Source organism: Ascaphus truei, unplaced genomic scaffold, assembly GCF_040206685.1.
Source record: "Ascaphus truei isolate aAscTru1 unplaced genomic scaffold, aAscTru1.hap1 HAP1_SCAFFOLD_733, whole genome shotgun sequence".
NCBI classification, from domain to species: Eukaryota; Metazoa; Chordata; class Amphibia; order Anura; family Ascaphidae; genus Ascaphus; species Ascaphus truei.
Window position 1 is genome coordinate 64,450 of NW_027457068.1, and position 113,051 is coordinate 177,500.

The following is a 113,051-nucleotide window of genomic DNA, read 5'->3' on the forward strand; positions in this document are numbered from 1 at the left end:
TAGCTGGGGCCTAGGGGGAATCTGGCCTATGGCAGAGGGTCACAGACCCCTGTTCACATACCTCCTACCCCTGTCCTGTCCCAGCACTTACTGACACTTCCTATTCCAGCCACAAAATAGTATCTCCTGCAGGAGACCTAGCCGAGCGATTGGCTCCCTGGCGTCGTGTGGTACTCCTGCCCCTAAGCACCTATGGGCCGCCATGTGCGCTCACTCCACTGTGCATGTGCAACCCTTCAATGGCCGCCACGCACTTTCTGCGCGAGCCTTTGCGCATGCGTATGCACCAATCCAACATGGCGGCACCCTGCAGAGGGGCCGCTGGCAAGCTCGCCGCCACCCGCAACCACACGGCAGCAGCGGAGTTAAGAGGAGAGAGGGCGGGGAACCGGGGAGCCAGAGGGGACCTGGCTACAGTTAGAAATTATGTCTCCATTAATCTCTTGCTTCAGATGTTACCATGGTAAACTTTATACAGCACTGGGCCCTGGGGAGAGCTCTATTTTAACCTCCCAGACACTTAATATTGCATAAGCTTCTATCTCCTGAACAAAGCATCAGATTTTAAAAATAAAAACCGTGTTGGAAAGAGCAATCGTGTTTTTTTAATATAATTTATTTTTTAAACTATATACAGGGAAAAACAAAACAAACAAAAAAAACAAGGTTTGAATACGTAGTATGATTAATCCTTTCACTGCCGGAGATGCCTGCAACACATTGTTCCCTGACAGTGAAAGGTTTAAGCCAGGGGTAAGCAAGCTTTGTCTGCACCCACAAGAAGCCGCCGGAGACAAGGTAAGAGCCTTACAGAGGCCTCGCGCTCTCCCCCGGCATTTAATTTAAATGTTGTGGGGAAGAGCATGGGGCTTCTAAGCGCCACACTCTGAAAATATTGTGCCCCCCAGTTTGCGCACCCCTGGGTTAGGCCACGGATTGTGCTCTATGCAGGGTGCAGCGGTCATCCAGCTAACACTAGGGTGTTGACCTCATCTGTATGCTCACAGCAGCGAGTTTCATTCTCAGGAAGGCTTTCCTGTCCATGACCATCCTGAAAAAGCTCTGAAGGAGGATGATTGTGACAGGGTGAAGTCATTCGCTGTCAATTATGCATGGGAAACATACATCTGACGTCTGAAACCACCAGTCAGAGGGTTAACACAGAGATACCTGGGCATCAGGGCTGAGTTATGGTAGCTGTCAGGCAGCTGTATAAGATGCCAGACCTGAGCAGGAAGGGAGAGAGACTTTTCCAAACCAGGAAGTACGCCGGAGGTTCTGCTCCCCCAGACAGAGGATTGTCACAAGCTGAGACAAGCCTGCTGGACACAGCCCTGTCTACTAGTAACCAGCCTCCTAACCCTGCAGAGGAATTAAAGCTGCTGTTGCAGTATCCAGAAGGGATTACTTGGACTCTCTAGGGACAAAGCTCCCCAAACACAGATAAGGACTTTATATATTTTCACTGCAGATATTTGCATAATCTTGTTTAACCTGGAAGTAGGCTAGCTACCCAGAGGAGAGATAGGGACCTTCTGTATAGTTAGTCCCCTAATGGAGTAGGGTTTTATTTTATGGTTTGTTTGTCTTAAAGGGACAGTGTGCCTAATGTTTATTTGATTGTGGAAAATAAACCACTGGAGTTAAAAGCCTTACTTACTGGTTGGGACTCCTACTGACCCTATTGCGAAGCCGTCCTGCCACAGGTGGTGCGAAGTGGGATCTTGGATGGCCCATGCATCCAAAGGGCACACATTAAAAAAATGGAGGAAATGTTTTCTCAGTTCCTGCACCAGCAAGCAGGCTCAGCAAACAGAAAAGCTCCTCCACATGCTGGCTCCAGGTGCAGTCTCAGTCAGACCATAGATTCCAAATAAATCGCTGGTGATGCTGCCTAAAATAAAGCCAACAGAAGACCCAGAGGCTTTCCTCTTCTCTTTTAAAAGGGTAGCCACTGCCCAGGGCTAGACAGTTGGTCGCTGGGTAACGACTTTGGCTCCAAACCTCATAGGAGAAACGCAGGCAGCCAACCAGGCTCTACCGGCAGACGAGGCCACGGACTATCAGAGACTAAAGGCTGCCATTCTGGATCATCTAGGCCTCACCCCGGAGACCTACCGGCAGTGGTCCGGACAGTCAAATACACAGAGACAGACCCTGGGCCATAGCCCACCACTTAGTGGACTTATGTACCAGGTGGATACAACCAGAACAGCGTACCAAGGCAGAGATCCTTGAACAGTTTGTGCTCGAATTTCATACAGAGACTGGCCCCCTCCTCCTGCTCCTGGGTAAAAAGTATTAGTTATATTAGCTATAACTTTTACAATCTAGCGGATCTATACCTGGTTTGTGTATTACTGTGATAGACACTTGGAGCATCCGTTCCGGGAATGAGGCCCCCGCTAAGACTGCATTAAACATCCGGAGCAAACAGGGGGCCAGATGTTTAAGGAATTTCTTATATTAGAGGCCTGAAAAGCCACCTGGACCCGAAGCCTTTGACGGCTTCAGCTCCTCAATGACCTGTGTCAATTCCTCAATTGTAGAATCTGCACCTAGGTACTCTCTGTCCAACCTATTCAGTTTAGGCAGGCCCGAGCTCGTCAGGAACTCCCTCAGAGCCATTTTTGTCATTCATTATGTGCCACTTTTTCTCCACTGTATAGGTCCTCGTAGAACAAGCATGTCAAACTCGCGGCCCGCGGGCACATGCGGCCAACAACTTTGTGTGTGAGTGGGGGGGGAGGGAGAGTGTGTGTGGGGGGGGGGAGGGAGAGTGTGTGGGGGGGAGGGAGAGTGTGTGTGTGGGGAGGAGGAGAGTGAGTGTGTGTGGGGGGGATAGTGTGTGGGGGGGAGGGAGAGTGTTTTGTGTGGGGGGAGAGCGTGTGTGTGTGGGGGGGAGTGTGTGGGGGGGTGTGCAGGGGGGAGTGTGTGTGTGTGGGGGTAGAGTCTGTGTGTGGGGGGGGGAAGTGTGTGTGTGGGGGGGAGAGTGTGTGTGGGGGGGAGAGTGTGTGTGTGGGGGAAGAGTGTGTTTGTATGGGGGGGAGAGTGTGTGTGTGGAGGGGGGAGAGTGTGTGTGTGGGGGGGAGGGAAAGTGTGTGTGTGTGGGGGGGAGGGAGAGTGTGTGGGGGGGGGAGTGTGTGTGGGGGAGTGTGTGTGTGGGGGGGGAGAGTGTGTGGGGGGGAGAGTGTGTGTGTGTGGGGGGGAGTGTGTGGGGGAGAGAATGTGTGTGGGGGGAGAGTGTGTGTTTGGGGGGTAGAGTGTATGTGTGTGGGGGGAGAGTGTGTGTGTGGGGATGGGGGAGATTATGTGTGTGGGTGGGGATGGAGAGTGAATGTGTGTGTGGGGGGAGGGAGAGTGTGTGTGTGGGGGGGGAGAGAGTGTGTGCGGGGGAGAGTGTGTGTCGGGGGAGAGTGTGTGTGGGGGGGGAGAGTGTGTGTGGGGGGAGGAGAGTGTGTGTGTGGGGGGGGGAAGAGGGTGTGTGGGGGGGAGAGGGTGTGGGGAGGGGAGAGTGTGTGTGTGGGGGAGAGTGTGTGTATGGGTGGAGAGTGTGTGTGGGGGGAGAGTGTGTGTGTGGGGGGGAGAGTGTGTGTGTGGGGGGGGAGTGTGTGTGGGGGGGGGGAGAGTGTGGTGTGGGGGGGGGGAGAGTGTGTGTGTGTGGGGGGGGGGGGAGAGTGTGTGGGGGGGGGGTGTGGGGAGTGTGTGTGTGGGGGGGAGAGTGTGTGTGGGGGGGGGGGGAGAGTGTGTGTGTGTTGGGGGGAGTGTGTGTATCTGTGGCTGTGTGTATCAGTGCTGTGTGTGTCTGTGCAGGCCAGCAGTGACTGTGTGGGTGTCTGTGTGTGGTCATTGTCTTTGTTGGTCTGTCTGTGTTGGTGTCTGTAGGTCTGTGTGAGTGTCCTGTAGGTCAGTGGCTGTGTGCGTCTGTGCAGGTCAGAGAGAGAATGGGGAGGGGGGGAGAGATGGAGGGGGGGGGAGAGGGAGATGGGTGGGGGGGAGAGAGAATAAAGGGGATTGAGCGAATGGGGGTGGGGAGGAAGGGAGAGAGATAGGGGGATGAATATTTTTGCGCCCCAGCCAATGTGTCCCGGTTACGGCGGCGGTGAGGAGGAATGCGGCTGCTGGTAAGTATTCTCTGTGTGAGTGAATGCTGCCGGGGGATTGGATGAAGAGCTGCATGGGTTTGAATGAAGGAGGCGAGGCTTAGAATGCCGGCCGGGATGAAGGGGATTGGTCGCAAGCAGGTCTGAGGAAGCCGGGGGCGGGGCTTCCGCTTTGTGCAGAGCAGACGGTGAGTGTGTGTGTCTGCCTTCCCGCTCCTGGCTCCTCTGTCTGCTGCGCGGTTTCCCCGCCGGGCGGGCAGCCACAGGGACTATTCTGGAGGCCAGGGTCATGTGTAGGATGATTAGCCCAGATAGGTTCAACTCGGCCCTCTTTGCAAACGCAACAAGTCCTGTATATTTTCTTCACTTATTTTAGGAAAGTGGCAACAAAGACAGGCACTTGTGGAAGAGATATTTGTGATGGGATAAAGTTTCTCTGTGGGTGATTTGTAGTAAGGGCAGGTGAAAAGGGTAATCCTGCCACTAGAGCAGTTACAGAAGGTACTCACTCAGCCAGTGATAATGGTGGAAAGGAAGTCCCAATGTATTCTGGGTAGCAAGATAGCCTGGGACAGACCATCTGTGGGCAGAGCAGCGGGGGAGAAAACAGACTAGCCCATTTGGGAGAGAGGCTGGGGTTGCTATAGCAACTCACTGAAATGTCTAAGGAAACCACAACATGTAGCAATAATGTTGCATTTCTAATACAGCAAGCTGCTGGGACAGGGGAAAATGACAGGCAACTGAACACGGGAGAAATGAATCCCATAAACTAAAGGAGAGACAGAGGAATGTGGAATCTAGTTCCAGGACAGAGACGCTCACCCCCTTTGCCACTCACCTCCTTTGGCGTTCACCCCCTTTGGTGCTCATCCCCCTTGCCGCTCACCCCCCTTGCCGCTCACCCCCCTTGGCGCTCAGCCCCCTTGCCGCTTGCCCCACCTGGCCGCTCGCACCTTGGCGCTCTCCCCCTTGCCGCTCACCCCCTTGCCGCTTGCCCCCTTGGCGCTCCCCCCTTGCACCCTTGGCGCTCCCTTGGCACCCGGTCTCCTTGGTGCGGGAAATGGGCGTGGGGGCGGGCAGTGGTGGTGCGCGATCGCTGGCGGGCGTTTGATGCAGCGGGAGGCTCAGAAAGCAGGCCTTTCCTCTGTCATCCCCCCCCCCCTCCAGTCACTCACATCCGGCGCTGTACTCCACTTTGTGTGCGTGTGTGGGGGGGGGAGAGTGTGTGTGGGGGGGGAGGGAGAGTGTGTTTGGGGGGGAGGGAGAGTGTGTGTGGGGGGGGAGAGTGTGTGTGTGGGGGGGGGAGTGTGTGTTGGGGGGGGAGAGTGTGTGGCGGGGGGAGGGAGAGTGTGTGTGGGGGGGGAGTGTGTGGGGGCGGAGTGTGTGGGGGGGAGTGTGTGTGGGGAGAGAGTGTGTGTGGGGGGGGAGTGTGTGTGTGTGGGGTTGGTGAGAGTGTGTGTGTGGGGGGGAGTGTGTGTGTGTGGGGGGGGAGAGTGTGTGTGTGGGGGGGGGGAGTGTGTGTGGGGGGGGAGGAGTATGTGTGTGGGGGGGAGAGTGAGTGTGTGTGGGGGGGGCGGGAGAGTGTGTGTTTGTTGGGGGAAGGGAGAGTGTGTGGGGGGAGGGAGAGTGTATGTGTGTGGGGGGAGAGTGTGTGTGGGGGGGGGGAATGTGTGTGGGGGGGGAGAGTGTGTGTGTGGGGGAGTGTTTGGTGGGGGAGTGTGTGTGTGTGGGAGGATAGTGTGTGTGTGGGGGGGGGAGAGTTTGTGTGTGGAGGGGGGAGTGTGTGTTGGGGGGGAGAGTGTGTGGCAGGGGGAGGGAGAGTGTGTGTGTGGGGGGGGAAAGTGTGTGTGTGTGGGGGGGGAGTGTTTGTTGGGGGGGGAGAGTGTGGGCAGGGGGAGGGAGAGTGTGTGTGTGTGGGGGGAGAGTGTGTGTGTGGGGGGGAGTGTGTGGGGGGGAGTGTGTGTGGGGGGGGAGAGTGTTTGTGTGTGGGAGGTGAGTGTGGGGATGGGGGGGGAGAGTGTGTGTGTGGGGGGGAGAGTGTGTGTGTGGGGGGGAGAGTATGTGTGGGAGGGGGAGAGTGTGTGTGTGGGGGGGGAGAGTGTGTGGGGGGGGAGAGTGTGTGTATGAGGGGGAAAGTGAGTGTGTGTGTGGGGGGAGGGAGAGTCTGTTTGTGGGGGGGAAGGGAGAGTGTGTGGGGGGAGGGAGAGTGTGTGTGGGGGGGAGAGTGTGTGTGTGTGGGGGGAATGTGTGTGGGGGGGGAGAGTGTGTGTGTGGGGGGAGTGTGGTGGTGGGGGAGTGTGTGTGTGTGTGGGGGGAGAGTGTGTGGGGGGGGGAAGAGAGAGTGGAGGAGGGGGGGGGGAGTGTGTGTGGGGAGGGGGGAGTGTGTGTGGGAGGGAGAGTGAGTGTGTGTGTGGGGGGGAGGGAGAGTATGTGTGTGGGGGGGAGAGTGTGTGCGGGGGAGGGGAGTGTGTGTGTGGGGGGGGGAGAGTGTGTGTGTGTGGGGGGGGAGTGTGTGTGTGTGGGGGGGGAGAGTGTGTGTGTGGGGGGGAGAGTGTGTGGGGGGGGGATAGTGTGTGTGTGTAGGGGGGGGGAGAGTGTGTTTGTTGGGGGGAGTGTGTGTATCTGTGGCTGTGTGTATCAGTGGCTGTGTGTGTCTGTGCAGGCCAGCAGTGACTGTGTGGGTGTCTGTGTGTGGTCAGTGTTTTTGTTGGTCTGTCTGTGTTGGTGTCTGTAGGTCTGTGTGAGTGTCTGTAGGTCAGTGGCTGTGTGCGTCTGTCCAGGTCAGAGAGAGAATGGGGGAGGGGGGGAGAGAATGGAGGGGGGGGAGAGGGAGATGGGTGGGGAGAGAGAGAATAGAGGGGATTGAGCGAATGGGGGTGGGGAGGGAAGGGAGAGAGAATAGGGGAGACAATGGGAGAGGGGGAGAGAAATGGGGGGGAAGTAGAGAGAGAATGAGGGACAGGGCCACCAACAGGCCCAGTGAGTCAGTCAACCACCCACGTGCCAGTCAGTCAACCACCCTCTCTCTCTCCCTCACCCTCTCCCCCACCCTCTCCCTCTCCCCCTCTCTCCCCCATCCTCTCTCTCTCTCCCCCACCCTTTCTCTCTCTCTCCCACCCTCTATCTCTCAAACCCTCTCTCTCTCCCACCCTCTCTCTTTCTCCCACCCTCTCTCTCTCTCCCACCCTCTCTCTCCCATCCTCTCTCCTCCACCCTCTCCCACCCTCTCTCCCACCCTCTCTCTCTCTCTCTCCCACCCTCTCTCCCGCCCTCTCTCTCTCTCCCACCCTCTCTCTCTCCCACCCTCTCTCTCTCCCACCTTCTCTCTCTCTCCCACCCTCTCCTCTCTCCCCCATCCTCTCTCTCTCTCCCCCACGCTTTCTCTCTCTCCCACCCTCTCTCTCTCCCACCCTCTCTCTCTCAAACCCTCTCTCTCTCTCCCACCCTCTCTCTCTGTCCCACCCTCTCTCTCTCTCCCACCCTCTCTCTCTCTCCCATCCTCTCTCTCTCCTCCACCCTCTCTCTCTCTCCCACCCTATCTCTCTCTCTCTCCCACCCTCTCTCTCTCTCTCTCTCCCCCTCTCCCACCATCTCTCTCTCCCACCCTCTCTCTCTCTCTCCCACCCTCTCTCTCTCCCACCCTCTCTCTATCTCCCACCCTCTCTCTCTCTCTCCCACCCTCTCTCTCTCTCCCACCCTCCCTTTCTCCCACCCTCTCTCTCTCTCTGTCACCCTCTCACTCTCTCTCTGTCTGTCACCCTCACCCACTCTCTCTGTTTTATTTTAACTGCACTATACCTACACCGAAATAACCTATTCTGCTTTATTCCAGATCTGACTCAAGTTTCCCACGGGGACATCGGAAGACAGGTAGGGAACACCTCCCCTCCCGTATAGTACCTTGAGGAACTGCGGATCAGGTAAGATCCCAGGCGGGATTGCTGATTTGGAAATTGTTAAGAGGGGGCATCCTGACACTGGTTAATGGGTTCTGGCTTTTTTTTTTGGTTTGGTTAGTGAGGTCAACACACACACACACAGTACTTTTCGAAATAAACCTACGGTTCTATGAAAATTTAAGTTTTTGTGTTGAGCAGGGGTGAAGCAAAACGTATTTATTTATTTTATTCTTACAGGACAATGACATGGGTCACGCTATAAATGTACTCCGTTCAACACAAGCTCAGGAGAGATTGACATTGATTTTATATATGTATAATACACAGTGGTCAACAAACCCGATCGCCACGGGCGACAAGATTTTGTCCGGTGGCGGACCTCATGGTCGCCATGGATGATATACAATCCGCATTTGAACAAGCTAGATTCACTGATAGAAAATATTTAGTTTGTTATAAAACTCACAATAAAGACATCAAACAGGGTTTTCAGAAACCTTTATTCATTACACAATTTAATAAACAAGCTAACCAAATCCGTACCATCATAAAAAAACCATTGGGACATATTAAAACTAGATGCAGATCTTAGACGTATTCTGCAAGAAGGACCAAGAATAGTCTTCAAAAAAGCTAAAACGATTGTATCATCGATTTCCCCAAGTGTATTTCAGTCCATTAGTGAGTAGTCATATCCGTGGCAGCCCCAATGGGTTTTTCTGTTGCGGCCATTGTAATTTCTGTCAGTATGCCAGACCTTTAAAAAAAGTAAAAAGCGCACAGTCAAAAAACTGTTATAAAATTCAAACTTTTATTAATTGTCATACAAGTTTTGTCGTTTACACACTTTGGTGTGGTTGCGGCAAACGTTACGTGGGTCGTACAATCAGACCCTTGAAAACTAGGATATCTGAACATGTTCGGTTAATCACAAGACATGATCTGTCTCATCCAGTATCCAGACATTTCTCAAGCTGTTTGCAAGGCGGTATAATTAATGTTAATTTCTCTGGTTTGGAACATGTGTCTCCACATACCAGGGGAGGAGACAGACTTAATTTCCTCAATCGAAGAGAAATGTATTGGATTTTCACCTTAGATCCAGTCCATCCAAGGGGTATGAACATTGAATGGGAATTAAAATATTTTCTGATATATTGATACTTCATTCTCCTCCCTTGGTGTGCATTGATACGTGCCCAATTCATTGATTTATTTATGGATTCATTCCTTAAATAAGTTGTTCTGGTTGGCTGGCGCACACGCGCAGAAAGGGGTCTGCGCACGCTGCGGGCACCGCCGTGTACCGCGTCAGGGGGCGGAGCCTAGCCGTGATTCTAACACACACAGAGAGAGAGAGACACACACAGAGACACACACAGAGAGAGAGAGAGAGAGAGAGGCACAAAGAGACACAGAGAGAGAGAAAGAGAAACACAGAGAGAGACACAGAGAGAGAAAGAGACACACACAGAGAGAGACAGAGAGAGAGACACACACACACAGAGAGAGAGACACACACACGCAGAGAGACACAGAGAGAGAGGGAGACACAAAGAGACACAGAGAGAGAGAAAGAGAAACACAGAGAGAGAGACACAGAGAGAGAAAGAGACACACACAGAGAGAGACAGAGAGAGAGACACACACACACACAGAGCGAGAGACACAGAGAGACAGAAAGAAAGAGACAGAGAGAGAGAGACACAAACACACACACACACACAGAGAGACACACACAAAGAGAGCCTGAGAGACAGACACACAGAGAGACACAGACAGACACACAGACAGAGACAGACTGACTGACAGACACATAGACTGAGAAATAGACAGAGAGATAGACAGACATAACTCACCGAGTATTAATATAGAGAGGTGTGTGCTACCTGGGATATATTCAGAGAATATTAGAACACGGAGATCCCTTCGGGGCGCATTCCACCTAAAAAAAAAATGAATGTAATATTGGTATTTAGTCAAATTAAACTTTGATAGCTATACTAAAATAAATATGTGACAAGTATTATTGGATTCCACTCTTATCACAGGGAAACCCAACTTGTGCTCCAAACCGCGGGAGAAGCAATTCCAGGCGTGCAAGGGAGAGGGCGGTGTGGAGCAACCAGGATCCCTTCATAAGGAGAAATAAATCCTAAATGTACAGGCCAAGGCTGTCAGAGAAAAAGAAACTGTCTTCAGGGAGCAGAATACTGCTGTGGAAGTCGGGTTTTGCATGTAAATATCCCAAGAATTAACTCATTAAAAAAATGTATCTATGTATAACCCCTCCCATGCATGGAAGGGGATACAGGCGTATACAGGAGATGCTTCTATAGCCAGCATTGAACACTGAAGCAACGACTCACTACTTCACCAACTTCCAATATGTTCTTTTAGACCGGGACTCAAGGAGAAACTTCCCACTTTAAAGGGCAGCTCCCTAACTGCAAGGGTGTGAGTTTCTGGGATTCCAACTCAGAGGGGGCCCCCATGTGAGTTTCCGCCATCCCATCTTGGAGGGGGTCACTGAGTGTGTGTGGGACCCCACATCTAGAGGGACACCACCCCTAACCCCCCCCCCCCTCCTCCCCCGTGTGAGTGTCTGGAATCTCATCCACAGAAGGGGCTGCGTGACTGCCTCCTCCACAGAAACATTACATTGCAGGGCTTTTTTGGGGTACTCACCGTGTTGTGTTTGAGCAGGGACAGGCTGCACAGCGCTTGTGTCTCTGCTGCTTTCATCATGCCAATCTCCTTAATTTTGAGTATGTACTGCCTCATCTGCTCCTTAATCAGCATCTCCACACACCTACAGGGGAAGCACAAGGACAATCGGGTTACAGCGCCTTCCACTTAACCCCTTGCTTTATAACAAGTCCCTGACCCCTCTGGCAAGGAAGGGGTGAATAGAGGTGGCATCCCTAACCCCGTCTGAGATGGGCAAACCGTAGTCTTCAAAATATCCACCCCGTTTTATTTCATTATTTCCCCCAAGTTCCCTTTAAAAACCCCACAAATGTATTCCCAATGAATGCTTCGGCAGGAAACCATTAGTTTGCGACTTGGTCAATTAGCTGGAAAACAAAAACATTTCTTATGGAAACATGAGAACACGAGAGATTACAGCTCTGAAGTGCGACAGCAGGGCCCACGGGGATAGGACAGAATCACTGTGCAGATCATATGAGAAAGTCGTCTTATCCGGTACTACACACCGCAGCGTCAGACACAGGAGCTTGTCTTCTGAGCTTACTATCTCAGTTTTTGGGTGGTCACATGGTGCCGGCACTACACACCCACTTCAAAGGCAGTGAATTAACCACTAGACTCCCCTTCCCTTAATCCGTTTACAAGGGGTGCAGCCTCCGACCAAGGCCCCTATCCGGGCTGAATTGCTCGAGAAGATTTTACCTCTTTTAAGGCAGAACCCCCCCCCCCCCAAATAAAACCTACACGAGTTTAGCGCATAACAGTATTTTGCTCCCTTGATTGTCTCAATCTGCAGCAGCGCAGATCACGACGGTAACTTTGAGACTGCGCTGGGCCTGGGAGGGAGCGACATTCTGACTTCCCGGTCCTTCAATATTTCAACAGCTCATATCGAAGCAAATAAATAACATGCCCTGAATGGGCGGAAGGAAAGGGACAGGCGGGCGCCTGAATTAGGCTGTGATTTTACCAAAAAACGCCGGCATACAGTAATCGAAACCTTACGTGATGGTTTTGGAAACCTCCTTCAGGGTGGTCTGTAGGTCATAGTTGGCTGGACAGCGCAGGAGGCAGGGCGCGAAGATGATGGCCAAGGAATTTGAGGACATGCGGTTCGCATCTTCCATCACAGCCACTCTGCAAAATAGGGTGGCGTTAGAGAATGCCCCACAATGCATTGCCCTGCTGGGCTCTCAGCAGGCATGGGGCTATCTGAGCCCGTGTTTCCAGGGCTGCTTAGCAGACGGAGCCTTCCAGGTGTGACCCTCACTGCCCAGTTATTAGAGCACTGTAACATGCACCTCTTCATCTCTGCACTTCCCTATAATGCAATGGGGCTCAGCTCCCATTCTCAAGCTCCCCCAACAAGTCCGGTTTTCAGGATATCCCTGCTTCAGCACAGGTGGCTCAATCAGTCCCTGCTTCAGCACAGGTGGCTCTATCAGAGGCTTCGACTGAGCCACCTGTGCTCAAGCTGGGATATCCTGAAAACCTGACCTGTTGGGGGGGGGGGGGGAGGGGGCTTCGGGACTGGAGTTGAGCACCCTTGCTATAATGGATCTGTACATTCTTCCTAACTAATGTGATTCCTGAGCGGCCAGCACTGCTTACAGATACGAGGAAAATGCCCTGTGGTTACACAGCCACACCTCACTATATGCAGGAAGACACAGGAAGGAATCCCTGTGCAAAGCAATACATTCTCTCCATCTGTGGGGGGGACAATACATTGGGTTTGCTATTGCTTAGCAAGTCCTCTTGGGATTAAAGGGTTAAAGGCAAAGTGTGTGTGTGTGTGTGTGTGTGTGTGTGTGTGTGTGTGTGTGTGTGTGTGTGTGTGTGTGTGTGTGTGTGTGTGTGTGTATGTGTGTATATATGTATATATATATATATATATATATATATATATATATATATATAATGCCATATAAATAATACATATATACAGTATTGGGAATAAATAACACACACAATCCCCGATTCTCTGATGCAGGCCTCATCCGTACGTCTATAAGAGAGGAAACAGCCATTTAGAAAGTGTACGAAAGTCTACAGACTGATTATCTCCGGGGAAATGCACACAGAATTTAGGTTGATTAAATCTTAGATTTAAAATGATATTATGTGTATTAAAACAATACACTGACAAGTGAGGGACTCATTTGAACACAGAGTTGGGGCCCGCTCCTGTATGCCCAGGAACACTCCTAGCAGCACACTGACATTGAGCACTACAGGTCTGCATCCTCCCCTGCAATCACACAAAGGGGTTTGCAACCTCTCCTGCATCTTACTTGACAAGGTGGAAGATCAGCCTCTCCAGAGTGTTGTAATGGGCCTGGGGAAGCTGTCCCAGAACTTTGTAGATGGCACACAGCTGTTCCTGCTTCCCAGGGAGCTCTAAAGGGAGAAGGCAAAGCAATAGATGGGTAACGGAGACGTGGGAGAAGTTTACTAAACACCTTCAGTGCTAGAGAGGCCGGACACCTTGTTCTGCAGTGCATGGCAGACCCCTCAGGCGCTACAAGGGTTAGTGGAGATAAAGAAGTAAATGTCTGTTCGTCTAGTGTGGCACAGATCCTGGAGTCTGACTCTCCTACTGCAGGGCATCACAGACCAAAGGGGACTATGGACCATGACGTCTGTCATTCCCACTGCAGGTGACAGTGGCACAGACAGATGGCACCCATATCCCACTGAGCCTGACCCAGAGTCCGTACCCCTGGTAAAAAGAGGCAGACATAATAGTCCTATGGCCCATGGAGTGTGTCACACCAACCACTGGGTGACAGTGACAAACAGGAGAGACCTATGGCCCATGTGGTCTGTCCCTCAACTTGAAGCTGACAGACGTACAGACATAACTTATGGCCCACTGAGTCTGTCGCTTCACCAGCAGAGTGACAAAGACTGAAAGGATTTCTGTTCACCAAGTCTAACACAGAGATAAGAGGCCTATGGCCCATGCAATATCTCCCTTTCCACAGTGACACAAACAAAAGGGACTTTTAGCCGGTGGAGTCTGTCCCTCCAACATTAAAATGAAACAGACCGAGTAGATGTTCCACTGAGTGTGACCCAAAAATAAGGCGCATACGGCATCGCTCCCTTTCACCTCAGGGTGACAAAGTATCTCTGGCCAATGGAGTCTATGCCTCCCACCATAGGATAAAGCACAAAGGTACTGTAGATCTCTCCTGCCCATCCAGGATTTCGTGTTCTGCAGTGGAGATCCTCTCTGCAATTTGTCACTAAGCCCCGCGACTCTACAGAGGGAGGGTTACCTCCCTCTCTGCACTTACCCACGGCTCGTAGGAACTCGTTGTACTGAGCGAAGGTCATGAGTGGCTCCGGGAGCTCACGCAACCACTGCTTCAGGATGCCAGTGATGACGTGGATGGGGTAATTATCCAGTTTCACAGAGCTGGGGTCTGTCCAGAAGGGAGACAGAAAACATGTGAGAAAACAAGAGGACTTGTAATGACCGATCCCCATCACCCTTTTATAGGCACTATCCGCGGAGCACAAATACAGAGAAAACATTTTAGATACATGGAAATATTGTTTTTTTTCTCCTCACAAAAATAAGTATTAGGCTGCGGCCACGCTGCCTGCGCTGCACGCACCTGCGAATTCTCCGGTCTACAGAGAGCTGCAAGGGGAAAGACAGGGGGGGGGGGCATTACTGGGGCGCGGCCATGACATCACCTGGCAGGTTCACCCTCATTGGCTTAACCGCCGGTGGGCGTGGCCTAGCGCTCTGTCGCTAGTTCCTATCTCAATTTTCATGTGTACCTCAAAAACTCGCAGCGGGCCCGGCCCCATTGTGGGGCGGCTCTTGTCCCTGCAGCGTCCGCCACAGCGGTCGCTGCAGTAGCCAGCGGGGACCTGGCCTTATGAAAACATTTTGGTAAGCTGAAGTGTGTCGTTGTGTAGTCTGCCAGGAAAAAAGTTAAGAGTAATTAAATGTGTTAAAGACGATTACAGGCAGTCCTCGTTTTACAGCGCTTCGCTTTACAACGAATGGCTTATCCAGCGCTATGCAATGCATACCTATGTTCATTTTTACAACGCCAAAACGGCTTATCCAGCGCTCTTACGATGCTTTGCAACGTTGTTTATGTGTATGTGTGTATGTATAAATATATATATATATACACATAAACAACGTTGCAAAGCGTCGTAAGAGCATATATATATAATATTATATTATATTACATAATATATTATTTATTATGTTATATTATATATATATATATATATATAATACAGTATATACACTATATAATGTATGTGTGTGCTGCATATCTTATTGCCTGTGTAAAATATTTGGTGTATTTTAGTGTTAAAAATGCCTTCAGGAACGGAACCTTTCATTTAAACAGTGTTCCTGTGGGAAAACGTGTTTCGCTTTACAACGTTTCGCTATCCAACGCCATTTTGAGTAACGCATTGTGTCGGATAACCGAGGACTGCCTGTATATTATTCCACTGTTTAAAGGGTCAGTCCCTCCTAGGACCAAAATGTACTACTGACCGTGAGATGTTTAAGGGGTCACACCTGGGTGACTTATGCCTTTTTAAAAAAACAAAAATATATAACACCTATAAGTATTTATTATTCATTATTTCAAGTTCCTTTGTAAACACGATGAGCTGAGATTTGGGAGGGGGGGGCGATTTCCTCTGGCTTCCCTTTTGTCTGATTTCACCATGTGCTGAACAGGAGTTTGCACAGGCAAAGCCCCCTCCTCCCTTATCTTTATTGGCTCTCACAGGGAGGCCAGAGGTTGAGTAAACACTGCTGAGAAGCATCCTCCCTCCTTTAAATGCTTTATTTCCCAAATAATGACAGCAGCCAATGTTTTGCTTTGAGCCCAGTTACTGTATGTTACAGGAAAATGACATTCTTTACAAAAATGTAGTTTCATTGTGAACTGCCAGGGATTGCACATTTAAATGATAATATCTTATTTGTCCCTTAGGCCGTGATTATACCAAAATTGTCCGGCAGCGTTGCGCGGCTCAAAAACAAATTGCTGCAATCCAATTAAGGTAAACATACCTCGCACCCCGCGCTCGCTGCCTGGAACTGCAGGGCGGCAGACTGGAGAGCAGACAGGAAATTTTGTTTTGAGCAGGAGACGGCCGTGTCACGTGAGCGGTTCAGCCAATGAGGGCGAACCGCTCACAGCCACGCCTCCGCCACACCTCCCTGTCTCCTCTGCTTGTCTCCTGCCTGCAGTTCAACATGCCGCTTGGCGGCATCGATAGGATGACATCACCAGATCACGCTGCCGCCCCGTCGGAGATGGTATAATCTCAGCCTAAATGTGTGCCTCCCCCGGTTCCCTCACAATCCCAGCGCACCGTTCTCCAGGGACTGTTTGAGCTCTCGCATGCGATTGGCTGCCCCACACTTCCGGTAGATGCCCTCCGTGTGCAGGCCGTACATCTCCAGGTACTCTAAGAGCATCTCCATGACAACGGGCACCGAGGACGTCTCACTGATCAGGTCCCCCACGTGCACCCCGAAGTGATGGTTTCCCAGGTTCTGAGGGAGGGATCAGTGTTACCACGGCAACAAAGAGGTGTTCCCTCTGTTACCCAAGAGGATTGAGAAGGTCGGGGCGAGAGAGAAGGCCGGGGCAAAAGAGAAGGGAGGGTGGGGGGGAGAGAAAAGGGTGGGGCGAGAGAGAAAGGGGGCGAATGAGAATGGAGGGTGAGACAGAAGCGGGTTGCGGTTGAGGATGGGGTGAGAGAATGGGGGGTGTAACATGTGAGCGCTGCAAGAGGGTTTGACACGTCACACAGCTCACACTCTTCCCTCCCTCCCCCCTGATGTACCTTCCTCCCTCCCTTCCCCCTGATATAACTTCCTCCCTCCCCCTCCCTATGTACCTTCCTCCCTCCCGCCAAGTCGCAGGAGCTCTGGATGGTGCTGGCTTCGCTGATCTTGGACGGGTTCCTCTGGAGTTTGTGCCTGGAAGGTGAAACAACACACATATATACACACACCCTGCTTGTATTTCCAACCCCCCCCCCCTCATCCATGTATTTCAACCCCCTTGCACAGATGTGTATATATACCCCCTATTTGTATGCATACACAGACACACACACACATTTATTTGTATGCATGTACAAATTCATATACATACTTCTGCATTTTGAAGGTGGATGTATTATAAATAAATATACATTCCTTTAGTAAGGAAAAATATATATTACTATACAGGAAACATATCGCAGACATGACCAGTCCATGCTCAGCCTCTCTCTCTGATAAGTGAATCATACAGATACAAGTACACACAGACCGATATGCCACATATCTGCAGGTCCTTACTCTGTCAGCTTCTCCTTGCTCTCTAGGCTCTCCCCTGGATTCTCCTCCTCGGGCATCACCGCTGCTTCCCCCTGCCCCACCTCGTTCTGCCTTCTCCCTCCTTTCTCCTCTTCTTCTGCCTTCTGCACTCCATCGGAGTTGTCATGTCTCCATTTATGCTCCTCTTCTCGTTCAAGGGCTTCCTGTCTGCTCTTCTCAGACACCATCTCCTTGTACCTGGTAAGACGGATATTATATTAACATTACCATCCAACCACTATTATATTGGGGATTGAAAATTACACTAAAAAGTATTTATAGAAAATACTAAATTATTGTGATCTACTTAGATTTTGCATAGGCTTTGATACGGTTCCACACAAGAGGTTAAAAGCAAATTGGACTCTAAAAATATTTGCACCTGGATTGAAAACTGGTTGAAGGATACACAACATAGAGTTGTCATAAATGGAACTTTTTCAGGTTGGGCTAAAGTCGTGAGTGGAGTACCTCAGGGATCGGTACTAGGACCCCTGCTTTTTAACTTGTTTGTTAATGACCTTGAGGTTGGCATCGAGAGCAAAGTCTCAATCTTTGCTGATGATACTAAATTGTGTAAGGTAGTAGAATCAGAGCAGGATGTAATTTCTCTCCAGAAGGACTTGGGGAGACTGGAAACTTGGGCAGGTAAATGGCAGATGAGGTTTAATACAGATAAATGTAAGGTTATGCATTTTTGAAACAAGAATAAACAGGAGACTTGCAAATTAAATGGGGATAAATTGGGGGAATCCTTGATGGAGAAGGATTTAGGAATGCTTGTACACAGCAATAGTGCCCAAAGTCATGCAGTAACTGCAAAGGCAAACAAGATCTTATCTTACAATAAATGGGCAATGGATGGAAGGGAAGTCCATGCTCAGTCACTCTCTCTGATAAGTGAATCATACTGATACAAGTACACACAGACCGATATGCCACATATCTGCAGGTCCTTACTCTGTCAGCTTCTCCTTGCTCTCTAGGCTCTCCCCTGGATTCTCCTCCTCGGGCATCACCGCTGCTTCCCCCTGCCCCACCTCGTTCTGCCTTCTCCCTCCTTTCTCCTCTTCTTCTGCCTTCTGCACTCCATCGGAGTTGTCATGTCTCCATTTATGCTCCTCTTCTCGTTCAAGGGCTTCCTGTCTGCTCTTCTCAGACACCATCTCCTTGTACCTGGTAAGACGGATATTATATTAACATTACCATCCAACCACTAATATATTGGGGATTGAAAATTACACTAAAAAGTATTTATAGAAAATACTAAATTATTGTGATCTACTTAGATTTTGCATAGGCTTTGATACGGTTCCACACAAGAGGTTAATGTACAAAATAAAGCAAATTGGACTCTAAAAATATTTGCACCTGGATTGAAAACTGGTTGAAGGATACACAACATAGAGTTGTCATAAATGGAACTTTTTCAGGTTGGGCTAAAGTCGTGAGTGGAGTACCTCAGGGATCGGTACTGGGACCCCTGCTTTTTAACTTGTTTGTTAATGACCTTGAGGTTGGCATCGAGAGCAAAGTCTCAATCTTTGCTGATGATACTAAATTGTGTAAGGTAGTAGAATCAGAGCAGGATGTAATTTCTCTCCAGAAGGACTTGGGGAGACTGGAAACTTGGGCAGGTAAATGGCAGATGAGGTTTAATACAGATAAATGTAAGGTTATGCATTTGAGAAACAAGAATAAACAGGAGACTTGCAAATTAAATGGGGATAAATTGGGGGAATCCTTGATGGAGAAGGATTTAGGAGTGCTTGTACACAGCAATAGTGCCCAAAGTCATGCAGTAACTGCAAAGGCAAACAAGATCTTATCTTACAATAAATGGGCAATGGATGGAAGGGAAGTCCATGCTCAGTCACTCTCTCTGATAAGTGAATCATACAGATACAAGTACACACAGACCGATATGCCACATATCTGCAGGTCCTTACTCTGTCAGCTTCTCCTTGCTCTCTAGGCTCTCCCCTGGATTCTCCTTCTCGGGCATCACCTCTGCTTCCCCCTGCCCCACCTTGTTCTGCCTTCTCCCTCCTTTCTCCTCTTCTTCTGCCTTCTGCACTCCATCGGAGTTGTCATGTCTCCATTTATGCTCCTCTTCTCGTTCAAGGGCTTCCTGTCTGCTCTTCTCAGACACCATCTCCTTGTACCTGGTAAGACGGATATTATATTAACATTACCATCCAACCACTATTATATTGGGGATTGAAAATTACACTAAAAAGTATTTATAGAAAATACTAAATTATTGTGATCTACTTAGATTTTGCATAGGCTTTGATACGGTTCCACACAAGAGGTTAATGTACAAAATAAAGCAAATTGGACTCTAAAAATATTTGCACTTGGATTGAAAACTGGTTGAAGGATACACAACATAGAGTTGTCGTAAATGGAACTTTTTCAGGTTGGGCTAAAGTCGTGAGTGGAGTACCTCAGGGATCGGTACTAGGACCCCTGCTTTTTAACTTGTTTGTTAATGACCTTGAGGTTGGCATCGAGAGCAAAGTCTTAATCTTTGCTGATGATACTAAATTGTGTAAGGTAGTAGAATCAGAGCAGGATGTAATTTCTCTCCAGAAGGACTTGGGGAGACTGGAAACTTGGGCAGGTAAATGGCAGATGAGGTTTAATACAGATAAATGTAAGGTTATGCATTTGAGAAACAAGAATAAACAGGAGACTTGCAAATTAAATGGGGATAAATTGGGGGAATCCTTGATGGAGAAGGATTTAGGAGTGCTTGTACACAGCAATAGTGCCCAAAGTCATGCAGTAACTGCAAAGGCAAACAAGATCTTATCTTACAATAAATGGGCAATGGATGGAAGGGAAGTCCATGCTCAGTCACTCTCTCTGATAAGTGAATCATACAGATACAAGTACACACAGACCGATATGCCACATATCTGCAGGTCCTTACTCTGTCAGCTTCTCCTTGCTCTCTAGGCTCTCCCCTGGATTCTCCTTCGCGGGCATCACCTCTGCTTCCCCCTGCCCCACCTCGTTCTGCCTTCTCCCTCCTTTCTCCTCTTCTTTTGCCTTCTGCACTCCATCGGAGTTGTCATGTCTCCATTTATGCTCCTCTTCTCGTTCAAGGGCTTCCTGTCTGCTCTTCTCAGACACCATCTCCTTGTACCTGGTAAGACGGATATTATATTAACATTACCATCCAACCACTATTATATTGGGGATTGAAAATTACACTAAAAAGTATTTATAGAAAATACTAAATTATTGTGATCTACTTAGATTTTGCATAGGCTTTGATACGGTTCCACACAAGAGGTTAATGTACAAAATAAAGCAAATTGGACTCTAAAAATATTTGCACTTGGATTGAAAACTGGTTGAAGGATACACAACATAGAGTTGTCGTAAATGGAACTTTTTCAGGTTGGGCTAAAGTCGTGAGTGGAGTACCTCAGGGATCGGTACTAGGACCCCTGCTTTTTAACTTGTTTGTTAATGACCTTGAGGTTGGCATCGAGAGCAAAGTCTTAATCTTTGCTGATGATACTAAATTGTGTAAGGTAGTAGAATCAGAGCAGGATGTAATTTCTCTCCAGAAGGACTTGGGGAGACTGGAAACTTGGGCAGGTAAATGGCAGATGAGGTTTAATACAGATACATGTAAGGTTATGCATTTGAGAAACAAGAATAAACAGGAGACTTGCAAATTAAATGGGGATAAATTGGGGGAATCCTTGATGGAGAAGGATTTAGGAGTGCTTGTACACAGCAATAGTGCCCAAAGTCATGCAGTAACTGCAAAGGCAAACAAGATCTTATTTTACAATAAATGGGCAATGGATGGAAGGGAAGTCCATGCTCAGTCACTCTCTCTGATAAGTGAATCATACAGATACAAGTACACACAGACCGATATGCCACATATCTGCAGGTCCTTACTCTGTCAGCTTCTCCTTGCTCTCTAGGCTCTCCCCTGGATTCTCCTTCTCGGGCATCACCTCTGCTTCCCCCTGCCCCACCTCGTTCTGCCTTCTCCCTCCTTTCTCCTCTTCTTTTGTCTTCTGCACTCCATCGGAGTTGTCATGTCTCCATTTATGCTCCTCTTCTCGTTCAAGGGCTTCCTGTCTGCTCTTCTCAGACACCATCTCCTTGTACCTGGTAAGACGGATATTATATTAACATTACCATCCAACCACTATTATATTGGGGATTGAAAATTACACTAAAAAGTATTTATAGAAAATATAAATTTATTGTGATCTACTTAGATTTTGCATAGGCTTTGATACGGTTCCACACAAGAGGTTAATGTACAAAATAAAGCAAATTGGACTCTAAAAATATTTGCACCTGGATTGAAAACTGATTGAAGGATACACAACATAGAGTTGTCGTAAATGGAACTTTTTCAGGTTGGGCTAAAGTCGTGAGTGGAGTACCTCAGGGGTCGGTACTAGGACCCCTGCTTTTTAACTTGTTTGTTAATGACCTTGAGGTTGGCATCGAGAGCAAAGTCTCAATCTTTGCTGATGATACTAAATTGTGTAAGGTAGTAGAATCAGAGCAGGATGTACTTTCTCTCCAGAAGGACTTGGGGAGACTGGAAACTTGGGCAGGTAAATGGCAGATGAGGTTTAATACAGATAAATGTAAGGTTATGCATTTGAGAAACAAGAATAAACAGGAGACTTGCAAATTAAATGGGGATAAATTGGGGGAATCCTTGATGGAGAAGGATTTAGGAGTGCTTGTACACAGCAATAGTGCCCAAAGTCATGCAGTAACTGCAAAGGCAAACAAGATCTTATCTTACAATAAATGGGCAATGGATGGAAGGGAAGTCCATGCTCAGTCACTCTCTCTGATAAGTGAATCATACAGATACAAGTACACACAGACCGATATGCCACATATCTGCAGGTCCTTACTCTGTCAGCTTCTCCTTGCTCTCTAGGCTCTCCCCTGGATTCTCCTCCTCGGGCATCACCGCTGCTTCCCCCTGCCCCACCTCATTCTGCCTTCTCCCTCCTTTCTCCTCTTCTTCTGCCTTCTGCACTCCATCGGAGTTGTCATGTCTCCATTTATACTCCTCTTCTCGTTCAAGGGCTTCCTGTCTGCTATTCTCAGACACCATCTCCTTGTACCTGGTAAGACGGATATTATATTAACATTCTATTACTATTATACCACCAACCACTATTATATTGGGGATTGAAAATTACACTAAAATGTATTTATAGAAAATACTAAATTATTGTGATCTACTTAGATTTTGCATAGGCTTTGATACGGTTCCACACAAGAGGTTACTGTACAAAATAAAGCAAATTGGACTCTAAAAATATTTGCACCTGGATTGAAAACTGGTTGAAGGATACACAACATAGAGTTGTCGTAAATGGAACTTTTTCAGGTTGGGCTAAAGTCGTGAGTGGAGTACCTCAGGGATCGGTACTAGGACCCCTGCTTTTTAACTTGTTTGTTAATGACCTTGAGGTTGGCATCGAGAGCAAAGTCTTAATCTTTGCTGATGATACTAAATTGTGTAAGGTAGTAGAATCAGAGCAGGATGTAATTTCTCTCCAGAAGGACTTGGGGAGACTGGAAACTTGGGCAGGTAAATGGCAGATGAGGTTTAATACAGATAAATGTAAGGTTATGCATTTGAGAAACAAGAATAAACAGGAGACTTGCAAATTAAATGGGGATAAATTGGGGGAATCCTTGATGGAGAAGGATTTAGGAGTGCTTGTACACAGCAATAGTGCCCAAAGTCATGCAGTAACTGCAAAGGCAAACAAGATCTTATCTTACAATAACTGGGCAATGGATGGAAGGGAAGTCCATGCTCAGTCACTCTCTCTGATAAGTGAATCATACAGATACAAGTACACACAGACCGATATGCCACATATCTGCAGGTCCTTACTCTGTCAGCTTCTCCTTGCTCTCTAGGCTCTCCCCTGGATTCTCCTTCTCGGGCATCACCTCTGCTTCCCCCTGCCCCACCTCGTTCTGCCTTCTCCCTCCTTTCTCCTCTTCTTCTGCCTTCTGCACTCCATCGGAGTTGTCATGTCTCCATTTATGCTCCTCTTCTCGTTCAAGGGCTTCCTGTCTGCTCTTCTCAGACACCATCTCCTTGTACCTGGTAAGACGGATATTATATTAACATTACCATCCAACCACTATTATATTGGGGATTGAAAATTACACTAAAAAGTATTTATAGAAAATACTAAATTATTGTGATCTACTTAGATTTTGCATAGGCTTTGATACGGTTCCACACAAGAGGTTAATGTACAAAATAAAGCAAATTGGACTCTAAAAATATTTGCACCTGGATTGAAAACTGGTTGAAGGATACACAACATAGAGTTGTCGTAAATGGAACTTTTTCAGGTTGGGCTAAAGTCGTGAGTGGAGTACCTCAGGGATCGGTACTAGGACCCCTGCTTTTTAACTTGTTTGTTAATGACCTTGAGGTTGGCATCGAGAGCAAAGTCTTAATCTTTGCTGATGATACTAAATTGTGTAAGGTAGTAGAATCAGAGCAGGATGTAATTTCTCTCCAGAAGGACTTGGGGAGACTGGAAACTTGGGCAGGTAAATGGCAGATGAGGTTTAATACAGATAAATGTAAGGTTATGCATTTGAGAAACAAGAATAAACAGGAGACTTGCAAATTAAATGGGGATAAATTGGGGGAATCCTTGATGGAGAAGGATTTAGGAGTGCTTGTACACAGCAATAGTGCCCAAAGTCATGCAGTAACTGCAAAGGCAAACAAGATCTTATCTTACAATAAATGGGCAATGGATGGAAGGGAAGTCCATGCTCAGTCACTCTCTCTGATAAGTGAATCATACAGATACAAGTACACACAGACCGATATGCCACATATCTGCAGGTCCTTACTCTGTCAGCTTCTCCTTGCTCTCTAGGCTCTCCCCTGGATTCTCCTTCTCGGGCATCACCTCTGCTTCCCCCTGCCCCACCTCGTTCTGCCTTCTCCCTCCTTTCTCCTCTTCTTCTGCCTTCTGCACTCCATCGGAGTTGTCATGTCTCCATTTATGCTCCTCTTCTCGTTCAAGGGCTTCCTGTCTGCTCTTCTCAGACACCATCTCCTTGTACCTGGTAAGACGGATATTATATTAACATTACCATCCAACCACTATTATATTGGGGATTGAAAATTACACTAAAAAGTATTTATAGAAAATACTAAATTATTGTGATCTACTTAGATTTTGCATAGGCTTTGATACGGTTCCACACAAGAGGTTAATGTACAAAATAAAGCAAATTGGACTCTAAAAATATTTGCACCTGGATTGAAAACTGGTTGAAGGATACACAACATAGAGTTGTCGTAAATGGAACTTTTTCAGGTTGGGCTAAAGTCGTGAGTGGAGTACCTCAGGGATCGGTACTAGGACCCCTGCTTTTTAACTTGTTTGTTAATGACCTTGAGGTTGGCATCGAGAGCAAAGTCTTAATCTTTGCTGATGATACTAAATTGTGTAAGGTAGTAGAATCAGAGCAGGATGTAATTTCTCTCCAGAAGGACTTGGGGAGACTGGAAACTTGGGCAGGTAAATGGCAGATGAGGTTTAATACAGATAAATGTAAGGTTATGCATTTGAGAAACAAGAATAAACAGGAGACTTGCAAATTAAATGGGGATAAATTGGGGGAATCCTTGATGGAGAAGGATTTAGGAGTGCTTGTACACAGCAATAGTGCCCAAAGTCATGCAGTAACTGCAAAGGCAAACAAGATCTTATCTTACAATAAATGGGCAATGGATGGAAGGGAAGTCCATGCTCAGTCACTCTCTCTGATAAGTGAATCATACAGATACAAGTACACACAGACCGATATGCCACATATCTGCAGGTCCTTACTCTGTCAGCTTCTCCTTGCTCTCTAGGCTCTCCCCTGGATTCTCCTTCTCGGGCATCACCTCTGCTTCCCCCTGCCCCACCTCGTTCTGCCTTCTCCCTCCTTTCTCCTCTTCTTCTGCCTTCTGCACTCCATCGGAGTTGTCATGTCTCCATTTATGCTCCTCTTCTCGTTCAAGGGCTTCCTGTCTGCTCTTCTCAGACACCATCTCCTTGTACCTGGTAAGACGGATATTATATTAACATTACCATCCAACCACTATTATATTGGGGATTGAAAATTACACTAAAAAGTATTTATAGAAAATACTAAATTATTGTGATCTACTTAGATTTTGCATAGGCTTTGATACGGTTCCACACAAGAGGTTAATGTACAAAATAAAGCAAATTGGACTCTAAAAATATTTGCACCTGGATTGAAAACTGGTTGAAGGATACACAACATAGAGTTGTCGTAAATGGAACTTTTTCAGGTTGGGCTAAAGTCGTGAGTGGAGTACCTCAGGGATCGGTACTAGGACCCCTGCTTTTTAACTTGTTTGTTAATGACCTTGAGGTTGGCATCGAGAGCAAAGTCTTAATCTTTGCTGATGATACTAAATTGTGTAAGGTAGTAGAATCAGAGCAGGATGTAATTTCTCTCCAGAAGGACTTGGGGAGACTGGAAACTTGGGCAGGTAAATGGCAGATGAGGTTTAATACAGATAAATGTAAGGTTATGCATTTGAGAAACAAGAATAAACAGGAGACTTGCAAATTAAATGGGGATAAATTGGGGGAATCCTTGATGGAGAAGGATTTAGGAGTGCTTGTACACAGCAATAGTGCCCAAAGTCATGCAGTAACTGCAAAGGCAAACAAGATCTTATCTTACAATAAATGGGCAATGGATGGAAGGGAAGTCCATGCTCAGTCACTCTCTCTGATAAGTGAATCATACAGATACAAGTACACACAGACCGATATGCCACATATCTGCAGGTCCTTACTCTGTCAGCTTCTCCTTGCTCTCTAGGCTCTCCCCTGGATTCTCCTTCTCGGGCATCACCTCTGCTTCCCCCTGCCCCACCTCGTTCTGCCTTCTCCCTCCTTTCTCCTCTTCTTCTGCCTTCTGCACTCCATCGGAGTTGTCATGTCTCCATTTATGCTCCTCTTCTCGTTCAAGGGCTTCCTGTCTGCTCTTCTCAGACACCATCTCCTTGTACCTGGTAAGACGGATATTATATTAACATTACCATCCAACCACTATTATATTGGGGATTGAAAATTACACTAAAAAGTATTTATAGAAAATACTAAATTATTGTGATCTACTTAGATTTTGCATAGGCTTTGATACGGTTCCACACAAGAGGTTAATGTACAAAATAAAGCAAATTGGACTCTAAAAATATTTGCACCTGGATTGAAAACTGGTTGAAGGATACACAACATAGAGTTGTCGTAAATGGAACTTTTTCAGGTTGGGCTAAAGTCATGAGTGGAGTACCTCAGGGATCGGTACTAGGACCCCTGCTTTTTAACTTGTTTGTTAATGACCTTGAGGTTGGCATCGAGAGCAAAGTCTTAATCTTTGCTGATGATACTAAATTGTGTAAGGTAGTAGAATCAGAGCAGGATGTAATTTCTCTCCAGAAGGACTTGGGGAGACTGGAAACTTGGGCAGGTAAATGGCAGATGAGGTTTAATACAGATAAATGTAAGGTTATGCATTTGAGAAACAAGAATAAACAGGAGACTTGCAAATTAAATGGGGATAAATTGGGGGAATCCTTGATGGAGAAGGATTTAGGAGTGCTTGTACACAGCAATAGTGCCCAAAGTCATGCAGTAACTGCAAAGGCAAACAAGATCTTATCTTACAATAAATGGGCAATGGATGGAAGGGAAGTCCATGCTCAGTCACTCTCTCTGATAAGTGAATCATACAGATACAAGTACACACAGACCGATATGCCACATATCTGCAGGTCCTTACTCTGTCAGCTTCTCCTTGCTCTCTAGGCTCTCCCCTGGATTCTCCTTCTCGGGCATCACCTCTGCTTCCCCCTGCCCCACCTCGTTCTGCCTTCTCCCTCCTTTCTCCTCTTCTTCTGCCTTCGGCACTCCATCGGAGTTGTCATGTCTCCATTTATGCTCCTCTTCTCGTTCAAGGGCTTCCTGTCTGCTCTTCTCAGACACCATCTCCTTGTACCTGGTAAGACGGATATTATATTAACATTACCATCCAACCACTATTATATTGGGGATTGAAAATTACACTAAAAAGTATTTATAGAAAATACTAAATTATTGTGATCTACTTAGATTTTGCATAGGCTTTGATACGGTTCCACACAAGAGGTTAATGTACAAAATAAAGCAAATTGGACTCTAAAAATATTTGCACCTGGATTGAAAACTGGTTGAAGGATACACAACATAGAGTTGTCGTAAATGGAACTTTTTCAGGTTGGGCTAAAGTCGTGAGTGGAGTACCTCAGGGATCGGTACTAGGACCCCTGCTTTTTAACTTGTTTGTTAATGACCTTGAGGTTGGCATCGAGAGCAAAGTCTTAATCTTTGCTGATGATACTAAATTGTGTAAGGTAGTAGAATCAGAGCAGGATGTAATTTCTCTCCAGAAGGACTTGGGGAGACTGGAAACTTGGGCAGGTAAATGGCAGATGAGGTTTAATACAGATAAATGTAAGGTTATGCATTTGAGAAACAAGAATAAACAGGAGACTTGCAAATTAAATGGGGATAAATTGGGGGAATCCTTGATGGAGAAGGATTTAGGAGTGCTTGTACACAGCAATAGTGCCCAAAGTCATGCAGTAACTGCAAAGGCAAACAAGATCTTATCTTACAATAAATGGGCAATGGATGGAAGGGAAGTCCATGCTCAGTCACTCTCTCTGATAAGTGAATCATACAGATACAAGTACACACAGACCGATATGCCACATATCTGCAGGTCCTTACTCTGTCAGCTTCTCCTTGCTCTCTAGGCTCTCCCCTGGATTCTCCTTCTCGGGCATCACCTCTGCTTCCCCCTGCCCCACCTCGTTCTGCCTTCTCCCTCCTTTCTCCTCTTCTTCTGCCTTCTGCACTCCATCGGAGTTGTCATGTCTCCATTTATGCTCCTCTTCTCGTTCAAGGGCTTCCTGTCTGCTCTTCTCAGACACCATCTCCTTGTACCTGGTAAGACGGATATTATATTAACATTACCATCCAACCACTATTATATTGGGGATTGAAAATTACACTAAAAAGTATTTATAGAAAATACAAAATTATTGTGATCTACTTAGATTTTGCATAGGCTTTGATACGGTTCCACACAAGAGGTTAATGTACAAAATAAAGCAAATTGGACTCTAAAAATATTTGCACCTGGATTGAAAACTGGTTGAAGGATACACAACATAGAGTTGTCGTAAATGGAACTTTTTCAGGTTGGGCTAAAGTCGTGAGTGGAGTACCTCAGGGATCGGTACTAGGACCCCTGCTTTTTAACTTGTTTGTTAATGACCTTGAGGTTGGCATCGAGAGCAAAGTCTTAATCTTTGCTGATGATACTAAATTGTGTAAGGTAGTAGAATCAGAGCAGGATGTACTTTCTCTCCAGAAGGACTTGGGGAGACTGGAAACTTGGGCAGGTAAATGGCAGATGAGGTTTAATACAGATAAATGTAAGGTTATGCATTTGAGAAACAAGAATAAACAGGAGACTTGCAAATTAAATGGGGATAAATTGGGGGAATCCTTGATGGAGAAGGATTTAGGAGTGCTTGTACACAGCAATAGTGCCCAAAGTCATGCAGTAACTGCAAAGGCAAACAAGATCTTATCTTACAATAAATGGGCAATGGATGGAAGGGAAGTCCATGCTCAGTCACTCTCTCTGATAAGTGAATCATACAGATACAAGTACACACAGACCGATATGCCACATATCTGCAGGTCCTTACTCTGTCAGCTTCTCCTTGCTCTCTAGGCTCTCCCCTGGATTCTCCTTCTCGGGCATCACCTCTGCTTCCCCCTGCCCCACCTCGTTCTGCCTTCTCCCTCCTTTCTCCTCTTCTTCTGCCTTCTGCACTCCATCGGAGTTGTCATGTCTCCATTTATGCTCCTCTTCTCGTTCAAGGGCTTCCTGTCTGCTCTTCTCAGACACCATCTCCTTGTACCTGGTAAGACGGATATTATATTAACATTACCATCCAACCACTATTATATTGGGGATTAAAAATTACACTAAAAAGTATTTATAGAAAATACAAAATTATTGTGATCTACTTAGATTTTGCATAGGCTTTGATACGGTTCCACACAAGAGGTTAATGTACAAAATAAAGCAAATTGGACTCTAAAAATATTTGCACCTGGATTGAAAACTGGTTGAAGGATACACAACATAGAGTTGTCGTAAATGGAACTTTTTCAGGTTGGGCTAAAGTCGTGAGTGGAGTACCTCAGGGATCGGTACTAGGACCCCTGCTTTTTAACTTGTTTGTTAATGACCTTGAGGTTGGCATCGAGAGCAAAGTCTTAATCTTTGCTGATGATACTAAATTGTGTAAGGTAGTAGAATCAGAGCAGGATGTAATTTCTCTCCAGAAGGACTTGGGGAGACTGGAAACTTGGGCAGGTAAATGGCAGATGAGGTTTAATACAGATAAATGTAAGGTTATGCATTTGAGAAACAAGAATAAACAGGCGACTTGCAAATTAAATGGGGATAAATTGGGGGAATCCTTGATGGAGAAGGATTTAGGAGTGCTTGTACACAGCAATAGTGCCCAAAGTCATGCAGTAACTGCAAAGGCAAACAAGATCTTATCTTACAATAAATGGGCAATGGATGGAAGGGAAGTCCATGCTCAGTCACTCTCTCTGATAAGTGAATCATACAGATACAAGTACACACAGACCGATATGCCACATATCTGCAGGTCCTTACTCTGTCAGCTTCTCCTTGCTCTCTAGGCTCTCCCCTGGATTCTCCTTCTCGGGCATCACCTCTGCTTCCCCCTGCCCCACCTCGTTCTGCCTTCTCCCTCCTTTCTCCTCTTCTTCTGCCTTCTGCACTCCATCGGAGTTGTCATGTCTCCATTTATGCTCCTCTTCTCGTTCAAGGGCTTCCTGTCTGCTCTTCTCAGACACCATCTCCTTGTACCTGGTAAGACGGATATTATATTAACATTACCATCCAACCACTATTATATTGGGGATTGAAAATTACACTAAAAAGTATTTATAGAAAATACAAAATTATTGTGATCTACTTAGATTTTGCATAGGCTTTGATACGGTTCCACACAAGAGGTTAATGTACAAAATAAAGCAAATTGGACTCTAAAAATATTTGCACCTGGATTGAAAACTGGTTGAAGGATACACAACATAGAGTTGTCGTAAATGGAACTTTTTCAGGTTGGGCTAAAGTCGTGAGTGGAGTACCTCAGGGATCGGTACTAGGACCCCTGCTTTTTAACTTGTTTGTTAATGACCTTGAGGTTGGCATCGAGAGCAAAGTCTTAATCTTTGCTGATGATACTAAATTGTGTAAGGTAGTAGAATCAGAGCAGGATGTAATTTCTCTCCAGAAGGACTTGGGGAGACTGGAAACTTGGGCAGGTAAATGGCAGATGAGGTTTAATACAGATAAATGTAAGGTTATGCATTTGAGAAACAAGAATAAACAGGAGACTTGCAAATTAAATGGGGATAAATTGGGGGAATCCTTGATGGAGAAGGATTTAGGAGTGCTTGTACACAGCAATAGTGCCCAAAGTCATGCAGTAACTGCAAAGGCAAACAAGATCTTATCTTACAATAAATGGGCAATGGATGGAAGGGAAGTCCATGCTCAGTCACTCTCTCTGATAAGTGAATCATACAGATACAAGTACACACAGACCGATATGCCACATATCTGCAGGTCCTTACTCTGTCAGCTTCTCCTTGCTCTCTAGGCTCTCCCCTGGATTCTCCTTCTCGGGCATCACCTCTGCTTCCCCCTGCCCCACCTCGTTCTGCCTTCTCCCTCCTTTCTCCTCTTCTTCTGCCTTCTGCACTCCATCGGAGTTGTCATGTCTCCATTTATGCTCCTCTTCTCGTTCAAGGGCTTCCTGTCTGCTCTTCTCAGACACCATCTCCTTGTACCTGGTAAGACGGATATTATATTAACATTACCATCCAACCACTATTATATTGGGGATTGAAAATTACACTAAAAAGTATTTATAGAAAATACAAAATTATTGTGATCTACTTAGATTTTGCATAGGCTTTGATACGGTTCCACACAAGAGGTTAATGTACAAAATAAAGCAAATTGGACTCTAAAAATATTTGCACCTGGATTGAAAACTGGTTGAAGGATACACAACATAGAGTTGTCGTAAATGGAACTTTTTCAGGTTGGGCTAAAGTCGTGAGTGGAGTACCTCAGGGATCGGTATTAGGACCCCTGCTTTTTAACTTGTTTGTTAATGACCTTGAGGTTGGCATCGAGAGCAAAGTCTTAATCTTTGCTGATGATACTAAATTGTGTAAGGTAGTAGAATCAGAGCAGGATGTACTTTCTCTCCAGAAGGACTTGGGGAGACTGGAAACTTGGGCAGGTAAATGGCAGATGAGGTTTAATACAGATAAATGTAAGGTTATGCATTTGAGAAACAAGAATAAACAGGAGACTTGCAAATTAAATGGGGATAAATTGGGGGAATCCTTGATGGAGAAGGATTTAGGAGTGCTTGTACACAGCAATAGTGCCCAAAGTCATGCAGTAACTGCAAAGGCAAACAAGATCTTATCTTACAATAAATGGGCAATGGATGGAAGGGAAGTCCATGCTCAGTCACTCTCTCTGATAAGTGAATCATACAGATACAAGTACACACAGACCGATATGCCACATATCTGCAGGTCCTTACTCTGTCAGCTTCTCCTTGCTCTCTAGGCTCTCCCCTGGATTCTCCTTCTCGGGCATCACCTCTGCTTCCCCCTGCCCCACCTCGTTCTGCCTTCTCCCTCCTTTCTCCTCTTCTTCTGCCTTCTGCACTCCATCGGAGTTGTCATGTCTCCATTTATGCTCCTCTTCTCGTTCAAGGGCTTCCTGTCTGCTCTTCTCAGACACCATCTCCTTGTACCTGGTAAGACGGATATTATATTAACATTACCATCCAACCACTATTATATTGGGGATTGAAAATTACACTAAAAAGTATTTATAGAAAATACAAAATTATTGTGATCTACTTAGATTTTGCATAGGCTTTGATACGGTTCCACACAAGAGGTTAATGTACAAAATAAAGCAAATTGGACTCTAAAAATATTTGCACCTGGATTGAAAACTGGTTGAAGGATACACAACATAGAGTTGTCGTAAATGGAACTTTTTCAGGTTGGGCTAAAGTCGTGAGTGGAGTACCTCAGGGATCGGTACTAGGACCCCTGCTTTTTAACTTGTTTGTTAATGACCTTGAGGTTGGCATCGAGAGCAAAGTCTTAATCTTTGCTGATGATACTAAATTGTGTAAGGTAGTAGAATCAGAGCAGGATGTACTTTCTCTCCAGAAGGACTTGGGGAGACTGGAAACTTGGGCAGGTAAATGGCAGATGAGGTTTAATACAGATAAATGTAAGGTTATGCATTTGAGAAACAAGAATAAACAGGAGACTTGCAAATTAAATGGGGATAAATTGGGGGAATCCTTGATGGAGAAGGATTTAGGAGTGCTTGTACACAGCAATAGTGCCCAAAGTCATGCAGTAACTGCAAAGGCAAACAAGATCTTATCTTACAATAAATGGGCAATGGATGGAAGGGAAGTCCATGCTCAGTCACTCTCTCTGATAAGTGAATCATACAGATACAAGAACACACAGACCGATATGCCACATATCTGCAGGTCCTTACTCTGTCAGCTTCTCCTTGCTCTCTAGGCTCTCCCCTGGATTCTCCTTCTCGGGCATCACCTCTGCTTCCCCCTGCCCCACCTCGTTCTGCCTTCTCCCTCCTTTCTCCCCTTCTTCTGCCTTCTGCACTCCATCGGAGTTGTCATGTCTCCATTTATGCTCCTCTTCTCGTTCAAGGGCTTCCTGTCTGCTCTTCTCAGACACCATCTCCTTGTACCTGGTAAGACGGATATTATATTAACATTACCATCCAACCACTATTATATTGGGGATTAAAAATTACACTAAAAAGTATTTATAGAAAATACAAAATTATTGTGATCTACTTAGATTTTGCATAGGCTTTGATACGGTTCCACACAAGAGGTTAATGTACAAAATAAAGCAAATTGGACTCTAAAAATATTTGCACCTGGATTGAAAACTGGTTGAAGGATACACAACATAGAGTTGTCGTAAATGGAACTTTTTCAGGTTGGGCTAAAGTCGTGAGTGGAGTACCTCAGGGATCGGTACTAGGACCCCTGCTTTTTAACTTGTTTGTTAATGACCTTGAGGTTGGCATCGAGAGCAAAGTCTTAATCTTTGCTGATGATACTAAATTGTGTAAGGTAGTAGAATCAGAGCAGGATGTAATTTCTCTCCAGAAGGACTTGGGGAGACTGGAAACTTGGGCAGGTAAATGGCAGATGAGGTTTAATACAGATAAATGTAAGGTTATGCATTTGAGAAACAAGAATAAACAGGAGACTTGCAAATTAAATGGGGATAAATTGGGGGAATCCTTGATGGAGAAGGATTTAGGAGTGCTTGTACACAGCAATAGTGCCCAAAGTCATGCAGTAACTGCAAAGGCAAACAAGATCTTATCTTACAATAAATGGGCAATGGATGGAAGGGAAGTCCATGCTCAGTCACTCTCTCTGATAAGTGAATCATACAGATACAAGTACACACAGACCGATATGCCACATATCTGCAGGTCCTTACTCTGTCAGCTTCTCCTTGCTCTCTAGGCTCTCCCCTGGATTCTCCTTCTCGGGCATCACCTCTGCTTCCCCCTGCCCCACCTCGTTCTGCCTTCTCCCTCCTTTCTCCTCTTCTTCTGCCTTCTGCACTCCATCGGAGTTGTCATGTCTCCATTTATGCTCCTCTTCTCGTTCAAGGGCTTCCTGTCTGCTCTTCTCAGACACCATCTCCTTGTACCTGGTAAGACGGATATTATATTAACATTACCATCCAACCACTATTATATTGGGGATTGAAAATTACACTAAAAAGTATTTATAGAAAATACAAAATTATTGTGATCTACTTAGATTTTGCATAGGCTTTGATACGGTTCCACACAAGAGGTTAATGTACAAAATAAAGCAAATTGGACTCTAAAAATATTTGCACCTGGATTGAAAACTGGTTGAAGGATACACAACATAGAGTTGTCGTAAATGGAACTTTTTCAGGTTGGGCTAAAGTCGTGAGTGGAGTACCTCAGGGATCGGTACTAGGACCCCTGCTTTTTAACTTGTTTGTTAATGACCTTGAGGTTGGCATCGAGAGCAAAGTCTTAATCTTTGCTGATGATACTAAATTGTGTAAGGTAGTAGAATCAGAGCAGGATGTACTTTCTCTCCAGAAGGACTTGGGGAGACTGGAAACTTGGGCAGGTAAATGGCAGATGAGGTTTAATACAGATAAATGTAAGGTTATGCATTTGAGAAACAAGAATAAACAGGAGACTTGCAAATTAAATGGGGATAAATTGGGGGAATCCTTGATGGAGAAGGATTTAGGAGTGCTTGTACACAGCAATAGTGCCCAAAGTCATGCAGTAACTGCAAAGGCAAACAAGATCTTATCTTACAATAAATGGGCAATGGATGGAAGGGAAGTCCATGCTCAGTCACTCTCTCTGATAAGTGAATCATACAGATACAAGTACACACAGACCGATATGCCACATATCTGCAGGTCCTTACTCTGTCAGCTTCTCCTTGCTCTCTAGGCTCTCCCCTGGATTCTCCTTCTCGGGCATCACCTCTGCTTCCCCCTGCCCCACCTCGTTCTGCCTTCTCCCTCCTTTCTCCTCTTCTTCTGCCTTCTGCACTCCATCGGAGTTGTCATGTCTCCATTTATGCTCCTCTTCTCGTTCAAGGGCTTCCTGTCTGCTCTTCTCAGACACCATCTCCTTGTACCTGGTAAGACGGATATTATATTAACATTACCATCCAACCACTATTATATTGGGGATTGAAAATTACACTAAAAAGTATTTATAGAAAATACAAAATTATTGTGATCTACTTAGATTTTGCATAGGCTTTGATACGGTTCCACACAAGAGGTTAATGTACAAAATAAAGCAAATTGGACTCTAAAAATATTTGCACCTGGATTGAAAACTGGTTGAAGGATACACAACATAGAGTTGTCGTAAATGGAACTTTTTCAGGTTGGGCTAAAGTCGTGAGTGGAGTACCTCAGGGATCGGTACTAGGACCCCTGCTTTTTAACTTGTTTGTTAATGACCTTGAGGTTGGCATCGAGAGCAAAGTCTTAATCTTTGCTGATGATACTAAATTGTGTAAGGTAGTAGAATCAGAGCAGGATGTACTTTCTCTCCAGAAGGACTTGGGGAGACTGGAAACTTGGGCAGGTAAATGGCAGATGAGGTTTAATACAGATAAATGTAAGGTTATGCATTTGAGAAACAAGAATAAACAGGAGACTTGCAAATTAAATGGGGATAAATTGGGGGAATCCTTGATGGAGAAGGATTTAGGAGTGCTTGTACACAGCAATAGTGCCCAAAGTCATGCAGTAACTGCAAAGGCAAACAAGATCTTATCTTACAATAAATGGGCAATGGATGGAAGGGAAGTCCATGCTCAGTCACTCTCTCTGATAAGTGAATCATACAGATACAAGTACACACAGACCGATATGCCACATATCTGCAGGTCCTTACTCTGTCAGCTTCTCCTTGCTCTCTAGGCTCTCCCCTGGATTCTCCTTCTCGGGCATCACCTCTGCTTCCCCCTGCCCCACCTCGTTCTGCCTTCTCCCTCCTTTCTCCCCTTCTTCTGCCTTCTGCACTCCATCGGAGTTGTCATGTCTCCATTTATGCTCCTCTTCTCGTTCAAGGGCTTCCTGTCTGCTCTTCTCAGACACCATCTCCTTGTACCTGGTAAGACGGATATTATATTAACATTACCATCCAACCACTATTATATTGGGGATTAAAAATTACACTAAAAAGTATTTATAGAAAATACAAAATTATTGTGATCTACTTAGATTTTGCATAGGCTTTGATACGGTTCCACACAAGAGGTTAATGTACAAAATAAAGCAAATTGGACTCTAAAAATATTTGCACCTGGATTGAAAACTGGTTGAAGGATACACAACATAGAGTTGTCGTAAATGGAACTTTTTCAGGTTGGGCTAAAGTCGTGAGTGGAGTACCTCAGGGATCGGTACTAGGACCCCTGCTTTTTAACTTGTTTGTTAATGACCTTGAGGTTGGCATCGAGAGCAAAGTCTTAATCTTTGCTGATGATACTAAATTGTGTAAGGTAGTAGAATCAGAGCAGGATGTAATTTCTCTCCAGAAGGACTTGGGGAGACTGGAAACTTGGGCAGGTAAATGGCAGATGAGGTTTAATACAGATAAATGTAAGGTTATGCATTTGAGAAACAAGAATAAACAGGCGACTTGCAAATTAAATGGGGATAAATTGGGGGAATCCTTGATGGAGAAGGATTTAGGAGTGCTTGTACACAGCAATAGTGCCCAAAGTCATGCAGTAACTGCAAAGGCAAACAAGATCTTATCTTACAATAAATGGGCAATGGATGGAAGGGAAGTCCATGCTCAGTCACTCTCTCTGATAAGTGAATCATACAGATACAAGTACACACAGACCGATATGCCACATATCTGCAGGTCCTTACTCTGTCAGCTTCTCCTTGCTCTCTAGGCTCTCCCCTGGATTCTCCTTCTCGGGCATCACCTCTGCTTCCCCCTGCCCCACCTCGTTCTGCCTTCTCCCTCCTTTCTCCTCTTCTTCTGCCTTCTGCACTCCATCGGAGTTGTCATGTCTCCATTTATGCTCCTCTTCTCGTTCAAGGGCTTCCTGTCTGCTCTTCTCAGACACCATCTCCTTGTACCTGGTAAGACGGATATTATATTAACATTACCATCCAACCACTATTATATTGGGGATTGAAAATTACACTAAAAAGTATTTATAGAAAATACAAAATTATTGTGATCTACTTAGATTTTGCATAGGCTTTGATACGGTTCCACACAAGAGGTTAATGTACAAAATAAAGCAAATTGGACTCTAAAAATATTTGCACCTGGATTGAAAACTGGTTGAAGGATACACAACATAGAGTTGTCGTAAATGGAACTTTTTCAGGTTGGGCTAAAGTCGTGAGTGGAGTACCTCAGGGATCGGTACTAGGACCCCTGCTTTTTAACTTGTTTGTTAATGACCTTGAGGTTGGCATCGAGAGCAAAGTCTTAATCTTTGCTGATGATACTAAATTGTGTAAGGTAGTAGAATCAGAGCAGGATGTAATTTCTCTCCAGAAGGACTTGGGGAGACTGGAAACTTGGGCAGGTAAATGGCAGATGAGGTTTAATACAGATAAATGTAAGGTTATGCATTTGAGAAACAAGAATAAACAGGAGACTTGCAAATTAAATGGGGATAAATTGGGGGAATCCTTGATGGAGAAGGATTTAGGAGTGCTTGTACACAGCAATAGTGCCCAAAGTCATGCAGTAACTGCAAAGGCAAACAAGATCTTATCTTACAATAAATGGGCAATGGATGGAAGGGAAGTCCATGCTCAGTCACTCTCTCTGATAAGTGAATCATACAGATACAAGTACACACAGACCGATATGCCACATATCTGCAGGTCCTTACTCTGTCAGCTTCTCCTTGCTCTCTAGGCTCTCCCCTGGATTCTCCTTCTCGGGCATCACCTCTGCTTCCCCCTGCCCCACCTCGTTCTGCCTTCTCCCTCCTTTCTCCTCTTCTTCTGCCTTCTGCACTCCATCGGAGTTGTCATGTCTCCATTTATGCTCCTCTTCTCGTTCAAGGGCTTCCTGTCTGCTCTTCTCAGACACCATCTCCTTGTACCTGGTAAGACGGATATTATATTAACATTACCATCCAACCACTATTATATTGGGGATTGAAAATTACACTAAAAAGTATTTATAGAAAATACAAAATTATTGTGATCTACTTAGATTTTGCATAGGCTTTGATACGGTTCCACACAAGAGGTTAATGTACAAAATAAAGCAAATTGGACTCTAAAAATATTTGCACCTGGATTGAAAACTGGTTGAAGGATACACAACATAGAGTTGTCGTAAATGGAACTTTTTCAGGTTGGGCTAAAGTCGTGAGTGGAGTACCTCAGGGATCGGTACTAGGACCCCTGCTTTTTAACTTGTTTGTTAATGACCTTGAGGTTGGCATCGAGAGCAAAGTCTTAATCTTTGCTGATGATACTAAATTGTGTAAGGTAGTAGAATCAGAGCAGGATGTACTTTCTCTCCAGGAGGACTTGGGGAGACTGGAAACTTGGGCAGGTAAATGGCAGATGAGGTTTAATACAGATAAATGTAAGGTTATGCATTTGAGAAACAAGAATAAACAGGAGACTTGCAAATTAAATGGGGATAAATTGGGGGAATCCTTGATGGAGAAGGATTTAGGAGTGCTTGTACACAGCAATAGTGCCCAAAGTCATGCAGTAACTGCAAAGGCAAACAAGATCTTATCTTACAATAAATGGGCAATGGATGGAAGGGAAGTCCATGCTCAGTCACTCTCTCTGATAAGTGAATCATACAGATACAAGTACACACAGACCGATATGCCACATATCTGCAGGTCCTTACTCTGTCAGCTTCTCCTTGCTCTCTAGGCTCTCCCCTGGATTCTCCTTCTCGGGCATCACCTCTGCTTCCCCCTGCCCCACCTCGTTCTGCCTTCTCCCTCCTTTCTCCTCTTCTTCTGCCTTCTGCACTCCATCGGAGTTGTCATGTCTCCATTTATGCTCCTCTTCTCGTTCAAGGGCTTCCTGTCTGCTCTTCTCAGACACCATCTCCTTGTACCTGGTAAGACGGATATTATATTAACATTACCATCCAACCACTATTATATTGGGGATTGAAAATTACACTAAAAAGTATTTATAGAAAATACAAAATTATTGTGATCTACTTAGATTTTGCATAGGCTTTGATACGGTTCCACACAAGAGGTTAATGTACAAAATAAAGCAAATTGGACTCTAAAAATATTTGCACCTGGATTGAAAACTGGTTGAAGGATACACAACATAGAGTTGTCGTAAATGGAACTTTTTCAGGTTGGGCTAAAGTCGTGAGTGGAGTACCTCAGGGATCGGTACTAGGACCCCTGCTTTTTAACTTGTTTGTTAATGACCTTGAGGTTGGCATCGAGAGCAAAGTCTTAATCTTTGCTGATGATACTAAATTGTGTAAGGTAGTAGAATCAGAGCAGGATGTAATTTCTCTCCAGAAGGACTTGGGGAGACTGGAAACTTGGGCAGGTAAATGGCAGATGAGGTTTAATACAGATAAATGTAAGGTTATGCATTTGAGAAACAAGAATAAACAGGAGACTTGCAAATTAAATGGGGATAAATTGGGGGAATCCTTGATGGAGAAGGATTTAGGAGTGCTTGTACACAGCAATAGTGCCCAAAGTCATGCAGTAACTGCAAAGGCAAACAAGATCTTATCTTACAATAAATGGGCAATGGATGGAAGGGAAGTCCATGCTCAGTCACTCTCTCTGATAAGTGAATCATACAGATACAAGTACACACAGACCGATATGCCACATATCTGCAGGTCCTTACTCTGTCAGCTTCTCCTTGCTCTCTAGGCTCTCCCCTGGATTCTCCTTCTCGGGCATCACCTCTGCTTCCCCCTGCCCCACCTCGTTCTGCCTTCTCCCTCCTTTCTCCTCTTCTTCTGCCTTCTGCACTCCATCGGAGTTGTCATGTCTCCATTTATGCTCCTCTTCTCGTTCAAGGGCTTCCTGTCTGCTCTTCTCAGACACCATCTCCTTGTACCTGGTAAGACGGATATTATATTAACATTACCATCCAACCACTATTATATTGGGGATTGAAAATTACACTAAAAAGTATTTATAGAAAATACAAAATTATTGTGATCTACTTAGATTTTGCATAGGCTTTGATACGGTTCCACACAAGAGGTTAATGTACAAAATAAAGCAAATTGGACTCTAAAAATATTTGCACCTGGATTGAAAACTGGTTGAAGGATACACAACATAGAGTTGTCGTAAATGGAACTTTTTCAGGTTGGGCTAAAGTCGTGAGTGGAGTACCTCAGGGATCGGTACTAGGACCCCTGCTTTTTAACTTGTTTGTTAATGACCTTGAGGTTGGCATCGAGAGCAAAGTCTTAATCTTTGCTGATGATACTAAATTGTGTAAGGTAGTAGAATCAGAGCAGGATGTACTTTCTCTCCAGAAGGACTTGGGGAGACTGGAAACTTGGGCAGGTAAATGGCAGATGAGGTTTAATACAGATAAATGTAAGGTTATGCATTTGAGAAACAAGAATAAACAGGAGACTTGCAAATTAAATGGGGATAAATTGGGGGAATCCTTGATGGAGAAGGATTTAGGAGTGCTTGTACACAGCAATAGTGCCCAAAGTCATGCAGTAACTGCAAAGGCAAACAAGATCTTATCTTACAATAAATGGGCAATGGATGGAAGGGAAGTCCATGCTCAGTCACTCTCTCTGATAAGTGAATCATACAGATACAAGTACACACAGACCGATATGCCACATATCTGCAGGTCCTTACTCTGTCAGCTTCTCCTTGCTCTCTAGGCTCTCCCCTGGATTCTCCTTCTCGGGCATCACCTCTGCTTCCCCCTGCCCCACCTCGTTCTGCCTTCTCCCTCCTTTCTCCTCTTCTTCTGCCTTCTGCACTCCATCGGAGTTGTCATGTCTCCATTTATGCTCCTCTTCTCGTTCAAGGGCTTCCTGTCTGCTCTTCTCAGACACCATCTCCTTGTACCTGGTAAGACGGATATTATATTAACATTACCATCCAACCACTATTATATTGGGGATTGAAAATTACACTAAAAAGTATTTATAGAAAATACAAAATTATTGTGATCTACTTAGATTTTGCATAGGCTTTGATACGGTTCCACACAAGAGGTTAATGTACAAAATAAAGCAAATTGGACTCTAAAAATATTTGCACCTGGATTGAAAACTGGTTGAAGGATACACAACATAGAGTTGTCGTAAATGGAACTTTTTCAGGTTGGGCTAAAGTCGTGAGTGGAGTACCTCAGGGATCGGTACTAGGACCCCTGCTTTTTAACTTGCTTGTTAATGACCTTGAGGTTGGCATCGAGAGCAAAGTCTTAATCTTTGCTGATGATACTAAATTGTGTAAGGTAGTAGAATCAGAGCAGGATGTACTTTCTCTCCAGAAGGACTTGGGGAGACTGGAAACTTGGGCAGGTAAATGGCAGATGAGGTTTAATACAGATAAATGTAAGGTTATGCATTTGAGAAACAAGAATAAACAGGAGACTTGCAAATTAAATGGGGATAAATTGGGGGAATCCTTGATGGAGAAGGATTTAGGAGTGCTTGTACACAGCAATAGTGCCCAAAGTCATGCAGTAACTGCAAAGGCAAACAAGATCTTATCTTACAATAAATGGGCAATGGATGGAAGGGAAGTCCATGCTCAGTCACTCTCTCTGATAAGTGAATCATACAGATACAAGTACACACAGACCGATATGCCACATATCTGCAGGTCCTTACTCTGTCAGCTTCTCCTTGCTCTCTAGGCTCTCCCCTGGATTCTCCTTCTCGGGCATCACCTCTGCTTCCCCCTGCCCCACCTCGTTCTGCCTTCTCCCTCCTTTCTCCCCTTCTTCTGCCTTCTGCACTCCATCGGAGTTGTCATGTCTCCATTTATGCTCCTCTTCTCGTTCAAGGGCTTCCTGTCTGCTCTTCTCAGACACCATCTCCTTGTACCTGGTAAGACGGATATTATATTAACATTACCATCCAACCACTATTATATTGGGGATTAAAAATTACACTAAAAAGTATTTATAGAAAATACAAAATTATTGTGATCTACTTAGATTTTGCATAGGCTTTGATACGGTTCCACACAAGAGGTTAATGTACAAAATAAAGCAAATTGGACTCTAAAAATATTTGCACCTGGATTGAAAACTGGTTGAAGGATACACAACATAGAGTTGTCGTAAATGGAACTTTTTCAGGTTGGGCTAAAGTCGTGAGTGGAGTACCTCAGGGATCGGTACTAGGACCCCTGCTTTTTAACTTGTTTGTTAATGACCTTGAGGTTGGCATCGAGAGCAAAGTCTTAATCTTTGCTGATGATACTAAATTGTGTAAGGTAGTAGAATCAGAGCAGGATGTAATTTCTCTCCAGAAGGACTTGGGGAGACTGGAAACTTGGGCAGGTAAATGGCAGATGAGGTTTAATACAGATAAATGTAAGGTTATGCATTTGAGAAACAAGAATAAACAGGCGACTTGCAAATTAAATGGGGATAAATTGGGGGAATCCTTGATGGAGAAGGATTTAGGAGTGCTTGTACACAGCAATAGTGCCCAAAGTCATGCAGTAACTGCAAAGGCAAACAAGATCTTATCTTACAATAAATGGGCAATGGATGGAAGGGAAGTCCATGCTCAGTCACTCTCTCTGATAAGTGAATCATACAGATACAAGTACACACAGACCGATATGCCACATATCTGCAGGTCCTTACTCTGTCAGCTTCTCCTTGCTCTCTAGGCTCTCCCCTGGATTCTCCTTCTCGGGCATCACCTCTGCTTCCCCCTGCCCCACCTCGTTCTGCCTTCTCCCTCCTTTCTCCTCTTCTTCTGCCTTCTGCACTCCATCGGAGTTGTCATGTCTCCATTTATGCTCCTCTTCTCGTTCAAGGGCTTCCTGTCTGCTCTTCTCAGACACCATCTCCTTGTACCTGGTAAGACGGATATTATATTAACATTACCATCCAACCACTATTATATTGGGGATTGAAAATTACACTAAAAAGTATTTATAGAAAATACAAAATTATTGTGATCTACTTAGATTTTGCATAGGCTTTGATACGGTTCCACACAAGAGGTTAATGTACAAAATAAAGCAAATTGGACTCTAAAAATATTTGCACCTGGATTGAAAACTGGTTGAAGGATACACAACATAGAGTTGTCGTAAATGGAACTTTTTCAGGTTGGGCTAAAGTCGTGAGTGGAGTACCTCAGGGATCGGTACTAGGACCCCTGCTTTTTAACTTGTTTGTTAATGACCTTGAGGTTGGCATCGAGAGCAAAGTCTTAATCTTTGCTGATGATACTAAATTGTGTAAGGTAGTAGAATCAGAGCAGGATGTAATTTCTCTCCAGAAGGACTTGGGGAGACTGGAAACTTGGGCAGGTAAATGGCAGATGAGGTTTAATACAGATAAATGTAAGGTTATGCATTTGAGAAACAAGAATAAACAGGAGACTTGCAAATTAAATGGGGATAAATTGGGGGAATCCTTGATGGAGAAGGATTTAGGAGTGCTTGTACACAGCAATAGTGCCCAAAGTCATGCAGTAACTGCAAAGGCAAACAAGATCTTATCTTACAATAAATGGGCAATGGATGGAAGGGAAGTCCATGCTCAGTCACTCTCTCTGATAAGTGAATCATACAGATACAAGTACACACAGACCGATATGCCACATATCTGCAGGTCCTTACTCTGTCAGCTTCTCCTTGCTCTCTAGGCTCTCCCCTGGATTCTCCTTCTCGGGCATCACCTCTGCTTCCCCCTGCCCCACCTCGTTCTGCCTTCTCCCTCCTTTCTCCTCTTCTTCTGCCTTCTGCACTCCATCGGAGTTGTCATGTCTCCATTTATGCTCCTCTTCTCGTTCAAGGGCTTCCTGTCTGCTCTTCTCAGACACCATCTCCTTGTACCTGGTAAGACGGATATTATATTAACATTACCATCCAACCACTATTATATTGGGGATTGAAAATTACACTAAAAAGTATTTATAGAAAATACAAAATTATTGTGATCTACTTAGATTTTGCATAGGCTTTGATACGGTTCCACACAAGAGGTTAATGTACAAAATAAAGCAAATTGGACTCTAAAAATATTTGCACCTGGATTGAAAACTGGTTGAAGGATACACAACATAGAGTTGTCGTAAATGGAACTTTTTCAGGTTGGGCTAAAGTCGTGAGTGGAGTACCTCAGGGATCGGTACTAGGACCCCTGCTTTTTAACTTGTTTGTTAATGACCTTGAGGTTGGCATCGAGAGCAAAGTCTTAATCTTTGCTGATGATACTAAATTGTGTAAGGTAGTAGAATCAGAGCAGGATGTACTTTCTCTCCAGGAGGACTTGGGGAGACTGGAAACTTGGGCAGGTAAATGGCAGATGAGGTTTAATACAGATAAATGTAAGGTTATGCATTTGAGAAACAAGAATAAACAGGAGACTTGCAAATTAAATGGGGATAAATTGGGGGAATCCTTGATGGAGAAGGATTTAGGAGTGCTTGTACACAGCAATAGTGCCCAAAGTCATGCAGTAACTGCAAAGGCAAACAAGATCTTATCTTACAATAAATGGGCAATGGATGGAAGGGAAGTCCATGCTCAGTCACTCTCTCTGATAAGTGAATCATACAGATACAAGTACACACAGACCGATATGCCACATATCTGCAGGTCCTTACTCTGTCAGCTTCTCCTTGCTCTCTAGGCTCTCCCCTGGATTCTCCTTCTCGGGCATCACCTCTGCTTCCCCCTGCCCCACCTCGTTCTGCCTTCTCCCTCCTTTCTCCTCTTCTTCTGCCTTCTGCACTCCATCGGAGTTGTCATGTCTCCATTTATGCTCCTCTTCTCGTTCAAGGGCTTCCTGTCTGCTCTTCTCAGACACCATCTCCTTGTACCTGGTAAGACGGATATTATATTAACATTACCATCCAACCACTATTATATTGGGGATTGAAAATTACACTAAAAAGTATTTATAGAAAATATAAAATTATTGTGATCTACTTAGATTTTGCATAGGCTTTGATACGGTTCCACACAAGAGGTTAATGTACAAAATAAAGCAAATTGGACTCTAAAAATATTTGCACCTGGATTGAAAACTGGTTGAAGGATACACAACATAGAGTTGTCGTAAATGGAACTTTTTCAGGTTGGGCTAAAGTCGTGAGTGGAGTACCTCAGGGATCGGTACTAGGACCCCTGCTTTTTAACTTGTTTGTTAATGACCTTGAGGTTGGCATCGAGAGCAAAGTCTTAATCTTTGCTGATGATACTAAATTGTGTAAGGTAGTAGAATCAGAGCAGGATGTACTTTCTCTCCAGAAGGACTTGGGGAGACTGGAAACTTGGGCAGGTAAATGGCAGATGAGGTTTAATACAGATAAATGTAAGGTTATGCATTTGAGAAACAAGAATAAACAGGAGACTTGCAAATTAAATGGGGATAAATTGGGGGAATCCTTGATGGAGAAGGATTTAGGAGTGCTTGTACACAGCAATAGTGCCCAAAGTCATGCAGTAACTGCAAAGGCAAACAAGATCTTATCTTACAATAAATGGGCAATGGATGGAAGGGAAGTCCATGCTCAGTCACTCTCTCTGATAAGTGAATCATACAGATACAAGTACACACAGACCGATATGCCACATATCTGCAGGTCCTTACTCTGTCAGCTTCTCCTTGCTCTCTAGGCTCTCCCCTGGATTCTCCTTCTCGGGCATCACCTCTGCTTCCCCCTGCCCCACCTCGTTCTGCCTTCTCCCTCCTTTCTCCTCTTCTTCTGCCTTCTGCACTCCATCGGAGTTGTCATGTCTCCATTTATGCTCCTCTTCTCGTTCAAGGGCTTCCTGTCTGCTCTTCTCAGACACCATCTCCTTATACCTGGTAAGACGGATATTATATTAACATTACCATCCAACCACTATTATATTGGGGATTGAAAATTACACTAAAAAGTATTTATAGAAAATACAAAATTATTGTGATCTACTTAGATTTTGCATAGGCTTTGATACGGTTCCACACAAGAGGTTAATGTACAAAATAAAGCAAATTGGACTCTAAAAATATTTGCACCTGGATTGAAAACTGGTTGAAGGATACACAACATAGAGTTGTCGTAAATGGAACTTTTTCAGGTTGGGCTAAAGTCGTGAGTGGAGTACCTCAGGGACCGGTACTAGGACCCCTGCTTTTTAATTGTTTGTTAATGACCTTGAGGTTGGCATCGAGAGCAAAGTCTTAATCTTTGCTGATGATACTAAATTGTGTAAGGTAGTAGAATCAGAGCAGGATGTAATTTCTCTCCAGAAGGACTTGGGGAGACTGGAAACTTGGGCAGGTAAATGGCAGATGAGGTTTAATACAGATAAATGTAAGGTTATGCATTTGAGAAACAAGAATAAACAGGAGACTTGCAAATTAAATGGGGATAAATTGGGGGAATCCTTGATGGAGAAGGATTTAGGAGTGCTTGTACACAGCAATAGTGCCCAAAGTCATGCAGTAACTGCAAAGGCAAACAAGATCTTATCTTACAATAAATGGGCAATGGATGGAAGGGAAGTCCATGCTCAGTCACTCTCTCTGATAAGTGAATCATACAGATACAAGTACACACAGACCGATATGCCACATATCTGCAGGTCCTTACTCTGTCAGCTTCTCCTTGCTCTCTAGGCTCTCCCCTGGATTCTCCTTCTCGGGCATCACCTCTGCTTCCCCCTGCCCCACCTCGTTCTGCCTTCTCCCTCCTTTCTCCTCTTCTTCTGCCTTCTGCACTCCATCGGAGTTGTCATGTCTCCATTTATGCTCCTCTTCTCGTTCAAGGGCTTCCTGTCTGCTCTTCTCAGACACCATCTCCTTGTACCTGGTAAGACGGATATTATATTAACATTACCATCCAACCACTATTATATTGGGGATTGAAAATTACACTAAAAAGTATTTATAGAAAATACAAAATTATTGTGATCTACTTAGATTTTGCATAGGCTTTGATACGGTTCCACACAAGAGGTTAATGTACAAAATAAAGCAAATTGGACTCTAAAAATATTTGCACCTGGATTGAAAACTGGTTGAAGGATACACAACATAGAGTTGTCGTAAATGGAACTTTTTCAGGTTGGGCTAAAGTCGTGAGTGGAGTACCTCAGGGATCGGTACTAGGACCCCTGCTTTTTAACTTGCTTGTTAATGACCTTGAGGTTGGCATCGAGAGCAAAGTCTTAATCTTTGCTGATGATACTAAATTGTGTAAGGTAGTAGAATCAGAGCAGGATGTACTTTCTCTCCAGAAGGACTTGGGGAGACTGGAAACTTGGGCAGGTAAATGGCAGATGAGGTTTAATACAGATAAATGTAAGGTTATGCATTTGAGAAACAAGAATAAACAGGAGACTTGCAAATTAAATGGGGATAAATTGGGGGAATCCTTGATGGAGAAGGATTTAGGAGTGCTTGTACACAGCAATAGTGCCCAAAGTCATGCAGTAACTGCAAAGGCAAACAAGATCTTATCTTACAATAAATGGGCAATGGATGGAAGGGAAGTCCATGCTCAGTCACTCTCTCTGATAAGTGAATCATACAGATACAAGTACACACAGACCGATATGCCACATATCTGCAGGTCCTTACTCTGTCAGCTTCTCCTTGCTCTCTAGGCTCTCCCCTGGATTCTCCTTCTCGGGCATCACCTCTGCTTCCCCCTGCCCCACCTCGTTCTGCCTTCTCCCTCCTTTCTCCTCTTCTTCTGCCTTCTGCACTCCATCTGAGTTGTCATGTCTCCATTTATGCTCCTCTTCTCGTTCAAGGGCTTCCTGTCTGCTCTTCTCAGACACCATCTCCTTGTACCTGGTAAGACGGATATTATATTAACATTACCATCCAACCACTATTATATTGGGGATTGAAAATTACACTAAAAAGTATTTATAGAAAATACAAAATTATTGTGATCTACTTAGATTTTGCATAGGCTTTGATACGGTTCCACACAAGAGGTTAATGTACAAAATAAAGCAAATTGGACTCTAAAAATATTTGCACCTGGATTGAAAACTGGTTGAAGGATACACAACATAGAGTTGTCGTAAATGGAACTTTTTCAGGTTGGGCTAAAGTCGTGAGTGGAGTACCTCAGGGATCGGTACTAGGACCCCTGCTTTTTAACTTGTTTGTTAATGACCTTGAGATTGGCATCGAGAGCAAAGTCTTAATCTTTGCTGATGATACTAAATTGTGTAAGGTAGTAGAATCAGAGCAGGATGTACTTTCTCTCCAGAAGGACTTGGGGAGACTGGAAACTTGGGCAGGTAAATGGCAGATGAGGTTTAATACAGATACATGTAAGGTTATGCATTTGAGAAACAAGAATAAACAGGAGACTTGCTAAATTAAATGGGGATAAATTGGGGGAATCCTTGATGGAGAAGGATTTAGGAGTGCTTGTACACAGCAATAGTGCCCAAAGTCATGCAGTAACTGCAAAGGCAAACAAGATCTTATCTTACAATAAATGGGCAATGGATGGAAGGGAAGTCCATGCTCAGTCACTCTCTCTGATAAGTGAATCATACAGATACAAGTACACACAGACCGATATGCCACATATCTGCAGGTCCTTACTCTGTCAGCTTCTCCTTGCTCTCTAGGCTCTCCCCTGGATTCTCCTTCTCGGGCATCACCTCTGCTTCCCCCTGCCCCACCTCGTTCTGCCTTCTCCCTCCTTTCTCCTCTTCTTCTGCCTTCTGCACTCCATCGGAGTTGTCATGTCTCCATTTATGCTCCTCTTCTCGTTCAAGGGCTTCCTGTCTGCTCTTCTCAGACACCATCTCCTTGTACCTGGTAAGACGGATATTATATTAACATTACCATCCAACCACTATTATATTGGGGATTGAAAATTACACTAAAAAGTATTTATAGAAAATACAAAATTATTGTGATCTACTTAGATTTTGCATAGGCTTTGATACGGTTCCACACAAGAGGTTAATGTACAAAATAAAGCAAATTGGACTCTAAAAATATTTGCACCTGGATTGAAAACTGGTTGAAGGATACACAACATAGAGTTGTCGTAAATGGAACTTTTTCAGGTTGGGCTAAAGTCGTGAGTGGAGTACCTCAGGGATCGGTACTAGGACCCCTGCTTTTTAACTTGTTTGTTAATGACCTTGAGGTTGGCATCGAGAGCAAAGTCTCAATCTTTGCTGATGATACTAAATTGTGTAAGGTAGTAGAATCAGAGCAGGATGTACTTTCTCTCCAGAAGGACTTGGGGAGACTGGAAACTTGGGCAGGTAAATGGCAGATGAGGTTTAATACAGATAAATGTAAGGTTATGCATTTGAGAAACAAGAATAAACAGGAGACTTGCAAATTAAATGGGGATAAATTGGGGGAATCCTTGATGGAGAAGGATTTAGGAGTGCTTGTACACAGCAATAGTGCCCAAAGTCATGCAGTAACTGCAAAGGCAAACAAGATCTTATCTTACAATAAATGGGCAATGGATGGAAGGGAAGTCCATGCTCAGTCACTCTCTCTGATAAGTGAATCATACAGATACAAGTACACACAGACCGATATGCCACATATCTGCAGGTCCTTACTCTGTCAGCTTCTCCTTGCTCTCTAGGCTCTCCCCTGGATTCTCCTTCTCGGGCATCACCTCTGCTTCCCCCTGCCCCACCTCGTTCTGCCTTCTCCCTCCTTTCTCCTCTTCTTCTGCCTTCTGCACTCCATCGGAGTTGTCATGTCTCCATTTATGCTCCTCTTCTCGTTCAAGGGCTTCCTGTCTGCTCTTCTCAGACACCATCTCCTTATACCTGGTAAGACGGATATTATATTAACATTACCATCCAACCACTATTATATTGGGGATTGAAAATTACACTAAAAAGTATTTATAGAAAATACAAAATTATTGTGATCTACTTAGATTTTGCATAGGCTTTGATACGGTTCCACACAAGAGGTTAATGTACAAAATAAAGCAAATTGGACTCTAAAAATATTTGCACCTGGATTGAAAACTGGTTGAAGGATACACAACATAGAGTTGTCGTAAATGGAACTTTTTCAGGTTGGGCTAAAGTCGTGAGTGGAGTACCTCAGGGACCGGTACTAGGACCCCTGCTTTTTAATTGTTTGTTAATGACCTTGAGGTTGGCATCGAGAGCAAAGTCTTAATCTTTGCTGATGATACTAAATTGTGTAAGGTAGTAGAATCAGAGCAGGATGTAATTTCTCTCCAGAAGGACTTGGGGAGACTGGAAACTTGGGCAGGTAAATGGCAGATGAGGTTTAATACAGATAAATGTAAGGTTATGCATTTGAGAAACAAGAATAAACAGGAGACTTGCAAATTAAATGGGGATAAATTGGGGGAATCCTTGATGGAGAAGGATTTAGGAGTGCTTGTACACAGCAATAGTGCCCAAAGTCATGCAGTAACTGCAAAGGCAAACAAGATCTTATCTTACAATAAATGGGCAATGGATGGAAGGGAAGTCCATGCTCAGTCACTCTCTCTGATAAGTGAATCATACAGATACAAGTACACACAGACCGATATGCCACATATCTGCAGGTCCTTACTCTGTCAGCTTCTCCTTGCTCTCTAGGCTCTCCCCTGGATTCTCCTTCTCGGGCATCACCTCTGCTTCCCCCTGCCCCACCTCGTTCTGCCTTCTCCCTCCTTTCTCCTCTTCTTCTGCCTTCTGCACTCCATCGGAGTTGTCATGTCTCCATTTATGCTCCTCTTCTCGTTCAAGGGCTTCCTGTCTGCTCTTCTCAGACACCATCTCCTTGTACCTGGTAAGACGGATATTATATTAACATTACCATCCAACCACTATTATATTGGGGATTGAAAATTACACTAAAAAGTATTTATAGAAAATACAAAATTATTGTGATCTACTTAGATTTTGCATAGGCTTTGATACGGTTCCACACAAGAGGTTAATGTACAAAATAAAGCAAATTGGACTCTAAAAATATTTGCACCTGGATTGAAAACTGGTTGAAGGATACACAACATAGAGTTGTCGTAAATGGAACTTTTTCAGGTTGGGCTAAAGTCGTGAGTGGAGTACCTCAGGGATCGGTACTAGGACCCCTGCTTTTTAACTTGCTTGTTAATGACCTTGAGGTTGGCATCGAGAGCAAAGTCTTAATCTTTGCTGATGATACTAAATTGTGTAAGGTAGTAGAATCAGAGCAGGATGTACTTTCTCTCCAGAAGGACTTGGGGAGACTGGAAACTTGGGCAGGTAAATGGCAGATGAGGTTTAATACAGATAAATGTAAGGTTATGCATTTGAGAAACAAGAATAAACAGGAGACTTGCAAATTAAATGGGGATAAATTGGGGGAATCCTTGATGGAGAAGGATTTAGGAGTGCTTGTACACAGCAATAGTGCCCAAAGTCATGCAGTAACTGCAAAGGCAAACAAGATCTTATCTTACAATAAATGGGCAATGGATGGAAGGGAAGTCCATGCTCAGTCACTCTCTCTGATAAGTGAATCATACAGATACAAGTACACACAGACCGATATGCCACATATCTGCAGGTCCTTACTCTGTCAGCTTCTCCTTGCTCTCTAGGCTCTCCCCTGGATTCTCCTTCTCGGGCATCACCTCTGCTTCCCCCTGCCCCACCTCGTTCTGCCTTCTCCCTCCTTTCTCCTCTTCTTCTGCCTTCTGCACTCCATCTGAGTTGTCATGTCTCCATTTATGCTCCTCTTCTCGTTCAAGGGCTTCCTGTCTGCTCTTCTCAGACACCATCTCCTTGTACCTGGTAAGACGGATATTATATTAACATTACCATCCAACCACTATTATATTGGGGATTGAAAATTACACTAAAAAGTATTTATAGAAAATACAAAATTATTGTGATCTACTTAGATTTTGCATAGGCTTTGATACGGTTCCACACAAGAGGTTAATGTACAAAATAAAGCAAATTGGACTCTAAAAATATTTGCACCTGGATTGAAAACTGGTTGAAGGATACACAACATAGAGTTGTCGTAAATGGAACTTTTTCAGGTTGGGCTAAAGTCGTGAGTGGAGTACCTCAGGGATCGGTACTAGGACCCCTGCTTTTTAACTTGTTTGTTAATGACCTTGAGATTGGCATCGAGAGCAAAGTCTTAATCTTTGCTGATGATACTAAATTGTGTAAGGTAGTAGAATCAGAGCAGGATGTACTTTCTCTCCAGAAGGACTTGGGGAGACTGGAAACTTGGGCAGGTAAATGGCAGATGAGGTTTAATACAGATACATGTAAGGTTATGCATTTGAGAAACAAGAATAAACAGGAGACTTGCTAAATTAAATGGGGATAAATTGGGGGAATCCTTGATGGAGAAGGATTTAGGAGTGCTTGTACACAGCAATAGTGCCCAAAGTCATGCAGTAACTGCAAAGGCAAACAAGATCTTATCTTACAATAAATGGGCAATGGATGGAAGGGAAGTCCATGCTCAGTCACTCTCTCTGATAAGTGAATCATACAGATACAAGTACACACAGACCGATATGCCACATATCTGCAGGTCCTTACTCTGTCAGCTTCTCCTTGCTCTCTAGGCTCTCCCCTGGATTCTCCTTCTCGGGCATCACCTCTGCTTCCCCCTGCCCCACCTCGTTCTGCCTTCTCCCTCCTTTCTCCTCTTCTTCTGCCTTCTGCACTCCATCGGAGTTGTCATGTCTCCATTTATGCTCCTCTTCTCGTTCAAGGGCTTCCTGTCTGCTCTTCTCAGACACCATCTCCTTGTACCTGGTAAGACGGATATTATATTAACATTACCATCCAACCACTATTATATTGGGGATTGAAAATTACACTAAAAAGTATTTATAGAAAATACAAAATTATTGTGATCTACTTAGATTTTGCATAGGCTTTGATACGGTTCCACACAAGAGGTTAATGTACAAAATAAAGCAAATTGGACTCTAAAAATATTTGCACCTGGATTGAAAACTGGTTGAAGGATACACAACATAGAGTTGTCGTAAATGGAACTTTTTCAGGTTGGGCTAAAGTCGTGAGTGGAGTACCTCAGGGATCGGTACTAGGACCCCTGCTTTTTAACTTGTTTGTTAATGACCTTGAGGTTGGCATCGAGAGCAAAGTCTTAATCTTTGCTGATGATACTAAATTGTGTAAAGTAGTAGAATCAGAGCAGGATGTACTTTCTCTCCAGAAGGACTTGGGGAGACTGGAAACTTGGGCAGGTAAATGGCAGATGAGGTTTAATACAGATAAATGTAAGGTTATGCATTTGAGAAACAAGAATAAACAGGAGACTTGCAAATTAAATGGGGATAAATTGGGGGAATCCTTGATGGAGAAGGATTTAGGAGTGCTTGTACACAGCAATAGTGCCCAAAGTCATGCAGTAACTGCAAAGGCAAACAAGATCTTATCTTACAATAAATGGGCAATGGATGGAAGGGAAGTCCATGCTCAGTCACTCTCTCTGATAAGTGAATCATACAGATACAAGTACACACAGACCGATATGCCACATATCTGCAGGTCCTTACTCTGTCAGCTTCTCCTTGCTCTCTAGGCTCTCCCCTGGATTCTCCTTCTCGGGCATCACCTCTGCTTCCCCCTGCCCCACCTCGTTCTGCCTTCTCCCTCCTTTCTCCTCTTCTTCTGCCTTCTGCACTCCATCGGAGTTGTCATGTCTCCATTTATGCTCCTCTTCTCGTTCAAGGGCTTCCTGTCTGCTCTTCTCAGACACCATCTCCTTGTACCTGGTAAGACGGATATTATATTAACATTACCATCCAACCACTATTATATTGGGGATTGAAAATTACACTAAAAAGTATTTATAGAAAATACTAAATTATTGTGATCTACTTCGATTTTGCATAGGCTTTGATACGGTTCCACACAAGAGGTTAATGTACAAAATAAAGCAAATTGGACTCTAAAAATATTTGCACCTGGATTGAAAACTGGTTGAAGGATACACAACATAGAGTTGTCGTAAATGGAACTTTTTCAGGTTGGGCTAAAGTCGTGAGTGGAGTACCTCAGGGATCGGTACTAGGACCCCTGCTTTTTAACTTGTTTGTTAATGACCTTGAGGTTGGCATCGAGAGCAAAGTCTCAATCTTTGCTGATGATACTAAATTGTGTAAGGTAGTAGAATCAGAGCAGGATGTACTTTCTCTCCAGAAGGACTTGGGGAGACTGGAAACTTGGGCAGGTAAATGGCAGATGAGGTTTAATACAGATAAATGTAAGGTTATGCATTTGAGAAACAAGAATAAACAGGAGACTTGCAAATTAAATGGGGATAAATTGGGGGAATCCTTGATGGAGAAGGATTTAGGAGTGCTTGTACACAGCAATAGTGCCCAAAGTCATGCAGTAACTGCAAAGGCAAACAAGATCTTATCTTACAATAAATGGGCAATGGATGGAAGGGAAGTCCATGCTCAGTCACTCTCTCTGATAAGTGAATCATACAGATACAAGTACACACAGACCGATATGCCACATATCTGCAGGTCCTTACTCTGTCAGCTTCTCCTTGCTCTCTAGGCTCTCCCCTGGATTCTCCTTCGCGGGCATCACCTCTGCTTCCCCCTGCCCCACCTCGTTCTGCCTTCTCCATCCTTTCTCCTCTTCTTCTGCTTTCTGCACTCCATCGGAGTTGTCATGTCTCCATTTATGCTCCTCTTCTCGTTCAAGGGCTTCCTGTCTGCTCTTCTCAGACACCATCTCCTTGTACCTGGTAAGACGGATATTATATTAACATTACCATCCAACCACTATTATATTGGGGATTGAAAATTACACTAAAAAGTATTTATAGAAAATACAAAATTATTGTGATCTACTTCGATTTTGCAAAGGCTTTGATACGGTTCCACACAAGAGGTTAATGTACAAAATAAAGCAAATTGGACTCTAAAAATATTTGCACCTGGATTGAAAACTGGTTGAAGGATACACAACATAGAGTTGTCGTAAATGGAACTTTTTCAGGTTGGGCTAAAGTCGTGAGTGGAGTACCTCAGGGATCGGTACTAGGACCCCTGCTTTTTAACTTGTTTGTTAATGACCTTGAGATTGGCATCGAGAGCAAAGTCTTAATCTTTGCTGATGATACTAAATTGTGTAAGGTAGTAGAATCAGAGCAGGATGTACTTTCTCTCCAGAAGGACTTGGGGAGACTGGAAACTTGGGCAGGTAAATGGCAGATGAGGTTTAATACAGATACATGTAAGGTTATGCATTTGAGAAACAAGAATAAACAGGAGACTTGCTAAATTAAATGGGGATAAATTGGGGGAATCCTTGATGGAGAAGGATTTAGGAGTGCTTGTACACAGCAATAGTGCCCAAAGTCATGCAGTAACTGCAAAGGCAAACAAGATCTTATCTTACAATAAATGGGCAATGGATGGAAGGGAAGTCCATGCTCAGTCACTCTCTCTGATAAGTGAATCATACAGATACAAGTACACACAGACCGATATGCCACATATCTGCAGGTCCTTACTCTGTCAGCTTCTCCTTGCTCTCTAGGCTCTCCCCTGGATTCTCCTTCTCGGGCATCACCTCTGCTTCCCCCTGCCCCACCTCGTTCTGCCTTCTCCCTCCTTTCTCCTCTTCTTCTGCCTTCTGCACTCCATCGGAGTTGTCATGTCTCCATTTATGCTCCTCTTCTCGTTCAAGGGCTTCCTGTCTGCTCTTCTCAGACACCATCTCCTTGTACCTGGTAAGACGGATATTATATTAACATTACCATCCAACCACTATTATATTGGGGATTGAAAATTACACTAAAAAGTATTTATAGAAAATACTAAATTATTGTGATCTACTTCGATTTTGCATAGGCTTTGATACGGTTCCACACAAGAGGTTAATGTACAAAATAAAGCAAATTGGACTCTAAAAATATTTGCACCTGGATTGAAAACTGGTTGAAGGATACACAACATAGAGTTGTCGTAAATGGAACTTTTTCAGGTTGGGCTAAAGTCGTGAGTGGAGTACCTCAGGGATCGGTACTAGGACCCCTGCTTTTTAACTTGTTTGTTAATGACCTTGAGGTTGGCATCGAGAGCAAAGTCTCAATCTTTGCTGATGATACTAAATTGTGTAAGGTAGTAGAATCAGAGCAGGATGTACTTTCTCTCCAGAAGGACTTGGGGAGACTGGAAACTTGGGCAGGTAAATGGCAGATGAGGTTTAATACAGATAAATGTAAGGTTATGCATTTGAGAAACAAGAATAAACAGGAGACTTGCAAATTAAATGGGGATAAATTGGGGGAATCCTTGATGGAGAAGGATTTAGGAGTGCTTGTACACAGCAATAGTGCCCAAAGTCATGCAGTAACTGCAAAGGCAAACAAGATCTTATCTTACAATAAATGGGCAATGGATGGAAGGGAAGTCCATGCTCAGTCACTCTCTCTGATAAGTGAATCATACAGATACAAGTACACACAGACCGATATGCCACATATCTGCAGGTCCTTACTCTGTCAGCTTCTCCTTGCTCTCTAGGCTCTCCCCTGGATTCTCCTTCGCGGGCATCACCTCTGCTTCCCCCTGCCCCACCTCGTTCTGCCTTCTCCCTCCTTTCTCCTCTTCTTCTGCTTTCTGCACTCCATCGGAGTTGTCATGTCTCCATTTATGCTCCTCTTCTCGTTCAAGGGCTTCCTGTCTGCTATTCTCAGACACCATCTCCTTGTACCTGGTAAGACGGATATTATATTAACATTACCATCCAACCACTATTATATTGGGGATTGAAAATTACACTAAAAATATTTATAGAAAATACTAAATTATTGTGATCTACTTCGATTTTGCATAGGCTTTGATACGGTTCCACACAAGAGGTTAATGTACAAAATAAAGCAAATTGGACTCTAAAAATATTTGCACCTGGATTGAAAACTGGTTGAAGGATACACAACATAGAGTTGTCGTAAATGGAACTTTTTCAGGTTGGGCTAAAGTCGTGAGTGGAGTACCTCAGGGATCGGTACTGGGACCCCTGCTTTTTAACTTGTTTGTTAATGACCTTGAGGTTGGCATCGAGAGCAAAGTCTCAATCTTTGCTGATGAAACTAAATTGTGTAAGGTAGTAGAATCAGAGCAGGATGTAATTTCTCTCCAGAAGGACTTGGGGAGACTGGAAACTTGGGCAGGTAAATGGCAGATGAGGTTTAATACAGATAAATGTAAGGTTATGCATTTGAGAAACAAGAATAAACAGGAGACTTGCAAATTAAATGGGGATAAATTGGGGGAATCCTTGATGGAGAAGGATTTAGGAGTGCTTGTACACAGCAATAGTGCCCAAAGTCATGCAGTAACTGCAAAGGCAAACAAGATCTTATCTTACAATAAATGGGCAATGGATGGAAGGGAAGTCCATGCTCAGTCACTCTCTCTGATAAGTGAATCATACAGATACAAGTACACACAGACCGATATGCCACATATCTGCAGGTCCTTACTCTGTCAGCTTCTCCTTGCTCTCTAGGCTCTCCCCTGGATTCTCCTCGGGCATCACCTCTGCTTCCCCCTGCCCCACCTCGTTCTGCCTTCTCCCTCCTTTCTCCTCTTCTTCTGCCTTCTGCATTCCATCAGAGTTGTCATGTCTCCATTTATGCTCCTCTTCTCGTTCAAGGGCTTCCTGTCTCCTCTTCTCAGACACCATCTCCTTGTACCTTGTAAGACGGATATTATATTAACATTACCATCCAACCACTATTATATTGGGGATCGAAAATTACACTAAAAAGTATTTATAGAAAATACTAAATTATTGTGATCTACTTAGATTTTGCATAGGCTTTGATACGGTTCCACACAAGAGGTTAATGTACAAAATAGTGTACAGCAATAGTGCCCAAAGTCATGCAGTAACTGCAAAGGCAAACAAGATCTTATCTTACAATAAATGGCCAATGGATTTAAGGGAAGTAAACATAATTATGCCCCTTTACAAAGCATTAGTAAGACCACACCTTAAATATGGAGTACAATTGTAGGCACCAGTCCTTAGAAAAGACATTATAAATTGGAGAAAGTGCAGAGAAGAGCCACCAAATTAATACATGGGACAAATAATCTGATTTATGAGGAGAGGCTAGCTAAATTCGATTTTTTTACATTAGAAAAGAGGCAGCTAAGAGGGGATATGATAATTTTGAAAATGTGGAATTCATTACCCATGGAGACTGTGATGGCAGATACAATAGATGTGTAAAAAAAGGTTGGACATCTTTTTAGAAAGGAAATACAGGGATATACCAAATAAGTATACATGGGAAAGATGTTGATCCAGGGAGTAATGTGATTGCCAATTCTTGGAGTCAGGAATGGACTTATTTTTCCCCTAATGAGATATCATTAGATGATATTTTACTGGGGTTTTTTGTTTGCCTTTCTATGGATCAATATACTGTAAATAGGGTTATAGGATAAAGTATCTGTCATCCACATTTAGCGTAGGTTGAACTTGATGGACGAATGTGTAACATCCCATAGAACATAACACAGGTAGTAAGTCACAAAAAATGACACCTTGGCAGCTCCTGCCGTGTTAATCTCTAATGTTTCATTTCAACTAAATCTTGATTTTCTGCCGAGTTTGCATCTGTTTATTACCATATTTCACCGGCATAATCTGTTACCATGGCAACACCTGCCTTCTTAATGTGGGTGAATGGTGGCGGACATTGCTCACCCGCCATTTCTTTCTTTTCATTAATGTTACATCGTGGATGATACATCGGAGTACACACAGGTACAGTAGTCAACAAGCTTAGCTAATCAGAAATCAGACTATTATATATACATTCATACAGATATATATATATGTAATCACCACTATTATTAAGGTTATGGTGGGTAAAAAAAAGTGACAAAAACCCTCCACAGTAAAGCATACAGCAACTGTAAATATTACTGCATGTTCATTTGCATGTCTTAGACAGGTCTGCAACCCTGTCTTTCCCCATTGTCGCCCAGCATACAGCGCTTCCACTGCAGCAAGGGATACTGGGAAATGACATGCAAATGAACACTCAGTGCCACCTTTTGTCTCAAGCTCGTATTACACAAGCAAATCCTCAAGCCAATGCATGCTGTTTTAAACACAGCTTTTAGACAGAGGCTGGGATGAGATGCAAAGCCATTAAACCCACTCACAGACATGTTTCAACCTTGATGGGTATCATCAGTGTGAGGTTGGTCTTAATGGCTAAGCAGGTTTGAGACTAGACTAGGTAATCACCACTATTATTAAGGTTATGGTGGGTAAAAAAAGTGACAAAAACCCTCCACAGTAAAGCATAAAGCAACTGTAAATATTACTGTATGTTCATTTGCATGTCTTAGACAGGTCTGCAACCCTGTCTTTCCCCATTATCGCCCAGCATACAGCGCTTCCACTGCAGCAAGGGTTGCAGACCTGTCTAAGACATGCAAATGAACATACAGTAATATTTACAGTTGTTTTATATATATGTATGTATATATATATGTATATATCTATGTATATATATATATATATATATATATATATATATATATGTATATGTATATGTATATATGTATATGTATATGTGTATGCAACAGATGCTACTCTTAGTGGATTGCAGCCATTTTAATCTCCCCACGAGACAAATTTTCGGCAACTCATATTTACAAAATTCAATTTTTTTTCTTAATGAGCGGGGTTGCTGCAAACCGCAGCAATGCTAAAAATGAGAGAAGGCGGTTACATTTCACGGTGAGAAGAGCACATTACTGCTTTAAAACCACTGCCCCCCATGTCCGTCCCCATCCCTCCCCCCCCCGTACCTCCGTCGCTGCAAGTAGCCTCTGCACAGGGCCTGGAGCAGCGTGATATCTTGAATGTGTCTCCTGTACCTCCGTCGCTGGCTGCATCCCCTCCACAAAGCGTGGATAAACGCCACGGCACTCTGCCTGTGGTCCAGCTGCCGTCTTACACGGAACGACCTCCAGCGTGTCTGCAGAGGCACACACATGGCAAAGCAGCAGGTCGCCATATCCAGGCATGGAGCAATGGATGCTGCGCGCTAACCCACACACTGCCAAAGTGGTCTTAAAGCAATTTGGTAACAGAGGCAGCTCCTTATCGCAGAAGAAGCAGGCACCAGTTATGAGTTATCAAAGTTTGAGATCTCATCCCTGAAATGTTAGTGTTTGAAATGCAGTGAAGTTCCAGCCACGGAACATTCTAAAGATGCATTTTTTGTAAAGATGATCAAGACCATGGCGACCGTCACGGCATTCTGTGACAAAAGGCATATGGTGGCTCAGGAATAGGTGGGACTCTACAATGTGGGATATTGTACCCGGGTCTCCAACACCCTTTTATATTAAAGATCCTAAGAAAACCTCAGAAATCTCTGCAGATACTCATGAGATCTCAAAAGCGGATCAATCTTTGAACTCCCACCTATGTCCATTAACCTTTAGAGTTCACTTATGTCTTATTTGGTATGTCACTGGCACTTACCGAGGCCCCTACCCCCAACACGGGCTCCCCCACAAGCCTCACTCCCCCATAGTAATGGCCAATAGCCCTATTAGCCACTTATTGGCTGCTGGTTAATATAAACACATTATATACGTTAAACGCTGAAATAACAGACATTGATATAAACTAAACTGACTATATAATCTATTCCATAGAGTCCCAATGTGGTTACCGAGGCTCTCAGGGAGGTTTTTTAGGGACTGATCAGGATAAATATGATAAATGTTAGTATTTCGCTGCCTCAGCAGGTTCTGCTCTTTAAAAAAATCTTTTAAGTGTTATGTAGCCCTGTTTCCCCGTAAACAAGATGGCTACTGGTGCTGCCCTTTACCTGTTGGCTCACAGGGTCTTAAGCCTCCGCCACGGGGAGCCTAGGGTGATATACTTACAACCTTGGTGCAGCGCCTCCACCTGAGAGGGATCCCAACGTAGTGGGAGGAGCCCCTCACAGGACCCAAACAATGAACACACACAATGTAAAATAGAAAGGCCTTTACTGTAACATATCTTATACTCTATAATACCTTATAACTCTATGTGACTAAAGATACAACTGCCACACGCCTCACACGGCTGTACCCCACCACCGTGTAACCCACACTGTGTCCAGAGAATCCCAGTCCCACAAGGTCCCACACCCACCCCAATGTGTGTGACTGCGCGGCCCACTAAATGGAGTGTAGTACAGTTGGTGCACGTTCTGTAAGGTACCTGCCGGGTGCTCCAGCAACCTGACGCGCCGACTGAACAGACAAGGGATGCGTTGATCCAACGATAGCCTCCGCGACGAGTCTGCCTCCGCGTGGGGTGGTTTCCCGCTGGAGTGTCCCACCTTGATGACAGTCTTTGTCAGCAGGAGTGATCTGGTCCCAGGTCCCAGCTGTGTCCCTGATCTATTTACTAGCTAGTGGGGCAGGGTCCCTACCTAAGGGCCTGTCCCTGTAGCAGCTACAAACTAATTGGTGGAGCCGGGGCCTAGCTGGGGCCTAGGGGGAATCTGGCCTAGAGCAGAGGTTCACAGACCCCTGTTCACATACCTCCTACCCCTGTCCTGTCCCAGCACTTACTGACACTTCCTATTCCAGCCACAAAATAGTATCTCCTGCAGGAGACCTAGCCGAGCGATTGGCTCCCTGGCGTCGTGTGGTACTCCTGCCCCTAAGCACCTATGGGCCGCCATGTGCGCTCACTCCACTGCGCATGTGCAACCCTTCAATGGCCGCCACGCACTTTCTGCGCGAGCCTTTGCGCATGCGTATGCACCAATCCAACATGGCGGCACCCTGCAGAGGGGCCGCTGGCGAGCTCGCCGCCACCCGCAACCACACGGCAGCAGCGGAGTTAAGAGGAGAGAGGGCGGGGAACCGGGGAGCCAGAGGGGACCTGGCTACAGTTAGAAATTATGTCTCCATTAATCTCTTGCTTCAGATGTTACCATGGTAAACTTTATACAGCACTGGGCCCTGGGGAGAGCTCTATTTTAACCTCCCAGACACTTAATATTGCATAAGCTTCTATCTCCTGAACAAAGCATCAGATTTTAAAAATAAAAACCGTGTTGGAAAGAGCAATCCGTGTTTTTTTAATATAATTTATTTTTTAAACTATATACAGGGAAAAACAAAACAAACAAAAAAAACAAGGTTTGAATACGTAGTATGATTAATCCTTTCACTGCCGGAGATGCCTGCAACACATTGTTCCCTGACAGTGAAAGGTTTAAGCCAGGGGTAAGCAAGCTTTGTCTGCACCCACAAGAAGCCGCCGGAGACAAAGTAAGAGCCTTACAGAGGCCTCGCGCTCTCCCCCGGCATTTAATTTAAATGTTGTGGGGAAGAGCATGGGGCTTCTAAGCGCCGCACTCTGAAAATGTTGTGCCCCCCAGTTTGCGCACCCCTGGGTTAGGCCTCGGATTGTGCTCTATGCAGGGTGCAGCGGTCATCCAGCTAACACTAGGGTGTTGACCTCATCTGTATGCTCACAGCAGCGAGTTTCATTCTCAGGAAGGCTTTCCTGTCCATGACCATCCTGAAAAAGCTCTGAAGGAGGATGATTGTGACAGGGTGAAGTCATTCGCTGTCAATTATGCATGGGAAACATACCTCTGACGTCTGAAACCACCAGTCAGAGGGTTAACACAGAGATACCTGGGCATCAGGGCTGAGTTAAGGTAGCTGTCAGGCAGCTGTATAAGATGCCAGACCTGAGCAGGAAGGGAGAGAGACTTTTCCAAACCAGGAAGTACGCCGGAGGTTCTGCTCCCCCAGACAGAGGTTTGCCACAAGCTGAGACAAGCCTGCTGGACACAGCCCTGTCTACTAGTAACCAGCCTCCTAACCCTGCAGAGGAATTAAAGCTGCTGTTGCAGTATCCAGAAGGGATTACTTGGACTCTCTAGGGACAAAGCTCCCCAAACACAGATAAGGACTTTATATATTTTCACTGCAGATATTTGCATAATCTTGTTTAACCTGGAAGTAGGCTAGCTACCCAGAGGAGAGATAGGGACCTTCTGTATAGTTAGTCCCCTAATGGAGTAGGGTTTTATTTTATGGTTTGTTTGCCTTAAAGGGACAGTGTGCCTAATGTTTATTTGATTGTGGAAAATAAACCACTGGAGTTAAAAGCCTTACTCACTGGTTGGGACTCCTACTGACCCTATTGCGAAGCCGTCCTGCCACAGGTGGTGCGAAGTGGGATCTTGGATGGCCCATGCATCCAAAGGGCACACATTAAAAAAATGGAGGAAATGTTTTCTCAGTTCCTGCACCAGCAAGCAGGCTCAGCAAACAGAAAAGCTCCTCCACATGCTGGCTCCAGGTGCAGTCTCAGTCAGACCATAGATTCCAAATAAATCGCTGGTGATGCTGCCTAAAATAAAGCCAACAGAAGACCCAGAGGCTTTCCTCTTCTCTTTTAAAAGGGTAGCCACTGCCCAGGGCTGGACAGTTGGTCGCTGGGTAACGACTTTGGCTCCAAACCTCATAGGAGAAACGCAGGCAGTCAACCAGGCTCTACCGGCAGACGAAGCCACGGACTATCAGAGACTAAAGGCTGCCATTCTGGATCATCTAGGACTCACCCCGGAGACCTACCGGCAGTGGTCCGGACAGTCAAATACACAGAGACAGACCCTGGGCCATAGCCCACCACTTGTGGATACAACCAGAACAGCGTACCAAGGCAGAGATCCTTGAACAGTTTGTGCTCGAATTTCATACAGAGACTGGCCCCCTCCTCCTGCTCCTGGGTAAAAAGTATTAGTTATATTAGCTATAACTTTTACAATCTAGCGGATCTATACCTGGTTTGTGTATTACTGTGATAGACACTTGGAGCATCTGTTCCGGGAATGAGGCCCCCGCTAAGACTGCATTAAACATCTGGAGCAAACGGGGCCAGATGTTTAAGGAATTTCTTATATTAGAGGCCTGAAAAGCCACCTGGACCCGAATCCTTTGACGGCTTCAGCTCCTCAATGACCTGTGTTAATTCCTCAATTGTAGAATCTGCACCTAGGTACTCTCTGTCCAACCTATTCAGTTTTGGCAGGCCCGAGCTCGTCAGGAACTCCCTCAGAGCCATTTTTGTCATTCCATTATGTGCCACTTTTTCTCCACTGTATAGGTCCTCGTAGAACAAGCATGTCAAACTCGCGGCCCGCGGGCACATGCGGCCAACAACTTTGTGTGTGAGTGGGGGGGGGGGAGAGTGTGTGTGGGGGGGGGGGAGGGAGAGTGTGTGGGGGGGAGGGAGAGTGTGTGTGTGGGGAGGAGGGAGAGTGAGTGTGTGTGGGGGGGATAGTGTGTGGGGGGAGAGCGTGTGTGTGTGGGGGGGAGTGTGTGGGGGGGAGTGTGCAGGGGGGAGTGTGTGTGTGTGGGGGTAGAGTCTGTGTGTGGGGGGGGAAGTTGTGTGTGGGGGGGGAGAGTGTGTGGGGGGGAGAGTGTGTGTGTGTGGGGGAGAGTGTGTTTGTATGGGGGGGGAGAGTGTGTGTGTGGAGGGGGGAGAGTGTGTGTGTGGGGGGGAGGGAAAGTGTGTGTGTGTGGGGGGGGGGAGAGTGTATGGGGGGGGGGGAGTGTGTGTGTGGGGGAGTGTGTGTGTGGGGGGGAGTGTGTGTGTGGGGGGGAGAGTGTGTGTGTGGGGGGGAGTGTGTGGGGGGGAGAATGTGTGTGGGGGAGAGTGTGTGTGTGGGGGGGAGAGTGTATGTGTGTGGGGGGAGGGGGGAGATTATGTGTGTGGGGGGGGATGGAGAGTGAATGTGTGTGTGGGGGGAGGGAGAATGTGTGTGTGGGGGGGGAGAGAGTGTGTGTGGGGGGAGAGTGTGTGTGTGGGGGAGAGTGTGTGTGCGGGGGGAGAGTGTGTGTCAGGGGGAGAGTGTGTGTGGGGGGGGGAGAGTGTGTGTGTGGGGGGGAAGAGTGTGTGTGTGGGGGGGAAGAGTGTGTGTGTGTGGGGGGTGGAGAGTGTGTGTGGGGAGGAGAGAGTGTGTGTGGGGAGGAGAGTGTGTGTGGGGGGGGGGGAGAGGGTGTGGGGGGGGGACAGGGTGTGGGGAGGGGAGAGTGTGTGTGTGGGGGAGAGTGTGTGTATGGGTGGAGAGTGTGTGTGTGGGGGGAGAGTGTGTGTGTGGGGTGAGAGTGTGTGTGTGGGGGGGGTGGAGAGTGTGTGTGTGGGGGGGGAGAGTGTGTGTGTGTGTGTGGGGGGGGATAGTGTGTGTGGGGGGGTGTGGGGAGTGTGTGTGGGGGGGGGAGAGTGTGTGTGTGTGGGGGGGAGGAGAGAGTGTGTGTGTGTTGGGGGGAGTGTGTGTATCTGTGGCTGTGTGTATCAGTGGCTGTGTGTGTCTGTGCAGGCCAGCAGTGACTGTGTGGGTGTCTGTGTGTGGTCATTGTCTTTGTTGGTCTGTCTGTGTTGGTGTCTGTAGGTCTGTGTGTGTGTCTGTAGGTCAGTGGCTGTGTGTGTCTGTGCAGGTCAGAGAGAGAATGGGGGAAGGGGGGAGAGAATGGAGGGGGGGGGAGAGGGAGATGGGTGGGGGGAGAGAGAATAAAGGGGATTGAGCGAATGGGGGTGGGGAGGGAAGGGAGAGAGAATAGGGGGATGCGGCCCACAATGAATATTTTTGCGTCCCAGCCAATGTGTCCCGGTTACGGCGGCGGTGAGGAGGATGCGGCTGCTGGTAAGTATTCTCTGTGTGAGTGAATGCTGCCGGGGGATTGGATGAAGAGCTGCATGGGTTTGAATGAAGGAGGCGGGGCTTAGAATGCCGGCCGGGATGAAGGGGATTGGTCGCAAGCAGGTCTGAGGAAGCCGGGGGCGGGGCTTCCGCTTTGTGCAGAGCAGACGGTGAGTGTGTGTGTCTGCCTTCCCGCTCCTGGCTCCTCTGCCTGCTGCGCGGTTTCCCCGCCGGGCGGGCAGCCACAGGGACTATTCTGGAGGCCAGGGTCATGTGTAGGATGATTAGCCCAGATAGGTTCAACTTGGCTCTCTTTCCAAAACGCAACAAGTCCTGTATATTTTCTTCACTTTATTTTAGGGAAAGTATATACGTTAAACGCTGAAATAACAGACATTAATATAAACTAAACTGACTGTATAATCTATTCCATAGAGTCCCAATGTGGTTACCGAGGCTCTCAGGGAGGTTTTTTAGGGACTGATCAGGATAAATATGATAAATGTTAGTATTTCGCTGCCTCAGCAGGTTCTGCTCTTTAAAAAAAATGTTTTAAGTGTTAGAAATGATGTCTCCCTTAATCTCTAGCTTCGGATGTTACCATGGTAAACTTATACAGCACTGGGCCCTGGGGAGAGCTCCATTTTAACCTCCTGGACACTTAATTGCATTGCTCCCAGACAGTGAAAGGTTTAGGCCACGGATTGTGCTCTATGCAGGGTGCAGCGGTTATCCAGCTAACACTAGGGTGTTGATCCCACCTGTATGCTCACAGCAGCGAGTTTCATTCTCAGGAAGGCCTTCCTGTCCATGGCCATCCGGAAAAAGCTCTGCAGGAGGATGATCTTCATGATAACCGCCTGGTGCAGGGTGTCCTGCAGTGTCTGCCGCTCCGGCTCTTTCATAAACACCTGGCAGTGCACAGGAAGAGGAGACTGGTGAGGTTTGGGTAGTTCTGTGCATGTGAAGGAGAGACTGGTGAGGTTTGGGAAGCTCTGTGCATGTGAAGGAGAGACCTGTGAGGTTTGGAAAGCTCTGAACATATGAGAGACCTGTGAGGTTTGGGAAGTTTTGTACACATTATTACAACTAAAAGTTAGAATCCAGGCCCATTAAAAGAAATGAACACTTGAATATTCCTGGAAGCACCTACCTCAACAAAAATGTATTAAATGTATTAATGTATTAAATGTATTAATAAAAATAGAAAAATATCCAAAAAATAAACTAAAAACCCTGGACGATTTGCTGGGCTGGAGGAAAGAAAAAAACGGAATAATGAAATATTAAAGCAGACGACGCTGCTGTGCTCATACAAACTGCTGTTGCAAAAGGTAAGATAATGAAACTTTTGGTCAGACCTTGGTCTTCCCGATCTGGTAATTGTGCGGGTGCAGGCCCAGCCTCTCCAGCAGTTCTGCGATGGCGTCTTTTGGCGTAGCAGCGGATTTGGGGAGCAGCACTTGGAACTGATTAGCGAAGTCCTGGGGAGCAGACCGAACAGCGCGGTTAAACCCCTCGTCAGAGCAAAAGCGTGGCAAGGCCCTGCCGGCAGGGATAGGAGTTAATTAGGATATGTCGCCGGAGACCAGTCTACTAAATAACCGGTATTTTTGCAGGTTTTGTTTTTTTTCCTCCATTACATTTTTCAATGGTAACGAAACCCTTTGGACGGGGTTTTATTATAACCTTTAGAAACGCGCTGGATTCGTGGTTGTAAAGTAATTACAGGGTCATCATTAGCCACGGTAAAAATGCTAAAATGCCATAGGACCCCTGGGACACGGGAACCAAAACAAAGTGCAGCAGTTTCACTCTAACATTGGTTGGGACTAAGGAAGCGAGGTACATTGACATGTTCCTCTATTGTGCAGCGTTTAACCCTTTGGGTGCCCTTTAGACATCGCTCCTGCGTCACGGGGCCCGGCGCTCTGGCGGCCTCACGACGTAATAGTCGGTACGTTACTAGCGTCCCTCTCGTTTTTCTAGGGGAGATTGTGTTCCAACGCGATCTATAAGGAAGTGGAACGTCATCGGTGACGGCACCGTGCATCCCGGGACTCAAACCCCCACCCTCTCCCCAATGACCCATCTTGGAAGTGATACCCTTTAAAACAGATTAACACCACTTTGGGTGTCCTTTTTATTTTAAAAGGACCAAGGCCTGCGCTAGCGTCTACATGGCACAACTCCTGCTGGTTATTCTCACTTGCTCTAACCCAGTAGGCAGCACAATGGTGTTTGCCATACAGACTGCAAAGAGTCTCATCAGAAATCCCACCCCATCCTCAGCTGCTTTGATAAGGATCTCTGAACTCCAGCAAGAGGGGATTAGTAGCCGTATTCATTTAGGCTTTGGGCTAATTTTTAAGGAATAAAACCCAATTTACAAAAAAAAAAAAAAAGAAAAAAAAAAAGAGGGGGCAAAGAGAAAACTAGAGGTGAAAGCAGACAGCATTGTACTGTTTGGGAAGAGTCCAACACAGGCGCTTGGAACCGCACAGTACCTGGAAGGTGTACTTGGCACTGTAACCAGACCTCCGGATCCGCACGGTTTCCAACATCCCCGTGTATCGAAGCTGCTGAAGGACCAGACTTTCATCGAACTTCATCTCCATCTGAAGAGAAAACAGAGTGCGCTGCTCAGGGACCGCCATGTTAGGAGCACGCAGAGAACAGAGCGCGCTGCTCAGGGACCGCCATGTTAGGAGCACGCAGAGAACAGAGCGCGCTGCTCAGGGACCGCCATGTTAGGAGCACGCAGAGAACAGAGCCCGCTGCTCAGGGACCGCCATGTTAGGAGCACGCAGAGAACAGAGCGCGCTGCTCAGGGACCGCCATGTTAGGAGCACGCAGAGAACAGAGCGCGCTGCTCAGGGACCGCCATGTTAGGAGCACGCAGAGAACAGAGCGCGCTGCTCAGGGACCGCCATGTTAGGAGCACGCAGAGAACAGAGCGCGCTGCTCAGGGACCGCCATGTTAGGAGCACGCAGAGAACAGAGCGCGCTGCTCAGGGACCGCCATGTTAGGAGCACGCAGAGAACAGAGCGCGCTGCTCAGGGACCGCCATGTTAGGAGCACGCAGAGAACAGAGCGCGCTGCTCAGGGACCGCCATGTTAGGAGCACGCAGAGAACAGAGCCCGCTGCTCAGGGACCGCCATGTTAGGAGCACGCAGAGAACAGAGCCCGCTGCTCAGGGACCGCCATGTTAGGAGCACGCAGAGAACAGAGCGCGCTGCTCAGGGACCGCCATGTTAGGAGCACGCAGAGAACAGAGCGCGCTGCTCAGGGACCACCATGTTAGGAGCACGCAGAGAACAGAGCGCGCTGCTCAGGGACCGCCATGTTAGGAGCACGCAGAGAACAGAGCGCGCTGCTCAGGGACCGCCATGTTAGGAGCACGCAGAGAACAGAGCGCGCTGCTCAGGGACCGCCATGTTAGGAGCACGCAGAGAACAGAGCGCGCTGCTCAGGGACCGCCATGTTAGGAGCACGCAGAGAACAGAGCGCGCTGCTCAGGGACCGCCATGTTAGGAGCACGCAGAGAACAGAGTGCGCTGCTCAGGGACCGCCATGTTAGGAGCACGCAGAGAACAGAGCGCGCTGCTCAGGGACCGCCATGTTAGGAGCACGCAGAGAACAGAGCCCGCTGCTCAGGGACCGCCATGTTAGGAGCACGCAGAGAACAGAGCCCGCTGCTCAGGGACCGCCATGTTAGGAGCACGCAGAGAACAGAGCGCGCTGCTCAGGGACCGCCATGTTAGGAGCACGCAGAGAACAGAGCGCGCTGCTCAGGGACCGCCATGTTAGGAGCACGCAGAGAACAGAGCGCGCTGCTCAGGGACCGCCATGTTAGGAGCACGCAGAGAACAGAGCGCGCTGCTCAGGGACCGCCATGTTAGGAGCACGCAGAGAACAGAGCGCGCTGCTCAGGGACCGCCATGTTAGGAGCACGCAGAGAACAGAGCGCGCTGCTCAGGGACCGCCATGTTAGGAGCACGCAGAGAACAGAGCCCGCTGCTCAGGGACCGCCATGTTAGGAGCATGCAGAGAACAGAGCCCGCTGCTCAGGGACCGCCATGTTAGGAGCACGCAGAGAACAGAGCCCGCTGCTCAGGGACTGCGTGTCATAGCATGTTAGGAGCACGCAGAGAACAGAGCGCGCTGCTCAGGGACTGCGTGTCATAGCATGTTAGGAGCACGCTGCTCATGGACTGCGTGTCATAGCATGTTAGGAGCACTCAGAGAACAGAGCCCGCTGCTCAGGGACTGCGTGTCATAGCATGTTAGGAGCACGCAGAGAACAGAACCCGCTGCTCAGGGACTGCGTGTCATAGCATGTTAGGAGCACGCAGAGAACAGAACCCGCTGCTCAGGGACTGCGTGTCATAGCATGTTAGGAGCACGCAGAGAACAGAGCCCGCTGCTCAGGGACTGCGTGTCATAGCATGTTAGGAGCACGCAGAGAACAGAACCCGCTGCTCAGGGACTGCGTGTCATAGCATGTTAGGAGCACGCAGAGAACAGAACCCGCTGCTCAGGGACTGCGTGTCATAGCATGTTAGGAGCACGCAGAGAACAGAGCCCGCTGCTCAGGGACTGCGTGTCATAGCATGTTAGGAGCACGCAGAGAACAGAACCCGCTGCTCAGGGACTGCGTGTCATAGCATGTTAGGAGCACGCAGAGAACAGAACCCGCTGCTCAGGGACTGCGTGTCATAGCATGTTAGGAGCACGCAGAGAACAGAGCGCGCTGCTCAGGGACTGCGTGTCATAGCATGTTAGGAGCACGCAGAGAACAGAGCGCGCTGCTCAGGGACTGCGTGTCATAGCATGTTAGGAGCACGCAGAGAACAGAGCACGCTGCTCAGGGACTGCGTGTCATAGCATGTTAGGAGCACGCAGAGAACAGAACCCGCTGCTCAGGGACTGCGTGTCATAGCATGTTAGGAGCATGCAGAGAACAGAACCCGCTGCTCAGGGACTGCGTGTCATAGCATGTTAGGAGCACGCAGAGAACAGAACCCGCTGCTCAGGGACTGCGTGTCATAGCATGTTAGGAGCATGCAGAGAACAGAGCGCGCTGCTCAGGGACTGCGTGTCATAGCATGTTAGGAGCACGCTGCTCATGGACTGCGTGTCATAGCATGTTAGGAGCACGCAGAGAACAGAGCCCGCTGCTCAGGGACTGCGTGTCATAGCATGTTAGGAGCACGCAGAGAACAGAACCCGCTGCTCAGGGACTGCGTGTCATAGCATGTTAGGAGCACGCAGAGAACAGAACACGCTGCTCAGGGACTGCGTGTCATAGCATGTTAGGAGCACGCAGAGAACAGAACCCGCTGCTCAGGGACTGCGTGTCATAGCATGTTAGGAGCACGCAGAGAACAGAGCGCGCTGCTCAGGGACTGCGTGTCATAGCATGTTAGGAGCACGCTGCTCATGGACTGCGTGTCATAGCATGTTAGGAGCACGCAGAGAACAGAGCGCGCTGCTCAGGGACTGCGTGTCATAGCATGTTAGGAGCACGCAGAGAACAGAGCACGCTGCGCAGGGACTGCATGTCATAGCATGTTAGGAGCACGCAGAGAACAGAACCCACTGCTCAGGGACTGCGTGTCATAGCATGTTAGGAGCACGCAGAGAACAGAGCGCGCTGCTCAGGGACTGCGTGTCATAGCATGTTAGGAGCACGCAGAGAACAGAGCACGCTGCGCAGGGACTGCGTGTCATAGCATGTTAGGAGCACGCAGAGATCTCAGCCAGACTTCTGAAGCCAGGAAGGGAGGATTCCCCATGAGAGCGCAGACACACCAACGCCTCAGGGAAACAACGTCTGGTTTTCCCAAACTGTATGATATATTATATATAATTTTTTTGAAAAAACACACACACACACACACACACACACACACACAATTAAAACTATAAATCTAATTTTCTAACATGTGAAAGGTTGGTGGTGAGGCTGTGTGCAAACTTCTGTACACACGGGCAAACTTTTTCAGCCACCTAACTGATAAAGGGAAAGCACCAAAAAACTATTCAATTACACAGCGCCCTATGGGGGAAAAGAAATAGTCTTCGTTCTTTCAGAGGTAACAAGTAAAAATGTTACATGGCGAGTGACCATTTTTAAAAGAAACCTAATTACATTGATAATTTGTGAACATTTCTCGGTCTGCCATGTGCCCATTTAGATGACATTTCCCTGATAACACAGGTGAGGACGGCCAGGTACCTTCTCTGCGTTAGATCGGATGCATCGGATGAAGAAAGGTTCAGCTTTTCCCAGTGTCTCCAGGAGCTTGTTAAGTGATGTCTGGAAGAGATCGGCCCTTTGTCACTCACGTGGCTGGTACTGAGCTACACTATATGTCAGCGTCATGCTATCTTACAAAGGGCAAGAACCTAAATGTTCAGTCCCAATGTTTGCCTGCGTGTCTAGGGCATAACATTCTGTATAGAGAAAAAGAGTCATGGGGAAGGGGCGGCCTTGAAGTAATGGGGCAACCTCTGAAGTGGGAGATCTCCACACAGGATATGCATCGCTATATTAACGAATTGCAGTGTGCGATGCAGTACGGAGGTCAGGACGTGTGTTGTGTAATGAATTGCAGCGTGCAATACAGTACGGAGGTCAGGACGTGCGTTGTGTAATGAATTGCAGTGTGCGATGCCGTACGGAGGTCAGGATGTGTGCTGTGTAATGAATTGCTGTGTGCGATGCAGTACGGAGGTCAGGATGCTTGTGTAATGAATTGCAGTGTGCGATACAGTACGGAGGTCAGGATGTGTGTTGTGTAATGAATTGCAGTGTACGATACAGTACGGAGGTCAGGACGTGTGCTGTGTAATGAATTGCCGTGTGCGATGCAGTACAGAGGTCAGGATGTGTGCTGTGTAATGAATTGCAGTATGCGATGCAGTACGGAGGTCAGGATGTGTGTTGTGTAATGAATTGCAGTGTGCGATGCAGTACGGAGGTCAGGATGTGTGTTGTGTAATGAATTGCAGTGTGCGATGCAGTACGGAGGTCAGGATGTGTGTTGTGTAATGAATTGCTGTGTGCGATGCAGTACGGAGGTCAGGATGCTTGTGTAATGAATTGCAGTGTGCGATATAGTACGGAGGTCAGGATGTGTGTTGTGTAATGAATTGCAGTGTACGATACAGTACGGAGGTCAGGATGTGTGTTGTGTAATGAATTGCAGTGTACGATACAGTACGGAGGTCAGGATGTGTGCTGTGTAATGAATTGCCGTGTGCGATACAGTACGGCGTTCAGGACGTGTGCTGTGTAATGAATTGCCGTGTGCGATACAGTACGGCGTTCAGGACGTGTGCTGTGTAATGAATTGCCGTGTGCGATACAGTACGGCGTTCAGGACGTGTGCTGTGTAATGAATTGCCGTGTGCGATGCAGTATTGGAGGTCAGGATGTGTGGTGTGTAATGAATTGCCGTGTGCGATGCAGTACGGAGGTCAGGACGTGTGCTGTGTAATGAATTGCCGTGTGCGATGCATTATTGGCGGTCAGGACGTGTGCCGATATCGTGCTGCTCACACTGCATGTATTGATCACTCCTGACTGTATTCTAACGTTTAAAAGTCCTGTGCACATTTAGCGAGATAGACAATGGATTCCTGGGGCGGGGGAGACGCACCTGAAACTGGGCGCCGATACTCGGTGGCTTCTTCTTCTTGTGCAGGTGGAGCAAGGACTTGGTTGTGCGATCATGAAGTGTCAAACTCACAATCAGCTTCAGAGACTGCGAGTCCAGCAGGTTCTGTTTAGAAACGGAAGATATATAGAAGTATAATATTTTCCCAGTATTTTCTATGTATACCTATAACCTGACTTTTGTTTTTCCATAGCTATAAAGAATATCATGATTTGTGTTAGTGTACTATAGGCAACAGGGTAATGGCATGTATATGAATGAATTTTTTTCTCTGAACTCTTTCAGCTTACTAAAACGATGATCTGTTGTTCCTTCGTTAGGGAAGGGCCCCTTGCTTTCTTGCTTTTCTTCTTATCTGTTAAACCCCCTTTGAGTAGTTAGGCGAGGGAAGGATGTAGCTGTGAGTGTGCCATACATCATATCTTTCCTTTTGTTAGTTTGCAAAATAGAATTGGTAATTATGTAGAAATAAATGCCTGATTAAGTCATATGGGCAGACATTGCAAAATTTGTATGTACGCCTTTCTTTTGAGTATGAAGTAGACTGATGGGGGCATATATGTTAGTGCCTTTGTGTTAACTAAGACAGCAATGTTCTGATTTGTATTAAATGCCCCCTTACTAATAGCTGTTGCAATAAAGGTCTCTAGACAAATTGCTTAACCAAAATACGAAGAAATAAGTGTGGGACTCCGCGACAGTTACCACGTTACAAAGAGACGTGTGAATGGGCCAGCGATCAGCAGATGGGGCGTAAACCACTCCCCTTTCCTAAAACGTAGAGGGGTCCCTGTCTCAAGGAAGACTCAAGTTTTCTTCCATGCCCCGGCTAACGGCTACATCAAACATCACAAGACTCGTTAGTCAGGATCCACAAGACATGTTGTAGCTCCTTGAGAGCAGGATTTCATGCACAGAGGTGTTATTACCTTGGGAATGAGCTGCTTTTGGCGGATACCTTTACTTTTCCTGTTGAGATATTAAAGGATAATAGTGTTAGAAGCTGAGCCTACCTCCAAATAACTGTTAGTGTGTTTAGTTAGCACTTTAGTTGCAGTTAGTCGCTGTCACCTATTACTTCCCAGTTAGGTGTTGCATTCGGTTAGTTTGGCAGCGGCCTCTGCAAGCAATTACGGTGATTAGCTCTGGTCTGGTCAGTGCGTGCGGTCACACACTGCACTGCGTGTATCACAGGCAGCATTACAGCATATTAGCAGGCAGGGGGCAGCAGAGACCATCGAGACAGGAGTGAGACTCCGTTGTGTGTGTTTGTAAACATAGATAGTACATGTGCACACGTGTAAAAGAATGCTCAAACACACACACATTTATATACATAGCACCCAGGCAAGTTGTCTTTTGTTAGTATGTATGTATGTATGCCATTTCTTTCATGGGCTGATAATCCCCTTTTAGTAGGTCACACAAAGCAGATCCCAATAGCTTTTGCGGCACTGAACCCCTATGCTGCAGCACATGGCTTTATTGCTGACCCTCCCGGCTCCGGGGGGGGTCAGTCAGACCCAGCGACTCCCTCACACACTCACAGGGGCTGGAGGCGGGAGTGCTGACGCAGGGTAAGGGACCGGAGCAGCTCTGCTGGGTCCTCCCCCTGCCACGAGAGGCCTTTAATGCTGCTGACCAACTGAGCATGCAGCTCCCTGACAGCACCAGGGGGTGAGAGGCAGAGAGACACGTTATAAACCTCACCCAAGCAAGGGGTACAACCACCGATACACAAACACACACACACATCGCAGTCAAGAAAATAACAAGTATTATAAGCAGTTGATGTTGATGGGGGGGCATGCATTGAGAGTTCATGTTATAGCCCTTCCTACAGCATGCAGTTTCCCTTACTCAGAGGAGCGAGTGTGGCGATGACACTGCCAGCACTTACCATGTGACAGCACCCACGCTGATCCCACATACAAGGACTGACCAGCCTGGATATAATCTGCATCTCAGTGCTGGAGACTTTGGCCCATATTTACTAAGCAGTGCTACTCCTTAAAGCAGCAGTCCGCATTGTTCATTTTTATTCTCTCTGCTTCAACAGAGCTCCTCTCGCCCTTTCCAATGCAGTTTTTATTTTGAAATCTGATGCTTCGTTCAGGAGTTATAAACCATTTGCAAAACGAAGCGCGGTTAAAATGAAGCTCTCCCAGAGCCTAGGGAAGACTAAGGGTTGTCATGGTAACTTGAGATGAGAAATCATGTTTTTTGAACACTAGGGGATCCCCCCGCCCCCTCCATTTAAAAGAAATTAATTTAAATGGGGCAGATTTAGATAATGTAGTCAGAATGTTACTGCCCGTTTCTGCGCTGAACGGGATCTATGAAGAAGTTGAACGGCTTTCTGCCGTCATCAGTGACAGAACGATCATGTGATCGCCAGTGCCGGAGGGGTCGTGACACTCAACGGGTTAGGACATCTGCCAGTCGCGTTTAGTAATTATGGCCCTAAATGGGGTGTAAAGTTGTCTAACAGCATGGAAGCAACAACGCTTAGTAAACATGGCCCTTTATCCAAAATATAGCTGCTCGCAGGAGTAGGGGAACCACTTTGAAATGGTATCATGGAGGTAAATGGATTCAAGTGTGTGTGTGTGTGTGTAACTGTCACATGGCGAGCGTGGGGGTCTCCCCTCTCTCCCCTGGGTGGTGACACCCGCCACTCCCTCCCACTTACTTTTTACTCTCATAACTATCTATGATGTCTTCAAATACATCGATATCGTAATCCGAGGAGCATTCAAAGGAGAAATCCAGCAGAGAACGGCTGTGAGGGGGAGGGGAAGACGGCCCCCGGAGAGGGAAGCGGAAAAATAAGAGTGTTCTGGTGAAAGTATATTCACGCTTACGCTGCCAGGGGGATCCGCAATGCATTGCTTGGCTCTGGCAGCGATGGGGTGAACGGGCCAGTTGAACCAGTGAAAGGTTTAAAGGGTCACATCTGGGTGACTGGTGTCGTTATTACAGAAATCAGAAGCCCAGAACTATTTTTTCAAGTTATTTTAAAATTAGACTTGGTTTGTAAACACGGGGAGCGGAGACTTAGGAGGGGGGCGGTTTTGTCTGGCTGCTCCATTCTGTGTGATATGTGCAGAACAGGAGATTGCACAGGCAAAAAACTCCCCCCCCCCCCCTTATAGGCCCTAACACGGACAGGGTGGGCTAGGGCAGGGGCACTCAACTCCAGTCCGCAATCCCCCCCCCCCCAGGAACATCCTGAAAATCTGACATGTTGGGGGGTGGGGGCTTGAGGACTGGAGCCCCTGGGCTAGAGGTTGAGTAAACACTTGATTGACAAACTTCCCGTAGATAATAAAGTTCTTAATTTGCAAAGAAACAGGCAAATCTTTGCTTTAAGTCAGGTTACATTTAAAGGAAATAATGGCATTGCAAGGCTGGTTTCCAAATGTTGTGTTGTGCAAACCAACATGGATTGCAAACCCTGTAATCCATATAAATCCCATTTTAAAACACACACACCCACACCTTATCGTGAACCTTTTAAGGTCCTTTTAGTTCCCGGGCCTGTAACACTGCTGTAGCTTGTTTAATACCCCTTATATTTTAGGATAAATAAAGAAGCTTTTAACCACTATTAAAAGTTTCTCATCACAGAAGCAACAGGAATGTGATCAATGTAATTCAAACATTTGAAAAGACTTAATAAAAAACGGAATATAAACAGAGCGCTGGAAATATATTCAAAGTGCAACACACACACACACACACACACACACACACACACACACACACACACACACACACACACACTTTTATTTCCTTTGTTACAATGCATTTACATGTGACACAGGTCTCTCCAGCTGCAGAGGGGGAACAAATATTAACGCCTTCTCACCGGTAAACTTTCTCCATGGGGGTGTTCGATCTCTGTAGCTCACCTAGTGGGACTCTGGCCCCTTTTCGTACCACGCCTGCGTGTGAAGGAAGAGACCAGGAATAAGTTTAACAAGCCGGGCTGTATCTTTGCACCCATTAACCCTTTGCAGATCACCATTGCTGGCTACCTCTGGCAGTGAAAGTGTTTGATGATTGCAGATATGGTAAGGGACAAAGAATAACAATACAAGTGCGCAACTAAAATGAATTAATAATTGTGATATGATAGTGATTAAATAATACCACTATAGACCCAAGTGAGTGTCATATAATAACTGTGTTACCAGTCAAATAAATGGAGCGTCTGCTGCTGCACAAAGGGTAGCCCAAGACCCTGGGTAACTAGACAAGACAAAACAAAGAACAGCACACAATGCTCATTGTGAAATATATAAGTACAATTTTATAATAAAAATGGTTCAAGGTTTTGCGTACATAAAGCAAGTGGAAAACAGGCACAGAATATAACACTGGTATCACGATGAGCGTTGTGCGCTGTTCTTTGTTTTGTCTTGTCTATGGTAAGGGACATACTAGATGGGAGGTAGGTTCCTTCTGCGTGTCAACCTGCAGCAGGAAGAACAAACTATTAACCCAAAGGCAGGGACAGATGGAAACCCAGAATCTGTCACTCACCTGCAGGGTCCCACAGGCACAACGGCCTATGCAGTCTCACTGCAAGATGACTGACAGAAGAGAACACGAGTCTGTCCCATCCCTGCAGTGTGACAGACAGAAGGCACCTATAACTCAACCACTCTGAACCTCCCACCGCAGGATGACAGGGACAGACAGAAGGGACCCCCATGCCGTCTTCCCCTCCCATCTCAGTGACAGAAGTGACCTATGCCTCATGAAGTGTCACTTTCCCCCCATGGTGACAGGGACACAAACAGAATGGAACCACAGATCACACCTTCTGTCCCTTCCACAAAAGACTGACATAGTGACCAATGACCTATTGAAACGGTCATACCAGCTGTTCTCTCTGCCCGCTGCCTCCCGGCCTCATTAAGCACGGCCATCGCCCGGATCGCCGCCCGCAAGACGGACCAGCGGAAAACAGACACAGGATCCATCCCAATCAGCTCTCGGATGTATGCGCTGTCACTGCTCCGCAGGAGAGCAACGATGTCCGGTCTCATGTAATCCGTGTTCTTCTCCCGGAAATCCTGCAGCAGAAAGACGCAGGAGCGGTGGTGTAGTGGTTAGAGAGCTGATCTCAGAAAGAGAACAATTCCTTCAAGGGTCAGTCTCTCTGGCGAATGTCAACTAAGGATAGCGACATGTTTTATGGTGAAGGCAGATTAACCCTTACTTGGAAAGGGGGAAAATTGGACAGATGGGAAACCAATGGTTTTGGGATAGAGGTTTAAAAATCTTTATCTAATGTATTTTGGCGATCAGACTGTTTGCTAGTCCTTAAAGGTCAAGTTATTAGCTTAGCTCTGTCTTTTGTTTAAAAAATAATTCCAAAGCAGTCATTAGTCAGACGAACATAAGTAGCTGACATACAGAATTCACTGGTCCCTGTGAAAAGGGAAACATTAATGTACACACACACACACACACACACCTTGATCTGGTACTTGACTTTCCCCGCAAAGTGCCATATGACAAACGCAGGCTCCATGACGGGTGTGCCCACAAAGAACTTGTTCTCCTCGTGCTGCTGCTTGAACTTGGCGAGAAGGGTGTTGTACGTAGCGTGGGGGAAGCTGGAGGGGCCAAGAAATAAAATGGGCAGATAAACAAGAGTACACAACAAAATCTTTACACGGGCACAATACACGTCACTAAACGGAAATCAGTGTTTTTTTTAGTAATGGAAGTATATATTTTGGGGTCACTGCACCCGTCTCCAACTCTCCTCCGCACTTTATCTTCTGTATCCCCCTTCCGGCTATGAAAACATTTCATAAAAAAGTGGGAAAAATGACAACAGCTTGATTGTCTTGTTTAATGTCAAATACTGGCCATATATTTTTAGCAACCCCCACTTTGGATTACGTTAGCGGGGGGAGAGGACTGAACTCGTTTTTGAATATTCCGCGTCCTCCTGCTGCTCACAGCGGAGCGCTATATTTTTGCTCACAACGCCCCAAGAACAGCTGCCCCCCTCTCTGCTACTTCCAGCTCTGATGGGCCCAGAACCCCCCCCCTCCCCAGCTCAGAACATACCAGTGCCCCCTTTCCTCCTGTCTGTATCCCCACTGAGGATCCCAGCCTCCTCACCTCTGCTCTAGCTGCCCACATCTCACCTGCCCCAGAGAATGTGCCAGATGCCCACCCTTTCCCCCTATGATGCTGCCCCCCCAGACACTCGGAGCGTCCCGGATGTTGCACATACTTGCTTTCCTCATCCAGAAGGTAGAAGAGGCCGGTGGGTTTCTTGCTGATTAAGTGGATGCAGGCCACATTGTCCGTGTAATCTATATTGTGCCAACTGATCCCTTCACTCTGATACTCCTCCTGCACGGACACAGCAACACGTTACAATACGGCCTACTGCATCTCTTACAGAAGGACTGAGCATAAAGGAAAAGGTAGTGGAAGCAGAAACCCGTCTCCCAGCAGAGGCGTTAAGATGTTTTAGGAACAAAAGAAGAGAAATTTGCAAGACTGGATTAACCCCTCGAGTGACAGAAGGGTCACTGCATTTGCAACGTGTTACGTCAAGGAAATAGGGTTTAATATCCCTTAACGCCATCTGTTGCTCAGTTTCCATGAATGAATGGGAGCTTTTAGTAGCGAAGTGGACAAATTAATAAAGCAAAATGGTAATAATTGGGACAACTGACCCCCGTTATTTTCAGATCCTGGGACCCCCACAGTTTCTGAGAGATTTACAGTTTTCTGTGCCAATGTTTCACCTCCCTCATTCACACTTCAAAATGGTCAACAAACTGTGGGCCAATAGGAATCCGCAAGAAAATGCGGTTGCAGCTTCCTATTGGCTGGCTGCGAGCGACATCTTTGATTTGAATAACATGGGAGTGCACCCGAATTGAAAGAGAGGGTATTGGACACTGGGTTATTTTCACTCTCGGGATCAGAACCCATTTTTGGGGGCAGGATTGCTGCTTTAATACACTGAGAAGTTGTTAGCTGGTTAGAGAAGCATTACCAGGCGCATGGACGTGTGTTAGATATATATTGCTCTTCTCCCAGCACTGATTATTTAGACCGGATGCTTTTTGCAGCAGTCACTGCCCATACCCCTTCGCACCATCACTCTGCCCACTCCCTGGCAGCTTTGCCTCCTCACCTGCTCCAACTTGAAGATGTGCTGATTGAAGTAGTACTGGAGCTGCTCGTTTGCGTAATTAATACAGAACTGTTCAAAGCTGTTGTTTTTGAAATCTTCGAACCCAAAGATGTCCAGGACGCCAATGGATAAACACTGATCAAAACAGGATAGAAGCGAGGAAAAAAAAAAAGTTAAACACGCATGGGTATAGCGGTTCCCCACAGACACTCCCAGAGGTTTGGGCCATGTCCCAATGGCGCTCTGGCTCTCCACAAACACCACCACATTGTAATTTTAAGTTTGAGAATAGAGCAGAGCCGCCTCAGTTTCCCCGGATACGTGGCCGGGGGTAAAAATAACCCAAGCCTGCCCTTGCCACTTCAGGAGTTGGTGACCTTCCCTTAAGGGCGCTGCAAGGGTTAAAGGTGAAGTCTCTCCTTAAAAGTAGGTTATATGCAAAGGAATTAGCCCCAGTTGCAATACAGACAGGCTTCTGGGGGAGGGGGGAGGGGGGAGGGGGGAGGGGGGGGGGGGCGCGCCTTTTAACATATGCTGCACGTTTTATAGTGGGGATTGTGATCTGTGCGGGACCACAAACTAAATGGGAGGATTGGGGGGAGGGGGGAGAGAGAGAAGTGCAAGCCAAATGGAAAGGGGTCCTCCTCCTTTTGTTTCCAACTAAGGAAGCAACCCTGCGAGCTCAGGAAAGCCGTCGCGTAATCGCTACAATCAGGGGGTCAGCGGCATCAGAGGCGATTGGTCTGAGACACGAAAAGGGTTAAAAGCAGCAGCCCCCCCCCCCACCCCGTTAGGCCAGCAATGCATTGCTCTGCTTGGGTTTCTGTTCTTCTACTGCTCTGCAATGCATTGGTGACAAACCTGCACCCGTACCCCAATATACCGACACTCTCCCTACACCCTCTCTTACGTTTGTAGCGGTCATGTAAAATGCCTACAGTCATCTCTCCTGTTGGCAGTAAGGCCTGGTAAGTGTGGGCATGCCAGCAGTAATTATGGAGGTTTCCCCTCACACCCTGGTGGGGTGCTCTGTGTATGGCTGGGACTGGTCACATGCTCTGACTCCCTGGTTAGTGATGTCAGAGGTGTGTCAGCCTCAGAAGTTTACATAAGGCACAGCACTGTGTTCTAAAGTTAGTTGCTGTGGAGTTGCAAAGTAGTTGTTCTGCTGAGAGAGGAGTTCAAGTTCTATCAGAGTGTCAGTTATGTTATAGTAACTCCATGGGAGGCTGTGTCCAGGGACCTGGCACAGGACAGTGATTCCTGCGGGAATAGTGAATCCCTGATCTAGGTGATATACCTGTCAAAAGGGAGCACTGACGAGATGAGCGGCTGAAGATACTCCTTGTGGAGGCGCTGCTGAGAGATCAGACCTGGGGTGCCCTGTACTTGTTTTTGCTAAATTGTGTCCTATTTTTGTTCCACCATGTGGGTGCTCTCAAAGCAGGAGGTCTACGCGTGGGCCTTGAAAGTAAACGTGAATCCTAACCGCGTGGTTGCCGTGGGGGCAGTCCCGGCTGGCGTGCCCTTGTTAGATGTCCAGGCGCAGGTTCGGAAGCTCCCTGGACTGTCGGGTACGTGGGTCAGAGGGCGAAGGTATGATGACACCGTGCAATGGAGTACTGTCCTGATATATGTAGGCCAGACCCTAAGCGAGGAAGATGGCCCTAAGTTCTTAAATTTGCCCGGGGGTCCGACTGATGGGTGCCCCTTTATCTACCCTGACTTGGCAGTTTCTACCTGCATCGAGAGCCCTATAGACATTGACCGTGAGGCCCACCTAAAATGGCGGCTCCCGCCAAATCCAAATGGCACGTGTGCGGCTGACTGCCAGCATGCACAGGAAAATGTTGCAACCCTTCTCCCAGGACTGGCGGGAAAGCCAGAGCCCCGCCCCCACACTGTGAGTAACTCAGAACAGAGTTTGCAACATTCCCCAAAAGACTGTGCTGCTTTTCCTCTAGAGTCCACCAGGGGGAGGGAGTATCGTGAGCAGAAATCAGCCAATTCTGTTCCCCCTAAGGAAAGCAAGGGATGCCGAGAAAAGCACCCTTGGCTGTATAGAATCATACGGGCCCCCCATTTAGACTTGTCAATGGCAGTGTGCCCGTGTGCATTAAGAGACTGGAAGGCGACTGGTGGCTGGGCGGACGGGTCCCCTGAGTTAGCCGTTGCCCTCACGATGACCGTGGTAGACGGGGAAGAATGCCTGCACGGCCGTCTGCATGAATGTGAGTGTCCTGTGGGTGAACTGACCCGAGGGCCCGAGTGCCCTGACTGTGCGGCGCAGTTCCTGCAACCCAAACTGCCGCAGCCTACCGAGCTGCCAGTGGGGGAGGACACTGTAGCAGAACTGGATTGTCCTTTCCCTGAGAAGGAAGAGCAGGAACCTCTGATGGCGGAACCTACAGAGAAAGAGGTGCCTGAGTGTAGCCAATAGGGCTGAAGGAAGCTCAGCCCGGGAAAAGAGATACATTTCCCGGGCTTTGCAACAGTCAGGCAGAGCAGAGGAAGGAGTAGGAAGGGTGCAGGGAGCGCGTGGCTCCTGCATCAGGTAAGGGTTCTCCCTAGATCCCCAGGCAGGCCCCAATTCCCGGGTAAAGGGTAGGGGGTAACTGAAGAGGGACGCCTTAGCTAGGGAGGTGACCCTTGAGTGTGGAAGGTGCTGGTTTGGCAGTGTCGCAGCGGAGAGAGCTGTGGGCACTGTCAAAGAGGCACAGTGTGCAAGCAGTGTGGTTGCTGCGGGATCCAGGGGCTGTGTGTGATTGCAGCTGCCTGTGAGTAGTGTCGCTGTATGCGCTGGGCACAGTGCGTGCAGTGTGTGCGGTGTGTCAGCTGCAGGTGAGCTAGTTAATAGCTAGTTGTTAGTTACAGTTAGGACTGGGTAGCTGGGGGAAGGGGGGCAGGTTATGTCCACAGGCCCTAGGAGTTTCCCTCAAGCCATCCTAGGTTGCGGTTTCTCAGGGACAGGCCCTAGGTTAGGGTTGCTGTCACTCAAGCAGTAGTCAGTGATAGGAAGGCGGTTGCTGTTCCCACGTGGTTGGTGTTGCCGTGTTCCGGTTGCAGTTCCCGTGAAGCGGTGGGACCCTCGTTGGGGTCCACCGGCAGAGTACCTGGAATAAGGATCAGACGGACGTCTGACCCTTTGAGAAGTGGTTGCGGTCCCGAGCATCGGAGTGCTCGGAAGGTATCTCTGAAGTAATATATGTGCACCAACTGGGCCCTAGCTTAATATAGTGACTGCGCAGTCACCCACGACCTCCGTAGGAGTTACGAGACATTGGGTGTGGGGTGATCACAGGACACTTGGTTGGGGAACACCAGACATTGGGTTGAGGTGATGCGGGTAGAGCATCTGGTATGTGATGTTATGTAATGTGTTATATGTGTGTTAAGTAAAGAGTTAGTTATTGGTTATCGTATACGTGTGTTATGTTATTTCTTACTCAGGGCTATCTTTCCTAACGGGGGATCCTGAGTAAGTGGAGGCGCTGCACCAAGTAAGGGTAAGGGTTTCCCCAGGCTCCCAGCTAGCGGAGGCTCAGATCTCCTGGAGCCACACAGGTTATGCAGTACCAGTAGTCCCTTCGAGCAGGTGTGTTGCAGGGAAAGGGACCGGTTAGACCACGAGGGGCCAATGTGAGATTGGGTGGGTCGGCCGGTTCACAAAAAGGGCTACACGTTCACAGACTCCTCCACATCCTTCTTGTTGAGTAGAGCGTGGTTTATCCGCAGAACTATCCAGTCAAAGAGCGCGCTGTACAGAGACTTTGCCATGGAGTCCCGAGCGGTAATGGCCTGGGAATACGAAGAGAGAAAGACGCGCTGAACGAGCAAATAACCTTCCCTGCCATCCCAGGGCTTCTGTTCTTCTCTCAAGCACAGTTTCACGTTTTTACTTCCAATAGTTCCAATTTTATTTTCGGCTGCTCTTAAAAATGGCTGCCACCATACCTTCTATGCACCACTTTATGTCAATAGCAATACAGAATTAAGTCAGCTTGGTAATGTGTCAGTTCATCCTGCTGTTTAACCACTTCAATGCTGGAGGCCCAGACAAGTGATCTCTCCTGCACCCACTGACCTCATTGAGGCTGTACGGTAATATCAGCTTCTCATTCACGGTGACTGTTTTCCGCTTGGTAAGAGCCTCCACCAACAACTCCCTCTTCACCTGTTGGAATAAAACAAGAGGGGGGTGACTCAGACCCTTCGTCCTTCAAGAGGGCGCGTCTCACAAGAGACGGGCGCGTCCCCCCGTAAGGTAATATCATGGGTGCAGGAAAACTGGAATTTACAGGGAGATGGGGCAGATAAGTGCAGGACACAGATGTGAGAGCATCAGGGACAGATGAACCCCAAAACAGATTAACCCATTTAGTGCAGGAAAGGACGGGCAGTGTGTTGGGGAACCTGGCCTTGACTAGGTTAACTTAAACCCTACCTCTCTGTCACGTTCTTTCTAGTGCCCTTATACTATAACACTTGGTTGCTCACTGTCCCCATATCCCTCCTATCTGTCCTCTCTGCTCCAGATCACCCAGGCCACCCCCTTTTCTTGTCACTGTCTTCTGTCCCTTTCCTGCATGAGAGAAGAGGACAGGCCGAGGGCAAAAGGGAGGCACTGTATGCCCAGCACTGTGCGGGATGGACGCTACCTGCAGAAGCTGCGACAGTGTGTCCAACACCTCCGGGGGTCCAACATCCAGACCCTCGTCCCTGCCCGAGGTTTTCTTCTTATAGGTGACGTTACCCAGGTAAAGAATCGCAGACAGCACTGAAAATATCCTGAATACAGGAAGAAAAACAATGCAGACTATGAATGTGATCTACAGTTGGCTCTCAATTGAGACTGGGTGAGGGAGCAAGGTGGTTATTTACTAAAAAGGCGCAGTAGCCCTGAACAGGTGCAATCCCTTGTAACCGACATGGAATAAAAATATATATATATATATATATATATAATGGACTTGCGTAAAGAAATGTAAACACAAAAATGTACACGATTTTGCATTGCTTCTCATTGAGGGCCTCTAAATGCAGGGACACTTGTCAAACGAATGTTTACTCAAGAGGGTTATATCACTATGTATCCCTCTTTCTTTTCATAGTCTCTAATTGTAGAAGGGCTGGCTAGGTGGACTGACCAGCATCCCCTTGATTCAGAAGAAGAAACCAAAATCATCTTTGCTTTAACCATTACACCACCCAGGTACATCCTGGCCACTTATTCGTTTTCTGGGGTGCAGCCTATGGAGCGGCCAGTCCAGTTGAAACGGCAGTGGACCACCCACCCTCCACTTCCATTACTGACATCCAGGGCCTGGTTGGGTCATGTGACCGCTCACATGACGAGGAAGTGCCAGACGCCCTTTGGCTTTGTAAAAGTTAAAGGGTTGAGACAAAAAATAAATAGCAGCGAACTGCCAAGGGAGCCAGGTTGTTTAAAAATTAAATTTTTTATTGATAATACAATCACCCAAAGGAGGTGTAGGACCTCCCACGCGTTTCGCACCCTACGGTGCTTTATCAATGAGTTCTTATTTTTACAAACCAACAGAGCTTGCACTTCTAAGTTTTAAGATACTCACTGTTTCTTTGTGGCTGGGAGGAAACCAACCATTTCCATGGCTTGTTTCAAACGTTCAAAGTCATGCCGCAGATCCTCCCCCTCCTCCACCTTAAAGTTGTTCTGGAGAGAGAGAGAGGAGGCGGCATTAGTGCATTACCAAACCTTGCAATCGATTAGGGCCCCCCTTTTCCTTCTGCATCACCATCACTCCATGACATCACCTGGCTCAGCACCACTCAAATAGCTCATTACAGTGCTTTGATCTTGACAGTTGGGAATGAAGCAGCTTAAAGTTATCTGCCAATTACCTGGTTGAGGTAGAAATAGTCTTCCGGCTGCTTGAGCTGGAACTCTCTCCTCTCCTCTTCCGAGATTCCCAGGAGCAGGTAATAGAAGACATGGTAATTCCTGCAGGAGGAGAGACGGAGCTCAGAGGCATGCAGGGGAGAGTAAAGCTGCGGCCATAGTGTGCAAGTAGGCGGGCGCTCGCCTGTCGCCTGAGTGATTTGTGGACTCCATTCAAGCGCGCAATGGGCAGGCCTGGCCGTGACATCACCAGGCTGGTTGGCCCTGATTGGTTGAAACGCTCGCGAGACGCAGCCTTCGCATAAAAAAAAATCTATTTTTTGTCTCCTCCAAATCCTGCTGTACCGTCGCGGGCAGCTTGGCCGGACTGGTGCACTTATATGAATTTGTTCATGCGCACAATCGCGTGCACTATGTCCGCAGCCTAACAGGGGTGGGAGGTTCAACTCATGTAAAGGGCAGGAAGCAAAAGAACGTAGTTACTATGTCTCTATGCTGGGACTGTGCTGTAGTAACGTGTGTCGATCTATAATTTTAAGTCCATGACCCAAGTCGCTAAACATCATTCAGTGGCCCTGTATGCAACAAGCCTGAAGTGGGAAAGCCAATGGCATAGGAGCATGGCATTGCTCGCATTGGCGAAGCCCATCTCACACACACACACACACACACACACAATCTTAACCCAGTTACGAGTCCCTATGTCTGCTACTTTTAAACCAGGTGTCTCAAACTCTTCGACTGAGTCACCTGTGATGAAGCAGGGATATCCATAAAACGTGGCCTGTTGGTCGTCCTTGAGTACCGAGTTTGAGACCCCTGTTCTAAACCATCTCACTTGGACAATAGATTAGGTACAAGGAAAGAGACCTTCTCCTGAAGAGTTTATAAATAGTGTATTAACAGCTTTTCATGATAATGCATTGTTTTTCTATAGTGCCACTGGCAGTCAGAGAGCGATTCTCTCGGGTTAAATCCCTACCTTTCGTTCTTTTCTTGAGAGACCAGGCGAGATTTTTCTAGAAGGTATTTTTCCACCACAGCCCTGTAAGAGAAGAATCGATAAAACGCAGGAATGAGGACTCTGTATGAGTGGGGTCACAGCAGGCAGCTGTGAAAACCCAAGTTCACAGTGCTAGGAGAATCATCACCATAAAACATGCTGGAAAGAATTTTACAGTCTTACTGGCTTCCCTAAACAAATCCAACAGTGCTAAAAACAAAGATTTGTCTGCTTCCGTTTTATTGGCAATTAAATGCAAATTGCCTTTTTTTTAGGGTCTTTGAATAGGAAAGGGTTTGTCAAATCAAGTGTTTTAGTTATCCTTTCCACCCTGCCCTCAGAGAACCAAAGAGAGGGGAATGGAGGATAGGGGTGGGACGACAGTGGGGGGCTTTGCCTGTGCAAACTCTTGTGGAACACAGTGATATCAAACAAAATGTGATCCCTTAATCATGTCACTGCCATCAGTACACTTTGGTGTTAGGAGAGATTGATCCTATAAAAGCATCACAGGTCACACTGTTAGAGTATCCCCTACCGTACTCTTTCCTTAATATATTAAACCTGTCCTGTTTGAGCTCCCAGATATTCGGTAGTGTTATCTCTGTGTACACCGGTCTCCTTACCCCCGCACAATGCCACCCACTCCCCACCCCCACCTCGCCCCCTTCCCACTCACCCCCGCACGATGCCACTCTCCAGATAGTTGACCTGAATGAATTTCCCAAAGCGGCTGGAGTTATTGTTGTGCGCCGTTTTGGCGTTTCCAAAGGCCTGGAAGAAACAGGAACAGAAGAGAGTCAGAGACAGAGCCCTAACCAAGATAGGAGCCAGGGAATCGGAACCAATTACAGAACTCTTGACCCATTGACACAGATGGCTGAGATTTCTGATCTCATTGAAGTCTAGAGGAGCACACAACGTGCAAGGACATGATACTGTTGAAGTCTATGGGGGAAGGGATGCAAGAGGGCGATCCTATTGACATTGAGGAGGGCAACTGATGCATTTAAGGGGACGTTCCAGCTGAAGTCTATTAGGTGTAAAGAGCAAGAACCCACTGAAGTTTATAGGGGGCAATAGATGTGTGTAAAAGGGTGATCAGGCAGAAGTATATGGGTGTTACTAGCATGTGTAGGTTCCATATTCCAGCATGTGTAGGTTCCATATTCCAGCGAAGTCTGTGGGGTGAAACAGTGGGTGCAAAGGTATGATCCTACTGAACTCAAAGGGTTCAGTATTGCCGTGTGTAAGAGGGTTATCCCGCTAAAGTCTATAGGACCAGAGTATCTAGTGTGTCCAAGAGGGCAACCCTGCTTTTTTTTTTAAAGGGCAAATGTAACAGAAGAGTTAACCCCCTCATTGCTGGTGTCGGCACCCAAGGCACTAACCCCTTTGCTCGAGAAGTGGCCAGCAACACCCAGAGAGAATTCCATCTGAAGTTTAAATCAAGCGCAGTTTCAAACTTCACACACTAAATAAATGTTGATGTTTTTCCCCCTGATATCTTGTGTTCTGAGGCAGTAATTCCATGTATGTATGTATTTCGAGAGATGTCCACAGTTTTGTGGGTGAGGTCATCTGTCTGGTATGTGCGGCCCCACAGGCAGAGCCCTGTCCAAAATAAAGCAAGTATCCAGGAAGGAGAGTTGGAGCACTACTATGTAAAATAAATTGCTAGAGAGTGTGTCCCAAAAATTAGAGGTTTATTGGGTCAGAGCATGGCAAACAAGAAAAAAATGAGCCCTCAGGCCCCCACCGACATGTTTCGAGCTTCCGCTCTTTATCAATCAAAGCAAGACACCAGGGGTGATGCTGAAGCCTCCCCCCCCATTACACTGGTTTTCTAGTTACATAGTAGATGAGGTTGAAAAAAGACATATGTCCACCAAGTTCAACCCATGCTAAATTCAGTAGACACTTACCCTATAGTTGTATTTACAATAAATTGAGGAAGGCAAACAAAAAACCCCAGTGAAACATTAGGTCTCATAAAGGGGAAAAATTAATTCCTTTGCGATTCCAGTAATGGCTTCTCCCTGGTTCAACATCCTTCCCACGTTTACTTATTTGGTATATATCCCTGTATACCTTTCCTTTCTAAAAAGATGCCCAACCTTTTCTTAACGATATATATTGTATCTGCCATCACAGTCTACAGGAGTAATGAATTCCATATTTTAACTGCCCTTACAGTAAAGAACCCTTTCCTTTGTTGCTGGTGAAATCTCCTTTCCTCCAACCTTACGGGATAAATCTGTGTCGTTTGTACTGCCCTTGGGGGATGAATACAGGCATACCCCGGTTTAAGAACACTCACTTTAAGTACACTCGCGAGTAAGGACAAAATCGACTAATAGGCAAACGGCAGCTCACGCATGCACCTGTCAGCACGTCCTGAACAGCAATACCGGCTCCCTACCTGTACTGAAGCTGTGCGCAAGCGGGGAGACTATAGAGCCTGTTACACATGCGTTATTTACATCAGTTATGCACGTATATGACGATTGCAGACCAGTACATGCATTGCTAAGTGTTAAAAAGGTAGTGCTTCACTTTAAGTACATTTTCGCTATACATACATGCTCCGGTCCCATTGCGTACGTTAATGTGGGGTATGCCTGTAGTTCTTTTAAAAGTTAATTGTATTGACCCTGAAATATATTTGTATATAGGAAAAAGGATGGGGGGGGGGGAAAGGGGGACTCAGCACTCTTTGACCATACAAAAGATATCAAAAAATAGGAATACGCCAAAAAATAAAAATATTTAATCATGAAAGAACAAGAACATAACGCTGGAACAATGTCTTACACGTGAGCAGCAAAATAACCAACAGTGATCAAAACTCTCAAGGTGCAAGGAAAAATTGGGGGGCAACGTTTCGGGGTAATGACCCCTTCCTCAGGTCCATTCCCCAAGTTCCAACAGACCAAAGGTACTTCCCTATACCCTGTGCCCCAAACACAATGAAAAATCCCTAATGAGATCAGCTAGCAATACTAGATTCACAAAGAATGAGCAAATGCTAGGAGACAAAAAATGTCCAAAGCAACAAGAGGAGATACTGTATAATGCACTTGATCCAGATGAATCCGTCACTGTCCTGCGAAAAGTTGCTCTGTCTCTCAACCTCCTGCTGCTGAAGAGGGTTTGCTGCTAGAGCTGCCGTCTGATCCAGATTGAAGTATGCTGCCGGGAATGACATCACAGGTGGGCGGGATGAGGCACAGCTGTCTATTGGTGCAGCCGTCTGCCAAGCGTCGTCCAAGGTCCGCCGCAAAGTGGAAGAGAAGATAATCAAGTACTACAGTGTAATGCGCATGTGCACCAACTCATAATATTGGCTAGCCAATGCGTTGCCAAGCTGACATTCAGGGGAAGTCACCGAACGTATGCACATGGGTATGCGCATGCGTACATCTAGCAGATTATACTGCAAGCTTCCTCCGTTGTCACGGTGATGACCGGTATAGTGAAACAACGAGCCAGGCCATCGAGCAGAGTGAATGCAGTCAGCAAGAACAGCATATCTCCAAGGGGCATAAGAGGCAAAGGGAGACATAAAAACTAGTGTAAATTAATAACCACATATACATTCTTTCAAAAGTCAAAGCACACTCACAGTCTTACAACTCATTCAGTAGCCTAAACACATTAGAAGGGCCAATGTATAATTAACTGTGTATAAACTGTAAGCAATGTGCTGTACGCAAATGATCTTGATGATGAGGAAGGCTTGCGAATTTCATGTCTGACATCAATGTATATGATATGATCTGAGCCACAACCAGTGTCCAGTGATAGAGGTGGGTAGAGACAACCGCAGTTCAAGGATGGATCACAGCACTTCCTGTCAATGGTGAACAGAAGGCATTAGGTCACATAATTCAGTAAAAGGAGCAACAACGCGGATACACCAGCGGACACGTCTGCGGACACGAGAGGCAATCAATGTGTTCCGTGTGTGTTTACTCACCGACCAGACAATCAGTGAGATACAGTAATAAACAGTTTAAAAATAACAGCTGAGGTCGAGCTCTTTATTCATGTCTGTAGGGGCCATTGTCCCCAGACGTCTGATACGTTTTCTAGGTATCACCACCACGACAATTCATGCTGTCAATCACCTGGAATCTTAATTGGCTGGCATTGTGCCCAGCCAGTGTGAATGATGTGCCACCAGTGCCTCTCAGTCACATCTGCGGATGGCAGCCTTGTGCTGTCAAATCCGATCCTTCACTGACTGAGTGGTCTCTCCCACATATCCCAAACAACAAGGGCATTTAATCAGGTAAATTACATATTTAGATAAAAAGGGATAGAAGTCCTTGATAGCATATTGTTTGCCCGTGTGTGGATGACGAAAGTATTCAGCCTCCTGGATGCTGCTGCACTGGCTACAGCTGTAGCATTTGTAGCACCCCAACTTGAGTCAGTAGGATGGTATGTGTGACCACTGTGTCTCCAATATCCGCTTTAACTAGTTGGTCTCGAATATTTTCCCCCCGTTTATAGGAAACATAGGGGTTTAAGAGCGAATGTCGGGGCAAGAAGGGGATCACTCTGCAACAGGTGCCAATGGCGTAAAATTGTATTTTTAATCGGTCCACTTTGTGTGCTGAAAGTGGACACAAATGGGATTGAAAATTGTATGGCTGTTTGATTAGCTCGTGAGTTACCACGAAGGGGTGACTACCTTAGTGGGACCTCTGCCTTGGATCTTTGATTGCTTAGTAATTCTCTAGTATAACCCCTATCTCTGCATTTCTCCTGCATAATTTCCAAACAGAGTGACATTTGCAGGTGTATTGATTATCCTCCTTGCCCTTACAAATTGACTGAATCGATGTCAGACATGGAATTCGCAGGCCTTCCTTATCAAGATCATTTGCGTACAGCACATTGCTTACAGTTTATACACAGTTAATTATACATTGGACCTTTTAATGTGTTTAGGCTACTGAATGAGTTGTAAGACTGAGTGTGCTTGGACTTTTGAAAGAATGTATATGTGGTTATTAATTTACACTAGTTTTTTGTCTCCCTTTGCCTCTTATGCCCCTTAGAGATATGCTGTTCTTGCTGGCTGCATTCACTCTGCCCGATGGCCTGGCTCGTTGTTTCACTATACCGGTCATCACCGTGACAACAGAGGACGCATGCAGTATAATCTGCTAGATGTACGCATGCGAATACCCCTGTGTGCGTTCGGTGACTTATGAGCTGGTGCACATGCGCATGGTCTTCTCTTCCACATTGGGGCGGTCCTTGGACAACGCTTGGCAGACGGCTGCACCAATAGAGACAGCCGTGCCTCACCCCGCCCACCTGTGACGTAATTCCCGGCAGCATACTTCAATCTGGATCAGACGGCAGCTTTAACAGCAGCCCCTCTTCAGCAGCAGGAGGTTGAGACACAGAGAAACTTTTCAGAGGACAGTGACGTTGGATTCGTCCAGATCAAGTGCAGTATCACAGTTTCTCCTCTTGTGGCTTTTGGACATTTTGTTCTCTTAGCTTTTGCTCATTATTTGTGACTCTAGTATTGCTAGCTGATCTCATTGGGATTTTTTCATTGTGTTTGAGGCACAGGGTATAGGGAAATACCTTTGGTCTGTTGGACCTTAGGGAACGGGTCATTACCCCGAAACGTTGCCCCCCTATTTTCCCTTTCTCCTTCCCCCTCCCCTGTGTGGTGGTTCTTTGTCTTTCCCTCCCTCTGTGTTTTTCCCTTGCACCTTGAGAGTTTTGCTCACCGTTCGTTAATTTGCGGCTCGTGTATGACATTGTTCCAGCGTTATGTTCTTCTGCTTTCATGATTAAATATTTCTATTTTGGCATATTCCTATTTTTTGATATCTTAGTATGGTCAGTGAGTGCTGGGTATCCCCCCCCCTTCTTTTTCCCTTTGATATTATTTGGAGGTATAAGGGTCCTCCCTGTTCTCTTGAGCACTCTGGACCTAGTTTTATGCATTTTTTGAGTGCTGTCTATCTCCACATTTTTGTATATAGTTATCATATCCTATATTTGTAATATCTATTATCTCCCAGCCCTTGTCGATTCACTGCTGGATGAAGGCATCCACAAGGATCTTCCAGGTATTGTGGTTGCGAGCCTTTGGGGTCCAAGTTTCACATCCAAACGTGAGCACAGGCAGAATACTACTTCTTGAGGCACAGTGGATGGCTTCCTTGAAATATAGTCTCGTTTCTTCCAAATGTGCTCCGTCACGTCTTCATTAATCTATTGATTTCTGTCAAAAGGTTCCCATCCATTGTTACTTGCCGGTCAAGGTAGACTCTTCAATTTCTTCTAGTTCTATTCAGTTTATTTTCATCTTTGCAGACTTTGACCCAATTGTTGAGAATTACTTTGGTCTTACTGAGATTCATATGGAGGCGCATATTCATGCATTTCTTCAGCGAGTTCTACAATTTGCTGCTGGAAGTCTTCTGGACTTTTGGTAAAAATGTCATCAGCAAATCGTAGGTGACTCAAAATATTCACTGTTGATTTTATTTCCTTTCCATTTAAATGTCTTAAACAATTCAAGTGTTGCAGTGAAAAGCTTTGGTGACATGGTGTCTCCCTTTGGCACTCCAGTGCTGATTCTTAGCTTGCTAGTATATTCATAATAATCTAATGGTTGATGTGGCTCGCTAATAAATGTTCTTTATAATACCAAGGTACACTTCAACATGGTCTTCATGCATCTAGGACCACTGAGGTATAGACAGCATCAAATGTTTTTTCGGAATCTATGAATTTTAAAATGAGGGGTAGATCGTACTCTCTACTTCGGGAAATAACTTCATGTATGACTTGGATGTGATCCATTGTGTTGTATCCACTGCGAGATCCTGCTTTCTCTCTAGGCTAGGCAAAGTCCAGGGTCTGTTGCAACGGATTAGTGAGGATCTTCTTAACAATCTTGTTATTGGAAGTAGATTGATCAGTAGTTCTTGAGTTCTTTGTCTCCATTCTTGTGGATGACGACAACTATGGTATTGCTCCATTGTTCTTGAATCGTCCTGTTCTTCAAGCAGCACGTATAGTCTTGCAATGATTCTTTTTCTACTTCCCCCCCCCCCCCCCAGTTTCTTTCAAGATTTCAGGTGTAATTCCACCTTTCCCCAGGAGCCTTCCCATTCTTCATGGACTTTATTGCTTTTGTCACTTCTGGAAAGACGCATGGTACCTGATTGGTGATTTATTTTCGCTTGGCCGCTGCTGGATTATGCCGTGTGTTATCTGTGTTCGTGTACAATTCCGTGAAGAAGTCCACTCCATAAGTGCAGTGTCTCTTATGGTTGATCCATCGTCTTGTTTGAGTACAATATTTCCTTCTTCCCCACAATAAGTCGTTGCTTTGTCTGTAAGCTTTTGTTATCCTCAATGATCTTCTTCACAATATCACAGCAACATTTTCTTACGTCTTCAGTTATATGTTTGCAAATGTCTTGCACAGCTCTGCAATATATTGTGTGTTTGTATTGCAGGTTTTTTGCAGCGATTCCCAACATGGGGTTCGTCCAAGAAAATATGTAATGGCGGATCCCAGGCTTGGGATATGTAATGGGTTCTTAAGCCTGTGTGGGGACTGTGCACTCCGTAAGGCCCCAAATTGCAACTTGGAATCTGTGGTATATATGTCAATCACAGCATGAGCTCAGTGTTACTCCCCACAGCAGAAGAACTTTGTGGGGCGTGACTTTGTAAGCTCCCGCAGTAATTGACAGCTATACCACACATGCTGTCTGAACACACGGAGGGGCAGTTTGAGGCCTTATTAAGTGCGTGTTCCCCCCACGAGCTCAGGACACTATACTGCCTAGGATCGGTCACACATTTTTGTTAGCTATAGTCTGTTAAGTAGGCAATAAGATTTATTAGGTGTTTGCAGAACAAATATTTTCTATGGCCGGGATGCCAGTGTAAAAAAGGTTGGGAATCATTGTTTTAGAGAAACTTGCATGGAAACACTAGGCTTTTTTTTATTGTATAAAAAAACATTTTATAAATCTTGGCCGCAATCACTGCAATCTTGGCATTTTCGCTGCTTTCTTTCCTCAGGAACGAGCACTTAACTAACCCTTCATGAAACAATGCAAATTTAGGTTCCTAATTAACCGCGTGTGAAGACGAAAAATATCACAGAATGCACAATATTTCATATTTTTTCGAGAACATTAAATAAAGTGTCACATGGCTGGAGTGCTCGCTTTATTGCAACTTCAATAAATCATGAAAAAAAAAGCAAGAGCTATGTGTGCTATAGAAAACTGTGATGCTTTTTCAGCAGATGGCTCTCAGATGGTGAAGAAACACCAGTTTTCTGGTTATGATGCAGAGAGCCAGGCAGGAGAAATCCTGACTGGGATGAGAGTCAGGGCCATGAGGTCACAGGAAACACTGGCAAACCCCTTCTCTCCCAAAGCCATGTAGACCTAGAGAAGGACTGGCAGGCCTACAGGACACTGCATATACCTCCTCAGTGCGATACAAAGAGGAGAGAGGTAATACAATATTTGGAGTCAGGAAGGAATTTATTTTTCCCCTTATGAGATATCATTGGATGATGTGTCACTGGGGTTTTTTTGTTTGACTTGCTCTGGATCAATATGCTGTAAGTACGGATATAGGATAAAGTATCTGTCATCTAAATTTAGCATAGGTTGAATTTGATGGACGCAGGTCTTTTCTCAACTTCATCTACTATGTAACTATGTAACACAACATGCACAGTGGTATATGCAGAGTAATGCGTTGCCAGTGGCTTTGGTAGGCATGGGGTGCAGTCTGCCACTTATAGCTGCTGGCCACCTGATACTCTTTATCCGCAACATAAAAACACACACTGAGTCACACAGTAACATGTATTGATTCCAACACAGACACACCAATTTATACACATTGAAATGCAGGTGTTATATGTGCATTAACCAAGTCACTGTTACCTGGTTTACTACACCTTTGGCCGGGGCCCAGCTGCCTCTGTCAGCGCGCACGCACTGCATGCAAGCGGCGCGCTGAGAGGCAATTGACCGCTACCTGCGGTCTGTAGGGAGCATGGTTTGAGCGGAGGACCCGTTAGTTCATCCGCACCCCTGTCGGCAGACACAGACAGACAGACACACACACGCCACCTCCCGTAGCTCCTTCCCGCCTCATTGGCACACTCGCGCACCACGTGACGCGTCAATGCTTCAGAACACCACCTTCTGGTAGCACTGGCCGGCTGATGCATCACAGCACGTAGTGAGCCATGGAGGGAGGAGGCAGCAGGGACCAACAGATTGCAGGTAAGGGGCTGGTGGCGCGCGCGGCCGCACACGTTGCCGACCGCAGCGGGTCCTCAGTCTATGGGGTGTTTAGCAAGGTTTTTTGATATGTGAGGGTTTGAGAGACTATTTTACTTCTTGTGATGAATACATTTATATTTTTTTGAATACCAGAGTGCTACTTGTGGGATACTTTTTTTCCTCTTGTTTACACACCAATATATACACTGATCTGTACACTCACAGACCCACCAAACTAGACACCCTCTACAACTCGATATACCGCTTTGTACTACAATGTAACTACTACATATCACTGCACAATGCTCCATTACCTAGATTGGCTATCACTCAAATCCAGGCGCAAAGTACATTTTTCCTGTCTTGCCTTCAAATACTTTCTGAACACGTTCCTCACCCCTACTACCACACGCAGCTCTTCCCACCAGAGATCTGACTGCAGAAGGCTGTTCACTGTCCCAAGGTTCAACAAGGAATCCGCCCGCTCCTCCTGTTACCGTGCACCTCATGTCTGGAACATCCTGCCAGAGACTCAAAGCCGCCAACAATCCAAGTTCTTTCAAGACTTCAGCAATCTCACACTTATCTGGTCTGTAACAGTTACATACGCCCAGAACATATTCTCTCTAACTGTCCGTGAAATGTCTGTACATTGAATGTGTAACCTCTGTTCATTTAATGTAAACCACGTATTGTCATCATAACCATGTGCCCAGGACATTTCTTGAAAAGTGAGAGGTACCTCAATGTATTACTTCCTAGCGAAACAATTTTAGAAAAAAAACAAAAAAACACCTTTATATGTTGCAGATATTAAATGGGTATGCTTCACCCCTGACAGAGTAAGAACCCCATAAAAACAGAAGCAGCAGCATGCCATGTCTCAAGTCTCTTGTAATTTTGGTCCATTGGAAAGTAACACACAGACACAGAAGACACAGACGACACAGGCCTCAACATTTAGTTACTTCAATAAGACAAACCAAAATGTAGGAGGAAATGAATGATTTGGGGATTCACATTCATTTACGCTTAAAGGGGCCCTTGTCAAAGCAGTTGGAGTAAAAACTGGAGCAGCGTATTAACAAGAGGGATTTATAAGGTGCGGTTATATGGGGCAATGTGAGCAGTTACATGGGGCAATAGGAGTTATAGGGAGCGGATATATGGAGCAATAGGAGGAGTTATAGGAAGCGGTTATATGGAGTAATAAGAGGTTATAGGGAGCGATTATTTTCGGCAATAGGAGTTGTTACAGGGAGCCAAAATTCATACAGGGTCCCTGATGTTTATCTGCTTATACATCAACGCCATCATTTGTAACAATTCATGCGAGTGCTGGGATTGACACCACCAAAAGATTAGAAGATGCACCGTGTGAGGAAGAAGCAAGCGGTCACTTAATCCCCCACGATTCACCATGCAAGCAGGGAAGAAGCAGGCAGTCCCTTAATCCACCCACGATGCACCGTGAGAGGAAGGAGCAGGCGGTCCCTTAATCCCCCACAATGCACCGTGTGAGGAAGGAGCAAGCGGTCCCTTAATACCCCACGATGCACCATGCAAGCAGGGAAGAAGCAGGCAGTCCCTTAATCCCCCACGATGCACCATGAGAGGAAGGAGCAGACGGTCCCTTAATCCCCCACGATGCACCGTGCGAGGAAGCAGCAGCATGCGGTCCCTTAATCCCCCACGATGCACCGTGTGAGGAAGAAGCAGGCAGTCCCTTAGTCCTCACGATGCACCGTGCGAGCAGGGAAGGAGCAGGCGGTCGCTTATCTCGGCCCGTCTGCTTCCGCACATCACGCTCTAGGCTTCCGCAACCCAGAGGGAGCATCCTCAAACTGGGCCTTGCAAACCGCATTTCAAAATGAAAACATTTTAAAAGGCACCAATAAGCAGAGGCATCAGTTCTCATACACAAATCTGCAAAGTGTTTAAATAAAAGGGAATGAAAAAGGCGGATAGAAAAACAAAAACGTTGTAGGAGAAACTCATCCCTCTGCCAAGTTTTCCGTAATGTGACGTCTCTGAAAGTGCCGGGTAAATCCCTCCCTCACCACTGCAACTTGGCAGATGCTGGGGACACAGTGTCTTGCCCTGGGGAAGATGTACAGCATTCTGTATACACCCTTCTTAAATGCGAACACTGCCACGTTCGTTCGTTTCAAGCCCTCTCAACACCATTCTTTCTGCATTGAAGAAACGACTTTTTGTCTAACAAATAAAAAGTAGTGGTCCAGCCTTGTTTTGTTAACCGCCTAGCTCAGGGCCCCTCTGGCAGCGTAGGGCAAGGAGGAGAAAGCTGAATCCCGTTGTTAAAGTGTGTATACTACATGTATAGTACCGCTATAACAGAAATCCTGTGTTCTTGGGCTTGTAATAGAGAAATAGTATTGGTGCTCTGTGCCCTCTTGTAACATCACAAGGGGAGAGGCATCTTTGCATTGGGCTTGTTTTAAAGGTGGGCATTATGACACCAAGAATCGGCACATGGGAATGTGAGTCTGTGTGTATGTATATATGCAGCACGACCCTTTGTTATTGTATATCAGTGTGTGTATGTGTATATATGTGTCAGTGTGTTCATTTGTTAATGTGCATCGGTGTGTGTCAGTTTTTGTGTCAGTGTGTCAATCTACACACCGCTACGCATTTACAAATGAATACGCTGACACATGCACACTGACCGTGTGTGTATATTTGTTAATGTGGGGGCATGTGTGTGTATAATATATGTATATATGCGTGTCAGTGTCCATCACTGTGTGCGCGGGTTAATGTGCATCAGTGTGTGCGCGCTAGTGTGTATAGATGATATAGATTTCATTGCATAGTTAACCCCTTCTCATGACATTAGAAGTATTATAGGATTAACCTCTTTGATGCCAGGCTGGGGGGGGGGGGGTGGCAGTAACTCAGTCAGAAAGAGTTAATGTTTCTAACAGAGAGAAACGGGAAGGAAAAGCCACAGAGAAGCGATTGGCTCAGGAGAGGTTCCGGCTGCAGAGGGGCGAGGTGCTGAGGTCAGCAGAGCATCATAACCAAGAGAACACTTCTGTACACAGCCCTTCATGTGGATGGCTTGCAATATAGCGGGAGTAAATGCACGCGGGTGTAAATCTGTACACATACATGTATAAATATATACCCATAATAGAAAAGGTGTACACAAAATATATACAAGCATGTTTAGAGTGTCTCAATTTGTGACACGTTACACCGGGTTGAAAAAAAGACTTACGTCCATCAAGTTCAACTGATGCTAAATTTAGACAACAGATACTTAGCCTATACAGTATTTGTACTTGCAGTATTTTGATCCATAGGAAGGCAAACAAAGAAACCCCAGTGACATATCGTCATCCAATGATATCTCCATGGGGGGGAAATAAATTCCTTCCCGACTCCAAATATTCCAATTACTCCCTGGATAAACATCCTTCCCATGTTTACTTATTTGGTATATCCCTGCATACCTTTCCTTTCTAAAAAGATGTCCAACCTTTTTTTGAAGGTATCTATTGTATCTGCCATCACAGTCTCCATGGGTTATAAATTCCACATTGTAACTGCTCTTACTGTAAAGAACCCTTTCATTTGTTGCTGGTGAAATCTACTTTCCTCCAACCTTAAGGGATGGCCCCCGAGTCCTTTGTACTGCCCGTGGGATGAATAGTTCTTTTGATATCCCCTCTTAGATGCTCATTGCTAACGTAAACAAATCTAATTAGCTAGCCTCTCATAAATCAGAATGAATCCAATGTATTATGTTCGTCTAGATTACGTGTGTTGTATGCCAATTGTAAGAAATATCGAAATGGCTGCCATATTCAAGAGACCCAGGTAAAATGATCTGATATTGATATTTCCCCACTGTTGAATGCTCCAGTGGAATATCACAACAAAATGTGTGATTAGGATGAAAAAGGAGACTCTCTTGGAGCAGTGACCTAGTGCCGGGGTGCTCAAATCCAGTCCACCCCTCCCCCAAACAGGTCAGGTTTTCAGGATATCCCAGCTTCAGCACAGTTGGCTCAATCGACAGCCTGATTGAGCCACCTGTGCTGAAGCAGGGATATCCTGAAAACCTGACCTGTTGGGCAGCTTGAGGACTGGAGTTGAGCACCCTTGACCTTTAGGGTTAACTAGCATTGAAATGAATCTGCTTGGTATTGTCGCTCACTCACCCCTGTGCTGCGGAGCGCGTTGAAGCAATATAAATAAAATCATAATAAGATTTCATAAAGGAAAATATTTTTAGATCATTGAAAGACAACTTGAGGCCTTAAAAAGGGGCCAATGGCTGATAAAACAAACTTTCCGAAAGAATAGCAGTGTCTTCCTGAAATTAAATCTAACCACGCTAAAAGCAAATATTTTGCTCCTTTGGAAATTAATTACAAATGCATTTCTCAGGGGTCCTTTGCGAGTTTATCAGTAAAGTGTGTGATGTACCCTTGGCCCACGCATCCTCATCAGAGAGCCAATAACAAAGGGTGAGGGAGAGACAGGGCTTTACCCATTTAAACGCTTGTTGCACACAGGGACAGACAAAAAGGAAAGAGCCAGAGGAAAGGAAACCCCTCACAAGTTTCAGCTCACCACGTTTACAAATAAACTTTACGTATGGGTGGCAGATTAGTACAAAAAAAGTAAATCCCCAGATGTGATGTAAATATGTTACTGCTATTAGTAGTTTGGTCCCAGGAGGCACGGACTCCTTAAATGGGCCATTAAAGACCCTTCGCATCTTTAGCCCATCAAATATCTGTTATAGGTCCCTTCAACAAACATGTTACTGGCATTGTACACTTTGATCCTACATAGGACTGTCCCTTTAATTGGACATGGTATACCCAAACCCTCCCTTTACCTCCAGAACTGGCCCGGCGCCCAGTATGGTCCTCTCCACCCCACTGGCGTTGCCCTTCTGGCTCAGCGCAGTCAGGCAGTGTATGAGGAAGTTGGTGCTCTGCGTCTTTCCTGAGCCGCTCTCTCCGGAGATGACAATGCACTGGTTGATGCGCTTCTTCAGCATGGTGTGATAGGACACGTCCGCGATGGCGAAGATGTGGGGCTCCAGCTTCCCCAGCTGGTGGTTGTCGTACATCTTCACGTACTTAGGGTTGTAGATGGGTAGGAACTTGAAGGGATTAATGGCTATCAGGATGCTCCCTGCGTAAGTATAGATTTTCTGCTTCAGGAAGCGGGTTTTTAGGTTGCCCAAGATAGCAGACTCCCTCAACTTTGGCAAGTTACACAGGTCATCATAGTCCTCCTGAGGCCGGGGCAGGAAGCCCCTCTCCACCAGCCTGCGGGCCTCCTTCTCATCGGACACCAGAGGCAGGTGAACATATTTAATGCTCCCGTCCTGGTTCCTCTCCTGCAGAAGGAAGTAGTAGCCATCCACCTGCTGGTGCTTCCCCTGGGCTCTCCGGGGCCACAGCAACACCCGTTGAACGGGCGAGTCGTTGAGATCAAGCACCCACTCCTCCCCTCCCGACTCCTTCACCTCTGCCAACACGTAGCACTTGGAGATGTCCAGCCCCAGGACAGACACCGCGTCCCTGATGACATCAGAGGTTGACGACTCTTTAGTGGCTGGAACCGTACAGCAGGAGTTGCTCCCTGGAGAGAGTTGTGGGTAAATGTAGAGATCGTGGAACCCTTTCTCATGGCCGGCGCCATTTTTTAAACTCATCCTGCCCCTGTTCTGGATACGGCATGCCGTGTTGTATCAGAGAGCTGCATTCAGCATCTGGAAGGCAAAGTGAGGTTTTAAATGCAACACAGATTTGACCGCAACAATACATAGCACGCTACCAACGTTTAAATGGAGGAGCCCAAAAAACAAAACAGATGTCCTGAAGTGGGTTTGCTGGCTCTGCACTGATTGTTTAATGGTGGCAGAAAAGCCGCTATGGCAAACAGAAAAAAAAAAAAAAACACACACACTTTGGGATAATTTACCTGTAGTCACAAGAGACTAGGAAAAAAACAAAAAAACACCATTAAATACTCTATTTTTTGGAGAGTGTCATACATAAGCCATTCATAGCCTTAGAGAAACAGTCTAGGCAATATCCTACATGTGCGTTTTTAATAAATCAGTCCGATAGTATTAGGTAATAGTTAATTGTATTAACTCAATGCCATTATTTTCCATCTTACAATTTTTATAGAAGATATATATTAACAGTTTACATTAATACATTAACTTTTGTTTGATGGGGAAGGGTACTAAAGTTAAAAGGAGGAGGGCGGGGGGGGGGCACACAACATACAGATTAAGTAGGAATTGGATATCATCTTAATTATAAATAAGACAATTGCTTCGAACATTTGTCTCAATTAGAAGTCTATAACCCCATACTAAGGTCTGTCCTGTGTAAGGACTTATCCCGTCATCTCCACCATTGTTGTGGGGGAATAACGGGTAGTGTGGGGCCCTACAAGAGTACCGACCTGGGGTTTACTATGTGGCTTCCCGGTTGTGTCTTATTGCCATGTTTGATGAGTTTTTAAGCAGCGTTACTACATTCCTCCTCTCTCTCATTTTTTTAGTTGTGTATGTAAAGCGTGCGACAATGTCTAATTCTACAGTCATACCTTAGCTGGCAATTGTTTGGTGCTCCGGTTATAAATCTGTAAAAATCCTGATTTTGTGACTAACATAATGGCTGCCTTTCAGTTTCAATCAATCCTTCAGTCAGGGTACTCAGCAGCTACAATGTGTTCTTATATTACTATGGTATCATTATCTATTGTTACAGTTTGCAGCTCAAACTGCTGGGAATATTGGCAACAAATTATCACAAATAGGAAAGTGTTGCAAAGATCTTGCTAGGTGTGCTAAAACCTGCAATAGAAATAAAAGGATGCTTTAAAAAAATAAAAAAACAACTCATTAAAAATGACATTAAGAGTTTAATAATATTTTTTTTTTAAATGCACTAATAAGTATTATCTAATAATACAGAACTGATTGAAAAAAAAAATAAAAAAAACCTATATAAGATGTCACTTGTTTTGCTGCTCGAATATACTGATCATCCTTTGATTTCTATAGCAGGTTTATAGCACACATCCCCAGCTGTGCAAGATGTTTGTGATACTTTGTTGCCAATATTCCCAGATGTTTGAGCTGCAAACTGTAACAATAGGTAATGATACCTTGTAATATAAAAGAATACATTGGAGCTGCCTGAATTAGGCCTCGGCCCTGGTTATTGCTGGCGGACAGAGGCGCGCTGAGGCTGAGGGAAAGGCCTTAGAAAGCGCGCCGTCCGTGGGCGTGTCGGCGGGCGGACCAGTGACGTCACGGAGCTGGTTCGCCCTCATTGGGCGAACTGCTCACGTGACCGGCCTTGCGCTCCGGCAAGCGGGAAAATGAAAAATTTTCCTAAGACCTACGCTTCCGCGCGCTTGCGGAAGCGTAGACGAGCCCCTACTAAAGCCGCTCTCATTGCGGCTGTAGGGGCTAAGTGCCGAGCGGAAGCGCGCCTCCGCCCGCAAGCACTATCCATGGACGCGGCCTTACAATGACTGAAAGATTGATATGATTGATATAAACTGAAAGGCGGCCATTTAGTGAAAAAAGTAAAAAGTGAAAAAATCTGCGCTACCAATTATATATATTTTAGTGAATAATATTAACCTTCAACCATAACAGTTAAAATAACTAATAAGTGATGACTCGGTGTATCAAATAAAATAATAATGACAGTGATATATCAGTGAATACTAAATACACAACCATAAAGTGAACCATAAAGTGAATCGTGATATTAGAATAAGGAGAAAACCTTAACAATAATAGAGTCTGCTGCTGTGCTGCTTCAGATGGCGCAACATCCTATGTGACTATTAAAGAAGAAAAAAAGAACAGACCGCACACAACTCAGTGTAATCAATTAAAATACATTGAAATAAAGTGAAGGTGGTGATAAATGCACGTACAAAGGGGTGATGTTATCAGGCAATACATGAATTTCGTCACGTTACCAACTGGAGCAGTGTTCTCACACGGTGTGAACACTGTCCCAGTTTATAACGTGCCGAGATTCATGTATCGCCTGATAAATGCACGTACAAAAAAGGGGCTGTTAACACCACCTTCACTTTATTTCAATATATTTTAATTGATTACACTGAGTTGTGCGCGGTCTGTTCTTTTTTCCCTTACTGCCCATTTAGTGAACCCTGGGAAGCAGGATCTTTGCTGATCGATCCCGGGAGAACGAATCGTTCGGCAGCTTAGGTAATTCATTTTCAATAAAAGGTAATCAAATGCTAAATATATTAAAAAAATATTTTTTTTTTTTGTTATGTGCCGCTCGAACTGCCTTTTTAAGCTGTTAGAAGTAATATTTTCCACACTAACTATTGAAGCCACACTAGCAGACACTGGGTTTAAGAAAAAGGTAACAGAAAAGTATTAATCTATACAGATTACAGAAATGCTTGTGAAACATCCACACCGATATTAATCATCATTGAATGAAAATGTAAGTCTTAAATACATTTACAACAACATTACAATACTCCTATAACTTCAGATCATGAAGGTCTTTCCTTTTAGGACTTTATGGAATTCTCAGCAAATGTTTTCTGGTCCGATCCATTTCTATACAGACGGTCACCGACCACTACAAAGATAGCACATGGAATTATACTGCACAGAAAATTTTAGTCCCACTCTTTGGGAATGGAGACTCTCTTTTCCAACACTGGAAAGCGGCTTCCCACCATATTGAATTTGGGGCCAGGCAGAGCAAAAAAACAGAACCACAAAATCCCAAAGAACCCCTCCACTGCTCAATTCCCTCCAGGCCTTGGGTCTATGAATCAAAGACTGCTCGTAGAAAGCACATTCTTTGTAACGGTCAGGAAATGATTTCGGTTGTACGTCCACACTGCACTCATGCCAGCCGGACTGAGTCACAGCAAGAGGTCTGTCTAGGGCAGGGGTTGGCAACTCCAGTCTTAATCATACTGAACCACTGATTGAGCCACCAGTGCTGAAGCAGGGGTATCCTGAAAACCTGAAATGTTGGTGGCCCTTGAGGACTGGAGTTGCCCACTCCTGGCCTAGGGCAATTTAACATCTGAAAAAAAAAAATTAAAAAGGCCGCCTCGGACACAGACAGAATAAAAGATAACATGCTCCTTTGCACAGTCATCTCCTCCTGCTGCTGAATTTTGTGGACACTATTTATGTCATGCTTCTGTGAGCGGAATTCATTATGTTAAACTCTAGCTGCCTGATATAGATATAAATGACCTCCTAGTTTGGAAGAGTCTCAGATTATGAAGAAAAGAAGATGGGCAGTTCACTTCCTGAACATTCCTTGTGGATTCTTGCTCCAATAAAAAGGTAACACACGAGTTGTTCATTGATGTAATCGTGTGTGCAAGTGTGAAGAGACAAGTGAGATTTGGAAAGCTCTGCCCACACAAAGAGGTGTATAAAGCTCTGTCCATGTGAAGAAGAGCCCCGTGGGGTTGGGAAAGCTCTGTAGCTTCTTTACATGGACAGAGCTTTCCCAACCTCACTGGGTTCTTCTTCACATGGACAGAGCTTTCCCAACCTCACTGGGTTCTTCTTCACATGGACAGAGCTTTCCCAACCTCACTGGTTTCCCAACCTTATGGGCGTCTTCACATATACAGAACCCCATGAGGTTGGGAAAGCTCTGTGCACTACAATATTTATCTATAAAAGAACTCACTGGTCTATTAAAATTGATCACAATCTGTTACATTTAAAGGTAGAAAGTGAATTACTTGAGAGTCACTGCCCCCTACATCGCTTTTCTGGAGAAAGTTAATCAAAATCCCTCCACATATAATGAGTGTACCTTCCGGTCTGATAAACGCTCTCTCCCTCCTCTAGGAGAGTTTCGGCTACTCATTCAGGAAGGAAATGAACACTGCAAAGAAGTTTTTCTTGGACATGAGGAAGTTAAATTGGGAACTTAGGTCACTGACCTACACCAATACTGCAAGGGGTCAGTGGCTGATTGCTTAGAGCAGTCCTTTGAAACTGCCCCCCTCTCCAAAGAAATCATATTGGTATCCGACACACAAAAGCAAGATGACCGCGGTTGCTTGGGACCCACAATATCATAACAGAATAAGGCTGCGCTTATAGTGCCGGCGACGACAGCGATGCCGCGTGAAAACAATTGCATTGCCGCCGTCGCATGCGCTTATAGCAAGCTCGATGTGACGGCTTGGTCGCGATCACTGGAAGTCATTTCAATTTGATATTTCCAGCGACTGCAGCCTGACGTGACCGTCGCCGGCACTATAAATGTAGCCTTAGGCAGGGGTATGCAAATTTCTTGAGCTGCGCGCCCGTCCGGGAGCCGCAACGTTTGCGCCCCCCCCGTCCCAATGACTGGGTGTTGAATGATGTCGCGGGTCATGTGACGTCACCCCGCGGCGTCATTTGACTAGCGTTGCCCTGGCGACGTGTGACATCACATTACCCAACTGCGTCATTTGACGCCGCACCGCCGAAGACCCGCAGAGAGCAGGTAAGTGAGTTACAGAGGCCCCATTTAAATTAAATGCCGTGGGGAAGAGCGCGGGGCCTCTGTAACCGCACGCGCCCCCCTACAAATGTTCCCGCCCCCCAGTTTGCGCACTGCTGGCCTAAGGGTTCCATATAGTAGAATACTTTCATAGGGTAACTTTAGCGAGTAAATGGCCTTCAACCTACTATAATTCTTGCTCCCTCATCCTTTATCATTGCCACTTTCTGTATCTCCCAGTGTCCATGTATTGTATTGTATGTCTTTATTTATATAGCGCCATTAATGTACATAGCGCTTCACAGTAGTAATACACGTGGTAATCAAATAAATAACAGATAATATAAATAACAGGTCATGGGAATAAGTGCTACAGGCATAAAAGTAACATTAAGGAAGAGGAGTCCCTGCTCCTAGGAGCTTACAGTCTAATTGGTAGGTAGGGAGAACGTACAGACAGTAGGAGGGAATTCTGGTAAGTGCGTCTGCAGGGGGCCAAGCTTTATGTATCGTGTGTCCAGTCATATCCACAGTGCTATTCATATGCTTCTTTAAGCAAGTGTGTCTTAAGGTGGGTCTTAAAGGTGGATAGAGAGGGTGCTAGTCGGGTATTGAGGGGAAGGGCATTCCAGAGGTGTGGGGCAGTCAGTGAAAAAGGTTTAAGGCGGGAGAGGGCTTTAGATACAAAAGGGGGTAGAAAGAAGACATCCTTGAGAAGAACGCAAGAGTCTGGATGGTGCATAACGAGAAATTAGGGCTGAGATGTAAGGAGGGGCAGAAGAGTGTAAAGCTTTAAAAGTGAGGAGGAGAATGGAGTGTGAGATGCGGGATTTGATCGGAAGCCAGGAGAGGGATTTCATGAGGGGAGATGCTGAGACAGATCTAGGAAAGAGTAGAGTGATTCTGGCAGCAGCGTTTAGGATAGATTGTAGGGGAGACAGGTGAGAGGCAGGAAGGCCGGACAGCAGGAGGTTACAGTAATCAAGACGGGAGAGAATGAGGGCCTGAGTCAGAGTTTTAGCAATCGAGCAACAGAGGAAAGGGCGTATTTTTTTTATATTGCGGAGGAAAAAGCGACAGGTTTTAGAAATGTTTTGAATGTGAGGGGCGAATGTGAGAGGAGTCGAGTGTGACCCCTAGGCAGCGTGCTTGGGCTACTGGGTGAATGATCGTAGTTCCAACAGTAATGTGGAAGGAGGTAGTAGGGCCAGGTTTGGGAGGAAGTGAGGAGCTCTGTTTTTGCCATGTTGAGTTTAAGTCGGCGAAGGGCCATCCAGGATGATATAGCAGAGACATTCAGAAACTTTGGTTTGTACAGCAGGTGTAAGGTCGGGTGTTGAAAAGTACATTTGTGTGTCGTCAGCATAGAGGTGATATTTAAACCCAAAAGATGTTATTAGGTCACCTAGAGAGAGTGTGTACAGAGAAAATAGAAGAGGTCCCAGTATAGAGCCCTGGGGTATCCCCACAGAGAGATCGATAGATGTGGAGGTGTTATCAGAAGAGACACTGAAAGTACGATGGGAGAGGTAGGATGAGATCCAGGATAGAGCTTTGTTCCGAATACCAAGAGTATGGAGAATGTGAAGGATAAGAGGGTGGTCCACGCTATTAAATGCTGCAGAGAGGTCGAGTAATATGAGCAGAGTGTAACAACCTCTGTCTTTGGCAGCATGGAGGTCAGTTATTTTAGTGAGGGCTGTTTCCGTGGAGTGAGCAGTGTGGAAGTCAGATTGTAGAGGGTCTAGGAGAGAATATGTCATCCTGTCACTGAACCGTCCTCCTAAATCTCCTGGCAGCTTAGGCAGCGCTTACTGCACCGACACACTTTATTCGAGCAAATACCTGGTATGTACCTGGCAGATACCTGGAATGCGCCGCTCCTCACCTCTGACAAGCCCCGTTGCATTTGCCTTCCCAGCCTGGGTTCATGCCTGGCTGATGGGCGGCTGATTTGTTAAATGATAATGATTAGGATTTAATAGGCTGCAATGCTTCGCGTGTCTACCAGATGGCATAAATTCATGAATTGTAATGCAGTATATATATATATACTGTGCAATATTGCAGCCAGGGGGAATAAAATGCTTCAATCCCTGCCTAGAAAATAACCCAATATACTCGGGCAGAAAACAGTCACAAACCTCAATACACCCGGGTATACCCGAATTCGTGGGACTAGCCGAGCTCGAATAAAGTGTGTCGCCAGTGTATAGTGCTGGCGATGGGACCGATGACGTCACCCACGAAAGTTATAATTAGGTTTTGAAAGGGGGCGGGCAGAGGTCTCTGATTGCTTTAGATACAGTCACATGTGGCGACTGTCTCTAAAAAAAAAAAAAAAAATCTAATAGACCTGCCTTCAAATTTTTTTGCCGCGCCATCGCGCTTACTATAAGCACTTGCGACGGAGTCAATGTATTTGATTTGGAGCAACGTCACGTCGCTGTCGCCGTCGCAAGGCACTATAAGCGTATATATATAGATTTATGCTTACAACCATCTTTACCGGACCTCTTCTGCGAAACACCTGTGTATAAACTGTAGCATAATAATAATAGCATGTTCTTGTATAGCGCTGCTAGTTTTACGCAGCGCTTTACAGAGACATTTTGCAGGCACAGGTCCCTGCCCCGTGGAGCTTACAATCTATGTTTTTGGTGCCTGAGGCACAGTGAGATAAAGTGACTTGCCCAAGGTCACAAGGAGCAGACACCGGGAATTGAACCAGACTCCCCTGCTTCAAACTCAGTGCCAGTCAGTGTCTTTACTCACTGAGCCACTCCTTCTCCATACGCAGAGAGATTGGTAAACACTTTGTTCCTTTGTCGATTTCTGTAAACTAATTACATTGTCATCATTAGCCAAGAAAATGGAGGGGGAGAAGAGTGACAAATAAGATTATGAAGACAATCCCCAAAGCAAATGGAAATGTAATGTAATTTTCTCACAATTAAGTTCATTCTTTACGTTAAGTGTGATTGAAACTTGAAAGAGGGTTAAATTCCCACCAAGTATGGATTTGTTAATCTCCTCCTTCCTCCCCCCCATTGAATACCTCTTCTGGAGAATGTTTATTTTCCTCGAGAGCAAGAGTGCAGTTTTGTACTAGGCACAGTATTAATATGTGAGATTACAAAGTGTCCAGGAGACACAGAACAGGTACAGCAGCTTCGGTGCCCTTAGGGCAATTACAGGAGGGGCTGGGTGAAGGTAAAATGGGAGGAGGAAGCAATATACTATATACAGTACATAGTTTACGGAGCCTCAACACCCATGGGGAGTTTACATGTCCGCTTTTCAATTTTGCGAGGCCTGGGGCAGCTGTGTGTTGCACTAATCTGGTTAAAGTGTGTTACTGTATCCGATTTAATAAACATCTACAAAGTTATGTGACCTGTATTTAAATCAATATTACAATATATGTATGCTGGGGAAAAAAAAGGGGGGAGGGGGGGGGAGAGCGCCTTTCAAAAATAAATCCCTTTGAAACCAACCTTAATATCTTTCAACAAATGGTTTGGAATTCATGTAAAATTGTCCAAATACTTAAGGTCAAAAATGCTATATTGAGGAGACCTGCTTCATTTCTCTAAATATTACAGTATATAGAGCCGCACAATTGTTTCCTGGCACACTTAGCGGAGAAGCAAATGTTGGGTAGATATAGAGTCCGCAGATTCGGCACCAATAAAACTGTTTAATGGTAACCCAAGACTCCTTCTGGGCTGGTCTCCTCAATTCTTCGCTCTCACAAACATCACGTTCAATTAAGATACAGTAGGTTGCAAAATCTAAATATGGTCGGATGACATCGCTCGCCAATGGTTCCTTTATCTTCTTACCCGGCCTTACCGCCCCGGCCAAAATATTCATTCATTTTAGGTCATGGATTACGGCTACAATTACAAGAGCTCATATGTTTGCTAGCGGTTGTGTTAAAGTGGCAGTCCCTCCAAGGACCAAAGCGAACCAATTACATTACCCGATTTCCACTGTAAGGGGTCCCCTCTGGGTGATGGATGCCATTTTTATCCAAATATGACCCCTGATGTATTTTTATATTATTTTTTAAAGTGAGACTTGGGAGGGTGTGATTTCCTGTGGCTGCTCTCCTGTGAGTGTGAAAAGTGTGTGGTACAGCCAGAGCGCCCCCCTCCTCACATCCCTATAGGTTCTCCAATGAGGACAGGGTGAAGAAAACACTTCCCCATTTAGAGGCTCAAAAAAAAAATCTGTTTTTTTAATCAATTTCCGGAAAACAAAAAGGAGCGGTCAGATATTTGCTCTTAGCCGTGTTAGATTTGTTTAGGGAAGACAAACACTTTAAAGTATATTTTCTGGCCGACTATGTGGGATTGCACCTTTAAAGCAACAATACTACATCCCCCCCTTCTTTTCTTATTTGTATATGTGAAGCATGGGGCCATGTATTATTGGTGTTATTACCTAAGCTGGCAATCATTTGGTGCTCCTGTTATAAATCCTCATTGTGCGACTAATATAATGGCCGCTTCAGTCAGTGTAAGGCTGTTGCCATAGGGCGCGCAGCGCGAACAAAATGCAGTACCTCTATCAGGCTGGCTATAGTGTGCGCGAGGAAGCGCGGCATAATTTGAGACACAAATAATTTGGGGGGTTTTGAGTGATGGCCGCGTCACGGCCACGTCACATGAGCGGTTCAGCCAATGAGGGTGAACCAGCCTGGTGACATCACAGCCACACGTGACTCCATGCGTTCGGTCGCGCGCACGCACGCCTACACTATATCCAAGGCCTAACTCAGAAGCTACAATGTATCCTTATACTGTATTACTAAGGTAGCATTATCTATTGTTGCAGTTTGCAGCTCAAACTGCTGGGAAATTTGGCAACAAATTATCCCAAACAGGAAAGTGTTGCAAACATCTTGCACTGCTTGGGAGGTGGGCAAAAACCTGCTATAGAAATTAAAGGCTATTTTAAAACTCATTAAAAATGGTATTGTTGGGAATCAGGGGATCCCCGAAATGCATTAATATCAACGCGGTGGACCACCTGCTTCCGAGGTATTTCCCAGTAAAGGTAGCGCCGGGACTTCCTGGTCTTTAAACCCCCGTTTCACACAAGTCAGTAAAAAGTCGCAACCGATGACACTGCCGCTCCCTATTGGCCCAAGTGATGAGGCAAATTTAAACCTTTTTTTGAGAAAGCGAAACTTAGGTCAAAGGGTAGGCGTCACTCTGACGCCACGATCATGCAACTAACTTTACTCCGCAGTGACCACAAGAGAGCCTCTGATTAAACCACCTGTGCTGAAGCAGTGATATCCTTAAAACCTGACCTGTTGGTGGCCCATGAGGACTGAAGTTGAGTACTCCTGCAATAGACAATATTCCACGCCCCCCCACCTTCCTCCCAGGAGGTTGACAAACAAATCATGCACAGAATGGTTGGCAGTTGGATACATCTCCTCCCATGTAATATTATTCAAATCCAGAGCAGGTGACCGGTTATCTGAAGATCTCTGCTTGTAAATCTCGCACAGTGGAATATATGGGGTTTGGCAGAGACACCTTGATTGTTAGTCACCGTACCTGCATGATTAATATTTGATGAAAGGTTTTGAATCTGGAATG

At 45.8% G+C, this 113,051-nt stretch overlaps 1 protein-coding gene across 1 annotated transcript; it reads right to left on the reverse strand.

Moving 5' to 3' along the window:
* Positions 1–8,488: 8,488 nt before the first annotated feature.
* On the reverse strand, positions 8,489–102,614 carry LOC142486092 (unconventional myosin-IXb-like). The gene is made up of 32 exons (XM_075584750.1): positions 101,769–102,614; positions 88,264–88,358; positions 87,564–87,626; positions 86,584–86,683; positions 86,295–86,395; positions 85,362–85,491; positions 84,788–84,877; positions 84,385–84,501; positions 80,704–80,838; positions 79,786–79,907; positions 79,012–79,153; positions 78,412–78,607; positions 77,395–77,470; positions 76,216–76,305; positions 75,071–75,184; positions 74,453–74,492; positions 73,506–73,628; positions 72,080–72,160; positions 68,344–68,454; positions 67,198–67,320; positions 66,598–66,747; positions 59,970–60,139; positions 57,628–57,829; positions 16,977–16,999; positions 16,619–16,700; positions 16,088–16,271; positions 14,020–14,148; positions 13,012–13,117; positions 11,723–11,854; positions 10,694–10,817; positions 9,865–9,950; positions 8,489–8,762 (listed from the first exon to the last, which is right to left on the reverse strand). The coding sequence occupies exons 1-31, from the start codon at positions 102,594–102,596 to the stop codon at positions 9,906–9,908; spliced, it is 4,224 nt and encodes a 1,407-aa protein (XP_075440865.1). The 5' UTR covers positions 102,597–102,614; the 3' UTR covers positions 8,489–8,762; positions 9,865–9,905.
* Between the last annotated feature and the right edge of the window lie 10,437 nt (positions 102,615–113,051).

Coding starts and splice junctions, on each gene's coding strand:
- LOC142486092 (XM_075584750.1), bottom strand. CDS start 102,596: ATGAGTTTAAAAAATGGCGCCGGCCATGAGAAAGGGTTCCACGATCTC. Junction 84,878..85,361: donor CACTGTCGCAGCTTCTGCAG/GTAGCGTCCATC, acceptor TTATTCCAACAG/GTGAAGAGGGAGTTGTTGGT. Junction 75,185..76,215: donor GATAGTTATGAGAGTAAAAA/GTAAGTGGGAGG, acceptor TGGTGCTGTCAG/GGAGCTGCATGCTCAGTTGG.